The 143,425-nt window shown below is 46.5% G+C and overlaps 4 protein-coding genes and 1 pseudogene across 6 annotated transcripts; 3 read left to right on the top strand and 2 right to left on the bottom strand.

The window, feature by feature from the left end:
- Positions 1 to 12,792: 12,792 nt before the first annotated feature.
- On the bottom strand, positions 12,793 to 34,194 carry DET1 (DET1 partner of COP1 E3 ubiquitin ligase). Its single transcript, XM_059912516.1, has 5 exons — positions 34,072 to 34,194; positions 26,551 to 27,643; positions 23,586 to 23,773; positions 16,456 to 16,647; positions 12,793 to 13,437 (listed from the first exon to the last, which is right to left on the bottom strand). Exons 2-5 carry the CDS (start codon positions 27,637 to 27,639, stop codon positions 13,248 to 13,250), a joined length of 1,659 nt encoding a protein of 552 aa, XP_059768499.1. The 5' UTR covers positions 27,640 to 27,643; positions 34,072 to 34,194; the 3' UTR covers positions 12,793 to 13,247.
- Positions 34,195 to 82,101: 47,907 nt separating this feature from the next.
- Positions 82,102 to 93,471, top strand: AEN (apoptosis enhancing nuclease). Of its 2 annotated transcripts, XM_059912513.1 has the most exons (4): positions 82,102 to 82,183; positions 87,327 to 87,903; positions 90,304 to 90,504; positions 91,094 to 93,471. In XM_059912513.1, exons 2-4 carry the CDS (start codon positions 87,391 to 87,393, stop codon positions 91,328 to 91,330), a joined length of 951 nt encoding a protein of 316 aa, XP_059768496.1. In that variant the 5' UTR covers positions 82,102 to 82,183; positions 87,327 to 87,390; the 3' UTR covers positions 91,331 to 93,471. The 2 variants fall into 2 exon arrangements, with proteins under 2 accessions (XP_059768496.1, XP_059768495.1); XM_059912512.1 differs by lacking the exon at positions 82,102 to 82,183 and having other exon boundaries at positions 87,308 to 87,903.
- On the top strand, positions 87,816 to 110,799 carry ISG20 (interferon stimulated exonuclease gene 20). Of its 2 annotated transcripts, none has more exons than XM_059912515.1 (4): positions 87,816 to 87,903; positions 97,992 to 98,243; positions 108,834 to 109,034; positions 110,586 to 110,799. In XM_059912515.1, exons 2-4 carry the CDS (start codon positions 98,016 to 98,018, stop codon positions 110,670 to 110,672), a joined length of 516 nt encoding a protein of 171 aa, XP_059768498.1. In that variant the 5' UTR covers positions 87,816 to 87,903; positions 97,992 to 98,015; the 3' UTR covers positions 110,673 to 110,799. The 2 variants fall into 2 exon arrangements, with proteins under 2 accessions (XP_059768498.1, XP_059768497.1); XM_059912514.1 differs by lacking the exon at positions 87,816 to 87,903 and adding an exon at positions 97,473 to 97,696.
- Positions 110,800 to 112,344: 1,545 nt separating this feature from the next.
- Positions 112,345 to 129,595, bottom strand: LOC132360067 (myeloid-associated differentiation marker-like). Its single transcript, XM_059915181.1, is given in 3 exon segments — positions 112,345 to 112,416; positions 128,614 to 128,676; positions 128,678 to 129,595. Coding segments are annotated over 3 exon segments (1,053 nt in total).
- A 5,544-nt stretch (positions 129,596 to 135,139) lies between these two features.
- LOC132360333 (myeloid-associated differentiation marker-like) lies at positions 135,140 to 136,709 on the top strand (annotated as a pseudogene).
- Positions 136,710 to 143,425: the final 6,716 nt, after the last annotated feature.

Raw genomic sequence — 143,425 nt, 5'->3', positions numbered from 1 at the left:
AAATGACAATGGCACTCAATGGTCTGAAAAGCAGAACTGCGGGGGAGAGCCCACTAAAGGCAATGTAAGGGTGAATGGAGGCCTCGAACCTGAAACCGTTGGGCGTTTCTGAATTGCACGGCCTCTGACTCGGTGATGGCTCACCGCGGTGATGCTGCAGCACACGACTGCCTCCCGTCCTGGGATCCTTGCAGCACCGGGTGGCCCGAGCCCAGTCTCTCTGTTCTCTTTTCTAGAGAAGGTGTGCAGAGGACATGCTCTTCCCCGGCCTTCCTCCACACCCACCCCTGAGCAGGCGTCCTGTTGTGTTGTGCCTGGCACAAAAGAAAACACATAGCTGGTAGGTGTCTGCAGGCGGAGACGAGCTGGCCTTTGCCTGCGCAGTGGGGGAACTGGGAGGGGGTGGCTTCCTATTTTCACTTCCTCCATAAGCAGCAGCTGGAAGGGAAGCCAGAACCGAGGGCTGCCATCCCCCACGGCCTCTCTAGAAACGGAAAAGCTAGTCCTTTCTCACCATGGGTAGAATGACTTGAAAATGCCAGATTAACCCTTCAAACACTCACTTGTGCGCCCACCCAAACCTGGGGAAAAGGTGTGTGCTCCCTGGGAGAGGGGCTGCCTAGCCTGGCACTTGACGAGTGCTTTCTGCCAAGGGTACTGGGCACCAGCTACACAGCAAAGGGGGCCCAGATGTGCAGTCTCTAATTTCATCCTCACAACAACCCTCGAAAGTCAGTATTATCATGCCTTTTTATATGTGAGAAAACGGGCTCAGAGAGGCGACGCTCTAGCGTCAGAGACTGAGAAGGTGTGGAATGAGAATTCTAGAGACCAAAGTCCCAGCCTCTCACTGGACTCCCTCCCGCAGGGAGTGGTCAATGCCTCTGGCTGGGGTCCGCTTCTCTTCCATTTCCCCTCCTCTCCCCTTTTCTCACCAGGCTAACCCCTCTCATCCTTCAGAATCCAGCTCAGGCCACAGCTCTGCCAGAAGCCTTCCTGGACCCCACCAGCCTAGGTCAGGTGCCCAGGTGTCTGCTCCCCTGGCTCCTAGGCACCCATCTCTCACCTGTTCTCAGTGAATCCTCACCTGCTCTCAGAGCTTCTTTCTCTGCCTCCCCATCTGGTGTGTCGACTCAGGTCTGCAAAGACCATGGCTTACTGTCCTTTCAGCCCAGTGCCTAGCTCAGGCTGCGATGCTCGGAAGCTCAAGAAATATTTGTGAAAAGAATTAATGAGTAAACACAAGAGGACCCCTGCAGAAGCAGCCTCCCTCACACTTCCGAGGATACAGAAGGGTGCAGGGGTCACACAGCAAACAGGCCAATGGATCGGTGAGGTGGGTTATGCAAGCCGGAGGCACACACGCCCAGTCTAAGACGGCCGCAACCGTGGGACTGCGGGCCTCCTGACGGCAACATGAAAATGCAGGATATTTTATACACCTTCAAATCTGTAAAAACACCACATACACCAAAAAGGCATGTCACTGAGCAGCATCTCATCTCAAGGCGTCCAGTTTGCAGCCTCTGCAGAAGCATTTGGGAAGAACTGGGGCCCAGAGTCTGGTTCCTGAGCAGCCGTCTCTCACACCCCTTGAGGAGTGGCAAGTTCAGATTCGGGGCTGGGGCTGCTGCTGACATCTCCGTCCCCATGCCCCTTTCCAAAGCCCCTGGAAACCCAGAGCAGTTGGAGCCACCAGGAACGAGGCTTTCCTTTTCCCCTTGCCTGGGACAGGGTGCCCCCAGGGCCTCCAACACCCCCCAAGTCCTTCCTGAAAGGTAGGCTCCGCCTACTGTGGGGCAAATCTCTCTCTTCCCCCAAAATCTCCCAGCTGCACTTCACAATCCCAGCAGACTTTTTTGGACCATGTTGCTCTGTCTGTATTATAGCTGGTGACATTCTTTCTGCTCTAATCATGAACTTGAAGGAGCGGGGTGGAGTAGGCAGGTTAGGAGTTTTAGCACCATATCTGGCTTGGCAGGAATAACAGGTTCAGATCACTCACTTCCCCTGGAGAGCCAGCCCTAGATGCAGGGACCACCACCCGTCACCCCCACCCCAGGCTGTGACAGTAGGTGGGCCGGCCACCCACCTTGTCTGGAGAGAAGCAAGTGAGTGCTGCATGTTGCTAGGGAGCAACTGGTAACAGCTGGCTGAGAAATAAGTCGTGTCCCTCGGAAAGCATGTTCTTGGCCTCTAATTAAATGCTGCTGCAGCGTCTCTTCCTTCAGGGAGCTATAGAAATGTGCCGAATCAATGCAGGCAGGAGCAGGCAGGGAGCAGCAGGTTCACAAGCCTGTTAAGGCCCCTCCTGTCTGTGCAGAGGAAAGGCTCAGGGGACAGGAGTGAAATTGCTAAACCTCCAGGAGGTTGGTAAAGTAAAGAAAATCCTGGCCTCAGACTACTCAGCTCAACTAAGCCCACAGAGTAGCTACCTAATACCACTTCTGCTGTTACAGGAGAATTCATTGGTTAAACACTTTTTCAAAAGCTCATTAAATCCCACTTCTGGGTATATATCCAAAAGAATTGAAAGCAAGATCTCAAAGAGATATTTGCGCACTTATTCATAGAAGCATGATTCACAATAGCCAAGAGGTGGGAGCAACCCAAGTGTCCAGCAATGATGGATGAATGGATAAACAAAATGTATAATACTATATACATATAATGGAATATTATCCAGCCTTTATAAAGGAAGGAAATTCTGACACATGCTACAGCATGGATGAACCTTGAGGACATTGTGCTAGTGAAATAAGCCAGACACAAAAAGACAAATACTGTATAATTCTACTTATATGAGGTAACTAAAGTAATCAAATTCATAGAGACAGAAGGTAGAATGGTGGTTACCAGGAGCTGGGGTGAGAGGGAAATGGGGAATTATTGTTTAATGGGTATAGAAGTTTCAGTTTTGCAAGCTGAAAAAGTTGTAGAGTTTCAGTTTTGCAAAATGAAAATGTGTAGTGGGCTTCCCTGGTGGCGCAGTGGTTAAGAATCTGCCTGCCAATGCAGGGGACACGGGTTTGAGCCCTGGTCCGTGGAGATCCCACATGCCGCGGAGCAACTAAGCCCGTGCACCACAACTACTGAGCCTGCGCTCTAGAGCCCACGAGCCACGACTACTGAGCCCGCGTGCCACAACTACTGAAGCCTGCACGCCTAGAGCCCATGCTCCACAAGAGAAGCCACCACAGTGAGAAGCCCGCGCACTGCAACAAAGATTAGCCCCCGCTCTCCACAACTAGAGAAATCCCACGCACAGCAACAAAGACCCAGTGCAGCCAAAAATAAATAATAAATAAATTTTTTAAAATGTTGTAGAGATAGGCTGTACAACAATGTGAATGTACTTAACACTACTCGACTGTATACTCAGAAATAGTTAAGATGGTAAATTTCATGTCACATGTTTTTTACCAGCTACAAATTAGGAAAAAACTCATTAAAAAATTTTAAGTAATACATATTTACAGTAAAAGAATCACAAAGATAAAGGGGATAAAGCTAAAAATTAAATATCCACCTTCCCTCACCCCCAGGCCCACTCTTCACAGGGAACCATCATTAACAGCATCTTCTGTGGGCCTTCAAAAATGTTTTATGACTCTAAGAGCATGTATGTATTTATGTCTTTATTGATTTCAATTTCATTTCAGATTTTAGTCATTTTTCTTTTTTTATAAAAAATAGCATCACAGGGCTTCCCTGGTGGCGCAGTGGTTGGGAGTCTGCCTGCCGATGCAGTGGACACGGGTTCGAGCCCTGGTCTGGGAAGATCCCACATGCCGCGGAGCAACTGGGCCCGTGAGCCACAATTACTGAGCCTGTGTGTCTGGGGCCTGTGCTCCGCAACGAGAGAGGCCGCGACAGTGAGAGGCCCGCGCACCGCGATGAAGAGTGGCCCCCGCTTGCCGCAACTGGAGAAAGCCCTCGCACAGAAACGAAGACCCAAGGCAGCCAAAAATAAATAAATAAATAAATAAATAAATAAATAAAAATTAAAAAAAAAAAAAAACATGTGTTTAAAAAAAAAAATAGCATCACACTAAACACACTTGTTCAATTAATATGTCGCAGAGAGCTTTCCAAATCCATATGTATGGATCTGTTTCATTATTTTTGACAGGTGTATCGGATCCCATTTTAGGGACATTTCATAATTTATTTAGTCTATCTCTACTGATACACATTTAGTAGTTTCCACTTTTTCATAATAAAGTTGCAATGAAAAGCCTTATGCATATACCTTGGTCACATATGCACACGTTTTGGCTTAATAACACAGAATTTAACTGGGCTAAAAGATATGCACATTTATTAAGACACTACTCTTTGTCTTTCAAAAAATCTGAATCAACTTTCTCTCCCACTAACAGTGGGTGAGAGCACCCTACCTTCTTGACAATACTGGGTCATCAAACATTTTTAACCTTTGCTAATCTGATGGGTGAAAAATAAATATTATAAGCATTTTTCATACAGTTGTTGACCACGTGTATTTATTTTTTCTATGAACACCCTGATAATAATATTCTGTGCCCATCTTTTCTTTGGGATTGTTCATCTTTTTATTATATATTTTTTAAATGTTTTAAGCTAAGGAAATCAATCCTTCGATAAATGGGTTGTCATTTGCCATTTGATTTTGTTTTGATATTTTTTGCCAAGTTTTCATTTGTATGTATTCAATTTTATGGAGGTTTTTTACCCCCCTTCTTAAAAGGGGCTTACTCACTGCAAAATTATAAACAGAAATCTAGAAGACAATGGCACCTCAGCAATTATAGGTCCATTTTGTGTCCCTTATCTTTCTCCAACCTTGGCACTTGCTGCCTGACCCTCCCTGAGTCTTCTCTTTAGGAGACTCATAGAAATGTTCCTTCTCCAACTTTCTCCATTCAGTCTTTTTTATGAAACTCGCCATCTTTCTAACAAAATGTTTTCCAGTCTTCCAAAAGTCATCTCCCTACTTGATAACCAGGAAAATCCCCTCTCCCTCTAGGATTCTGAGGGGATGTGTTCCGGTTATGAATCCCTGTGTCTTCTGCTTAACCTCATCAGATAAGGTTTTTTTTTTTCAATGTCTCCGCAGTTTGTAATGTGAAAACGTATGCATTTTTTTCATTTTCTCAATAAAAATGATATAGACTTGTTTTCTCAAAAGGAATCTCCATCAAGATTCTAGCATGCCCACTACTTCAATCTTAACCCTAACTTACACTGAGTTGAGAACCACTTTTCAGGTAAACTTAATTTTTAAAAAAAATATAAATAGAATGACATTTAAAGTTTAAAAACATTGACTTGGAAAAACAATCCAGAAGCAATTTATTTTGAGCAACACATTCCTCCATAAGGACATATTTCAAACCTCATAACGCCCAACAAAAGCTGCTGGGGGAGGCCTGGAAATTACCTTTTACTTCTTTGTTCCTCTGTTCAGAATATATCCATCCTTCCGTCCTTTTTTTTTTTTTCTTTTCTTTCAGTAGAAATATAGACCCCTCTCTATTCTTTCAACAATTTACTAAGGATAAGAGACAGCCTCTTCTTCTAATCTTGGAAAGTTAAGTACTAAGCTTGGAAGAGAAAGGGTAGTTGAAGACCAGGCAATCTCCAGTCTCAGGAAGCCGAATGGGACCAGCCAGGAAGCCCGCTTCTGCTATTAGAGTTACCGTGTACTACTTACTGCCAGGCAGCAGTTTCAAACAGCTCTCCTGGGGCACTGGAACCCTGCCTGCAGGGGACAGAACTTCATCATCAGGGAGTTAATGAAACAAGGAGAAACAGTGGACTCCCACGAAAAAGCAGTCCACCACTCAGCTCTTCCTTCCTAACTCCACACACTCAAAGACTGGTTACCTGGTCGCTTTACTGACGGTGGGATGGGTGAGCCAGGGAGAAGGCAAGACACCTCTTTCTTTCAAAGAGCAGGAGATCGGTATCCGGAGACATTACCAGACTAGAAACTCAAAGGTTGGGACTATGACTTACACAACCTTATATTCCTAGTTCCTGGCATTTAGTAGGTCCTCCATAAGTGTTTAATAAATGAATGAAATAAGCCAACCAGGGTTTTTCATGACGCTGCAGTCACCTGTAGGCTTGACTGGGGTTGGAGGATCTGCTTCTAAAAAGTCACATGCACATTTTTGAGTCAGGAAGAGGCCTCATTTCCTTGCCAAGTGGGCCTCTCCAGGAGGTTACCTGTGTGTCCTCACGATATGGCAGCTGGTTCCCCCAGAGCGAGTGATTCAAGAGGGGGGAGGTAGATGCAAAAGCCAAGCCTTGAAATGTCTTTTATAACCGAGTCTTGAAAGTGACTCACCACCACTTCTGCTGTGTTTATACTGCTCACACAGACCAACCCAAATACAATGTTGGGAGGGGACTACACACGAGCATGAATCTAGGAGGTGAGATCACTGTGGGCCACCTTGGAGGCTGGTTACCACAATGTATCACTAACAAAAAGAACCCAGATAATTCAACCACGGCAATGCTTTTTATTACTTGCAATTACTATTTTGTACAGTATTAACCATGCCTTTTATTTTCTGATGTTTTGACATCTTGGGGCCTTGCTGACCCTGTAGGGAATGCCTCTCCCAGGGTTAGCTAATTCCTAGGGTTAGCAAACAACCTGCCTGGGAGTGTGCCTTTCATTACACACCAATCCAGAGTCAGTACCTAACCAGCTCCTTTATGGCACTATCCAGCTGCCCTAATTACCCAGGGCCTGATATGAGACAACTAGTGACAGCCCTTTGTCCCAGAGCCCACCAAAATTATTCAAATTAGCCAATCCCAAGCCTATTCACTCTGACTTGCCTGTTCCTTCTTATAAAAACCACCCTAGAGGCTCTGGCACACATTTTCCCCTCGCTCTCTCTGACTCCTGATTGACCTGGGTGCTTCCCTATGCTATGCTTCCTATTTCTAGTGACCTCTGAGTATAACAAACTTCCCTCATGACAGTCATCTCCATGTCTGTGTGTCTTACCATACTGATTAAAACAAATCTCGATACTCTTAAAATGTACACCTATTCAAAGAGCATTTTAGGCCTTTTTTAGATTGGAGGCATCCGAGCCATGATGAAGAATACCTAGCTTCATCATCGTTTCCTATTTGACTTCAACTCTAGTTTCATTTTCTTCCTATATTGAATCACATATCCCCAGAAGCTAATCAGCTTCTGCTCAAAGTCAGCATGAAGTTTCTGACAAATTGGTTCACACCTTAATGATTAGTCCTGTGATCTGCATGAAATGGTCGCACTAGACCTCTCACTACATTAAGAAATTCTTCCATTTATTCCAAAGGATGGAACAGTTTCCCCTTCATTCATTTACCTTGCTTGGTGTTTGATAGGCAAAACTTTCACACCAATCTCAGCATGTCAGTAAAATTTCAATTACTAGTGTGTATCTTTCTTTCTTTAGTTCTAAGCAGCACTTAGTTGCTGCTTTGCAAAAAATATGACCTCGTGTTCATTCCTCCAATGGCAAACCTTTGCTTCACTAATACCGAAATGAACCCCACTGCTCTGCTTCTGTACCTTTCTGAGTACAAAATAACCTTTCTTTGTAGTATCAGATCACAGTGCAGTCTTTTGGAAGACATCTTACACAGCACATACATTTAACATATGTGGCATCAATAACGCATATCACTTGACAGAAATGATGACAACACGAAGAGCATGCTCAACGTGCTCATGCACAGGTGGTGACAGCAGTGACGTCACAACTGCTGCCTGGCTGACACTCACAAGATGCCTAGATACACTCCGATTTTGAAAAATGCATCCCGGAACTGATGCAGTGAGGTAAATACCCTCCCGTGTAAGGTGCTTAGCAGAGCTTCTGGTCCATGGTAAGCCCTTACTAAACACGAACGATCAAAAACAACAACAAGCTCGCGGCAAATGAAGCTCCCTCTGTCCAATGTGTCTGGCTGCAAAGAGGGTTAGGGGTGTTCTGATCTTCTGAGACCTGGGTAAGTGGGGACAGAGGTGATGCCGCCAGTCTCCTGTGGGTGATCAGGGCTGGACCTGGAGAAGGGCAAGCTCATGTTGCTTGGTCACCAAGGAAAGGAGGAGTGTTTAGTTAATGCTCATTTAGTGCTCGCATCAACCCTGCAAATGAGAAATTATCCCCATTTTAGAGGAGGATAAACTGAGACTTTGGTCAAGTTCTTATTATCAACCCCAGGGCTACAAAGCCAGTAGCACAGACCTCATTTGCAAGCCCGAGCTGTTCTCATAATTCTATCAGAGCATGCTCTGTAAAGAATCTGAGTCCGGGACTTCCTTGGCGGTCTAGTGGTTAAGACTTCGCCTTCCAACACAGGGGGTGCAGGTTCAATCCCTGGTCTGGGAACTAAGATTCCCACATGCCCCGCGGCCAAAAAACCAAAACATAAAACAGAGGCAATATTGTAACAAATTCAATAAAGACTTTAAAAATGGTCCACATCAAAAAAATCTTAAAAAAAAAAAAAAAGAATCTGAGTCCTACTATGCATCTCTCTGCTTCCTACATCTATTAATCAAATGCTGTACGATGGAGAGAGCCTTCAGAATGTTTTCTTTTTAAACAACAGAGGGTTATAGCTATAAAGGGTATACACTGAGCAGATTAATGTTGTAAACAAAATTACCCCCAGAACATCAAAACCACTTAATACGCTCCATTGCTTTGGAAGCACGCACTGCAGAGAACCATTATGCTGATTACCAATAATTATAATCTACTCATTAAGGAAAGTCCCTAAGGGCTTCTACAAAGGAACGCTTCATGGCTGACATGGAGTTACTCTGTGTACTTGAAAATAATGAAGCTACCGTTCTTTTAAAAATTATCTAATTTAGGCTTTTCACAGATTTATGTGCTTCTCTGTAAGGACTCTAAATGAAAGAGGTTCTGCTAAATTTAAATGGAAGCTTTCTCTCAAAGGTCCAGAGCAGCTTCAAACTGATTGCTGACATGCCAGCTCCCTGCCGAGTAGGGCTGAGAGGACAGAGGTATTTAATCTGAAAGGTATCTCCCCTGAAGTCTCTGCTTTTCTTAAACATTTTGGTTTCAAAGAACTTGTTTCTCCAAAGATTCTCGAGATTTATTGGATGGACATTTGTGGAGAGAAGACACTAGGATTTACTTAAAGCAGCTTTAAATCCTTTAGAAACAAAGTTAATGTAAACACATAGGGGTTGAGAACTAATTATGGGTCAAGCACTCAATGGGCTGAGCGCTTTACCTCCCATTTTAACTATAATCCTTTTAGGTACAAGAAACAGCCAGGCCAGCTCAGGGATGCCTGCACAGGAGAGCCAGAAATCTTATAGAAATACAAGACTAGGAATCATAATTGGGCCTCATGGACACTGGAACTGAATCTAAGAAGGTCCCCAGACAGCAGGAATTTCATGACTCTTTCCACAGGCGACCTGCCTTTCTCTTTGCATCTATTAATTTGCTTTCAACTGCAAGAAACAGAAAATCCAATTCAAAGTGACCTAAATAGTAAGGAAATTTACTGCCTCACCGAACTGGAAATCCAGATGTAGGGTGGGTTTCAGGGTTGGGTCTGAATCAGCCAACTGTGTCATCTATGATTCAGGTTCTCTCCTCTTCATTTTCCCATCCAGAAGGCCAGCTTCATCCTAAGGCTGATTCTTACTGAATATGATCATAGGGTGTTGCGTGGTGGGAATATGGGCTACATGTTTCCTCACTAACATATTCTAAGGAGAAATGTTTCCCCAGAAGCCCCAGAAACCTTTATCTCATGGTATCATTGACCTGAACTAAGCCACATGACATTCCTAAACTAACCCCTTATGCTGACTGGTCTTAGTCTAGTTCTAGTCACTAGCAAGGAGTATGGGACTACCATGATTGGTTTAGACTGCTCAGGGCACACCCCTAGAGTGAAGTCAGATATGTGGGGGATGGAAAAAAGAGAAACTTGAGAATAATTCCTAAGTTTTTGCCTCAAGTAAATGGGTAGACACTGAAGTCATTTGGGAAATCTTGGAGGAAAAACAGGTTGGAGGTGGAGGTGAGAATCAAGAGCATTGCTCTGAATATGCTAGTTCTGAAACGCCTGTTACATCTCCAAATGAAGAGGCCATGTAAGCCATGGGATATACGAATTTGGCGCTCAAGGAAGGGGTCAGGGCCAGAATTATCATTTCGAGAATCATCAGCTTATACCTAGAACTTAAAACCATGGAATGGATGAAATCAACTAAAGAAAGAATATATAGAGAAAAAGAGGTGAGGATCCAAAGCCAAGGGCTAGGCACTCCAACATCTAAAGATAGAGCAGAGAAGCAGCCAGCAAGCAGGACCAAGAAGCAACAATTAGTAAGACAGGAAGAAAACCAAAATTACGTACTATCCTAGAAACCAAGTGTTTCTTGATATACAGAGAAATCAATTATGCCTAATGTCGGGAGGCTTCCTAAGAGAGGGACAAGAGGTGAGCACTGTATTAGCAACATGGAATCACTGGTGACTCAGACAAGTGCAGCTTCAGTGGAGTGATGGGGACAGAAATCTATCAGAGTGGGTTGAGGAAAAAAGTGGGGAAGTGAAAACATGTTCAACTCTTTTGAGAAGTTTTTCTGTGAAGGTCCCAGAGAAATGAGCAGTAACTAAAGGGGGAAATGGGGCCAAAGCAGGAGTTTTTAAAGAAGAAAGATCCTCGAACATATCTTTATGTTAATGGGAATGACCTAACAAGAGAAAGATGGAGGAGACAGAAAATAATTGCAAGAGCAAAGACCTTGAGAAGTCAAAAGGAGACAGGATTCAGTGAACAGGTGGAGGGGTTGGCCTTTCATAGTAGCAGGCCTATTTCATTCAGGAGGAAAGGCAGAGAATGGGCATAGAGGCAAGTCACATGGTTGACATGGTAAAGGAAAGATAAGGAATCCCCACCTGATCGTTTCTATTTCTGCCATGAAGTAGGTGGCAAGGTGATCAGTGAGAAATCAAAGGAGGGGCTTTAAAGAGAAATGAAGACGTGAAACGAAGAAATGAGACCAGCAATTTCAGGGAGTGGGAAATTAGACAAGAAAAGTATATGAGGGTTGCTCAGCAGTTAGAGGTGATGAAAAGATCTAAGATATGACCAAGGGAATGCATGACTAAGGTGGAGGGAAGTGTAAATTAAGCCTCAGAAAGGCTAGGAAATTGGCCACTGGTCACACAGCTAATGAGCAGAAGAGCCAGGATTCACAGTGAGGCCCGAGTAACTCCACACCCTGTGCTCTTTCTGCTCTGCCAAGTCTTCAGGTACAATCACGCAACCTGGTACAAAGAAAAAGCTACAGGTAAAGGGCTTCTACCAAGAAAGGTTCATTCAGCTCCACAAACATGTGACAGCTTTGGGACCCTGATTTCCTCATGACCTACACAGAATCTGGGAGAATGCTTCAGTATTTCATCCAACCAGATGGCCAGTGATAGTGTTCAAGCTCTCCCTTTGGATTACCACTGACTTGTCTGGCCTATCTCTACTTCCTCCAAGCAACCTTCCAGACCGCTGAAAATTATCTTTGTGAAATTCATACTACGCCTTCCATTGCATAACACCCTAGCACCGTGCACAAGGCTTCTCTTCGTGACTCAGTCCTGTTCCCCTGGGCCCCCCACACATCTTGTGCTGTAGCCATTAGATTATTCACCATCTCACAACCGTGACAGCCCTACTGATGCTTCCATGCCATTGCACATGCTGGATCTCTCCTTGAAATGTCCTCTGCCCTGGTTCACATGACAGATTCCCATTTACCCAGTTTCAGTGTCCCTTCCCCAGTATAGCCTTCCTTCTCTGCCTCTCCTTCAGCCCCCTCCACTGTTCCCAGATACACTATTGGGGCTTTCACCATTTTGCATTATAATTCTATTTGCCTATTTCTCTCCTCACCCTCAACATCTTGGCACAGCATCTACCTGACACACAGTACGTGCTCAAATCTTATGTTGAATGCTGAATGAGAATTAATTTAGCTGTTCGAAGTTGAAGATGATGAAATAAGCTGAACTGTTTTTGGTGGGGCTCAGCATCTCATATCACGTTTATTATGTTCCCAAGGGAAGTCGGTACCTAGACGGTAGAGGGATATAGGATCCAGCTGTCTGCATCCACGGCTCCTTCCCCAGCCTGCTCTGAAACCCAACATTTCAAAGCTACCTTCAAAGTCAGAGGCTACTAAACAAGCTTACTACATAAGTGGTGGGCACAGTATGAATATGAAACATAAACATCCTGACAAGCCCTGTGGAGGAGGCTAGCTGAGAAAGTGACAGAAGGATGCTGGCTGGTGGCTGGCAGGTGTTTGTAGGAGGGCAGTGATGGCTCAGCCATCCAGGAACAACCCGTCTGATCTCTTTAGGAACACCTGGAGCTTGCCAGCTCCCACTACCCAAATTACAGTAAGTGCTGCACAGTGTTTGTTTCTGCTGTGGCAGTGAGAACCGCTCATTCTTCCACCTGCACACGCAGATGGTGCAGATGGGAGCGTGCTTCCACACGAGGATGTGCAATTATGCCCAGTTCCTCCAGCTGTAACAATTACCAGGAGAACACCCAAGGGAAGGAAACAATCCCGGCAGATAGCTGTCTTCCATGCTGGCACACACCACTTAGTCCTCCCAAGAGCAGCTGCTGGATCTATGGCCTCTAGTCCCTTTCACAGTCCTTCCTGGAACCCATGTATTTGAAAAACATTTGGTGAAATCAGAACATAAGGCAGTCATTAAACAGGATATATTTAAGTAAGAAAATACCAAGGCTTTATTTTTTTTTTCTTATAAAGACAGCCCTGCTGTTGGCTAAGTGGAAAGATGTACACAATTCTCATGAGTAAACAAGATTTACCTGCTTCAGGCTGCATACCATAATGCCAAAGAAGTGACATGAAGGAGGCAGAGGTGTAATGCTCTCATCTTCATAGCAATAAAATGCAAAATAAAACAAAACTTAAATGGACTTAATTAATGCTGGGCATTCCCACAGGGAAAAGGCAAGAGGACTTTAAGTCGATCGGTAGTTGTACTGTGTACGACAAAAAAATTCCGTCAGGCTGAGCCACCTGGCTCTCCCCACCTGAGGTATACAGTCTGGAACCGACAAGGCTGAGAATCAGGAGCTTCTGCTTTACAGTCCACTGAGATATGAAGGGGGCAGAGTCTTGGAAGACCAGATGACCCGCTCTGGTGAGGCACCTACGTGCAGCAGTGTCGCATATGGAAGTTGACAACATACTCAGCGTTAGTCCTCTGCACAGAGATAGCAAAAGGCTCGAAAGGGTGGAAGGTGAAGGCAACAAGGCGTCGCACCGTGTGGTTGATGGGGCGGCCCAGTAAGCCTGCCTGAATCTCAAACTTGAGCAGACCAGAGTCCCGGGCATAGAACCTAAACAGAACAAGAGAGAAGGAGAGGATGGGACAGATACTGACCACCGTCTTGAAACCTGAACAGCAGGAAAATGTGCCAACTTGTTATTTAACCTCACTGATGACATCTCCTCTAACAGCAGCCCCAGGTTATTGGAACTGCAAAATCACCTTTGTCTGATCAGCTCATTTTACGGGCAGGGTGATTATGAACTTCCCTATGCTGTCCTGAGTCACTGGGTCATTTCTCTTTCCCAAGATGACCCTTAGTTACAGCCTTAACTACAGCCTCCCCTTTTCCAGTAGCTACCTGCCCAAGACTGCCTAGGCCAGGACTGGAAATGAAATGTGAGCCACGTACGTAATTTTAAATTTTCAGGTAGCCACATTAAACAAAGTAAAAGGTGAAAGGTGAAATTAATTTTAATAATATTTTATTTAACCCAATATTGGTATCTAAAATATTATCATTTTAACCTATAATCAATATAAAAGATACTAAAAAGATTTTTTTTTTTTGTACTAAGCCTTTGAAATCTGATGTGTGTTGACACTTGAGCACATCTCAACTTGGACTAGTCACATGTTAGTGATGTCAGTGCTCAACAGCTACATGAGGCTAGTAGCTACTATAGAACAGTACAGATCTAGGCCTATATTTGAGTTTTTCACTTTTAAGAATAAATTCCTTTAGAAGGTTCTTCTTTTTCACACACAAATACAAAATACTAAGTAGTTTTTACTTTTTCATCTAACACAGTAAGACTAAAGATGCTTCCATCCATCCCAATACTTAAATGCCTTTTTCCCACATGCAAAATCAGTACCCTGTGAACTTGGGAACTAGAGATGATCAGCAGGGCTGGGGCTGAATTGGGGGAAGTTCTAGAAAATAAAGAGCTCTGAAATAAAGAGCTCTATAATTTCCCTTTTGGGAAGCAAATATATACTAGACGTAAAGATATTCATACCCCTTGACTCAACAATCCCATTTCTAAGAACTTATATCCTCAGAATTTAATTTAAATGCAGTAAATAGTGACCTGAATAAAGCTGCCTACTACGGCATTAGCTCTAATGTAAAAATACAGAGAGAATAATGCTCACTAATAGGGGAATAGTTAAATCAATTATGCTACACCTACTTGATGGAATAATATGCCACCATTAGGACTGTAACCGTGAGGACTATGTAACAACATGGAAAAATGTTTATTAAATAAAAGCCGGCTACAAAGTATTATGCCAACCATGACTACAACTGTGTAAACGTAAACATGCATACTGGCAAAGACCAGAATGGAATATACAGTAAGTGTTAGAGTAATGGCATTACCTCTTCAAATGACTTTTATATCCTTACATTTCTCATTTTTAATTAAAAATAAAGAACTACAAGAAAAATCTTTTAAGTCAGGGTCAATGGCATTTCCAGATTTGTTTAATCTTTTCAAATCAGAAAGGCAGGGAAGTAAAAAAGGAGAGAAATGTATCTCGTGCTTCGTGACAATATCAAATGAGGCCAATTATCTGCTTTTATGTGTGAAAAACATATTCACCTTACCCACATAGTCCCCAGCACACAAAGGGCTTATAATTTAAAGTGAGCTGTTTGAGCTCCTAAATCTAACTACCAGTTTACAGGAAATATGGGGGAATGAGAAAGACAGTAAATACGCCAGGGATGCAATGAGCAAAATCTAGAATGTGGTGAATACTACCAGATGAACAATCTGGTTTCTTCAACAATTTCACTGCAAAGAAAGTAAGAGGGAAGCAGAGCTCATAGAATAAAAAAGACTTAAGAGGATAGCAACCAAATACAACATACACACCTTGTTTAGATACTGATTGGAACAAGTTGTAAAAAGACTATGCACAAGACAATAGGGAAATGTGAAAACTCACCAGATATCGGTGATCTTAATATATTTTTGTTAATTTTCATAAGATGGAATAATGGTATTAAGGTTGTATGTTTTTAAGTCCTTACCTTTTAGAAATTCATACTGAAATATTTACAAGTGAAATGCTATGACACCTGGGAGGTGATGGTCCAGGGTGGCAGTTGGGAGGGGAGGAGTGGTGGTGGAAAGAGATGAAACGACACTGACCATGAGGTGATAACTGTTGAAGCAGGGTGATGGGTACAGGGAGGTTCATTATACTCCTCTACTTTAATATGTTTAAAAATTTCCATAATAAAAAAAAATTTTTAACTGGCTTTTGGAACCTGATTGCAATTTCTCAAAGGAAGTATTACAAATGGTGATTAAGTGTTCAGAGTATGTTACACAAGCCTATTTAATACTCAATGAAGCTGGATTATGAAATACTATCTACAACTATTTCTATGTGAAAAAGACCTTCCACAATCCAGCTCAGGGCTCCAGGAACACACCTCCCTTGAAATAACTCCACTAATGGCAGTGGCGCCAGTTCCTCTCCCTAGTATCTATTACAGCACACAGAACCACCCAAGCTCCCGGCACAGACAAGCGGGTCTGTGAATTGCACATCCGTGAGGAAGGCATTGCTTACAGGAGGTTAGTTTCAAGGTTCTAGCAATAATACAGTAATCTAAATTCCAAAATTCTTCCAAGTGAGGAAGCATGCGTTTCTCCAAAACCTGCCTGTTCCCCAAACCGTCTCTGCTATCGTTTCTATTAGGTAACATGAGAGGATAAAATAATTTGAGCTGGATAAAATTTAAGTCTCAATTATAAACACTATTAAGAAATGGTATTAGATTATTAAATTGCAAAGTATGGTTTCCTTCCCTGGATACCCTGAAAAGGGAACAACACTTATCTGAATTGGATGTTTTGATGAGAAGCAAAGAGCAGAACTAATTAATTTATGAGATTAGTGCCTGAATGATCAAAGTACCCACCACATTATAGAAATAGCCTACCCTCTGAATTCAACCCATGAGTACAAGTGGACAGAGTCACAGTGAAATGATGTTTAAGAAGAAGAGAAAGAGAAAGCAGGCCACCTCCTCAGGCAGTGTGCAGCTGAAGCAGGGATGGTGTACCTGATAGGGTGATCTCCACAAGTCTTGGGCCGCTCCATGACTGACACCCACTTGTCATCGTAGCTGAAGAGAGACAAATCAAGGTAAGGGCTACCACTGTAAGACTGGGCGCTGATGGGGAGCTGACCCAGCAGCCGGCGTACTGCCTCCGTGTGCCCTCCATACTTGGCGTTTACAATAGTGTCTTTAAACCTAAAATAAAGCACCAGTGAGGAAGGCTGTGTTAGCGGCACACAAACTACACTGGGTTTTAAATTGACAAACATATATCTAAGAACAACTCATTCTGAAAACAAAATCTAGATATTGAATTCTGACACATCACAAATCTGCCTAGCTACAAATATCCTCAAAAAGCAAAAAACAGAATGAGAAATTGGGAACATTAATTTACTTTAGAAAAGTTAGCAAATGTTCTACAAAAGTTAAAAACAGTTTGACTAATCTATGACAACTATTTCTACTCAAACTTATTTCCCCCAAATAGCAGCCTTAGAGTGCATTAAAGAGGAGTTACACAGAGCAGAGAGTCCTGAACAGACACAGCCTCTGACTCTTCTTGGGATCAGTTATAAGCCAACTTACATCAAACCTTTTGACAAATTACTCATTCTTTGTTTAAATAAAGTTTGAGAGCTAGCTACCTATACTTCTGCTGAAACACCAGTATCTAGAAGAACAGTAACATGGATACAGAATCACCTATCTGACTTACCATTAATAATAACAATAGAGCAGTTATTTCTCACAATTATAATGAATACTAAATTTAATACCCTTTGACCAAGTATTTCTATTCTTCTGGAAATTTGCCCTAAGGAAGAAAAATCCCTGTGCATGTTCAATATAGCACTGCTTATGACAATGAAAAATTGAGAGAAAAATTTAAAACCTAATAGAAAACCATAATTTTCAAAGATTATATTGTAAAAGAGGAAATGTTTATCATAATGGTAAGTTGAAGAAGTAGGCTACAATCTGTATATATAGTATGATCAAAAACACACACACACAAATTTATGCCTTAAAAAAACAACTGGTGAAAAAAAAAAAAAAAAACAACTGGTGGAAATACATCAAAATGGTAATACTTGTGTTTGCGTAATGACATTTTAGATTATTTTTTAACCTTCTTTTTCACTTTCCTATAGTTCCTTAGAAAATATGTCAACTGTTTATCAGCTTGATTTTTTTTAATTTTTTATATTGAAGCATATCATATAGTTTAACAAACAAGGGAAAAATAATTTTTTTAGTCCAGGGGAGAAAATACGATATAACATCTCATCCCTGAAAACTAATGGAATAAAAAACTTGAATGTTCAGGACTTCCCTGGTGGCGCAGTGGTTAAGAATCCACCTGCCAATTCAGGGGACACGGGTTTGAGCCCTGGTCCGGGAAGATCCCGCATGCCGCAGAGCAACTAAGCCCACGTGCCACAACTACTGAGCCTGCACTCTAGAGCCCACGAGCCACAACTACTGAACCCACATGCCACAACTACTGAAGCCCGCGTGCCTAGAGCCCGTGCTCCGCAACAAGAGAAGCCACTGCAATGAGAAGCCCATGCACTGCAACGAAGAGTAGCCCGTTCGCCGCAACTAGAGAAAGCCCACGTGCAGCAACGAAGACCCAACGCAGCAATAGATAAATAAATAAACAAACAAACAAACTTGAATGTTCGTAACTTTGATGAGACCAGAAAGATTGATTAGATGGGTTTTGATTTTTGTTTTCACTGCTAATCTGCAGTGCTGGATGGACATTAACACTTCTCAGTTCCCCCAGAAGAAAGCCTAGTGTCAACACTGTTCTTCCATTATTTCTCTTGACAGTAATTTTCACAGCCTCAGTGTAAATCATAAAATTAAACCCTGGGCCACAAAGAACTTATTTCTTTCCCTTTCATTTGAGCTGATATCAAAGATCCTGGGCTCTTTGGTTTTCAGCCCTTTGTCAGTGAAGATCTAGTACGCCAACCCTGCCTGACTCACTGGCTTCAAAAGGTGGCTTTGAATGATGGGGCTGGCCCACAGCTTCATGATGACCATAAATCAAAGCCTCTGTGACAATCCACGGGCTGAAGCAGCTCCTATTGCCCAGCAGCGCCCATCACCTCTACTCTCCAGGCTCCCCAACGACTAAAAGATGAAGCAGTCATCCCTCTGATGTCTTCACCTGATTAACTCCTAGCTCACTGTCACTCTGTCCAACTACGCCTCTCTTAATTCACGATTTCAAAATTCTCAGAGATGATCCTTCCAACACCACGGCTTCCTAGTTCCTGGACTTCCTTTCTGCCTCAGCCACTCGTTCCAATGGTCATATCCTCAATCTCACTATAACCAATGACTGCACCCCCCTGTAATAGGGTGCAGCACCACAGACTCCAACTATCTTCTCTCCTACTTTTCCAGCTAACTCTCTCTACTCATCCCAGCTTCAACAGCCTTCAGCCCCAATGGGACCTAAATTCCATTGATTCTACCAACTTTTTGCCATCCTATGCCTTCATCATGACCTCTTTTACTTCCTTAGCCAGCTTAAATTTCACAATCATTAAAATCACAAAATTTATATCCATGAACTCACGTGGGCCCTTAATGCTGCAGGACACTCATGCTGCATTCCCACAGTCCAACGAGTCTCCTACTCTCTTAGACGACTATTTCATCCCCCTCCTCCATGTTCATCCTCATGTAATGGCACTGCCTTCTTTGTAACTGACAAATAGAAGAAACGAGAAGAAAACTTTTTAAAGCTCCCATCAGCACATCTGTACCTATTTAACCGTATGTGCTGCCCTAGAAGGCTAATCTATCCACCTGGGCACTAGGTTCTATCCTCTGACCTCATATACTTAACCAATTCTGCCCCCACCCCAACTTTTCCTAACCCATCAGTTTCCTCCTATGTACAGATCAGTCCCATTTGCAAACAAACATGCCATTTCCCCCTCCCATTTAAAAAATAATATCAATAAAAGAAAGTTAACACCACTTGCCCCTCCAGCTAACGCACCATTTTTCAGCTCTCCTTTACAGTAAAACTCCTCAAAACACTTTTTCCTACGGTCTCTTCTCCTCCCATTCTTTCTTAAACCCACCCCAAAGAGGCTTTCATGCCCACCATCTCACTGAAACGACTTTCATCAAGGTCTCCAGTGATCTCCATGTTGATGACTCTAATCGCTGATTATCAGTCCTTACTGTACTTGACCTGTCAGGAGGATGTGACACTCCTTCCTTGGAGAAACTACCAGACCTCTCCACTTACAGAACTTCTGATCTTCCCCCCTAAACCTGCTCCACCCAAAAGCTTCACCATCAGAGTTTAACGGTAACACTCTCTTAGCAAGTTGACTGAGCCAAAAATGTTAGAATCATCTTTGACTTTGCTCTTTCACAGCCCATATCCCACCCTCTGCTAATCTTTTGGGCTCTATCTTCAAAATACACTGACAATACAATTACTTACCACCCCCAACGTTATCACCCTGATCCAAGCCACCATTATTCAACCAACAAATTATTACTGATAGCCTAGAATGGGCAAGGCACTCTTCTAGGTGCTTAGGATACTATAAATGAACACAAAAGAACTTAAATCCTAGCATCAGGAAACAAAAGGTAGCAATTTTATTTATTGGATCATTGCAATGGTCTACTAACTTCTACCCTATCCCCCTATGGTCTATTCTTAAAACAGCACCCAGAGTGATCCTGTTAAAACACATGTGAGACCACATCACTCCTCTGCTCAAACACTACAAAATCTCATCTACAGTTAAAGTCAAAGCCTTAGAATGGCCTTATGTGTCTGGTCCTGTCTCAGACAACATCTCTAACTACTCTGCCTCTTGCTTACTCCAGCCCGGTCACCCTGACCTCCCTGGTGTTCCTCAAATGCATGAGATCCACCTCTGGACCTTTAGATTTAATATTCCCTTTGCTTGATATATTCTTCCCCCTGATATCCACATGGCTTGCTCCCTGACCTCCTTCAAAAGCTTTACTCAAATATCACCTTCTCGGTGAGGCTATGCTAACAACCCCACTAGAACAGAACTGACAACCTCTTCCTAATACCCTCAAACCCAACAGATATTCTAATAATTTTAACATTTTATTGGATACATCCCTCTTGGAAACCTCCCTGCTCCTGCTTCCACCTAGTCCAACTGGTGGCCTGTCATCCTGGAACTTCCCTTTACCATCATCCTCAGAATTCTCTGTGCTTCTCCCCACTGTTAGACTCTATTCCCTGTACCATTCTTTCGTGGTTTACTGGGAAAAATACATATTCCAGAGGCTTCCAGAAAAGGAACATGCAAGGTAATTTTTTGAGACCTTACGTGTCTGAAAATATCTTTGTTACACCCTATTATTTGGATGTAGAATTGTAGTTTGGAAATCATTTTTTTCACAGAATTCTGAGGATATATAATTGTATTGGCTTCAAGCTTTCAGTATTAAGACTGATACCATTAATGACTTAATTTTTTATATATAAAATGTATGTGTTCTTTCTGAAAGTTTTTACAATTTTCTCTTTATCCCCAGTGTTCTAAAATTTCATGATGATATGCCTCAGTATGGATTTTTTATTTATTGACTGTACTGGGTACTTGATGGAGCCGTGATGTGCTAATAAGTTTAATAATTATTTCTCTGAAGGGAAAAAAGCCATGATTTGCAGCGGCTGCCAATTTCTGTGGTGTAAATCCTCCTGCTGTGGTCAATTTCAAGGTACCAAAGTGACATCACTGAATGCAGAGTTGTCAAGAGATGAGCAGTAGCACATCACTATATAATATTTTTACCAGATAAAATAGATACAAATAACCTCAAGAGTACGACAGTAAAATAATTATGAATTAATAATTAGAAAATAATTAATTTTTAATAATGGCTGCGTTTAACAGCTTGCAGAAACTCCTGAAAGTTTAACAGTTGGCTTTCACAAGCCAGAATGAGCCAGCTCCAGCACACCACTGGATGGTCCTTGCCAATCTCGGGGGAGAGAGAGAGAGAGAGAGAGAGACAGACAGACAGACAGACAGTGTGTGTGTGTATGTATGTGTATTTGCACGTCTTGCGAGATCTCAGTTCTCCAACTAGGGATTGAACCTGGGCCACGGCAGTGAAAGCCCAGAATCCTAACCACTAGGCCTCCAGGGAACGCCCATGGAAATGTATATTTTTCAGTACTAGAAAACTGTTTAGGGTCTTCCCTGGTGGCGCAGTGGTTAAGAATCTGCCTGCCAGTGCAGGGGACATGGGTTCAATCCCTGGTCCGGGAAGATCCCACATGCCGCGAACCAACTAAGCCCGTGCGCCACAGCTACTGAGCCTGCGCTCTAGAGTCTGCAAGCCACAATTACTGAGCCCGCCCGACTGGAGCCTGTGCTCTGCAACGAGAAGCCACCGCAATGAGAAGCCCTCGCACCACAATGAAGAGTAGCCCCCGCTCGCCGCAACTAGAGAAAGCCCACGCACAGCAGAGAAGACCCAACACAGCCAAAAATTAAAATATATAGATTTTTTTAAAAAAAGGAAAAAGAAAACTGTTTACATTATTTCTTCCCCTTCATTTTTCTACTGCTCCTTCTGAAATTAGCCAGATATTGGACTTCCTGGGAAAATCCTCTAAATTTTTTTTAATCACTTCTCTCCAATTTTCCTACTCTTATCTTTTTTTTTTTTTTTAATTTATTTATTTATGGCTGTGTTGGGTCTTCGTTTCTGTGCGAGGGCTTTCTCTAGTTGCAGCAAGCAGGGGCCACTCTTCATCGCGGTGCGCGGGCCTCTCACTATCGCGGCCTCTCTTGTTGCGGAGCACAGGCTCCAGACGCGCAGGCTCAGTAGTTGTGGCTCACGGGCCCAGTTGCTCCGCAGCATGTGGGATCTTCCCAGACCGGGGCTCGAACCCGTGTCCCCTGCATTGGCAGGCAGACTCTCAACCAGTGCGCCACGAGGGAAGCCCCTACTCTTATCTTTTTATTCTACTTTCTTGGAGAGTTCCTAAACTATATCTAACAAAGTTCAAATTTCTAAAGCATCTCACTTAGCATTACTGTTCTAGCAATGTTCCTGTTTTTATAGTTTAAATTATTTCAGTGAATACCATGTTGTTTCTTTATTTTTTATACTGTTTATTTGGTCTCTATCTTTTAAGATAAAGGCTTTGTTTAAGTGACTCATGATCCCTGATGTCCATTTTTTTCTTAAACATTTATTCTAACCTATAATAGAATCCATTTTGTTCTTGTAGCTTTATACCTCTTCTTCTTTTTTTTTTAAAATTTATTTATTATTTATTTATTTATTTGATTTATTTTTGGCTGCGTCGGGTCTTAGCTGCAGCATGTGGGATCTTTGTTGAGGCATGCGGGATCTTTAGTTGCAGCGCGCAGGCTTCTCTCTAGTTGTGGCATGCGGGTTTTCTCTTCTCTAGTTGTGCAGCGCAGGCTCCAGGGCACATAGGCTCTGTACTTGTGACGCATGGGTTCCAGAGCACGTGGGCTCTGTAGTTTTGTGGCACGCGGGCTCTAGTTGAGGCGCGTGAGCTCAGTAGTTGTGGCACATGGGCTTAGCTGCCCTGCGGCATGTGGGATCTTAGTTCTCCGACCAGGGGTCGACCCTGCATCCCCTGCACTGCAAGGCGGATTCTTTACCACTGGACCGCCGGGGAAGTCCCTCTTCTTCCTTTACTGTCATTTTAGCGGGGTTTTGGGATGGAACAGAGATAAATGCACGTGTTCAACACACATGTTTAACCAAAAGTTATAAAAATTATGTCCTTAGTCATTCATTCAAAAAATATTTAAGTGCTTGACAGTGCACCACTGAAGATACAGCAATGAACTAAACAAAGACAGAGTTTCTATCTTTCTGCAGCTAACATACAGTCTAGGAGGAATCATGGACAACACACAAGTAATTCCTCAGGTGCTAAGAAAGAGAAAAGAGAAGTTTAGGATGACACAATGAGTTACGACAGGCAGACTGACCCAAGGTTGGGTGGGCAGAAAGAATATGAGGTTTCCTGAAGTAAATGACTGTTGGCTTCACACCAACAAATTTTCTGAAGAAAAATTAAGCTTGTTAAGCCTAGTGGAACAGCTTACCGGCGCTGGATCTGCCTTGCAAAATTGTTGCTGGAAGCTGAGCAGGGAAACTGGACTTCACTATGCAGGGTAGCGTTACGGAAGAGATCACAGAAGTTCTCAAACAGCTCCAAAAGCTCATCTGATGTATTCTCAAACACAGCGATCACCTCTGTTGTCACCATATTGTACACCACAAAGAAAGATGCCTGTGGAAGAACAGACAGACCTAAGGAATAGCTGAGTATAATGCCTTGCCTAGCAAATATCATTTTGGTTGAAAAATCAAGCTGCCCAAGTAAAACAGGCAAACACCTCCACTCCGGCACTATGGCGGAAACATGGTGCCAAGAGGTCCTGGAAAAGGAGGAAGCCTCAGTGGACTTGATCAATCAAGGGCCTCAGTGTTGCCTGATTTCCCACTGTACCTGTGCTGCTGGAATTACTGTTGTTCAGCATATATGTATAAAAAGGCTTTCAATCTTTCATTTCAAGCTGTGTGCAAATTTAATATTTTGCCTTCCAAGTGTTTGTTCCCTACTTACTCCCCAACCCACTTTTTTTAAATGCTAGATTTAATTTTCCTTCCTGCTGAGAAAGTGATTTGCAGCCAGGAGCTGCCTGTTGGCAAATTATTTTCTCTTGTATACGTACAGTTGAAAGTTCAATTTAGGGGCATTTCTTTTTCTCTCTTAATATTTCTAACATGCAGAAAGACATCTTAAGTACACTGTGTCCACCTAGGCAAGTTGTAACCAAGCAGGGGACTGCTGCTGAACAAATGAAAAATCAGAGAAGCATTTTCCATTTCTTTCTTCATAAATGTTCTTTCAGCCAAGAGCATTTGTAACATACATTTGAGATTTGTAACAATTAATTTCAGAGGGGGAACCTGAAAACCATTCAAATGCCATAGGTGGCAGAGTTACTGCTTTCTCTGAATGAGCCCCTGGGTGACTGGCCCTCTTCTTTAAACCTCCAGTGTTCTGCTCAGCCTAACAAGGAAGCGCCGGGTACCTCTAGTTTTTATCACAGTGAATGTGGCAGTGTGAGTCATCTGCAAGCTTCCAACAGGACTCTATAAGTTTTCAGAACACTAGGATTAGTATTCCGCCTCTTATGATTGAATTTAAATCTCCATTACCAATTTCTGGAGACATCTGGCCCACCTGTTTTAATAGTAATTAGTCCTTCCCAAAGCTTATATTACATGACTTTTGCGGTCACCTGGAAATTAAATTTGGCTGTAAATTAAAGAGGCTGGAGAGTAACCTGAGAATAATACCCATAATATTAGCAAGGCTTTGTGTTTAGGTGCACTTTTTACTCATTAACCTTATTGGAACCTATCAAATTAAACTGGGAAAGGAGGGGGGAGGACAACTAGGGCAGAGAGATTGGGTTTAAAGTTACAAATTCTGTAAGCAAAGCATAGAGCCCTTGTAATGTTTCTGGCTACAACCTACTGTAGCTACCGGATATAAGTAGGTCATGTTTTAGCAAAGGAAAAAAGGATAATCTCAAATGCAGCAGTCACACAACATATTCCCTCCAAAATAAAAAGGTAATTATAGCTCAAACCTAAATACAAGATTGATTCATGTCCTTTCTATAAACCTGGACGCTTTGATCATATTAGGTCTTCACCAGGATCCATCATAATTAGTGAATATAGAATTACACAAACATTTACTAGCCTTCCCACCAGGCCAGACTGGGAAATACAGGACAGGAGGGTACAGAAGTCAAGGGCTTCACGGACAACCTCCCATGACTCATAACATGAACTAGATGCGCTCACCCATGATGGCTCAATGGGTGACTTCATCATTAATAGAGAAGAGAAAGAATTCAGAAAAAAAATGATCTCTAACCATTTTACTCACCCCCCCCCCCTTATTTTTTAGAATACACAAGGTATGATTCAGAAGAAAAATATCAGAAAACATTTTACCATGGATGGCTGGTAAGGTCTTAGGAGACAATTCCTTATACAGTCTCTGTTACGGGCAGAATCAGCTGCAGGTCAATGAGAGAAACCAGACTCAGCTGACTTCGTGGTTTACTGGTTTGTTCTGTTCTAAATTTCCAGACTAGTATCTAAGGAGACACTCTGGAAATAGGAGAATGGGGGGACAAACATACAGAAAGGTAGGTCTCTCCCTTGGTCAACACTAAAGTAGGGAGCTTCTCAAAGGGAAATGCCCAAATTACCCTGAATTTCAGCATGGTATTTCAACCCAAAAGTTTTAGAGGTTTCCATGCTCTTAACACCACGTTATTCCTATTTGTGAAATGCCTCTCTCCCCTACCAACATCTTTCACCCAAACTGAAAAACCCTCAGAACCTGCAGTCTTGATGATTCACTTGGTAGATCAAAAATTTTGGCTTCTTTTTGATCTTTTCACTGCTCCACAACATATGTTCCAGCACATGGGCAAGGTCAGAGTACAGTCATAAAGCTTAATTCCGTCAAATGAACTTACCTATTACATTCTAAAGAAGATTTGGTGAGGAAGTATACTGACATCATTTAAGTAGGAAAGAAAGACTAGATTTTTAGAAGATTTTCTTTTTTGTATGGTGGGTTCATTCTCATTGCCAGAACTAAGCAGACCAATAAGCAAAATCTTATACAAAATCAAGGCAGTATCCACAGGGAGTCAAACCTTGACCTTGTAGCATCTGGGCTTCCATCTCAAGGGTACTGAAAATGCTCTGCAGAAGAATTAGGGTAATAATCGCAGAGTTGACTACCTACATGTCAGTGGCTTACGACATAGCTTCCATTTGTCCAAATGAGAAAAATCATTTTGAGAAATGATTAGAAAAATCGAGCTGTTTTAAGTTTGAGCCCTAAGATAGCAAAAATTCAAGATTACATAAAATGTGTTATTTCTGAGAGGCTGGCTATAGGCAAAGAGAGAAACCTTCCCATTGTGCCAAGGAGACTGGAGGGGTAAAGGGCAGCAGAGCACCTTATACCTGTGATGGATCTGTGACCCGCAGGGTTACGACATCCTCACTAGTATACTTGATAAACAGATGGTTTTCATCCAGAAGCTGCATTTTCCACATGCGCAGCTGCCGTAGTTGGTCAAAATACTGGAAGAAGCGCCTCTTCGCCATTGCACTACCATCCTGCTCTGCCCGGCGCCAAAGGTACACGAGCAGCCGGTGTTTCAGGGAGTTGATGAAGGGATCCCTGAAAGGATTGGCCATGCCTGTCTGACTGTCCCGCTGCACCTCAGGAAAAACAGCTGACACAGTGAGCAGGTCATCCTCATAGCAGAAGCGGCCAATGGTCCTCACATCAATGAAAGTGCCTTCAGGAGTCACCTGGAAGACATGGATGGTCTGCTGCTGCACTGACAAGATGGCCAGGATGTTCTTATACAAGTACAACCCTTGGTTGTGTGACAGGACCACTTTGTCACACTTGAAGGTACGTGTATCACATAAGCGGCCAGTATGAAGGTCAATGATATGGAGGGAGTAGTCCTCCAGGGGGGACCGGGGGTTGGGGGTCACGGACTCACTGTTCCGATATACCTCATAAAAAGGAGGGTGAGGCTCGTCTGGGAGATAGGCAGCTGAGCCCACGATGACACAGCGGCAGTCATCAGTGAAGAGGCTGCACTCCCGGTTCAGGTGCTCGCCATTGGCCGCCACATTGGTAATGTGCAGCAGGACGAAAAAGCGTTCGAAGAGCCGGCCACGGATGTTGACTGACCGCTGGTCATTGCCATTGGACAGGATCTCCCCCTCATAGCCCTGCAGTAGGTCCTCGGCTGCCTGGCAGCCCTGGTACTCATAGATTTCAAGAGATGTCTGGTCTGAAGAGAAAGCAATGAAGTAGCGTCCATCAGGTGAGAATTTACGCAAGAAACAAGGCGGCTTTTCAACATTGACGACCGTGAAGTTGGGGAAGACATTCTGGTGGAACACTCGGACCTGGTGCCAGTGGGTGCCTGCCTTGCCTGAACTGATCCGCCGGCGTTCCAGGCGGTGAATGACATTTTGGTTTTGGATTCTTCGAGGTTTGATGGTGGAAACATGATGATCCATTATCATATCTCTGCATGGAAAAGTAAAGAAGTCAAGAAAATGAAACAAAATTTACCAAAACATAAACACACTTGACCTTTGAACAACGCAAGGATTAGGCACAACAATCCCCTGCAGCTGAAAATCCAAGTATAACCTATAGTCAGCTCAGTATACATGGTTCCTTCCTATCCATGGTTCCTCCACATCCACAGATTCAACCAACCGGGGATGTCTAGTACTGCAGTATTCACTGATGAAAAAAATCCATGTGTAAGTGGACCTGCACAATTCAAATCTATGTTGTTCAAGGGCCAACTGTGTATATACAAGTCAAATAGATTTCCTTCCATATATCCTGGACCTAGGAGCTCCCAAGATGACAGTGATCAGCATTTCTCCTTCCCAAGTTATAGTTAGAAAGTGGTCAGGACATTTTTGAGTCTAGAAACAGGTTTGAGGGAAGGACCTATTCCCTAGGAATACCTTCAAAGCATGCTTAGCTGTTGGGAATGTTCAACAGAACAAACCTTAGAACTACATCAAATTTGTTCAGTGTAAACACCACATTCAATGTATATTCATTTTAAAAATGTATTTATTGGGCTGTTAAGATGTCCATACTACCCAAAGCAATCTATAAACTCAATGCAAAATCCCAAAATCCCTATCAAAATCCCAAAATCATTTCTGGCAAAAATAGAAAAATTCATCCTAAAAATTACATGTAATCTCAAGGGACTATGAAGAGCCAAAACAATTTTGTAAAAGAACAAAGTTAGAAGACTCAGACTCCTTGATTTCAAAAACTGTTACAAAGCCACAATAATCAAAAAAGTGTGGTACCGGCATAAGATACAAAAATATACCCAATGAACAGAATTAAGACCTGAGAAATAAACCCTCACATATATAAACCCGAGATTAGAAGTTCAGAGAACCCCCAACATGATAAACCCAAAGAAATCCATGCCCAGGGACTTCCCTGGTGGCGCAGTGGTTAAGAACCCACCTGCCAATGCGGGGGACATGGGTTCGATCCCTGGTCCAGGAAGCTCCCACATGCCGTGGAGCAACTAAGCCCGTGCGCCACAGCTACTGAGCCTGTGCTCTAGAGCCCGCGAGCTACAACTACTGAAGCTGGTGCACCTAGAGCCCGTACTCCGCAACAAGAGAAGCCACTGCAATGAGAAGCTCACGCACTGCAATGATGAGTAGCCCCCACTCGCCTCAACTAGTGAAAGCCCATGCACAGCAATGAAGACCCAACACAGCCAAAAATAAATAATAAATAATTTATTTTTTTTAAAAAAAAGAAAGAAATCCATGCCCAGGCATATTGTCAAATTGTGAAAAACTAAAGCACAAAGTAAAAATCTTGAAAGCAACCATGTAGATGACACATTACCTATAAGGGAACAACAATTCATTTATCTGTGGATGTCTCATGAGAAACTATGGAGACCAAACAGAAGCAAAGCAACATTTTTAAAGTGCTGAAACAGCTGTCTGTTTCATCATTCAAATCTCAGCCAAAATAGCAACTCTTCAGAGTTTTTGCCTGACTACCTTACCTAAAGTCATGACTTTTTCCATCCACATCAATCTACTGTTTTACTTTATTTTCTTCAGCCCTTATCACCTTCTGAAACCATTTGTTTACCTTTTTAGTATCTTTTCCCCCCATACAGGATAGCAGGGGCCTTGATTAATTCCTTGCTGAATCTCCAGCACCTAGGACAGTGCCTGAGGCACAGTAAATGCTAACAAACATGTTAAATGAATGAATAGAACAACATTTGACAAAGGTCTTAAAGGATAAAGAACTCACTAGGCAAAATAAAGGAGGAACATTTCAGAAAGAAGGTAGCTTAAAAAATATACTTAAAAAGAGTGTAGCATGGCATATTTGGGAAACACAATACCAAGTGGTTAGAACACAGAGTGATAAGAGAAGCCTAGAAAAGTAGATTGGAGCCAGCTTGGAAAATTCTTTGTATGCCACGTCATGCAAGTTATTACAGGTTTTAAGCAGAGGAGTGACTCTATCCAATCTATATTTTAGAAATAAAAACATACAGACAATGGGGAATTTGTTTATATTCTGTCTCCTAAAAGACATCTGAAATGCCTTACGTAAGTATATATACTACCCAGTCAAGTTAAAAATGTGCATACCTTATGATTGAGCAAATCAAGTTTCTCAAACTGCTAGTCACAACTCACTAATGGAGGCCTGAAATCAATTTAGTGGATATACTAATTGACATTTCAAAAAATGGAATAAAACAGAAAATACCAAACTGTATCACATATTTTCAATACATACGTGAGTTACATGCACTGGGTGAGGATATAAAATATATTTCCTACTGATCTAGAGCAAAAGACTGCAAACAACTAGCCTCAGACCAATCTAGCCTGCCTATTTTTATAAATAAAGTTTTATTGGAACACAGTCATACGTACTCATTTACATCTTGCCTATGGCTGCTTTTGCCCTACAAAGGCCCAGTTCATTTATTAAAACCAAAGACCACACAGCCCACAAGCCTGAAATATTTACTACCTGGTCTTTTGCAGAAAAAGTCTGTCAACCCCTGATCTTGAGCACTGGTTCCCAACTGGGGCAATTTTGTAATATATGAAGATATTTTTGGTTGTCATAACTTGGGAGGGAGGAAGGGGTGCTTTGGATGTCCATCAAACAGAAGACAGGGATGATGCCAAACATCCTACAGTAAACAGGACAGTCGCTCACAACCAGCCCAAAATGTCAATAATGCTAAGGTGGAGAAATCCTGATGTAGAGAAATGTCTGCACATACGTAACAGGAGACATATACAAGGATGTCTGTAGCAGGACTGTTAGCAACAGCAAAAACTGACAACACTTCAAATGTCCATCAACAGTAGACTAGATAAATTCATCCAAGCATATTCATGCAGCGGAATCTTTTTTTTTTTTTAATGTTTTTGTTTGTTTGTTTTTTGGCCACGCCACGTGGCTTGCAGGATCTTAGTCCCCGGACCAGCGATAGAACCAAGGAATCAAACCCGGGCCCCAGCAGTGAAAGCGCTGAGTCCTAACCACTGGACTGCCAGGCAATTCCCCAAGCAGTGTAACCTTATGAAGTAATGAATTAATGTACTACAGTTATATGTAACAACACAGATGAATCTCACAGTGTTGAATGAAGAAAGCAAGCTACAGAATACATACAATGTGATTTCCTTTACATAAGCTTCAAACAACTTCTACTATAAGAATACAAATATATATGGTATACAATTACAAAAAGCAAAGGAATCATAAACATAAAATTCAAAATAGTGGTTACCTCTGAGGAAGTAAGAAATGGGATGGGAGTTAGGGACACATTGGCACTTTTTTTTTTTTTTTTAAACATCTTTATTGAAGTATATTTGCTTTACAATGGTGTGTTAGTTTCTGCTTTATAACAAAGTGAATCAGTTATACATATACATATGTTCCCATATCTCTTCCCTCTTGCATCTCCCTCCCTCCCACCCTCCCCATCCCACCCCTCTAGGTGGTCACAAAGCACCGAGTTGATCTCCCTGTGCTATGCGGCTGCTTCCCACTAGCTATCTATTTTACATTTGGTAGTGTATATATGTCCATGACACTCTCTCACCCTGTCACATCTCACCCCTCCCCCTCCCCATATCCTCAAGTCCATTCTCTAGTAGGAGGGACACATTGGCACTTTTAAGTATATATTTTTTTCCTTCAATCAGCATTCATTGTACTGTTATTCTTTTAAAATTACATATGTTTTTTAAGTAATATTTGTGCTTACTCAGAATTTTTTTAATTAGAAAATAATCATTGTGAAGGGAAAACAAAGGTAGGTCAATAAAATGAAGCCTGAAGTACACAAAAACGCATACCGTCAGGACCTGCAGAACTGCCAAGCTTCTAATTTGGCTCTGACTTTCTCAGTAGACAAGGCAGAGGAAAATACAGTCAGTTACAGAACTTGCACTGCCAAGAAGATAAAAATTTAATAGCTGCTTGGAAGAAGCACAGCAATACCCATCACTGGATTTTAAAAGAAATCTCTCTCATGAGTTTTCTCAAAGGACCTTGGCATGATACAGTGAGCAATATCCTCCACTTCTGAACAATAAACACAGTGCTGAGTTTCACATGGCTACTCCTTTTAACAGTGACATAGTTGATGTGCCCATTTTGATACAGTCCAAAAAACATACCAGTAAGGTTTAAGCATTTTAAAATACCAAGTACTGTACAAAACTGCCTCCCTCAATCCCTGCCCAGGACACCTCTGCCACTAGCACCCTGCAAACCTAAGATGCGGGCTGGAATCAGAGGGAGACCAGAAGGGGATGAGAGAGGCAGGTAAGGCCCATGAATGGAAGAAGGAGTAGGCATCACACACCATCTAGCAGACTAACCACATATAACTGAGTCAGATAAAGTAAACTAGCTGTTTGACTTAGAGCCATTGATCATTTTAAGCAAAGCAGATGCTTAATTCTAAAAAAAATTTGTATATATTTTGAACAGTCCTATCTTAAATTCTCCAATTTGTCTTTTTAAGGGAAAAGCCACCAGTACTGTGGTGGAGGGAGCAGAGGGGTGGGGTGGGTGGAGGTGAAGGCCTGCTGGCTTCAGCTCCAAATTGGACAGAAAATCCACACTTAATTTCCTAACCCTTCTCTCAGTGTGCTCTCTCTCTCTCTCTCCATATTTTACATCACACAATTATGGTTTTTAGAGAGATGATGGAATTCTTAGTCTCTTTCAACTTGTTATTCCAATTATAAAATACATGCTCATAAACTCAAACCATATAGAAAAAGTACATCATGAAACTCCCTTCTAGTCAGAGTGGGAGTTATGAAAAACGTTAGAGTAACTTATATTTTTCCCAGAAGCCCTCGACCCGTTTCCCTAGTCCAGTAAATGGCATGGCCATTCACCTGCCAAAAGGAACCAGAAACCTGAGAGTCTCCCTTGATACCTCTTTCCCTCAGCCCCCATACCTGATCAGTCACCAAACTCTGGAGATTTTACCCCCTAAACAGTCCTCTAATGCTCCACCTTCTTTCTATCATGACCTGCCAGCACCCTTACCCAAAACTTTATAACTTCATGTCTATGTTATTGCAACCGCTTCCTAAGTGGTCTCCCTAAATCCACTCCTATCCACTTCCAATCCACTTACCAGAGCAATCTTTTCAAAATGCTTTTTTGATCACATCCTTTCCCCTACAGATTAAAACAAATATCTTTCCATTGCTCTTAATGATACGGGATCAAAATCCTTACCGTGCCAACCAGATGCCTCAAAGGCTCAGTGCTGCCTCTCCAGCCTCATCTTTTCCCATTTTACTCTAATCATTTCTTCAACAAGTGGCCTACCTCCTGCCTCTGAACCTTGGCACATGCTCTTCATCTCAATCTAAAAAAAGCTCTTCTCCTCACTCTGCCGAGTTAACTCCTATTTCAGGTTATCAGCCTAATCATCACTTCCTGAGAGAAGCCTTCCTTAACCTTTCCCACCAGATAAAACACCAATACGCCAGCCATACGTCTCCTTCTTAGCACTTACCACGCTTGCAACTTCATCTCTGCATTTTACTTATGTCTGTGGCACTAGGTGGTGAACTCCTGACCGGTACACAAACATTATATCCTGTATGCCCATCACAGCATTTGACCCATCGAAAGCCTCCTTTGCTGAACGTTCTTTAGCAACTCAAATATCCACAGGGGCTGTTCGCTCTGCCTAGCATGTATTTCCTCTGGCCCTTGCTATACTTCTCAAGCCGCAGCTCGAGTGTCCTCTCCTTCAGGAAGTCTGCTCTGCCACCCTTGCCGAAAGAAATCTTTGTTGCTTTACCATTACTTTTTCTGTTCATCTTTTCCATAGTCATTGCCACAATATGAATCTGTACTTTCAGCGGCATGGTTAGGTATTTCATGTTCGACTCCCCCGTAAACTATCCTCTCCAGGCAGGACGTAACCACGGCTACTTCAGTCACCTTAGTTTTCAGAGAGCCTAGCACTAGGGCTGCCCCATTGCATGCATTCGTACGTTATCTATGGAACGAAAGAAAAAAGCCTGACTGAACTGGGCCACTAACTCGTGCGGTACTAAGCAAGACCTTCCTCCCTGCTAGCTCTGTTTCCCCGGGCAGGCAGGTGCACGTAACCCTCAATTCCTTCTGACGGTTTCCTAAACGGGAAGGGGATACCTAGGGGCGGGCACACACGCCCAAGGGGGCGCCCCCGGAAAGAAAAGCCCGGGGCGGGGCCTCAATGGGAAGAGAATTCTGAGGGAAGGCGGGGGCCGCAGGGCCTCAGCGTCATGCGGGAAAGGGGCAGCCCCATGGCGGTAACTCGAAGAGGCCTCGGCGAGGGCCTGACAGGTTTGGAGGCTGGAACAAGGAAGGGAAGTCCTCACCTGTCCGGTCCGGGATCAAAGGGCCGGGGCGAGGGACTCCCCAGCCTGCTCGGCGCGCGCCTCCCCCAGCCCCGCCCCCGCCATGCTGTGGGACCTGGTGCCCGCAGCTGCCGGCTCCCGCTTCCGCTAGCCACCGGAAGTGCGGTGCAGCGAGAAGGAAAGTGGAGAGAGCGCGGCACCCGCCGGCCGGCCCTGAGAGACGGTACAGCGCACCCTGCTGCCCGGAGGGGGATCGAAGCCCTAGAGGCCCAGGGGCTGCTAAGGAAAAATGGAACCAGGCGCCGTAACCTCGGCACCTGAGTGATCTCCTATGGCAGTGTCTCTGCACCCGCTGGACACACTTGCAAAAACATGAATAAAAATTAATTTTTCACCTCTTGATTAAATGCACCATTTCATCAGCTGAGAAACTATCCGTTTTCTGTTATCTCCTCCTAGACAGTGAGCTCTTTAAAGACCGAGGCTGTACTGATCTCTGAACGCTGTGCCTAATACATTTACTAGCACACAGTGGACTACAGTAAAAGCTTTTTGCATTAAATTAATCCTATAACCTTTACTTGACTTTTACTTACATTATCTCATTGTCTCTTACAACCTGGTTCCTCCCCCAAAGCCTCTGCTTTGTCCTATTTCTGGACATCCTGCCCCCAAATTTCCCTGCGTCAGCCTCCTTCAGATAATTCAGGTCTCAGAGCAAATGTCACTTCCTCAGAACCCTTGTCTGACCGCTCTCATTTCACCACCATCGTGCTATTTCTTCCTAGCACTCATCACTATCTGATATTACCCCATTTGTTTTGTTTTGTTTTGTTTTCTTTCTTTTTTCTGTTTCCCTTGCCCCCACTAGAATGTAAATTCCGTGAGAGCATGGGTTTCGTCCTCTTTTCTTTTCTACCCTCACCTAGACCAGGATTTGGCATCTTGCTGGTGCTCAAGGAAGGTTCAGTCCGTGAATGAATGGCTCTGCCCGTAGGGCTCACAGCATCTCTATGAGGAAAGAATGTTTATTGGCTTTTTTTTTTTAAGTGAAATTTTATTAACTTAACTGTCTTGGTTGACGTTGTTATAACAAAATATCATAGACTGTTTATTGGCTTTTACAGATGAGGATACTGAGGCTCAAGGAGGATCCATGACTTGGAGATGAGGGTGGTTAAAAGGAAACACCGTGGGTTCTTGGTCCAGTCTTGACATTTCCAAGCTGAATGTACTGACTTCAGAGTCTCTATTTCTTCTTCTAGGAAACGAAGATATGGTATGCAGAGTATATCTCAAGTAGAGAAAAAAGAAGTAGAAGAAGAAGGAGAAGGAGAAGAAGAGGGAGAAGAAGAAAGGGAAGGAGAAGGAGAGGAGAAGAAGGAGGAGGAGGAGAAGAAGGAGAAGGAGAAGAAGAAGAAACTCTAAATTTCAGGTTGTCCCCAGCTTCGGGACTGGGGTGGCCCATGGAGCCAGCTCTGAGTGGGCTGCCAGCCTTCCCCTTCCCCATTCAGCTTGTCAGATGATGCCCCTAGTAAGGGGTCAGCCCAGCACCCTCTCACCGCCCCCCCACAGCCCTCCCTGGCCACTCCTGCCCACCATGGGGGAGGCAGGACTTTCTCGAGCTCCTCTGATTTCTTCAAGGAAAACCTTTCCTGTCGAGTGGAATGGTTTAGAACAAAAGCATTCTGGGACATTGAATTCATCATACTTTCCTCAACTTTTGTATGGGTTTGAAATTTTTCATAACATCAACAACAGCAAAGGTGAAGCTACCCTGCAGCCTGCCTGGCACTCAAGTAACACTTACCGATTAGCTTACTCTCATGCTTGACCTACAAGAAGAGAGAGGAGTGGAAGGAACTCCCTCTCCTGGAATGTAGACCTGTACTGCCCTGTCCCTGGCATGCCACTGCATGGGGATGACAGGTGAATGGGGGCCATGCCTTCCTTTCTCTGCTGACCATTGGCCTGTAAGTTTTCCCCAAGAGCTTATTACTTTAAAAAAAAAAAAAAAAGGAGGGAGTTTTGCAGTAAAACTGGTTTAGTTTTGCAGTGAGACTGGTTCAGTTCAGCCTCCAATACTTCTTACCTACAAGTTACTTATCTGTACCCCAGTTTCCCCACCTGTAAAATGGGGATAACAATCATAGTACCTGTATCATAGGGTCAGTGGAGAATAAAATTAGTTATTGCATGTAAAGCTCTTAGTACTGCCTGACACATAATTAGCACCCATAAATGTTAACTCATTAATTTGGCTCTTACCATGCTGGACTACCTTGTCTTGGAATGTTATGGGTTTGTCTCATCAGTGAGGCTGTAAGCAAGCCCCTTGAGAATTAAGATTATGTTTCATACCCTCATGCTCCCACCTCAGACTGACAGATATAACTTTCCTGTGAATATCAGCTCCATCCTGGGATCCTGCCACTGGCTTATGTGGCCTCGGCAAGTCACTTTTCTCTGCCTGCTTTCCCATCTGTGAAATGGGTGTACGAGGGAGTTAAGGAGTGGGGAAACCACTGTGTTTGTGAAAGACCTGATTTTTACATGAATTTTTAAATCAAGTAAATAATATATGAGTACATTTACACAAACTTTTAATTACACAAATCATACAGGAACACTCTACTCTTGTAAAGCTACAAATAATATAGAAATAGAGTAAAAAGTGAAACTCCTCCACATCTTCAATCCCACCTCTCCCACTGTAGTAAGTGTATATCTATCCTTCCAGGCCTTTCTATGCATTATTGTTGTAAATGGATGAACATACAGAGATCTATATATAGGATTTTGCTTCACTTTTTTCTTTCCACATGAATGGACATTGCCTTAATATTGTTTTGTAACTTGCTCTTTTAGTAAACACATTTGTCATTATGTTTTGGAGTTTGTTCTATGTCAGCACATAGATGTCTAATTCATGCACACTATCCCACAGTATGAATGTCCCATGATTTAACTATACTCCTATTTATGGGCATTTAGGTTTCTGGCAGTTTTTACCTTTATAAACTGCCTCAGTGAATAATCTATATATAACTTTGGACACAAGTATGACATATGGCATATATTTAACAGTAAAATTACTAGGTCAGAATTTAGGCATTTAAAAAGTTTTGATAGAGAATGCTAATTACAAAAAGGTTGTACCAATTTGCACTCTTATTTCTCCACATCCTTGCCCACACTGTATATCATCAATCTTTCTTGTTTTTGCCAGTTGCATTAGCAAAATATGATATTTTGTTGTTTTAACTTGAATTTTCCTGATTACTAATGAGGTTGACTAATTTTTTCAGATATTTATTAGCCATTTACAGTTTTACTATGAGTTGCCTTTGCATATCCTTTGCCCATTTTTCTACAGGGATATTTTTTCTTATTGACATGTAGGAGCTATTTATATATTCCGGATATTGATCTTTTGTTAAGACTGCAAACATTTTCTTCCTGTCTGAAACTTGTCTTTAATTTTTAACTTTATTTATAGTGATGTCTTGAAAATGCTCCGACCTTCCATTACTGTTCTTGCTATTTGTCGATTTAATGCAGAGTCTAACTTGGGGAGGGCATCACACTGTGCTTCCTGGAAAATCTGCTAGTGGCAATGGAGGCCTAAGGTTGTCTTTTCTCCCTGCCTTTTCTAGGAAGTGAATGTTGTTTCATTTTTCCAACTGTTATTGCTGTCAGAGTATGATGGGGTTAAAGAGGCATCCAGAGGCAAGACCATGACTGTTTGTGGGTCTTTGCAAGGACTTTGCCTTCAATTTGGAGTGAAATCAAGAGCTGCAGGAAGGCTTTGAGCAGAGGAGTAACATAAGCAGTGTCATGTTTCAGAAGGTTCACTCTGGCTTCCACGGGGAAAGGGGGCTATTAAGAGACAGTCAGGAGGCTACTGCAATAGTCTGGGCAAGAGGTGTTGGTAGCCTGGACTGGTGTTATAGAGGTGGAGGTGGTGAGAAGTGGTCAGATTTGGAATATATTCAATATATGAAGATGGAGTAAAGAGGACTTGCCAATGGATTGGATAAGTGGTGTGAGAGAAAGAAAGAGAAGAGGCAAAAATATCCCAAGGTATTTGGCCTAAGTAACTGAACGCTTTTGTTCAGATAGTAATAGAATATTTGGATTGGGCTACATTTGAAGTCAGCTCCATGAGGACAGGGATCATTTCTATTTTGCAGCTACTATTTTGCAGGTCTGTGCCTCAGGGGGGCCATCTTCAAGGATACCGGATGCCACTTTCTATTTCCACAGCTGTTCAGCCTGCCTCTCCCAGATGTTCCAGCTTCTAATTCCCCACTGCTCCCTCCCATTGTCCTCTCACACTGGGAAGAACACTAAGTCCTGAGACCCCACTGCATCCCCAGGCCCCTGCCTTTTTCTTCCCTCCTGGGAGTCTCCATACACACAGGGTCCCCAAGGGAGTGGGATGATGGAGTGATAGGGAGGGGGCCTGAAGGGCTTGAGAGCATCTCTCCCCTCACTCCAGTCCTTCTGTCGCCCTTCTGCCAAGGCTTTTAGCAACTCTGCTCGCTTTCTGCATTAGCCATGAGAGGAGGAGATGGGAACAAAAGCAGGACAAGAGGCTCTTGTTCTTTCTCCCCTTCTTGAAGAGGCTGGTGAGCTCCTTCTACCTCTATATTCAGTGGCAGACATTTCTTACCCTGAGTATCACATCACCACCACCACCCCATCATCATCATCATCATCATCATCATCGATCTTTAATAAACTAATTGAAATTGGGGACTTCCCTGATGGCTCAGTGGTTAAGAATCCACCTGCCAATGCAGGGGACATGGGTTCGATCCCTGGTCCTGGAAGATCCCACATGCTGTGGAGCAACTAAGCCCGTGCGCCACAACTACTGAGCCTGCGCTCTAGAGCCCGCAAGCCACAACAACTGAGCCCACGTGCCACAACTACTGAAGCCCGCACACCTAGAGCCCGTGCTCCGCAACAAGAGAAGCCACTGCAATGAGAAGCCCGCGCACCGCAGCGAAGAGTAGCCCCACCCGCCGCAACTAGAGAAAGCCTGCGCTCAGCAACAAAGACCCAATGCAGCCAAATAAATAAATAAAAAATAATTGAAGTTGTCGATGGAACTTCCCTGGTGGTCAAGTGGTTAAGACTGTGCTTCCACTGCAGGGGGCGCGGTTCAATCCCTGGTCGGGGAACTGTGATCCCACAGGCCGTGTGGCGTGGCCAAAATAAAAATAAAAATTGAAATTGTCATTTAGTACATATTTACTGTATGCCAGACCCTATACCAGTCATTTCACTTAGGTGATCTCATTTACTCCCCTGGATAACCCTGTATGTTAGGTATTATCCCCACTTTACGGGTGCAGAAACCGAGACTAAGTTTCACTCGACCCTCCTGTGGAAACGCCACCCAATTCTTGCTTTACAAGGCTCGCTTCTTCATGTGTCCTTTATTGATATTTGCAGGAAGTGCTCAGTTTCTGCTTACGGTTCCTCAGCCTTCAGATTTCAAATCCAAGTTCTTACCAACTGTTTGAAGACATACCTTCCCCCCGTGCTCTCGGCTGAATGCTCCCTGACCCAGGAATAGGTTTGGGCTTTTTTTTTTTTTTTAATCTTCAGTGAGGCTGCAGCCTTCAGTCTTTCTCAGGCATCTTCCCACTGCCTCTTGCACTTATGACTTAGTGCTCAGGAAACTGGATGAGTTTTGTTCTGCTCGGTTGGGGGTTGGGGGGGAGAATAACTTCCAGATTTGGGTCAAGAGGAACATAGCAGCTGCTGTTTGGAGCTTTCACTATTTTACCTATTTCTTACCAAAAATCAATCTCTCTCTCTCTCGTTCACATGGCAGAGAAGAAAAGTATGGGCTTCAGAATAGATTGATCTGGGTTTAAACAGGCTGTCCCTTGCTGTGTCTGGGCTGGGACTCTGGGGAGCAAGAATGGGGCTAAAATCTAGTTCTTACTGGCTCAGCCAAGCTCTGAGACCCTCAGGGCTGCATCAGCAGCTGGGAAAGGAGTGTCTTTTTCCCTCTGGTCCGCCCAGAGGACTTGCCTTTTTTGCAGTCAATCTGCTCAGAGAGGAAGCCTTGTCCTAATTCACACAAAGGTGCCTTATGGTAGCAGCAACCATGGTTCAAATCTCATTTTTACCCTATGCCCGCAGTGTGACTTTAGACAAGTGACTTCACCAATCTGTTCTTGTTCAGCTGATCTTTCTAGAACACCGGCTCTGTGCCAGGTGCTATTCTGGTTGTGGCAGGACCAAGGTGAATAAGTCATGCTACTTGCTTCAGAGACGCCTGCAGTTTAGTCGGAAAGACACTCACAAACAGCTAATTTCAATATGATATAGTGAGCACTTAGTTGGAGGTCTGTGCAGGGTAGGTGGATGGACACCTAACCCAGGACTCCAAGGGTAGATGCTACAGAAGATGCTGAAGGAGAGGTGGGGATGGCATTCCAGGCGGTAGGAACCACAGGGGCAAAGGTATGAGATGCAAAATACCATAGTGTCTGCAGGCACCAAAGCGCAGTTGGGCGTTACTGAAGCAGAAAGGGTAAGGTAGGCAGGGATCGGGATCGGAGAGAGGGCTAAAGGCCCTGAGGCTCGCTTTTCTAATCTCTAAAACCGGGGTAACAGTATTACCTCCAACAGGTAATACTAGATCCAGTTAGGTATTCAACGAACAATCGCTTCCGTGGCCAAGCAGATTTGAAACTTCCCGAAGGCGGTTACTTTGTCTTAAAATCATGGCTAGGGCTACACCTCACCTGGGCACTGTGCTGAGAATAAAGTCTGATTTAAATAAGAAGTTTTTGATTGTCTAGCGCCTAGAACATATTAGAGACCTAATGAATATATGTTGAATGAGTGAATGAATGAATGAGTTAAGCCAAAGCTAAAGTCTAGTTCTCTCCTCCTTCTAGATGTACATGAGATAGGGGGTTGGAGGAAGGTCTCTGGAGAGGCAGGAGAAATGGGAAACACATCAGCCCCTTCCCTTTCCTGTGGAAGCAGCTGCTTCGACCACAGAGCAGAGCCCTCAAACCCGGGGCCCTTGGGGTGCCTCAGGGCCACCCGGTTCCACCTTCTCAGGGGCAGGACAGGGGAGGATGGCTGAGGTGTGAGGTTGGGGGTGGGGATGTGCAGGCAGAGCTACTGGAAAACAATTGCTCAAGTTACTTGCTGGAAATGAAAGAAAGAGGCTGGGGGGCCAAGGAGGCAAAGACCAGGGAACATAAAAAATCTTAGCTGCAGGGAAAAGCACTCTTCTTCCCATGAAGGCAATGAAATTAGAGGTAATTGTGAGACACAGAGATTCGATAAAACCTAGGGAGGCTAGCAGGTAAGGGGGGCCAGGACTGGATTCGGAGATGGAACAGCTGGTCCTCCCCTCCAGAGCCTGGTAATCGCCCCTCTGTTGTGACGATTGAACAAACAGTCCTTCCTGGCCCCGCACCGGCGCTGTCCTGTAATGGGGGCAGCTGGGACAGGTGGAGGACATAGGTGGCCTGGCCATCCACAAGGCACGAGCCTCCCCCCAAGCCACCACCCCATGCCTGGGGTCTGGGAGCCCATGAATCGTGAGCTGGGACCTGCCTGGGGGCAGAAGACTAACAGGGGTGGCTAAGCCAGGACTGACCTTCCCAGCAACTTGTAGACCACAGGCCACCGGAGGGGCTGGGAGGAGCCAGGGAGCAACCTGTGGGGGAGGAGCAGGCATCCCGTCCCTCGCTTTCCCTCTCTTGTCCTCCCTTTCACCCACTGAGCATCTGGGTGAGTAACTCACACAGTAAAACTGAAAATGGGGTGTGGAAAGCGCTGGTTAGGGAAGCACCGGGCCATGAGGATACACACAGCAGGCAACAGTTAGTCGTTAGTCCCGCTGTCCCTTAGTTAGGAAAGAAGTGATCTCTAACTAGGTCTGGTGCACGGCTGTCGGGGAGAAGGCAGAAGGGTACAGTAGGTGAGAAAGCACAAGGCAAGAGATACCCTCTATTATTTTTATGATTTACATTTTTCACTGTATTTTCACAAACTGAAAACATTATAGGTAAGGTTGAGAACAACGTAACCAGCTACCAAGAGGAGGCTGGTTAAACAAAGAATGGTGGAATATCAAGCAGTGATTAAAAGGTCTGGGATGAGTGTTGGCCAGAAAGAATACTCGTGACTGTCGTTAAGCGAGGAAAGCAGTATGTAGATGCTTTCCCCCATTTAAGGGGGAAAAGTTTACATGGATAATAAAAAGTTAGCAAGTTTATACACTTATCTGCTGACAATGGTTACTCCTGGGAGGCATAATGGGGAGAGATTCACTTTCTACTTTAAACACATCTTTGATTTTGATTTATACTGAGCATGTTTTGTTTTAATAATCAGCAAAATCAGTACAGATGTTTATACTTAAGGTATTTAAAGTAAAACACAAATAACAGCAAAAAAAAAAGGTAGGTTGAGAAAAATGCTGGGATTTCAAGCTGCTTATAATCCCCCCTTTTACCCTCAGAACAATGCCATCTGTGGCCAGAGCATCTCAGAGAAGACAAATTATGTTTCCTTCATTCTACAGCCCAGAGACACTGCCTTCTGCTAAGCTCAATTCAGCTTGGAGGAGGGGATAAATCAGGAGTTTGGGATTAAAACATACACATTACTATATATAAAATAGATAATCAACAAGGACCTACTGTATATACTACAGGGAACTATACTCAATATCTTTTAATAACCTATAATGGAAAAGAATCTGGGGACTTCCCTGGTGGCACAGTGGTTAAGAATCCGCCTGCCATTGCAGGGGAAGATCCCACATGCCGTGGAGCAACTAAGCCCGTGCGCCACAACTACTGAGCCTGCGCTTTAGAGCCCGCAAGCCACACTACTGAAGCCTGTGCGCCTAGAGCCCGTGCTCCGCAACAAGAGAAGCCACTGCAATGAGAAGCCCGCGCACTGCAACGAAGAGTAGCCCTTGCTCGCCACAACTAGAGAAAGCCTGCGCACAGCAACGAAGACCCAACGCAGCCAAAAATAAATAAATAAATAAATAAATTTATTAAAAAAAAGAATCTGAATATATATATATATATATATGAATTACTTTGCTGTACACCTGAAAATAACACAACATTGTAAATCAACTATATTTCAATAAAATTTTTTTAAAAAATTCAGCTTGATGAGCTCTTTACATGAGCATCTTTCTGTACGGTGCCTGGCTAGGCACCGAGGGTGGGGGGCATGGGAAGGCAACAAGAAGAACAAGATGAGCCCCTGTCCTCACTGTGACTAGAGTATAGGGCTGGGGGAGGAAATTCGGTTAGAAAGAAAAGCATGGAGGTCTTTGGAGGGTCTCCACTGCCTGGACTTGGTCTGCAGAGAGAAGGGCAAAGGGGTGACGGGATTAACGTTGATCCTTAAGAAGATCATTATGGGAGCTGTGAGAGGACAGACAGGGAGGGTGGGGACAGGGACCTGAGTGATGGAAGAGGCTGGGCCATCCTTCCAGGTGATGAGAGCCCAGGCCAAGGGGTGTATCCAGGGAGCCCCCCTTATTGGCCGGCGGGCTTCTCTTTAGGATTGCAGGCAGGGAACAAGCTGAATCACCCCCTCCCCAGTGCCCAAAAGAAGAGTGTCCTCTAGACCAGCAGTTCTCAACCATGGCTGCCCGATGAACACAACTGGGGAGCTTTAGAAATGCTGAGCCCTGGGTCCCATCCGCAAGTATTCCGATTTAACTGATCCGGGGATATTTCAGAGCTTTCAGAGTATATTAAAGTGCAGTGGAGTTTGAGAGCCACTGTTCCAGAGCATTATCGAACACAGCAGGCGCCTCACGGGTCTGTCCCCAGACAAGTTCTCCCGCCTCCTTCTGGAATAGATGCCAAGCAGCAGACCACTCTCTTTATCAGACTCTGGATTTGGAGGTTTTCTGGGGAAGTGACAACTGTGTCTTCAGCAGCGTTGAGAATATTCAGCTACTTTTGCTCAGTATTACCCATGACTTTCTGCCTTCCCGAAATTTGTTCATCACTTAATCCACTGTTGATCCCTCTTCCTGTTTTCCTCATCGTTATGCATCTATTTCCTTCTGTCCATCACTGCCTTCACCACGGGATTTAGAGGAGGCAGGAGGAAAGCACACGTGTGCAGGGAGCCACTCTGGCCTGGAGGCTCCTTTTGTCTTTTATGGGAGCAGACGTGCTGGGAAGGATTGTGGCCCTGGAGACATCCAGCCTCCCTGGTCCACAGTGGTTGAATACAGGAAAAGGACACCACTTTAAGTATATTCATAAAGAAGCTGGGTTCTGTTCCAAGATGCTGGGGTGTGCATTTGGAACTGGAAATGGACATTTGCAATCTATAACCAATAACCGCAGTAGCTGGATGTGAAGTTGGTCACCCCATCCATGGGTGAGGCCACCCAGAGTTGCTCTCTTCTTCCCTCCAACCCATTGACAAAACTAAAGGCTGGAAGCCCAGTCCCAGCTCAGGAGGGCAGAGCAGTTAGGGTATGACATCTGGTGATGCCCAAGCTTACCGGCACGACCAGAGTAAGATCAGTCACCCTCTACTCCAACAGGAATCTCCTCACATAGCCAGCCAGGGAGGGATTTTTGCAGCCCATCCCCCTGCCAGTCCATAAATAGTGAGTTTGAGAGACAGCCAAAGTCATTCTAAGGACCTGGCCAGCAGCCTTTGCAGGGATCTGGTACAATGCGGACAGAGTGACAGCCAGCAGCTAAGGACCACTGGATGGCCTTCTGACCAAATGGGGCAGGTTGAAGAGATGGGAGGAGGGGAGGGAGGAGTGGGGACACTTTTCCCTGCCACCTTCACAAAACATTACTGTCTGCTGGGGCTGGGCCCCTCGGAGCATCTGATAAGGTTGTTAAGTCAGCTGGAACACCTGGCCCGCCATCTGGCACTTTCATCCTCCAGACAGGGCCACTCGGGCGTCCTTGCTCGCCTTCTCGAGGCCAGTGGGCTGCAGGGGTCCCAAACACCTGCCAGGGAGAATGAGACCCCCAAAGCCCCGAGGGCTGTAAGGCAGCGTTCTGGGTTCTCAGGTAACACTTCAGGAATACTTCTTTAACTTCGTTAAGAGATGGGGTTTTTTAGCAATGATGCGCCCTCTCTGAGGCTCCTGGTAGTTTAAACACAGGTTAATTCTGACCTTGCTGAGATAACAGAGCAGCGTGGTTACAGCGTCTGGAACAGGGAGAATTTAAACAAGGCTGCCTTCTCTCCATGTCAGACTAAACGGGAGCTGCAGCTCAGGGACCATTAATCATCTCAAATGTTGGGCTTCAGGATCTTATCTGCTGTACAATCGCCTCATTCCCACCTCTCCTGGGCTCTGGAAACCATAGCATTTGGGGAGAAAACACAGTACCTATGTTAGCAAATCTTGTTAGGCTCTAGCTAGTGGCACATGACCCATTAATGTATATACTTAGCTGTTCCAATAGAGTTCTGATGTGTGTTAAGAAAAACACAATTGGAGCTGCTGGAAATATTCTGTATGCTGCTTGGGTGATGATTATACAGATGTATACATATGTAAAGTGTCATCCAGCTGTATGCCTAAATGCCCTTTATTCATGTACTCTCTCTATATTATCCCTCTACTTAAAAATTTAAAAGAAAAAAATCTCTTTAAAAAAAAGGAACGCACAACTGAATGATGCTAAACTCTTAGGTTTAACACCCCCACCCCACAGCCAAGGAGCCCAGGCTGTGCGTGCACAACTGGAGCCTCCGTGCTTGGATCTCTGCCTGCTGGTGAGGGGTGGGCGGTGGGGGGCAGGGTGGTCAGCAGCAGGGTGGAAAGAGGTGAAATTTGGGGGGGCATATCCGTATTTGCACCTTGACTCCGCTGTTTCATAAGTCACTCTGGACAAGTCACTTGGCCCCTCTGTGCCTCAGTTTCCTCACCTGTAAAGTGGGGATAACATTGCCTGCATTACCAGTTGTTGTGATGTTCAAAGACCATTAAATGGAAAGCACCTGGCACACGGCAGATGCGCGCTCAATGGTAGCGCTAGTCACAGTGTAACAGCTGGTCCCTCAGGAGCCTGCTTCTCCCGCTTACCTGTTCTTAGGTTGACACACCCAACATCTGAAAGGAATTTTTTTTTTTTTTTTTTTTGGCTGTGTTGGGTCTTCATTGCTGTGCGCGGGCTCTCTCTAGTTGCAGTGAGTGGGGCTACTCTTGTTGCGGAGCGTGGGCTTCTCATTGTGGTGGCTTCTCTTGTTGCAGAGCACAGGCTCTAGGCACGCGGGCTCAGTAGTTGTGGCACGTGGGCTCAGTAGTTGTGACTTGAGGGCTTAGTTGCTCCACGGCATGTGGGATCTTCCCGGACCAGGGCTCAAACCCGTGTCCCCCGCACTGACAGGCGGATTCTTAACCACTACGCCACCAGGGAAGTCCTGAAAGGAACTTTGATGTCAGTTGGCACCAACTTCTCTGTCTCCACCTCCTCTCATGCACTCCATGACTTTCCGGTCCCTATTCCAACTGTAGAAGTCCTGCTTATAACCCTTGACCCATCCCCTGCTCATACTGCCACCTGCTCCATCAAGAGTGGGTTAATCTTTTCTACTGTCCATCCGAGAGACCACCCAAACTCCACTGCTGTGCTCAGTGTCCCCAGCAGCAGCCCTGGCCACATGAGCTGTGGCTCCAACCCTACCTGTGGCTTCAAGAGACCTTGGGCTGGGATTCCCGTGGTGGATGAGGAGGAGGTCAACAGCATACCCAGCACTTGCCAATGGAGACCAGAGGGTGCCCGGTTCTTAGGACCCAGGGTGTGGGTGGGACAGAATCAGTGCCCACACACTGAGCTACTTATAGCCACTCAGGAGTGCAGACGTCTCCAAAGTGAGGTGTCGTGGATGTGCATGGACACATCGAGGGCATCACGGTCCATCTGTGCACATCCGTCCCCAGCAAGCACGCCTATGCTGCAGGGGGGTCATTGCCTCCCCAAGACTAACCTCTTCCTCTACAAACCACGTGATTTTCAAAACCACTCCCCCATAATGGACTCACATTTGTTTCCCTTTCATGCCCCCTAGAACCAGACTAATCCCTTTTTTGCACTCTCAGATTCCAGATATTTAAAGACAACCATGTCTCCAATTCTCGAAAGGAATCTCCAGATCAAACATGCCCTATTCCTTCAACAGTAGCTCAGACATGAGCCTTGCTAGGAACCCCCTTGCTATGCCCTGCCCAGGTTCCATCATGGAGGCAGTAAGGGGTAAAATTAAGAAATGATGCCTATTTTCACTCCAGCTCCCAAGTGCCCATCACAGACCCTCCTGTGTGCTCTTTACACCCTTTTTACCATCCTGCACCGCCCCCCCCCCCCCCCAGCCTCCTCTATGATTGATTCCCGGTTCACACTAATTAGGCCTTGCTCGGACTGTGACAGGAATGAATGCTTTACCATTTTCTTTAAGGGAACCATGTGATAGGCCGACCGGCTGTGGTTGCCAGGCAACCTTGATGCTCCTACCGAAAGACAAACTCGAGAGCGACAGGGCCAGAGAGCCTAGTTAGCAGCTATTGAACATGAGCCTCTGCTCCACTGAGAGGTGCAAGAAGGGCCTGGCTGGCATTGGCTCCCATTGCTCCAGCTGTCTTTTTATATGGAGTGTGTGTGTGTGTGTGTGTGTGTGTGTGTGTGTGTGTGTGTTGGGGGTGCATATGCAAAGGGAGCTGGGAAAGAATAAAGGAGTGTTAGTCTTTAAGATGGAATCACAATAAAGGATACCATGGCAGGATAATTTATGAAATATCACACCTTATCTGTGTACGCTTCAATTTTCCTTCCTGCCTCCTCAATTCTAGTAACTGAGCAGGACTTGCAATTACTTAATCAGAACAGGACAGAAAGCAGAAACAGCCGATAGGCAAAGGCCTTTCCCCCCTGGTAAAATATTAACCCACAGAACAAGGGATAATGTGATGAGTCTCAGAAGGGGCGGGGGGGTGGGGGGGGCGGGTGGTAGTGTCTGTCCCTGGGAAGGCCCAGCAGGGTCCTGTTTGGTTTCAATTTCAGGTGAGTCTGGGCACCTGAGATCCCAACCGCACCGAAGGGTTCCTTAACCCACGTGTAGCTCAGCACCTCCTGATGAGAAGTAACCACATGGGCGGCCGGCAATGCATGGCTTCAGGGAAACCCGTGTGAGCTGGAGAGCCGCAGAGCTGCCACTTCAATGCCTTAGCATCCGCAATGACCCAGAACCTTTGCACAACCCTGATGGTGGGAGAGGAAACAATGACTTAGATTGCATTTCCCTCACACTGAGGCCAGATGGGGACTCAGCAGAGTGGGTTTGATGTAGAGCAATTAAAGCTTTTTAGGTGGGCAACTTGGTGGTATCACACCCAGTAATTTCACTTGTAATAAGAGGTCACATTCATTGTACCTTTAACACATGCCAGGCAATGCTCTAAGGACTCTCCTAGTTACACTCTCACCAGCAATACATGAGACTATGTATGTGTCCCACACACTTGCCATCAGAGAATGTTACTAATCTTTAATAGTTTTGCCAATCTATTTGCCAACCTATTACTGGGAAAATGGCATCTCGTTGTTGGGGTTTTTTTTTGTTTGTTTTTATTTTTTTATTATTTTTTTTGAATTTTTGAATTTTATTTTATTTATTTTTTTATATAGCAGGTTCTTATTAGTTATCCATTTTATACATATTAGTGTATACATGTCAATCCCAATCTTTAATATATGTTAACACTGAGTAGTGATCTTTCACTTCTATTTCTGTATTGTTTTCATTTTAACAACGAGGATGCATTCGTGTACTAACTTGTGTGTAAAATTAAAGTAAATAAAAATCATGATTCCTTATGCACTTACAAGCATGACTTTGAAATACATAGTGCAAAAATGGATAGAAAAATAAAGTGAAATCAATAAATCCACATGGTGGAAGGTTTTGACTGTATTTATCAGATACTAGGTAAAAATAAGAGATTTGATAACATAATTAAATTTGATCATATATAAATGTATTATACATGTATGTATGTACATAGGTACACACAAAATTCAATAAAAAGACACACAATACACAGCATATAGGGAACAGTCTCAAAAAATTGACTCTGCCTTAGGCTACAAAGGAAAACTGGAAAAATTCTAAAAATCAAAAATCATAAAGAGTACACAATCTCTGAACACAATGAAATAATATTCAAGATTAAGAATTCTAAAGGGATAACCAAAATATTAATCTGCCTAGAAAAATTATTTAACTATTCTCCTAAATAATTCTTAGGTTAAGAAAAAAGAAAAAAAATCAAATTATAATTTATTTAGAAATGAAATACAACCAATTGGTTTGAAGATTTAAATGTAAACAAAAACTAGACAAACTATGGGCAATTAAAAAAATAATCTTGGCATAGGAAAGGTCTTTCTAAATATGACACAAACTTCAGATACCCCAAAAGACTAATATATTCAGCCACTGTAGAATTAAAAAAAAAATTCTATGTGGCAAAAGCCACCATAGGCAAAAGCAAATGATAAACTGGGAAAAAAATATTTGCAACCTATATCGCAGACAAAGGAATAGTTTCCTTATATGTAAAGGTCTCCTATAAACTGTTAAGAATAAAAACTAACATAAATCAAGTATACCTCAATTAAAAAAAAAAAAGAATAAAGACTAATAGCCTAAGAGAAATATAGCCAAAAGATATGTACCAAGAGTTCACAGAAAAGGGAATTTAAGAAATGACTCTTAGGGATGTCCCTGGTGGCACAGTGGTTAAGAATCTGCCTGGCAATGCAGGGGACACGTGTTTGAGCCCTGGCCCAGGAAGATCCCACGTGCCACGGAGCCACTAAGCCCGTGTGCCACAACTACTGGAGCCCGCGCACCTAGAGCCCGTGCTCTGCAACAAGAGAAGCCACTGCCATGAGAAGCCCGTGCACCACATTGAAGAGTAGCCCCCCTCGCCACAAGTAGAGAAAGCCCACACGCAGCAACGAAGATCCAACGCAGCCAAAAATAAATAAATAAATTTTTTTTAAAAAAGAAATGACTCTTAAACCATGTGATGTGGTATTTCATTCCACTTACAATAAAATTAATTGCAGAATCAGACTACATCAAGGTATTGAGTTAAAGAAGAAGACATACTGGATAATTACATTTATATAAAATTCAAAAACAGGCAAAACTAATCAAAGATGTTAAAAATTAGGGTAGTGGTTATCTTGAGGGGTATGGAGTCAGGGATTTGAAAGGGCTCGTGAAATTCTACTTGTTGATCTGGGTGCTATTTTGCAGATGAATTCACTTTGTGAAAATTGGTGGAGCTGATTTGTACACATTTCTGCATGTAAGTTAAATGTCAATAAAATTCATTTTAAAATACCACATTGATATAATTTTTCACCTGTGAGGTTGGCAAAGATCAAATCATTTGATCTCTGTGTTAATAAGAGTGTGGAAAAGGGAACTCCCTCATATATTGCTAACGGGAGTGCAAATTGATAGCATCTTGATAGGGAGATGACATTATTAGTGTCTATGGAAATTATTAATGCACATGCCCTCTACCTAGCATTTCCACCTCCAGAAATTTACCTTACAAATAATACTTGCACCTACATGAAGATATAATGCATTGCCATGTCATTGAGAGATCAAAAGATCGAAAGCTACCTAAACATCCATCATTAGGGGATTAATTAAATAGTCCTTATAATGGAAAACTTACAATGAAATGCTCTGCCACCATTAGCTCTAATGAGGAGACACCTTATGTACTAAGATGGAATGATCTCTGAGGTGTATATTAAGTAAAAATATAAATTAAGGTGCAGAACTGTATGGAAGGTATACTACCATTTGGGTAAAAAATGGGGGAAGGATATAAACAGTGCTCATATATACATAAATATCCCTGGACGGATAGTCAAGGAACTGATAACATTTGTTGCCTTCAGAGAGCATTTGATGGCTGAGGAACAGGAACAGGATGGAGATTTTTCTTGATACACATAGAAAAAGGCCTGGACAAACACCATTGAACAGACATTCCCTCTGGGTTGGAAGTGGTACTGAGTGGCAACGATAAAGGGGAACTTTTAAAGTTATACTCTGTAAACTGAATATATTCATGCATTAAAAGTATAATTTTTAAAAGGTTGTTTTAAGAAATAATGTGCCTGCAGTAATATTTGTTGCAGACAAGATAGAGGCTAAAATCAGGGGACAAAAGTTTGAGGAGAAACAGATATTAGCATCATCTCAAAGGATCGCTCTAAAGATATTTATCAATTACAAAGGGAAAAATAACTTGATAGTGGAGAAACCTGGCAGACACCACTTTAATGAAGTGATCAAGGTTAACATCGCCAGTAATAAGATAACACCACCTTGTACCCCCTGATATGACACACTGAGAGGAACACAGTATCTCTCCTGTCTTGATAGTCACAGAAGGAGTCCTCACTTCTTTTTGTAGGCCAACTAGGAGGGTGTGTGTGTGTGTTTGACATAAATTGCAAACCTTCAGTTCACCCCTGCGTCTCCTGGAGTCAGAAACTCACAAAGGTCATTGAGCCACCAAGCCTGGAGTAACAAGACATTTTTTACCAAGAGGAAATGTTATTTTAGAATGAAATCCTAGCCAAGGCTGCCAGGGGCTATGGAACACAAACCGATAAAACCAAGGTGCTTGGAGCACTTAACAAGATTTCTACCTGATGATAGGAAAACAATGATCTTATTGAGATTTCCCCCGGAAACTGGTTTCTCCACATCCAGCTGAAAGGCTGAGATCATTTTAGTAATAATCGTGAGGATCAGCTGCAGTCAGTCAGCCAGCTCTGGCATCCCCTGTGCATGTTAGTTAACTCATCAATTTCCTTCCCAAGGGCAGGAGAAGATGAGCAGCTCGGAGGCAAGTCTTACAGACCTTCCTATCGCAAGAATGCTAAGAACTCACTGGCATCCTCTCTCAAATGATTTGCCTCCTAGAGGAGCTAACTGATCACTTCTACACGCTGCTTTCGGTTGCCGCCTCTGGCATTTTCCACTAACAGGCTCCCCTGATGGATAGCCCAGGAGACTGCCAAAGGAGTGATTTATGCTCACCCTTAAACCCAGGACCTTCTCACCCACCTCCCTGGGCAAAACGCCTTTATCGGCACTACTTAGAACACCCTGGGGAAACATGAAGGGGAAATTGAGCACCATCTCTTCATCTATAACCTAATTCAAAATTAGTGTGTGCTCTAGTTGTAAATCTCAGATTAAGCTGCTCTTAGCTCATTATGTTTTTGCCATTTCATTTCATGTGATAACACTAGTATCAGCATTAAGCAGAATTTATAGTTTTCAAAGTGCTCTCTTGTGTGTAAGTGTATTTGATGCTCATTAAAATGCTATTAGAGAGAGAAAGAAGGGTCACCAGTCCTATCTGAGTAAAGAGAACCTGTGACACAGAGGTTAAAGGGCTCCCCAAGGTCAAATATCAATTTCTACCATCAAACAACCTTGTGCAAGGATTGTGTCTACTTGTAAAAATAAATTATTAAATATTTCAAAGATATGTAAAATATAGAAAATATAAAAGCCACGTTATCTATCTCCCAGTTTTAACAGCTGTTAACGTATTTCCTTCAGATCCTTTTAAAGAAGAAATAAAATGATACAGATACAGTTATCACCACCCCACTTCCCCACTTCCTCTCTTTCTTGCTAGAGGTCATTGCTGTCCTAAAGTGTTGATGAAGATATGGGGAAACAGAAATTCTTAGACAGACTATTATAACCAGACTATTATTAACCAGACTATTATTAGTATGGTTAATTTTCCAAATTGATGGGTGTGATTGATTGTTATAATTGTTTTAACTTAATTGCCTTCATGACTAATCAATTTGGGCATCTATCCTAAGTTCATTGGCCATCTGAGTGTCCTTTTCTGTGAATTGCCTGGTTATACCCTTTACTCAATTTTCCATATTTTTGTCTTTTTGAATTGATGTATACAAGTTCTTCAGAGATTCTAGATATTAATTCTTTGTTGATGATATGCTTTCCAAATATCTTTTCCCAGTTTCTAGCTTGATTTTAGCTTAGTTTATGTCATTTGCCTCCACTGAAGTTTTAAAGTTTAATGTTATTGAATTTATCTTTTTATTTGTGCTTTTTGTATCTTGTTTAAGAAATCATTCACTGTTCTAAGGGCATTCTCCTGTACGTTTTCCTTTTTTTTTCTATAAGTTTTTCACATTTTTGTTTTTAATCCTAAATGTAAATTATTTTTGGACATGATATGAGGTTAGAAACTAATTTTATTTTATTTTCCTTATAAATGTTTTCATATAAATGTTTCAATTGTCAAACACCCATAGAACAGTTTCTTGTATTATCCATGGGTCTGTTTCTGGGCTCTCTAGTCAAGTCTGTCAGCATATTTTAACTTCTCTATGGCTATTCCATCCAGTACTAATTACTGGTTGGAATAGCTTTATGATAAACTTTGATATTTCATAGGGAAGTCTCCCTCCTTAATCCTCATAATTCTCTTCAGTATTCTTGGCTTTTTGTCTTCATATAAATTTTAAAATCAGTTTGTTAAGTTCACACAAGAAATCCCCTTTTTATTAGAACTGTCATAAATTTATAAACTAACTTAGGAAAATTAACGTTGTAATGTTATTGTCATAATCCACAAATATGCCATGTCTCTCCATTTATTTAGGTCTTCTTTTATGACTTTATGATTCAATAAAATTTTAGAATAGGGACTTCCCTGGCGGTCCAGTGGTTGGGACTCCACGCTTCCACTGCAGGGGGCACGGGTTTGATCCCTGGTCAGGGAACTAAGATCCCACATGCCGTGCAGCACGGCCGAACAATTAAAAAATAAAATAAAATAAAATTTTAGAATATCCTCAATAAGTAACACATAATTATTAGATTTATTCCTAGGTACCTAAGAATTTTTCTTGTTATTCTGAATAACTTCATTTATTAAATTATCTTTTTGAGTAAGGTGTTGCTCAGGAATGCTATTGATTTTTTTTAAATTGAGAAATAGTTCACACACCATAAAATTCACCCCTTTAGGATGTACAATTCAGTGGTTTTTAGTATATTCACAAGGTTTTGCAATTCCAGAATATTTTCGTCACCACAAAAAGAAACACTGTACCATTAGCTGTCACTCCCCATTTCCCACTCCCCCTTAGTCCCTGGCAGCCACTAATCTGTTTTTTGTCTCTATGGACTTACCTCCTCTGGAAATAAGTTCATATTAATGTAATCATACAGTATGTGGCCTTTTGCATCTGGCTTCTTTCACTTAGCATAGTGTTTTCCGGATCTGTCCATGCTGTAGCATGTATCAGGACTTTAAATAATATTCCACTATTTGGTTAGACCACATGTGTTTATTCATTTAGCAGTTGATGGACATTTGGGTTGCTTCCACTTTTTCGCTGTTTGAATAATGCTGCTATGAACATTTTGTTTACAAGTTTTTATGTGAACATGTTTTCAATTATCTTGTGTAAGTACCTAAACGTGGAAATGTTGGGTCATATGGTAACTCTAGTTAACATTTTGAAGAACTGCCAAAATGTTTTCTAAAGCAGCTACACCATTTTACACTCCCACTAACAATGTATGAGGGTTCCAAAATCTCCACATCCTTGCTCGCTCTTGTTCTCAAACGCTTTTAAAATTATAGCCATCCTAGTGGGTATATCTCATTGTGGCTTTGATTTGCATTTCCCTAATGGCTAATGATGTTGAATATCTTTTTGTGTGCTTGTTGGACATTTATATATCTTCTTTGGAGAGCTGTATATTCAAATCTTCCACCCATTTTTTAATTGAGTTGTGTTTTTATTATTGAGTTATAAAAGTTCTTTAAGGATCCTAGACCCTTACCACATATATGATCTGCAAATATTTTCCTCCATTCTGTGGGTTATCTTTCCATTTCTTGGTAGTGTCCTTTGCAACACAAACGTTTTTAATTTTGATTAAGTTCAATTTATCTATTTTTCCTTTGGTTGTTTGAGCTTTAAGTGTCATATTTTAGAAACCTTTGCCTAAGCCACATGGGTATAAGTTCACAGACTTATACCAATGTTTTGTAGTTATAGCTCTTACATTTTTGTCTTTGATCCATTTTGAGCAAATTTTTGTATACTGTGTGAGGTTACAAGTTCAAAATCACACTTTTGCATATGGATATCCAGTTGTCCCACTACCATTTATTAAAGAGACTCTTCTTTTCACCATTGAATTATCTTGGCACTGTTGTTGAAAATCAATCGACCATAGACGTATGGATTTATTTCTGGACCTCAACTTTATTCCATTGATCTATGTTTATCCTTATGCCAGTACCATGTAGTCTTAATTAGGGTAGTTTTGCAGTAAGTTTTGAAATTGTGAAGTGTGAGTCCTCCAACTTTGTTCTTCTTTTTCAAGAGTGTTTTGGTTATTCTGGGTCCCTTGAATTCCAATGTGAATTTTAGGAACAGCATGTCAATTTCTGCAAATACAGCAACAAAAAAGAGCAGCTGGAATTTTGATACGGATTGTGTTGCATCTGTAGATCAATTTATGTATATTGTCATTTTAACAATATTAAGTCTTCCAATACATGAATATGGGATATTTTCCCACTGATTTAAATGTTTATATTTCTTGCAGCAATGATTTCTAGTTTTTGAGGTACAAGTCTCACACATCTTTCATTAAATTTATTCCTCGCATTCTATTACTTTTGATGCTATTGCAAGTGGAATTGCTTCCTTAATTTTACTTTTGGATTGTTCATTGCTAGAAATAGAACTGGTTTTGTATATTACTAGCCTGCAAACTTGCTGAGTTTGTTTATTAGTTTTAATTGATTTTTGAGGATTCCTTAATAATTTTTCATATAAAAGACCATGTTATCTGCAAATAGAGAAGTTTACTTCTCCCTTTCTAATCCTTTTATTTCTTTGTCTTGCTGAATAGCCCTGGATGGAACTTCCAGTACAATATAGAATATAAGTGGTGAGACCTTACATCTTCATCTTGTTCCTGATCTAAGGAGGAAAACTCTGTCTTTCACCATTAAGTGTGATGTTAGCTATGAGGTTTTTTGTTTTTTTGTTTTGTTTTAAGACACCTTTTATCAGTTTGAGGAAGTTCCTTTCCGCTCCTAGCATGTTGGGAGTTTCTATGATGAAAGGGTGTAGAATTTTGTCAAAAGCTTTTTCTTGTCTATTGAATTGATCTTGTGGGGTTTTTCCCCATTATTTTATTGATATGGGGTGTTACAGTGATTGATTTCTAGATTTTAAATCAATCTTGCATTCCTGGAATAAATCCCTCTTGGTCATGGTGTATAATTCTTTTAATATGCTTCTGGATTTGGTTTTCTAGTATTTTCTTGAGGATTTTTACATCTGTATTCATAAGGACTGTTTATCTGTAGTTTTCTTTTCTTATGATGTCTCTATCTGGTTTGATATGGGGATAATACTGGCCTCAGAGAATGAGTCTGGAAATGTTCCCTCCTCTTCTATTTTTTGGAAGAGTTTGTGAAGGACTGGTGTTAATTCTTCTTGAAACATTTGGTAGAATTCAACAGTGAAGCCACCTGGTCCTGGGCTTTTCTTTGCGAGAAGTTTTTTGATTTCTGATTTGACCTCTTCACTTGTTAGGGTCTGTTCAGATTTTCTATTTCTTCTTGAGACAATTTTAATAATTTGTGTATCCCAAGGAATTTGCCCATATCATTTATGTTACCTAATTTGTTGGCATATGTTGTTCATAGTATTCTCTTACAATGTTTTTTCTTTCTGTAAGGTTAGCAGTAATGTTTCCTCTTTCACTCCTGATTTTAGTAATTTGAATCTTCTCTCTCATCTTCTTGGTCAAGCTACCTAGAGAATTGTTAATTTCTATGATCTTTTAAAATAACCACTTTCAGTTTCATTGATTTTTCTGAATTATGCTACTGATTTTTGATACTGGTATTTTATCAAATGATCTTAGTTCATAGCATTTGTCTGTAGACTCTCTTACATTTTCTACATAGATGATCCTATATTCTGAAATGAGGACAATTTGGTACCTTCATGGTCCAATCCAGTACCATGTTGATTACAAGCAGTCACATTCCTGACTTCAAAGAGAATGGTTCTTATATTTCAATATTAAATGTGATGTTAGCTGTGAGTAGATACCCTTTATTAAGGAGTAGCAATTTCCTTTCATTCCAGGTTGGCTAAAAGGTTTCATCTTAAATCAATATTGAATTTTATCAAATGCTTCTAGATTTATTCAGTTGCTTATAATATTTTTTCTTTTAATCTATTAAAAATTAATTAATTTACATAGATTTTTCCAAATGTTAAAAATTCTCAGATTTCCCTGGTGGTGCAGTGGTTAAGAATCCGCCTGCCATGGGGCTTCCCTGGTGGCGCAGTGGTTGAGAATCTGCCTGCTAATGCAGGGGAGACGGGTTCAAGCCCTGGTCTGGGAAGATCCCACATGCCGCGGAGCAAGTAGGCCCGTGAGCCACAATTACTGAGCCTGCGCGTCTGGAGCCTGTGCTCCGCAACAAGAGAGGCCGCGATAGTGAGAGGCCTGCGCACCGCGATGAAGAGTGGCCCCCCACTTGCCGCAACTAGAGAAAGCCCTCGCACAGAAACGAAGACCCAACACAGCCATAAATAAATAAATAAATAAATAAATAAATAAATAAAGCCCTCGCACAGAAACGAAGACCCAACATAGCCATAAATAAATAAATAAATAAATAAATAAATAAACAAACCCAAAGTTTAAAAAAAAAAAAGAATCCGCCTACCAATGCAGGGGACACAGGTTCCATCCCTGGTCCAGGAGGATCCCACATGCTGTGGAGAACTGAGCCCATGTGCCACAACTACTGAGCCTGTGCTCTAGAGCCCGTAAGCCACAACTACTGGAGCCTGCATGCCACAACTACTGAAGCCCGTGCACCTGGAGCCCGTGCTCCACGACAAGAGAAGCCACCGCAATGAGAAGCCCGCGCACTGCAACAAAGAGTAGCCCCCGCTCGACGCAACTAGAGAAAGCCTGCGCACAGCAACGAAGACCCAACGTAGCCAAAAAAAATAAATTAATTAATTTTTAAAAAATTCTTACACTCCTTGAATAAACTTTACTTGCTTATTATATGAATTTGGCTTACTAAGAATTTATTTTGGGTTTTCTACACCTATGTATATAAATAAGATGGGCCTATACATTTATTTCCCATATTTCTTGTGGTTTGTTGCTGTTGTTGTTTTTCTTCCCTTCCTTCCTCCCTCCCTCCCTCCCTTCCTTCCTTCTTTTTCTAGTAAGCGTGGTTATGTAATACAGAGTTATTCTGTTCCTCAACGCTATGGTAGAATTTGCATATAAAACCATCTGAACCTGATAGTTCGTGTGTTTTAGGGCAGAGCCTGGTGGATTTTTGTTAAAGATTCATCAGTTCAATGATATCTTCCTGGCCAATTACTTAATCATTAAAATCATTGTCATTACCCATTTAATGCTTTCTTCTTTAAATTCTACGTTAAGTATGGACACAAAGGGGGTAAGTGGCGGGGTGGGGTGAGGGGGTGGGGGGGTGGGATGAATTGGGAGATTGCGATTGACATGTATACACTAATATGTATAAAATAGATAACTAATAAGAACCTGCTGTATAAAAAATAAATAAAATAAAATCCCAAAAATAAATAAATAAATTCTACGTCAATTGTTACAGCAGGTTTGTTTTGGTTAGTATTGTGCAAATATACTTTTTCTTAACTCTTGACATTCAAAGTTTCTATATCCATGTGATTATGTATGTCTCTTAAAATTTGGTTATAGCTGGATTTTTTTAAAGCTATCTGAAAATTTCTGTCTCTTAACTGGAAGATATAGTACACGGACATATTGTGATTAGAAATATTAAAATTATTTCTACCATCTTATTTATTGTTTTCTATTCACCTTGGTTTTTTTCTTCTTCTTTTCTTTTTCTTTCTAACTTTCCACTTGATCAATCTAGTTTTCTTCATTCCTTCTTTTCCCTCTACTAGTTTGGAAGTTACTTATAATTTCTATAATTTAAAGTATTTTCTTAATACATTAACATCTATACCTGATGTAGTACGATATGAAGTTAATAAATATAAAATGTACTGAAATAAAACAAGAAATTTGAACTCTTAAACTCTATAACCACCCTCCCATTTTTCATGTGGTCTGTATGATACTCATTCTTCAGAATTTCTTGAGAGTTATTCTCATATTTTTGTTCCATCCCTTCCAAATTACAAATTATTATTGCTGTATTTTTATAGGCAGCTATAATGTTGGATTTACCAACATACTTTCTAATTTATATTGTAATTATTACTACTTTCATCTCGTTCCTTCTTTTGACACTCATTATTTTCATTATCAAAGCCCATCCTTTTGTGGCTCTCGCAGTGAAAAAGACTTAAACTCTATAGTTTTAGGTTCTTTAAAATAGTCTTTATTTCAACTTTACTCTTGAATAATTGTTTAGTTGGGTACTGAATTCTGGATGACATTTATTTTTCTGCAGCACTTTGAAAATGTCATTTTTGACCTTAATTATAGCTAGTTAAAAATAATAATAATTCATATATTGTTGAGACTTCCCTGGTGGCACAGTGGTTAAGAATCTGCCTGCCAATGCAGGGGACACAGCTTCAAGCCCTGGTCCAGGAATATCCCACATGCCACGGAGCAACCAAGCCCGTGAGCCACAACTACTGAGCCTGCACTCTAGAGCCCGCGAGCCACTACTGAGCCCCCGTGCCACAGCTACTGAAGCCTGAACGCCTAGAGCCCGCGCTCCACAACGAGAGAAACCACCACTGTGAGAAGCCCGCGCACTGCAGCCCACTTGCCGCAACTAGAGAAAGCTCACGCACAGTAATGAAGACCCAATGCAACCAAAAATAAATATATAAATAAATTTATTTTAAAAATTCATATATTGTTGTTTATTAATAACGTCTTTCATCTTTAATTACCCTTATGATTTTATTTTTGTGTTTGATGTTCTGTAGTTTCACAATTAGGTGTCTGGGTATGAATTTATTTTTATTTATTCTTCTCAGAACTTGTGGATTTCTTTAACTTGAAGAGTCATTTTTTTTGGTTTTTTAATCAGTTCTGGAGCATTCTTAGCTATTGTCCCTTCTAATATTGCCTCTCCCTCCCTCTCTATTTTCTCCTCCTGGAATAGCTAATAGAAATACCTTAGGCCTTCTCATTTATTCATTCTTTTTTTTTTAAATTTATTTATTTTTATTTATTTATGGCTGTGCTGGGTCTTCGTTTCTGTGTGAGGGCTTTCTCTAGTTGCGGCGAGCGGGGGCCACTCTTCATCTTCATTGCGGTGCGCGGGCCTCTCACTATCATGGCCTCTCCTGTTGCGGAGCACAGGCTCCAGACGCGCAGGCTCAGTAATTGTGGCTCACGGGCCTAGTTGCTCCGCGGCATGTGGGATCTTCCCAGACTGGGGCTCGAACCCGTGTGCCCTGCATTGGCAGGCGGATTCTCAACCACTGTGCCACCAGGGAAGCCCCTCATTTATTCATTCTTGCCCCTTAATATTTCTTTCCTATTTTTTATCAATTTATTTCTCTGCTAAATTCAAGATAATTTCTTAGCACTATCATTCAGTTCACTAATTTTCTCTCCAGCTCAAAGTAATCTGCTGTTTTACCTACCCACTAAGTTCCATTTCTTCAAATTCTCTGTTTCTCTCTAATCTACTTGTTCATTTTAAAAATGATCCCCCCTCCCCCCCAAAAAAAGATTGCCCACTCTTTCATCATGGTTTCTATTCCTCCTTTTTAAAAACTTTTTTATTTTTTAATAGATATTTATTAAGGCTGTGCCAGGTCTTAGTTGCATCATGTGGGATCTTTAGTTGTGGTATGTGGGCTTCTTAGTTGTGGCATATGCGTGCGGGATCTAGTTCCCTGACCAGAGAGTGAATCTGGGCCGCCTGCATTGGGAGCATGGAGTCTTACCCACTGGACTACCAGGGAAGTCCCAAGACCTTAAAAATTTTTTTTTTAATTAATTAATTAGTTAATTAATTTTTGGCTGTGTTGGGTCTTCGTTTCTGTGTGAGGGCTTTCTCTAGTTGTGGCAAGCGGGGGCCGCTCTTCATCGTGGTGCGCGGGCCTCTCACTATCGCGGTCTCTCTTGTTGCAGAGCACAGGCTCCAGACGTGCAGGCTCAGTAGTTGTGGCTCACGGGCCTAGTTGCTCCGTGGCATGTGGGATCTTCCCAGACCAGGGCTCGAACCCGTGTCCCCTGCATTAGCAGGCAGATTCTCAACCACTGTGTCACCAGGGAAGCCCTAAAAATGTTAAGTATATTAATTTTTAGGTTTTACTGATTGTCCCACTATCTTTGAATTTGATGACTGGCTTATTACACTTAGGATAATGTTCTCAAGGTTTATCCATGTTGTAGCGTATGTCAGAATTTTCTTCCTTTTTAAGGCTGAATAATATTCCATTGATGTATATGCCACATTTTGTTTATCCATTCATCTATTGATGGATACTTGGGTTGCTTCCACCTCTTGGCTTTTATGAATAATGCTGCTATAAACATGGGTGTATAAATATATAATCACCTCCTTTTCAACTTAAAAAAAAATCTCCTGGTCTTGCACAGTTTTCCACATGTGGGGAAAATGATGAATTTTCCATTCCTTACAATGTATTTGTATTGTATTATCCAATAATAACCCTGTGTCACTTTTAGAATTGCCCAGATTAGCTGAACCATCAAATTTATAACATATATTTATTTATATAATTTATACCTTTTATATATTTATAATTCTCCATTACTGGATTTTAATTTCCCAGAGGTAAGTATAGTCTAAATTTTAGAACTGCCTTTCAAAGAACTAGTGTTCATTGTCCATATTATACTTTATCTTTAAAGAACAGTCATCTCTCATCTTTAGATATGATGCCATCCCACCAGGTATTGGGCTAATCCTTGAAATTAAAATTTAAAACTCTTTTGGTAATCTAGAAAGGGTTGAGAAATGCAACTCATTTGGGATGAAAGCTGAGAGATCCTTAGTTCGCTGTGATACCCACCGTGTGTATAGCAGGTGAGATAACTGTGTTTGCTGTACTTGTTCTCTGATTCCACATTTGAGATGTGCGCTTGCTGTCATGGGACAGGTGCCTTCTTAGCCACCCATAGCAAGTGAGTCTCTCAGCAGCTGTAATTTAATTTCATTAGATTACGAGATTGAAAAGCTTCATTCTGAAATGTTAACCCACCTGGAAACTCAGTAACACCTGCAGAATGCCTGACCTTCCCATAATCTTTTTTTTTTTTTTTTTTTTTTGCCTCACTGTGCAGCAATGCAGAACTTCCCAGACCAGGGATGGAACCCGCGCCCCCTGCAGTGTAAGTGCAGAGTCTTAACCCCTGGGCCGCCACGGAAGTCCTCCCATAATCTTTTGACATCTGGTCTAAGTTTTCCAAATTCCAAGAAATAAATGGATGAGGATATTGAGGAATCTAGCAGTACCCAGGGTTATCTTTATTTGGTTAGTGGTGATGGAAGTTGAAGTCAGCTATGCTGCCAATCTGCCCTCCAGTTAAATTTTAATCTAAAGAAGAATTTTTATCCATAGAGAAGACGTCTATTTCCTGTGAAGAGGGAGTGTCTAAAAGTCAAATTCCGGATGGAGCCATCACTTATCAGCTGTGTGGTTTCTAGCAAGTTACTTAAACAGATGTTAAACAAAGCTAGAGAAAAGAATACCCAATCTAACGGGGTTGTTGTGATAATTAAATATGGTAATATTTAAGTGTTTATTTTTTTATTAGTAGCTGTTATAAATTTATGTAAAATATTGGATGTGAGAGCACTAAAACATGTGAAGTACTATTAAAAATGTACGGAAAATGTAATTATCATCATCATCATCATTGTTACTTCAGGTTTGGAAGGACGCATGGTCAGGAAGTATATATTAGGAACAGAACCAAGCTTATTGGGAAGGAGGATGAGGCCAACCAGCTTGGCTGATGATACATCTGAGTCTACTAGCAACCAAATGTCTAGTATCAGCTCTTTACTGATAAGGTCAAACCATCTCGTGGTCACTGAATACCCCAGGCAAGGTCTGAAGTAACCTACATAGAGTCTAAGACACAGTCTCCACATTTGTCCCAGTTAAGCCCATCTGGAAGAGTGCTAGAGAAGTAATAGATCCCTAATAAATTTCACCTACTCTTATATTTGTATCATATTACATGTTAATTATAGAAACTGCATAGTCACATTTCAGATAATTTGGAAAACATGATAAAAAGAAAAAAATTTAAAAATAATAATTTAATAAATAAATAAAATTAGATAAAAAAGAAAAAAAGCCACCTACAATCTCTTCACTTTAGCAGAAACTTTATCACACTTTGATGTACTCTGTCATGTATTTTCTGAATGCATGAAGCCATGAGTTTAATCATAACGGTAAAGGCAATTCTGCATTCTACTCATTTCCTTCCTTAAAATTATATCATGAGTGTTTTCTTTGCTTATGTTTCAACATTAACATAGGTTTTTAGAGTTGGTAGAACATTCCACCCATTCAATAGACAACGCACCAGTCTCCCATTGTTGGATTATCTATGTCACTGCCATTTTTAAAAAAGTATGTAATGCTATAATGGACAATGTTATGCATTTAGATTTTCCTGTAATTAAGATTATTTTATTAGAATAGATCCACAGAAAAATTCCTGGCCCAAAGGGAGTGAATATGTTTATGGATCTTGATACAAGTTGCAAAATTACATTCCCATGAATTTAACCAACTTAAAATCTCCACAAGTTATTAGTGCTTATTTCACCATACCCTCTCCAGCATTGGGAAGTAGACATTTTAATTTTTTGTTAACATCATATGTGAAAAATGGTATCCCACATTGTCAAAATTTACATTTCTAGAAGCCCCAGCCCTGATCCGGCAGCAGGTCTAAATGAGGACTGTCAGTTGTCAGTTTGCAGCTGCAGCCTCAGAATGATTTTCGGGGTGTTGGCGGCCTCCACCATGGAGGCTCTGCTGGTGTTTGGAACCTGAACCTAGCTCCACAGGCCTGGACGGCTCCGCTGCCCAAGGACCACTAACCAGCCGTGTGGCTGACAAGGTCTTGGTGCTCTGGTCGGGTGTCAGGCCTGTGCCTCTGAGGTGGGAGAGCCGAGTTCAGGACACTCGTCCACCAGAGACCCTACGGCTCCACGTAATATCAAACGGCAAAAGCTCTCCCAGAGATCTCCATCTCAATGCTAAGACCCAGCTCCACTCAACGACCAGCAAGCTACAGTGCTGGACACCCTATGCCAAACAACTAGCAAGATAGGAACACAACCCTACCCATTAGCAGAGAGGCTGCCTAAGATCATAATAAGGTCACAGACACCCCAAAACACACCACTGGACGCGGTCCTGCCCAGCAGAAAGACAAGATCCAGCCTCATCCACCAGAACACAGGCACCAATCCCCTCCACCAGGAAACCTACACCACACACTGAACCAACCTTAGCCACAGGGGGCAGACACCAAAAACAACGGTAACTACGAACCTGCAGCCTGCGAAAATGAGACCCTAAACACAGTAAGCTAAGAAAAATGAGAAGACAGAGAAACACACAGCAGATGAGGGAGCAAGGTAAAAACCCACCAGACCAAACAAATGAAGAGGAAATAGGCAGTTTACCTGAAAAAGAAATCAGAGTAATGATAGTAGAGATGATCCAAAATCTTGGAAATAGAATGGAGAAAACGCAAGAAACGTTTAACAAGGACCTAGAAGAACTAAAGAGCAAACAAACAATGATGAACAACACAATAAGTGAAATTAAAAATTCTCTAGAAGGGATCAATAGCAGAGTAACTGGGGCAGAAGAAATGACCTGGAAGATAAAATAGTGGAAATAACTACCACAGAGCAAAATAAAGGAAAAAGAATGAAAAGAATTGACGACAGTCTCAGAGACCTCTGGGACAACATTAAATGCACCAACATTCAAATTATAGGGGTCCCAGAAGAAGAAGAGATAAAGAAAGGGACTGAGAAAATATTTGAAGAGATTATAATTGAAAACTTCCCTAATATGGGAAAGGAAATAGTCAATCAAGTCCAGGAAGCACAGAGAGTCCCATACAGAATAAACAAGGAGAAACATGCCAAGACACATATTAATCAAACTATCAAAAATTAAATACAAAGAAAAAAATATTAAAAGCAGCAAGGGAAAAACAACAAATAACAACAAGGGAATCCCCATAAGGCTAACAGCTGATCTTTCAGCAGAAACTCTGCAAGCCAGAAGGGAGTAGCAGGACATAGTTACACATGTGTACTTGCCACTTGAGAGCATGTGTGTGTGCACACATACACACACAACACTGAAAGGTAACCATTTTAGGTGCAAATAAATTGAATAAATTTGGGGTCAAAGAAAAAAAATTTACATTTCTGTATTAAATAAAGCAGAAATTTTTTCCAAATGTTGGTATATTCATTGTTTTTCTACTTTTGTAAATTGTCTGTTTAATCCTCTTAACCACTGAATAAATAATTTTGATGATTCATATAAGGGAGACAATTGGGTCTTTCCAGCAGAAAGAGCACTGATAACTCAAGGTGAATTAAGCAGTTTGACCTCTGCTTCTTCATCTATAAAACGGGCAGTTTCTAGAATCAAGAGAGATACACCATGTGAAATGCTTGGTGAACTCTCAAGCATTTTAGAAAGGTAATGAATAGAGAATTAATATTATTACTCTCAATTCATTGACAGCCTAGAGTTCTAAGATTCACAAAGAGAATGGCACTAAGAAAAATATGCTGGGTGAAGGGGTAAAATCAGGCCAAATGACGAGATGTTGGAGGGCACCATGTACTATCTAGAAACCTAACAGGTTCCCACCAAGAGACAGATGCAGAATCTCTTCCCAGACCTAATTTTCCTGAATAAGCTAAAAGTAATCTCTATTGGGCAAGATTTGGAGTTGATCTAGTACAAAGTTACCTTGGCCTTCAACTAAGATTTCCAGACACTTGGATAGGAGAGCAAGTACATATAAATAGAAACTTCTTTCTCCTTAGGGGGAATTCTACTGCTAAGGGGGAGAAAAGATAATCGCCCTTCCCAACTGTTGCATATATTCAAAATGCACATTTAATGACTGTCCCAGTAAGTGTGGCTGTATAAGTGTGAATACCTGAGACACAACTATTGATATATGGCTCCGTTGTCGATGGTGGTGGGCTTTGCCGGTTTGTTTGTATGTTGATTGTGTTTACGAGAATTTTTTTTTTTTTTTTTACAGCTACATTTAAACTGCCAGTCAGAAAATGTAAAACATTGTTATGTTTAGGTGGTGAGTGATTAATGTTTTTTCTTCTCCCTATTTTTCTGTATTTTTATTAATGAGATATTCTAGTCCTTAGATTTAGAAATGTAAAGAATGTTCTGTATGAGCAAATATCTGGGTGATCAATGAAAAACATGATTTTTAAAATGTTTCCAAATACCTGCATATTTTGAAATGTGAAAATGGAAGGGGGGGGAAACAGCCTTATTAGCAGGAAATATGCTGCTCTGTGTGGTCTGGTTGTGGGTAGCACAGATGTCTGTGTGTCAGTCAAAGGTCTGGACCTGCAGGGCACCAGCCAGCCAGTAGTGAAGCAAAAATTTCAGCTTGAGTGAAGCCATTATCAGTTCCTGTCAAACACAGGGGGGCAGAAAACCCACATGACTGCAGGGCCTGACAGATGACAGTAATGAGGTGAGCAGGTGAGGTGGGGACAAAAATATTTCACTTTCCTCTCTACTACTAAAAGAAAAAAGATAAGGTTGGTTATAGATGGCCTTGGTGACACTGACAAAAAGGAGAGGTGGGCCTAGGTTGGATGGGACCCCAGCCTTTCCTATAGGGTCAGTATTTTGGGGCATGCACAATGCCAGCTCCTGTGTTCAAGAGACACAGAAATCCCAGATGTCTGTGCAAACATTTTCGATCTTGAAGACAAGTACTTCAAATTTTTTAAATTCTATAAGAGCCCAGTAAAGACTTTTGTGCCCCATCTGGCACCCTCGACCACCGGTTCGCGAACCCTAGATCCATGTTTTTTCTCCGTTGGTTTGGCTGTTTTCTGAAGCAAAAGGGTAAGGTTGGAGTCTCGGTTTACCCGCGTATACAGGCGAGGATTGGGGCAGGTGGTTCTGTGCCGGCGCTGCCTGGGTGCGCTCGAGCAGGGATGCGCGTGCCTGAAGAGTTGGTGAGAAGGGTGAGCGTTTGCATACTTGAATTCAGGGAGAACTAGTCTGCGTGTGGTCAGGCGACCTGGGTCTGATCTGCCAAGGCGCGGCGATTTGGGGGAAGTGGGGCTATAGGAATTGTCCCTGTGGAAATGAAGCTTTCTGCGGGATCGCCCTTTGGGAGTATCCTTGGAGTTCGACGGCCCCTCTCCTGCCCTGCTCAGCTGGGGCAGTGGGACAAGGACCAGGACAGACAGGTGGACCCGGGTCTAGCTCTAGTGCCTGTCCCGTGAGGGTAAAGCTGGCTTGGGCACTTATGCGGGACCCTACTCCAGCATTCAACCCCGGAGGGGCTCGGGATCCCGGTGCCCAACCGCTCCGGAGGAGACAGGAAAGGCGGTGAGCTCCTGGCCCGCCGCCCTCCACGAGCTGTTGCTATGGCCACAGGGGACTTTTGATGTGAAGTGCGGTGACCCCCCTCCACTTCCCTTCTCTGCCTGCCTTCTGGATGACGTCATGGACGTCCGCGGCCCTGACAGGCCACCTGTGGGTTGGTCTCGCTTTAAAGCAGCTCTTCTTCACCGGCCCCCGCAGCCGCAGCGACTTGTGTCATCACCGAGAGGACCATGCCGGGACTCTGGACCTGCCTCTCGCCCTGGCGGAGCGGCCACTGCTCCGGACAGCACTGATTACCCGAGAGAGGCAAGTATTCAAGGGATGCTTCACAAATTATCTTCCTCAAAGCCCAACCGCCTCTCCGCCCCTCCCCCTTGTCCCTGATCTGCAGCTCTTGGGGGGAGAAGGGACGAGCCAGCGGCGGGGTGGTGGCTGAGGGGCTTTCTTACAGAAAGAAGTGGAGAGCAGCGGTCTTTCTCCCTGGCCGTGGAGACCCATGCCAGGTAAAGTCCCGACCAGGGTCCCCCGTCCGATTCTCTGTCCCAGGTCGAGGGCTCGGGATTGGAAGAACAGCCGACTGGAACTGAGTCAGGTTCGCGAGGCTGAGTCTGGGGCTGCTTCGGAAGGCCGGAGGAGGGGGCAGTCGGGCTTGGCATCTGCTAAAGGTGTCGAGCCCGCCGCCAAATTCACGAAGAGGAGGGAAGACGGTGAGGGCGCCTGGAAAGCGGGAAGCGGCTCCTAAGCCCGGCACCCGAGCGCTCCTGACGGGGTGCTCGACCAGCTTGAGTTGTGGGGACATCTAGTTCTCGGACCCACTCTCAGGGCGACGCCGAAACCCGGTTTGCCGTTTGCCTGGCTCGGTCCGGCACCCCGTCGGACATGGGCAGCACCACAGCCTCTGGAGTGGGCGCTCGCCGGCCCCAGCCTCCCCAAGCCCAGCGCCGCCGCCTGGTCTCCAGCGCTGCTCGCCCTTCAGATTCCGGATGCAGCGGACCTGTTGCGTGCAGAAAAGCGGCGGGGTGAGGTGTTCCAGGCCTCTCCTCCCTGCCTTGCCCGCCACGGCCCGCCACAAGACCTGAGCGCCGGGAGTCCCGGCACTTTGCCTGCAGACTCCCAGAGAGCCCAGTGCTGAAAGAGAAAATGGGAGAACTGCCGGGAGGCAACTGGGTAGCCATCCCACTGCAAAGGGCTCTTCGTACCCGCTGCGATTGCGGCAAATAATCCCACTAACCCGGGGAGGGAAACGGAGAGGCGCGGGGGATTGAGCCCGGGAGGGAGTCGGGTCCGCTGAAAAAGCGCATCTGGTGCAGACACGTCCGAGTCTCGCCTTTGACCCCGGCGGACGGAGCGCCTGCACTTCAGCTCCCTGCCTCGGGGTTAGAACCGAGCTGCTCAAGGTCCCCAGAGCCCCTCCACGGCGAGTCCGAAGCTCCAGCTTCAGCACCAGACGCTGGACAGCGCTCCGCCGAATTGCGCCCAAGGGTGGGTTCCCGCGGGCTACTCCGCTTCCTAGCTCGTCGCCGCTCGCAGGCTCTCAGATCCCACTCGGAGGAGGCAAGGAGGTGAGACAGGGTTCACCGAAGAAGGGGTGGGGGGGATACTCATCTTCCCCATTTCTCCAGGAGCTTAGGTATCGGATTCTAGGAGGGCATTCTATCTCCCCTCCGCTAAGAGCAGTTGGAATAACTTGGTGCTAAGTGCAGGCAGGATGCCGAAGAGAAAAGAGGCGCGCCTGTAAGTGGTGAGCTCAGTTACGCACAAGCGGGAGAGTGGTTCTACCGGGAACCCCAGGCACTGGTGTACTGTGAAAGGTCGCCACATCCAAGTCATGTTCTCTCTACCTCTTCCCCCCACCCCGACCCCCGCCCTGCCTCTCTCCCCACAATCTCCATACGCCTTAACGCCGGTGAATGAAGGGAAAAGCGTGGGATGGTGGGAGAAGATATTGAGGTCGAGGTAAAAAGCACATTTTATCAGGGTTGCCATAGCTCGGTGTAGACGAAATCTGTCCTAATTGAACATCAAGCTCTGCATTTTTAGCCAAAGGCGCCCAATGTGCCCTTTGTATGAGGAGCTGAATGACTGTTCTGCCAGGAAGCAAAAAAGCCGCAGAGGGGAAGACGTTATCACAAAAGGGCTAACAGAGGTGGGGGAGGAGGAGAAGGGGACAGGACCCCGGCACTAGAGTGTGGTTACCAGGCAACCAGCCCCAGCCTCCTGTTGCCTTGGTTACAGTGAGTGGAGGGGCTTTGGCCATTGATTATCCGTGAGCACCTTTATCCTTAAAAATATCTGCTGGGGAGCCCCAGCTTTCCCCCGTGTGGATGTGAGTCAACAACCGCCCCCTCAAAATCCCTGGGGGTTAAGAGGAAATCCTGGAAGGCAAATTTTTCCTTTGAAGTCAAGGTGCCTGGCGAAGCAGCTACCTTTCCACCACCGCAGTCCTTCCCACCCTCTCTCTTGCTCCCTTCAGAGAGGTGAGCATGTCCTACTCTGTCCTTTCTCCGGGATTTACAATTAGGGCTTTTATTTTTTCCATGTGGTCCTTCAGACGCAAGGGCTTCCCCTACCCCCACCCCGCACGCTTTGCTTTTCCCCCTTTAAATGAGAAAGACACATTTGCTCCTCATGGATGAACTGGAGAGAGAGAGGCTTTCTCCTGGGTTTGGCAGTGGTTCCTCCCTCCCTCAGCACCTCTCTCATGCTGGAAGGGGTGAATTCTAGATCATCACCTCTTTTCACCTCTTCCCGCAGACCACACAGAAAGCACAGATAGGTAGAAACGGGACTCCCTTAGCAAAAGCCACTAGCATCACCAGCCTCAGATTCCTCAAAATTCTCTTTTCTTCCTCTTCAGCTCTGCCTTCATAATTAGGGAATGCAGCACTTGAAGCTTCTAATACTCTGATCTTTTTCGTTTCCCTGGATTGACATTGATTCCACTTTTCACCTGTCAGACTTGTCTGCCTGCATTCATCTGTAGTATCTAGATAGAAAATCATTTTACCCATAATTTTCCAAAGGCAGCTGTAACATTCTCAGAATGATTTAAGGGGAAATCACTAGTAAGTTAATAGAACAACCTGTGTTCTGTGCACTACTTCAACTAGAACACTTCTTAAGAGCCGTGAACTTTCTCTTTTCACAACAAAACCTTGTTTTAAACTGAGCTATCACTTGACAACCCAGGAATGGAGGAAATCTCTATTCCAGGCAGTAACTATCATATCTTTATCTTTGTTGCCCTGCATCACAAACACACATATCTTTCCTTTTCACCTTTTTCTTCACTCATTGCTAATGTAAAATTTTTAAAAATCATTATAATTTCAGACTAAGTTGAAGGCCAAAATTATCCTCCATGGGCTGGCTAGATATAGTTTTGGGGACATTTGCATTAAAATGCTTCTCCTTCACATGTTACTATAGAAACTTCTTTTTAGTCCAGACTAGACAGCTGGTCTGCTTTTTGTACTTTTCTTCCCAAAGAAGTGCCTTCCTTTATGAATTCTCTGGAGCAGCTATCATTGATCACATCAATAATGTCCCATAGCAACAGTGGTTTCTTTTTTCTTTTTTTAAAATTATTATTCCCTTTCTGCTCATTTTCTTTATGGACAAAGGTTTTACTTTCCTTTCAAGAAGAGAACTGAGATCTTATTGGCCAGAAAGGAAGAAGCATTCTTTCATTGGTTGGTGTGTATTGCCTTGTCAACCAATCAGAGGATGCCATTTATCCTTTTCTGACTAGCTAAGTGAGCAGAGTACCCAGAATGATTGAATCTGCCTTAGTACCATCCAGTAGCAAAGGATGGAACTCAGAGTTCTGAGACCCAGGATCTGCTATTTGCTTTGACTAATCCAGATTGCATTTGACTTGCAATGATGAATTTACTACCCAGTTATTTGTAGCTTACTTGAACACAGCTGGATTACACGTTATTCTATGACTCTTTTTTTTCATTTAAAAATATATTATTATCATCTTTCCAAGTCAGTGCAGATTATTGGTATCAGCACACCAGTGGTCCAGGGATCTTTCTGATTTCCCTTAGAAGTGTAGAATTGGTCCCCACCCTTAGGGATTTGGTGAAAATCTGGAAGGATGACGATGGGAAGTCAGAAGAGAGAAGAGCTTTGTTACTTATGATGAACAGATATCTCAGCTTTTGGATTCATTCTGTCCAACTTTGGTGTCCCTGGTAGTTTTATTTTTTGTTTTTCTATTTTAATTCTTCACAGCTACCCTTCTGGCCTGCATTTTCAATGACAAATAGAAAAGCTGGATGGATGGAGACAATGACCTTCTAATTAGGTGTAAGAGAAGACATAACTTCCCAGGAAGGCTGTGGCAGGTAGGTGGTGGAGATCCCTGGAACTGGAGATTGCCCCCGTCTGTCATGGCACTGGAGATGGGCAGGTCTATTTTTTTCTTTCTCCCTCCACCAAACAGCCCTATTTAGGGATGCTGGCATTAGTCTCCACGTCTCTAAAAGGAAGGGGGCATCAAAGTTCCTTGCCTTGCAAGACAGAAACCGTCTGACAACAGCCTGAGAAATCTTAACGTAAGTACAGGCCCCCTAGGTCGATCTTTTCTTGTTCTTGGCAGGAGGGCATGCTGGGAATGGACAGATGCTTGACCATGATGGTGCGATCAAGAGCCACCTCCTTTAGTGACCCAATCTGTGCCAGGGTTTGAGTGGGACCATGACCAGAGTATAAGCCCTTCAATATTAGGGGCTATGTCATGTACACCTTTGATTCCCTGGAGCTTAGTCATGCTTAAAGTAGGGGCCCAGCAAATATTTGAACTGAATTCTACAGGCTAGTGTTAGGACAAGTCCCTCAACTTCCTTTTTATGACAGTGGCAACTCTAGCCCTTCACCCTCCCCCACCCATCTCTTCCAAAAGCTTCGTATTCCCTAGCTGTCTTCACAAAAGATAAATGAAGGCTCAGTTAATTGTTTCCATGGTTACATGGAAGTGGCCACACTGAGGATCCCTATCACCCCTTACTGTCTGAAGGAAAAAGAGAGGAGGGGTTTGGGGATCTTTGTCACGGAGGAAACCACGGAAACAAGCGTTGCTAAGGGGATGGCTCTAAATTCAGAGGGAAGAAACTAGAAGTGGGGAGAGGGAGTTGGTGGGCTCAAGGGCAGGTCATTTTTCAAGGTACATTTCACTGAGGCTACAGCAGCCTCTTTCACTTCTTGCATCTTCCCCCAACCCAGACAGAGCCCAGAGTTAAAAAATTTTAGAAAACTGGGGCCACTGTCAGGCTCAAGTCCATCTTTATTAGTCCTGCAAGGGAAAAGCCAATGAAAATGGAGTTATTGTGTTCACACCTCATGATTATACTCATTTCTGAACTTTGCCTCTTTGCCAATCAGTTTTGTATACTATGAGTCAGGCGCTGTGCCGGGCGCTGGAAAATAATCATCAGCAAAACAGTCCCTGCTCTCATGGTGAGCTGATAGCAGGACAGCCACTTGGTGGCTCTAGGGCCAGAGCTGCTCACATGGGCTGGATTGGACAGTCCTGCATGGCAGTGTCCAGAGGGCTGTCAGGAGCCTCTCCAAACTCTTTTTGTAATACCTATTAGCTTATCTATTACCACCTGAAGTTTACCTGAGAGCTCACTGAGAAAGGCCTGTTTTTCCTGGGAACACCTAGGGCTCTAGCCCCTCCAGTGAACACCTTGCACCTTGGTTAGGCTTGCCCTCTGATATTAGCACTCAGGCCCTTGTCTCTGAAACTATACACCAAGGATGATGAACTAGTCCTCTCTCAACAGTGCCAAAGAGACACGGGGTTGTTTTTTTTTTTTAATTTTTTGGCTTCACCACGCAGTGTGCAAGATCTTAGTTCCCTGACCAGGGATTGAACCCACACCCCCTGCAATGGAAGTGCGGAGTCTTAACCACTGAACCGCCAGGGAAGTCCCTATTATTATTATCGTTATCATTTTACAAAAAATTAAAGGCAACAAGCCCCTCTTTCTTCCTTGATGGGTTAGCTGGGGGGTGGGAGTCCTCAGCTCCCTGCAGCTTGGAGTTGGAGAGTTAGCACCTCGCTGGGGAGTGGAGAGATGGGAGGGGTCTTAACTTCCTGGGGAGGTATACCCCTCTCTTACATCTAGCTGAGAGCTGGAAGGGGCTGGGCCTCCGAGCTCGGTTCTGCCAGTCTTCTCCATGTCCCCCCTCTAAACTTCAGTTTCTCTGGGCCAGCCCTTCCCCACTCCGGGTGCACAGAACAAGCCCAAGGATGGCAGGCTGGGCTACAGAGGAAGAGTTGTAATTAAAAAGAGAAAGAATTAAAAGCAGCACCAAAAGGGAAGGGTAATTACCCTTCAGCTGCTGCAGAAATACAATTAGGGCCGTGCTCTCTTAGCCGCCAGGATATTGTGGCTTTTGCTAATTATGAAGCGGATATGCCCTGGCAGCGCAATTAGAGGCCGGCCAGGCGCCGGGAGCCTGGCCTCTCCTCCATCAGTGCCCAGGCCTGGGGAAATTCAGCCCGGAGCCCAGTGCCGGGACTGGCTGGGTGGAGGCGGGGGCGCAGGACCAGGACTCCACCCTCCCCCGGCCCACACCCGGTGTCCCTTTTCCTCTCCTGCCTATTCTGCTAGGCCCAGCCCCCATCCCCACTTCACTCGGAGCCGTGGCTCAGTAAGCACTGGGTGCATTGTCACCCTGGGCCTTGACCGTGGACTAGGGCGGAGATGGGAAGGGGGAGGCTGGTAGAGAGGGGTCACCGTGACCTGGAGCTCTTCGCTTTTCCCTTCTCCCTGATACTACAGCGCTTTGTGATTCCCGGAAAAAGGTAGAGAAATGAGCCGCCCGCTGTCTCCCTTTAAAAATAAGATCCCCCTATTATGAAAGGAAATACGTTCATTAGAGAAAATGGAACACTCCAAAAAAAAGAAAATAAGAAAACAATCCCCCACCCCCCCATCCCCATCCGAGGCTTCGGAGAATTCTGGGGTGGGGGAGGGGTGGCGGGCTGGTGGGAGGAGGTGACCTTGGGGGTGGGGGCGGGGACACAAGCTGGCCCGGTCGGAGTGTCGGGCTGGCTGACCGCGTGGTGGGTCCGAAGTCACCCAACGCCTGGCCGGAGCGGCGGGTGCGGCCGTGGACCAGCCAGCCCCATCTGGAAGACTAGTGATTTTGTTGTTGTCTCCCTGCGCTCAACAACAAGTCCCAGTCTGCCGCATGGTGCCGGCCGCCGCAGCGGCGGGGGGGGGGCGGGGCCGGGGGCGGGGCGCTGGGGCTGGGGGCGGGCCGCGCCCTTTTGTGGCTCTCCCTCCGTGTGTTCTTTCTGTGCCTTCCCTGTCTCCTAGAAAGCACCTCTGGAAACTACCCTGAGCACCCCCTTGGGCAGCACACCTCAGGCGGACTCTTCCAGAAACAAGGACAGACTATAGTGTGAGTGTGTGTGTGTGTGTGTGTGTGTGTGTGTGTGGCGGGGAAGCATGAGGGTGGGAGGGACGGACAGGGTCTCAGTCCTCCGGGAGCGGCGAGCTGCTTCCACAACACTTACAAGGGCAGGGAGAGAGAATCCCCCCGCAGGGGCCCAGGCGTCTGGTTGTCTCTGGCAGGAGAGAGCCAGAGCATGTGCAGGCCCAAAGGGGCATGTGCTCATGACCAGGGTGCCTGCGATGTTGGTGCCCTGGCAGCCACCTGGAGGACACGCCTGACCCTGGCTGGCCCGGACCTCACCTTGCCTACCCCAGGGAGGAGAGAGTGGACTTGTGCATATAGAACTTCTTCTTGGCCCCAGAATCTGCCTCCGTGCTGCTGGGCCCAGAGGTGTCACCAAGGGAAAACTGAGGTGAGAAAGCCCAGTCCCCCAACTGAGCCTGGAAACCAGTCCCACACTATGGCAGAAGCAGTGATCATACAAACCATTTCCCATCCTTTGTCCATGCCTCCGTGTGGGGGACACCTTGCCCTCAGATGGTCACCAAGTTCCAATGGTGAGACTCTCAGTGGGACAAATTTTTCAAGCAGCAAACTCAAATGCCCTCCCCACTCCTTTCTAAGTATATTCCCACCCTCCTCCTCCACCCTGGAGAAGGAGGCACTCCTGGGGCCCTTGGGCCACAGAAGGGAAGTGTTGGTCAGCAGCAAAAAAAAGACTGGGAAAGTGTTTGTTTGTTTGTTTGTTTTAGAACACTAACATATCTTACCAATTTAAATTGGGTTGGGAGTTGTACTCCTTTAGGGGAACCCTAAAAATGCAACCATGGTTGAGCTCACCCTGCCTCTGCCACTTGCCAGCTGTGTGACCTTCGGCAAGACACAACCTCTCTGAACCAATCAGCCCTTCACTTCCACGCAGAGGCTGCTGCTGTCAGTGTCTCAGCTCCTCCAAACTGGCTCTCTCCTTCTCCATTTCCTGCCTCTTAAATTCTCTTTACTCCAATCCTGCCTGAAACCAGTGGGCAGCCAGTCCTGTTAGAAATCTCATTCACACTTGAGAAGGCTGCAAATTGGTGTCACTCAGCAGGTGCCTGCCCTTCACTGGAGGAAAGGGGCCTGGATTGGGTGGAAGGGGGCAGAGGTGGAGAACACAGGAGGAGGGGAGTCAAATCTCTCCCAGGCAGTCCTCAGTATCCAGGGCTGCTATAGAGACAGAAAGGAGAGAGATCCTGCCTCAGTGAAACAAGCATCTGGGGAGGGTAGTGGGGTGCACTCCTGATTGGAGAGATGGACAAGAGTGCCCCTATTGATATGTAGCAAGGTGCAAAATAGAGGGAGCAAGGCACTCCCTGGGGGGTGGGGAGGGAGTCCTGGCTTCAAAGTCAGACACACCCCAGTTCCAATCCTGGCTGCACCACTTACTAGCTGTGTGACTTTGAGGCAGTCACTTAACATCTCTGAGCCTCAGATTCTTTAATTGTAAAATGGAATTGATCACGACTACCTTGCTAGATTATATGTTAATTAAGAGAAGTGCCAATAATATATAATGGCATATGTAAATACTCAACGGTAGTCTCTTTTGCCTCCTCTTTCATAGTTTTTCTTTTCCAGCATCTGGGGTACCCACAAGTCCCCTTCCCTGAAGTAGCAACAAATGAGAACCACCATCTCTCTATTAGTCTCCCACATCGCATAGAAGTTTTATCCCATTTAAACGTTTATCCTTTCCCTCCCCAGATCAGTATCTTGTCCACTTCAGGAGGCTCAATATATATTTAAAGAATGATTATAGACCAAGTGTCCCCGCCCTCACCCCCCTCCTTTTCTTCCCTCCCCGCACTTCTCCGTTTTAAAAATGCAGAAACCAAGACTTAGGTTGTATGATTTACCTCTAAGTCACTCGGCAAAATAGACAGCTTACTACTTCTTAAGGTAACTTTCTAGGAGTCTCAGAACACAAAATGGTTGGTGATCCAAGGGTCAGGCATCTGGAGTCCCCTTACCTCAACTGCATCGCCCGTGTTTAGGCAGCCAGCAGCCAGCAGCCAGATCTGCGCGCGCGTTTCCAGGGATGAGCAAGGAGGCAGCGCCCTCTGATGGATCCTGTAGGTAGCTGCGCCTTAGCGCCCAGTCTCAATCTTGGCTGCAAGCTAGAATCACCTGATAAGCTTTAAAAATCTCCACATTCAGGTCACATTGCAGACCTGTTACATCAGAATCTTGGGGTGTCACCCAAGTGTCAATATTTTTTAAAGCTCCGCAGGCAATTCTAATGTTCAGCCAAGATTGAGCAATAATTACAGATTAATTTTATATGTGAAGAAATTGTAGTGTAGAATGGAAAAAGTTAACGGTGGAGAATAAAATTCCCCTGGATCAAATCTTGCCAGTTTTCCACAAAAAGTCAGTCATGTGAGACTTGACATGGTTCTAAAAATCCTGGAAAATCTCAGGAGTTGGGAGAAGGTATAAAATACCGTAATTGTCTTGGTGACAGGCTGTGTCCAGGTAGGTTCAAGGTCACTGTTGGATCAAGAGTGCTAGTAGAGCAGGAATGTGCTTGAATAAAATAAGTTATTTACATTGGCTCCCAGGTTGTGTCCGCTTCATACCCTCTAACACATCGTATTTTAAACTTGCGCATGCATGACGAAGCTGTTAATCTGCTTGTTAAAACACAGATCGCTGGGCCCCACCCACCCCTGAATTTCTGAGTCAGTAGGTCCAACAAATTTCCAAGTGATGCCTAGGCTGCTGGTTTAGGACCACACTTAGAGAATCGCTGCTACAAAAAATGGCCAGATCGACACCCGCCTTCAGGTCTGCACCTGGTCCAGCAACATGGGGATCCCCGTAGCATCCCAAATAGTCCTCAAAACAGGCATGCAAGGAAGGCAGAATGGTGCTTCGAGTGTGGCATAATGATTTGTAAGCACAAAGCACAGGTCAAGTCCGATGTCTCAAGTGCTTCTGGATTGACAAGGTTGGGGGGGATAGGGTGGGGTCCCTGGGGGCAGGGCTTGGATCATGGGCTTCCCCGCCCCCCCAAGCCCCAACTCAAAAGGGTCTGTTATAGAGGAGCCCCAGTCTTCGTGGAAGGAGGAAATAGTTTCATTTCAGGAATGGGAAGGTGAAGTCCCTAAAGGTTGGGGTTGGAGGTACTGCCATTCACAGTCAAGATGCCAGTACTGGGCCATCCATATTGTATACTTGTGGACCTTCAACTTTTTTGCTTGATAATATTTTCTATCGTAAATTGTGATAGTTACAAATGATGTATCGTAAATATTGACATCTTTTAAAAAAATGTGTCTGTAAATGAATGTAGTGGACACATATATAGCAGAGCAATTTGATACTAACATTAACCATTTTTAAAATACATGAAAAAACTCTTACCATCAATGTTAAATTTTATCTGAGTCCTATGCTCCTGGAAAGCAGCAATGGTGAAGAAATTTCTCCCATCCTTTTGTGTTCCAGAAACTAGTTACTGCAAAGAAACACCCTGCCCCATATGACTGATAAGACTCCAGGATTCCCCCATTGTTTACCTATGACAAGTCCTGGCACGGACACTCCAAATTCCCATTCTTTGCCTCATTGATGATTAGCTGAACTGCTGGACCCATGGATCAATTGGAATAAAACGCTCATTAACCAAACTTTGGTTAAGCTTCTTTTCTTCCCCTAGGTCCCTGAACTCACCCTCAGCCAGAGCCAGTTTACAATCCCTCCTTAATGACCCCTCCAGGGAATAGGCTGGCCTCAGGATAAAACAATCTCCATATCTAATATTAATCTACTAACCTAATAGGATCTGGGATCTGGTCACTGCCACCCCCATATCCTGTTCTTTCTAGCCCCCTTTACTCCTCCCTATAAAGGAAAACCCTTTTTGCCTACCCTTGAGAACTAGCAGAGCATTTTCTCTATTGCAATAAATATCCCCTCCCAAACACCCACCCCACTAATCCTTTCAAATAAAGTCTCCCCTTACTAAATCTGGATTTGTTTTTTATTACATGCAACATTCTTTTTTCTTCTTCAACTTACATTTCCATTCAACATCCACTATGGAGATTTATCCTAGCATAATCTATTTTCATGCTTGGCAATATTTTCTGGAGAACCTGATCATACTTTTATGTCACAAAATTATGTATATCAATTTGAACTTGTTAACTCTAGAAAAATGTCCTGTGACCCATGAGGTTCTACGTGTTATTTTTTTTTCCTTCTGGATTGAGACATTGTTGCTATTATTTCTATTACAAGTGAGCAAATGATAAATATACAGCATTTCATTATATGAGCAATCCTCTTTACACATAAAAAGTGAGTTTTAATTAGAAATGCCATTGGAAACATGTCTCTTTAGGAGATAGATGGAGCCAGTTATTTTTCATTAAGTTTATAAATCTGGGGATGAATATCACTTTTTGCAAGAATGGGAAAGAGTTGGGCCTTCTGTTTTGTTTTTATGGATGTAAACACTGATAGAAACATTGTTCACATAAAAAGCAGATAGAAATGGAAGCAGTTTTCTCTGGCAATGTCAGTTCTTTTCATTCCTGATAATTATCTAGCCTCAAAAAAATTTTTTAATGACCCATTAGCTGGCAACATAATTAAACCCTCCTCTGATCATAGCGAAAGCAAAGAATCAGAAACCCACCAGACTTGTAGAAGGGTTTCTTGCCCAGTCCTCAATAATAACCCATATTTAGAACAGTCTTACTGAAACTGATAGGTGTCATTTCGGGGGGGGCTCCGAAAAGCCTGGTCCTTTATGTCTCAGTGCAGAAAGAATTCAGCAAGAGGCAAAGTGATAGATAAGAAGTGATTTATTAGAATGGGACGCTTGTGAGGCTTACAAGCGGGTGGGCAAGAGGGTTCCATGCCCGAGAACTTAGTGGGAACTTAGATTTATAATCAAAGGAAAAGTGGGGAGGGGGAAAAGACCACTTTCTTTTTCATTCTTGAGTAGACGTCATGCTTCCATCATCAACTCCTCGTCCAGGTTGGGCAGGGGAGTTTTTTGTCCCTACATAGTCAAGCCAGGACTTTAAAAATTATTTCAGGTCTCTGTACAATGAGCACCTTTCTATACTGAGCTCACTGGGCAGGATGTGGGTCTAATGCCACCATTGTTTTATTGTTTTGGGGCATGTCTCGTGCTTCTGTCACATGGTTTTGTTGCTAGGCAAGCCTGCTTGGTTTTGTGGTTAAGTAAACCTGCTTTCTTGAGTGATCATTAATCTTACTGTGGTCTCCCAAAACCTCCTGAAGTTCCCTATCTACAATCCCTTAATGGGGTTTCTAAGCTGACTATTTGATTATCCTACTCAATCCCTATCATTATTTTTCTTCTTCCCCAAGACTACTTTTATTTCCCAGGGTAATACCACAGAGCAAGATTTAGAATGTGTGTGTGTGACTTTCCTTTGTAAAGTGGGAGACAGCTGGTTATAAAAAGGGAGAGGGAAGCTGGACTCCAAGGACTCCAGGTCCATTCCCAGGTCTAGTCCCATGGGAGTCGAGGATCCGGTTACTGACTCTCTTAAAATCCTCCTTGCCCCGGGAGTTGCCTCTGACAAAGTCTCCATGTCTGAAAACAGCTGCTCGGCATCCCCTTCCCTTCTGCTCTCTGTCCTCTCAATGTTGCCTCTGAAGGAGTTCTGGAATCTGTCCCAAGCTCTTTATCCTCTCTACCACTCTGGCCACCAGGATCTTATTCCACCTGAATGTCCACAATCACCCCAACACCTATGCCTCTTTCTCCAGGCCGGGTCCATTCCTTTCCTACTGCAGCCAGAGTGAGCTTCCCCAAACGCAAATCCGCTGGTGAACCAGCTCTGGCTTGAATTCCTTCCAGCTCCCCCAAGCCTTCAGGAATCTGAGTGGTAAGCCTTATCCCTCTAGTGGCCTTCTCCTTTGTCCTGCTTCCCTCAAATCTGTACCCTGGTCAGAAAGAGCCAAGTTTTGGAACATGTACCCCTGGCCTTCTGGGTACATTTGCGATGCCACTGCTGCTTGCACAATGGAGCTAGAAGGAATCTGACTGCGTTGGTCTTTGTTTGCACCCTCGCTGTTTTCCCTTAATTTCTTGAAATGTCTATTTCCTTCATCGTAAAACAGAAATAATAGCACAAATCTCAAAGGGTTCGTCAGATTAAAGGGGTGTATTGCCTGGCACACTGTTAATGCTCACATAATAAATGCAAACTCATTGTTATTGTTTTTATTATTCACGTTGCACTGTTATCTGTTAACCTCTGTTACTGCACCAAACCATGAGCAACTAGAGTCCCCAGTGATTGTTCTTATTCTGTGTATCCCAATGCCGAGCCCATAGTAGGAACTTATTACTTATGAGTAAAGTATCGCAAAAGGATAAATGAAAAAGTAGCGTCGAAGGAGCAAACCTGACTTAAAAATCTTTTTTTTAGTGGCCATCGTGTATATTATTTCACCGAAACCCCTCGACACCAGAGGAGGTAGGGGTTATTCCTATTCTGCAAATGTGGGTGTGTACTCTGTAAGTCAGCCTGCCTTTAGTGGCACGGAGCTCATAGGAGCCCACATCCCGACCCAGGGAGCGGGATGGATTGGACAAAAGTGGGAGCAGAAGTGGGCGATAGGAGGCCACGATCCCCTCCAACCGCTTTAAAATTTCCCGCGGGCTGGGCCAGCCTTGGGCACAAACCACACCCCTCTAGGAGTCCCCGCCCCTTACGCTCCCAAGCGCCAACCCGCAGCGAGCCAGGCTCCCGGCCAATCAGAAGAGGTCTTAGGCGGGCGCTGCGGTTCAGCAAGCCAACAGGCTGGCGGCCGGAGCAGGGCTTGCCCGGGCGTGTTGGAGCTGCAGGTTCCCTGGACGCCACGTGCTGGCGTGAGAAGACTCTCGGGGCTTTCAGGTGATCTCGGGGACCATGCTGGGGATCGCGGGGTCGGGTAGGCTGGCGCGACGTGTCCCCGGCCGCAGGGCCCCGCGCGGTGTGTCCACCCCCGGCTTGTGGCGGGGGACGCCCGGCCGGGTCGGGCCGGCTCCCGGGCTCTCCGAAGTGCAGGCCTGGCCCCGGGCGCCGCCTGGCCCCCATCCCGCCCTGCTCGCGGATCTCGGGCCTGAGTGGGCGGCGCTGGACGATGGGACTCGGCCTGGTGGGCGTCTGCCCGGCCGCCGCGACCAGTGAGTGACCAATGCCTCAGTCCTTCCCTGGGTGAGGCCAGGCCTCCCACACGTCACTCCTCGGAACGCCGGCGCCGGGGGAGATAGTGCAGGGCTCTCCTCTGACTGTTCTCGTCTCGTGAACTTTTTAGTAGCACAGGGGATCTTATCGAGCCAGCTTTTCTCAAATTCGGGCGATTATTAGTATCTTGGCAAGGGGGTGGGGCCGCGCACTCTTTGAAATACAGATTCCAGGCCACGTTTCCCCAAATGGCAGTTACGAAGGTGTGGGGAGTAGGCCTGGAAATCAGCCTTTTAAACAGACGTTTAAACAGACTAGGTTGGGGAAGCCCCTAACCTAGTTCAGTGCTGGACTTCATAAACCCTCGTTTTAAGTTAGGAGACCAAGTGCCTTGGTCCAGTTGATCTAGCTCTTTAGGGCCAGAGCGGGGTCTAGAACTGCCCACCTTCCTGATCAGCCAGCAGGTTGGTGGCCCTGAGGCCACTGGGGATTCTGACTTTGAGGTTCCTTTGGGCCTTTGCCCAAAGGCCTGGTGGCTGCTGATTCAAAGTGCTGGTTCTGGGCTGGAGAGAGATTTGTTTGCCTCACTGAAATACTTTTATTTGAGCAAAACTTCTCCTGAGCTTCCCTGAGCTCCATGTGGGAGCCCAGGATGAGGAAGGTGTGCCCTTGATGATTAATTGTTGGTTCTGACGTGTCAGCTAGGTCAGGGCATGCAGAGAACTGCATTTATCTCTTGCAACACAGGGCCAGGGCCACAGAGACCTTTTTTCTCGGGGATCCTAATCTCTGGCTTCTTTGAAACCTTGCCAACAGTGTTAGGGAGGCCACTGACCCTTGTCCTGGCCTCAGCTCCTGACCTGTAGGGTCCTTAGCCGTCTCAGAGAAGGGAAAGGGCCCTCCTCCCCTACAAAAGTCAGTTATTAGTGGGTCTCTGTCTTCTTAGGCCTCCCCATTACTGGGCTGAGACAAATTGAGGTTCTGTATTTGTCAGCCTTAATATGTGACTTGTCAATATGAAGAAGGTGATTACAGTTAAGAGCCCTTTTAAAAAGGAGAAGACTTCTTGGGGAAGGGATAAGCAAGCAGAGGGAGGGTGAGGCAGGATGGGTCACCGTGCCTCCCCCTGGCCCAGGCATCACCAAATGGCAGTTCATCTCCCCTCCCATTTCTCTTAGTCTCTGCTGCTATTGCGCAGATTCGTATGTTCTCCAGGTCTCTTCCTATATGGCAGTTGTGATCCCCCTCGCGCTAGAACTCTAGGGAGATTGGTTCCCATCCACCTCTGGATTAAGCCCAAACTTTTACCACTCTCCAGGAACAGTTCTTTCTCACTGTCCACACCGCACCCATCTCCTCGCCCCTTACCTCCTTGCTTTCCAATTGCTGCACCAAACTCCTTGCTTTCCCACAATGTATGTGCTTTGCCTCCTGGACTTTGTTTCTGTGTTTTTTTCAGTCTGGATGCCCTTCCCTTCCCGGGCTCCCTGGTGGATCTTTCTGAAACCCTTCAAAGTGTCCCCTCCACTGCCAGGGTTTTTCTAACCTAGCGCTTCTGCTTTTTAAATACCTGGCCTGGTGACTCAGGCATGGGTCCTTTGTCCATTGCTCCCATCCTGAGCACACTCTTGTAAGTTTCTGACTATCTCTCTCCCGACCAAACCAGAGTTCCCTGAGGATGTGGTCACTTCCAGCTCTGTAATCCCCACAGTCTGGCAGATAGCAGGCCTGGTGTCAGCTTCTGGAGAGGATCCGCTCCATGCCAGGTCCCGGGCTGGCTGTAGGGGAAGGGACAGAGACAAACAAAGCTCTCTCCCTGCCTTCAGAGTGCTTGCTCTGAGGTAGGCTGTATGTAACTATTGACTTTGAAGAGTGCAGTAAATTCTCTGATTGTGCTGCCAGAGCAGAGAGGGGTGAACTTCTTTGCTCCCCAGTTAGACTGTAATTGTCCGGGGTCAGGGCTACTGTGCCTGAGAAGGTCACTTTCAGTGACCTCCCTAGGTGCCTTTGGGGCTCCCTCGCTTGACCCGCCGAGACCAGTATAGGGACACCACCTTGGGGTAGGAAAAGCCACCAGGGTGTGATGGGCTTCCCAGAGTGCGGACAGAAGGTGGAGTGGTAAAAAGCGGACAGGGGCAGTTCCTCCAGCCAGCCCTACCTTGTGCCTTACGCCCAAATGGCATCAGGCTGAAGGTGGGGTACTTTTTTCAGGCCTTTGCCCCTAACATGTCCACTGATTCCTCTCCCTTCTACCTGGAGGACTACTGTTCCACGTTCACGCAGACTTAACCTCTTCAGCCTGTCCTGCTTCCCTGGCACTTCTCACGCAGCCCTTCACACGCCTTCTGCTCCGTTTCTGTCTCTGCAGTGAGACTCAACTCTTGGAGTCCAGGATCTTTCTTTGTAACTCTCTGCCCAGCTCTTGCCACAGTTGGGACCCCAGAGGCCTCAGTGTGACATTGGCCTGTGCAACCCGGAGGATTGTTCCAGAAGGGCTTCCTGGAGGATGTAGAAAGGGTAGGGGGGATGTGAGTGGGAAGGGAGGCAGGAGGAAGGCCTGTGGGTTGGGAGTCCAGGCTGAGGCAGCTCTGGCCTGGGAAGAACTGGTTACCAACCATGAGCAGGAGTCTTTACCTCTGGGGGAAAGGGAGCATATAATACACGCCAGGAGGGAATTCCCCGGTGGTCCAGTGGTTAGGACTCGGCGCTTCCACTGCCGTGGCCTGGGTTCAATCCCTGGTTGGGGAACTAAGATCCCGCAAGCCGGGTGGCCATAAATGAATGGATGGATGGATGGATGGGTGGATGGATGGCCCGGATTCAGTCCCTGGTTGGGGAACTAAGGTCGCGCAAGCCGCGTGACCAAAAATGAGTGAATGAATGAATAAATAAGTAAAATAAAATAAAAAAGCAAATTATTAAAGAGGCAAAAGGGACTTCTCTGGCAGTCCAGTGGTTAAGACTTCATGCTTCCAATGCAGGGTGTAGGGGTTTGATCCCTGGTTGGGGAACTGAGATCCCGCATGCTGCTCAGCCAAAATAAATAAATAAATAAAAGGCAAACAATAAAAAGATAAAGTCCTTTAAATATATATATATATATGCAGGGAGCATATAATATATGCAGATATGCAGTTTAATGGGGATTTGGCCACAGTCCAAATATACACTAACCAAGGGAAACTTGGGACATGACACTGCTGACTCCACAGAAAATCCCTTTGTTCCTATTAAAAATAGTTGATTCAGGAGTTAAGGATGAGCAGCTAAATTTTACCCAGATGTACTAGGAAATAGCATTTTCATGAATACAGATGCAACTAAAATTGGTCATCTGTAAGGATTTTAAAGGCTACATCAAGGTATATAGTCTTGACTAAAGACAGATTAATGAACCAAATGACTGTAATAATTAGTATTCTTTTTTTTTTTAATAGTTAGTATTCTTAATAATAATAGGGTGGGGAAGGGAAGGATTAGGAGTTTGGGATTAGTAGATGCAAACTATTATGTATAGAATGGATGAACAACAAGGTCCTACTGTATAGCACAGGGAACTATATTCAGTATCCTGTGATAAACCATAATGGAAAAGACTGTGAAAAAGAATGTATATATACGTGTAACTGAGTCCCTTTGCTGTACAGCAGAAATTAACAGCATTGTAAATAAACTATACTTCAATAGAATTTAAAAAAATAAAGAATAATAATTTTAAAAAATATATGCAGATCCTAGCACACATGGATTGTGCCTTTTCCTCTTCACACGGGAAGGGTAGTAGGGCCATTTTACATGCAAAGAACCTGAAGCTCTGGTTAGGTAACTTATACAGAGCTGAGTTAGCCCCTGCTCTGTCTACTTCAAAGCGCTGGTTTTCTGGTGTGTTCAAAACATACTGGCTGACTTAGTACAGCAAACAAGATGAGGTTTTCCAAGCTACATCCTTCACTGTTGGGAAGATGCCATCCTTATTGCATGGGATTTGCAAACCCATGTGAGCAACAAATATTTCCTATGACAGTGGTGTGTGACAGCATCTCTTTACAACCCACCGTTCAGGGATGGAGAGCTTGTGGGAGGTACCACAGGAATCTGCAGCACTATATGTCAGGGCTTTTTCTCTTTCTCTTTTAGAGTTGAGCTGGTTTACCAGCACACCAGTGCCTGTAGGCTTCAGTGATTAAACTACATGTCCAACTGTATTTAAATGTTTGTAGACAGTGTTGTGATGAGTGAATTAGAAGAAAGTCATTTACTAGATTACATCATTTTAGTTAACACATACCAAAAATACAACTATTGTGGGTTTCCTGTGAAATATTTTCTCCAGGTTTTGCTGTGCGTCTTGCGTTCACATTTCATAAAGTTTTTGTTTTTGTTTTTTTAAAATAAGATATCATATATATGCCGTTTCTGTAACCTTTATTTTCTCATAGCCGTACCTCTAAAATGTTTTGATGCTAATGGTATTGGAGGTAAGCTATGGCTTGGAGGTTGAGAGCATGGATTCTGGGTTCACATCAGCCTTTGTCTATGTATTAATTGGGCAAGTTACTTAACCTCTATGCCTCAGTTTTTGTACCTGTAATATGAGGATAATAATGCTTTGTTCAAGTTGTTGGGAAGATTGAGTAATTCCATGTAAAGTACTTAAAACAGTGGCTTTGCAGGTGGTATCAATTGTATGAGTGCAATTATTATTGAAATAGGTCCTTGACTCCATCTGGGATGCTGAGACAAAGTGTAGGGCTCTGGGGCAGCCTGGCAGTAGAGCACTGCAGGGAGGGAGGAAGAGAGGGATGGAGGGGCAGGGCTGGCCTGGGACACTCCTCACTCAGCCCCTCTGCCCTATGTGTTCTCTCCCCAGGCTGCTGCCCCGTAGGCAGATTACCTCCCAGACCTCCCTTGCCCTGAGCGGTGAGCTGATTGGGATGGTGGCCCGGGAAGCTCCAGAGTCTGCCCAGTGCCTGTGCCCTTCCCTGGCCAGCCTGAATGCCAAGGATGTGCTTCGGAGGAAACACAAGAGGAAGAGCCGACAGCACCAGCGGTTCCTGGCCCGGAAGGCCTTGCTGCAGGAGCATGGGTTGTGGAGCACACCCCCGGAGCCAGGATCCTCCCCAGGCACCGAAGCCGCCAGTAGTGTGAGGCAGCGTCCAAGGGCTGAATCTGGAGGTGCCCCATGCAGCAGAAAGCCCACCCCCAGAGAATCTGCTGGGCCCTTGCCCAGCAAGTGCGTGGCTATCGACTGTGAGATGGTGGGCACGGGACCCCGAGGGCGGGTGAGTGAGCTGGCCCGCTGCTCCGTGGTGAGTTACTACGGCGAGGTCCTCTACGACAAGTACATCCAGCCTGAGATGCCCATCGTGGACTACCGCACTCGCTGGAGCGGCATCACCAGGCAGCACATGCGCAAGGCCATCCCCTTCCAGGTGGCCCAGAAAGAGGTGAGGGCAGGGCTGGGGGCTTGGGGTCAGTGTGATGGGCTGGGAAGAGCAGCCCCGGGTCTGAGTCAACACTTAGCCACTAGAAGCGAGAGACCTTGGGGAAGTTACTTAACTTCTCCAAACATTTGGGTTTCCTCTCCATAGAAAAGGGTGAATAGAAATCCTGCCCTACCTGCGTGGAAGGGGTGCTGGGGTGTCCCACGTGATAGTGTTTGTGGAGAGGCCGCGCCAACTGTAAGATGCGAAACGGCTTCTTTTGTGTTATAAAAGCACTATGTGTCTGAGTAAAATTTGTAAGGCCCACAGTGCTGTCACCTTCAGGTGTTAAATGTTTTGGTATTTTTTTTTTAATGTTAGTTTTTCATTGCTTTGAAAAAAATTAGTGTTGGGACCACACTGACATGACAGGAATTCCCAAACGTCCTCGAGCATAGGAAACACCTAAATCCTTGTTAACGATCTTGGATCCTTGTCCTCAGATCCCTCCGTAGAGATTCTGATCCTGCAGGTCTCTAGGCCTTGGGAGGGCTCTGGTGTGTGCGTTCCTAAAAACCGTCATGCTGTGTAAACTTGCACGATAAAAACCCCAGAGCTGATGGGGAAAAAGGGGTTAGGGACACAATGCCCAAAAAACTTCATTAATGACACCCCAAAAGTAAAAAGATAGAAACCTTATAACAGTGGGAGCACAGTTTTGCACAGGTTCAGTGGTTGAGAAATGCGTAAGTACGGCACTTTGCCTTGAAAAGACCTGGAGCGCTCGGGGAAGTGGGTGTTGCGGGGGGGGGGGGGGGTGGGGGTGGCGGCTCGCGCTGTGGGAGGGGTTGAGGGAGTTACCCGAAGTCAGGAGGTGGGAAGCCAGGTGGAGGCAGCACGCTGGTGAACTGCGCTGGCTGGTAGGCTTGCAAGGCCTGAGCGCTTTCTGGATTCCCCAGTGGCTCTGCTCAGCTAGGTGAGGTTTCTGCATTCACTTTCACCCTTCTGTTTCTCAAGGGCGAAATTTGCATTATTCTCAAGTCACATCCTAATATATCAACCGTGTTGGAACATTTTGCATTTTCAAACCAAGCGTTGTAGCAGAACTACTTAACATTTCTGGTTTATTCTTGGGATAAGGTGCATTTAGGAAATACTGATATTAGTCATCTTGTGTCTTCCTTTTTCACATAAGATACACCCTAAGGATTTCTTTCTAAAAGGTTATTTATCAAGCAGGTTGATCAGGAATAGAAGCAGCAGGAAGGGAGGTAGGTGGTGAGCCCTCCAGCTCCCCCGTGCTTCCCTCAGCCTGCCAAGAGCTGGACCACATTGGATCTGCCTGGACTCTGAGCCAGTGTGGAGTGTGCTGGGTGCCTTCCCACCGCGTGGCGTGTGTGTGTGTGTGTGTGTGTGTGTTATGGGGGGGTGGTGACTAGAGTGGTGTGGCCCGTCCCTACCACTAAAGTCTAAATGCACCTTATCCATACGCCGTGAAGGCTGAGTTTAGCGATAAACCACGTGTCGCCAGCAGAGGCAGCTGTGGGAGGCTGGTGGCGGGTGATAAGGAGATGCCCGTGGCCCTGGACGTGGCCTCCCTAGGGCCTGAGGAGGGCGGGAGGCAGGAAAGAGAGGCGCGCATTGTGTAGGTGGTCAGAGCTGAGCCAGAGAGCATGTTTCGAGGGTGAGAAGCGGGAGTCCTGTACAGCAGAGGGGCAAAGGGACAGAATCCTGAAGATAAGGACCGTTCATTAATGCTGTACAAGCTGCCGTTGGTGATACGTCTCCAGTGCCTGGCACAGTTCTGGGACTTCACCCTGACCCCCTCCCGTGTGCTGAGCTGTCACAGAGCATCACTAGTCCAGGCAGACATGGTCCCTGCGTGTTACCATGAGCTCACAGTGGGGGCAGCCGGACAGGCCACGCGGAGCTGAATGTGTGCTTAGAAAATGTGGTGAATCCCCCGAAGGAGAGAACAGTAGGGTCCTGATGGCGTTGGGGGAGGCCTCCTGATGTGTAAGGTGAGACCTGCCTGAGAGGAGTTGGTGGGGGGCGGGTGCCGGGGGGCTGGCGAGGTCTTCCGGGCTGAGAGAGAAGAGCCTGTGCTGGCAGGAAAGAGTGCTTGTATCGGGTCACTTACCCGTCCAAGAGCCCCTTAATGCTCACTACCACCCCACCAATGCCGTCGCCAGCTTTCCTGTTTTGCAGGTGTGGGGGAAGCTTAAGTGGCCCCCTGATTATAGCAAGTAGTGAGTAGAGGGTCTGGATTCAAACTCGGGGCAACTTGGTTGACAGTGGAGCCCGTGGTCGCCCCTCTGCGCTGCCTCACTCCAGAGGGGTCCCCGCACCCACTGGTCAGGGTGTCAGGATGTGTCTTGTGCCCGCCTGACAGTGGGGCCTTCCCGACTCCTCCTCTGCTCACAGATCCTCAGGCTCCTGAAGGGCAAGGTGTTGGTGGGGCACGCCCTGCACAATGACTTCCAGGCCCTCAAGTACATCCACCCTCGGGGCCAGACCCGGGACACCACTTATGTCCCCAGCCTCCTCAGCCAGCCCAGCCTCCACGCCCGGACCCGCGTCTCTCTCAAGGACCTGGCCCTGCAGCTGCTGCACAAGAAGATCCAGGTGCATGGTGCAGGGGGGCTGGGGGAGCGAGAGGGCCTGGCCTCCATGCTGGCCTGGCCACGGACAGGCCGGGGGCTGTGCCTCCAGCATGCCAGTCCCAGTCCTGGGGCTCCCGTGTGTCCACACAGCCCTGGGTGTTTTCTCTCCACCGCCCTCCTTCCCCAGCACTTTGTGACAGCCAGCCACACCCTCCCGGGCTGCTGTTGTTCAGATCTGTCTCCCACCCAGTTCCTGGCTCTGTCCCCACGCTTGCATGTAGAACCCCATCTCCTGCAGCCTTCGGTCAGGGGCAGCTGATCGCTCTTGCTCCTGCTGTGCTTCACATTCATAATTCCATCTGCTCCTCAAGCCTTTGAAGCAGGGATTTTTAACCAGGTTTTCTATTTGAGGAAACGGGCTTCAAGAAACTAGGCTTGTGGTACAGCTGGGATTCTAGCGTTTGTCTGTGTGACTAGGACCCATGCCCTTCCCACTGTACCAGGCTGTACACCCGCATTCTGAGAGTATGCATCTCTGGGCCAGGACCCAGCCCGGGCCGCTGGGCCCCCACCAGGACTGCGGGCAGTGATGCGTGGGCTCTCGTCCGCAGGTGGGCCAGCACGGGCACTCGTCGGTGGAAGACGCCGTGACGGCCATGGAGCTCTACCGGCTGGTGGAGGTGCAGTGGGAACAGCAGGAGGCCAGCAGCCTCCAACCTCACCCTGAGGACAGAGAGCCCGACAGCAGCACAGACATGGAGCAGTACATGGAGGACCAGTACTGGCCGGAGGACCCGGCCCAGGGCGCCAGCAGAGGAACAGGGGAGGCGCCGGGCAGAACGGAGTGAGGCAGGAGAAGCTCCACTGGGGAGCGGGGACCAGGAGTGGCTGGGGCCGGATGCCACCAGTGTCCCCCAGGGCCTAAAGTGTTGGGACCATCTGCCCACAGCACAGTCCCCGATTCTGTGGTTTTGCTGATGGCACTTTATAGGCACCATGAAAATGGCAGGTGGGCTAGCTGCTAGAGCCCAGCAGGAGTAGGGGATGCACCGGCAGACTTCCCACCCCCAGGCTGTGCTCTCTAAAGGGATGATCTCTCCCTGCTTGGGGGCGGGGGGTGTGGGTGTCCCTATTCAAGAATTCCCTTGTCTCGCCCCAGTGCCCTGGGGTAAAGCTCTCTTCCTGTTGTCACCATCTACCTCTTCCTCCACAGTCATTTTCAGGAGAATAACTACGCCCTGAAGCTACAGAGTTTAGGCCACTCAAGGGTCATTTTGTCCCTTTCTCTCAGAACTGGAACTCTGGCTGTAGCCATCGTAGGAGCTGCCAGGCTACAATGGAATAGCAGAGACCACAGCTCGTGGGGAGCTGGGTCCTCACTTGCTCACCACCAGAAGTCACCAGGCACTATTCTGGGAGGAGGGAAGGCAGATAGGCTTTGGGTGGAGACTGGCATATGTATTTTGACCCAAGCCAGGCATTCCTCCTGCCCACCCAGCGCTAGGCTCTCTTAAGCAAAAGTCTGAGAAACAAGACAGCGGTTTGAATTCTGGGACCCCTGTGCAGAATTGCCCACAGGGATCTTTATTTATTGAGAGCAAGGCTACGGGTCTGTAGGGGAGCAGAGGGCGGGTCCACTGGGGCCGGGCCGGGCATTGACAGCTGTGCAGCTGTTGCACTCGGGTGGGTGCCCCCAATCACTGTGGTGGTTGGGTTTTCTCCAGATTTCTAAAAATGTTCTGTGTCGGGATTCATCCCCTATCCCTCTTTCCTTGTTTCCTAAGGGGCAGTTTGGGGGTATTGGGGTAACCCAGAGCTCAGGTCACACAGAACCTTTGAGCCCCATCTTTGCTCATCACTCAATAGCTTTGAGACTTAGGCAAGTGTGTGACTTCACTCTTGAGTCTGTTCCCTTGTCTGTAAAATGGGGATAATGACACCACTACCTCACAGGGTTGTTAGGAGGATGAAGTGCTGAGTGCTTGGCCCAGTGCCTGGCGCCTAGTAAGCCGAGGTCAGTGCGAGCGGCTGTGTTTTAAGGATCAGTGTTGGGCTTTCCGGGTAACACCTGAACACGCCCTTGCGTTGAGTGGCTTTGACCCAGACAGGACTGTCCTCGTGGCTGTTCCAGCAGGTGGGGCACAGGCCTCTGAGGACAACTCAGAGGTTCCGGGCTCTCACGGTTCCCCGTGATGTGTGGATTTCACGTCAGCCTGAGCAAAGCAGCAGGGCCAGGAAGGGAGAGACACTGAAACCACGCAACTGCAAAAGCAGGGCCGCAGATTGTTCTGGGAGCTGGCTGAGTCACTGACCACACCTGGCCTGGCTCCAGGACTTTGTTCTGGGTTCCTTAAATGCCTGTAGCTGAAGCCACACTCTCAGTTGAGAAGTAGCTTTGGTTCTTTGGTCTGTGGGTTGAGGAAGGATGGAGCTGCTAGCAGTGGGGAGATGTACTGGGTTTAAAATCAGCTTTGTTGTAAAACCTGGAAAAAAACTCAATTGAAAAGTGGGTAAAGCGGCCTTTTCTTTGAATTCTTCAGCTAGGGTGGGAGGGTGGCTTGGGGGAGGGATTGTGGAGATGCTGGGGCGCTGAGTCTTGCTGGGTGCTTTGACCTTTGAGGTGGGCGGCTTTCAAGATGATGCTTTGGGATGTAGCAAGAAAATACTACAGAATTTATATAGTTTATTATTTTTTTTCCTTTATTTTTTATTTTTTTTAACATCTTTATTGGAGTATAATTGCTTTACAGTGGTGTGTTAGTTTCTGCTTTATAACAAAGTGAATCAGCTATACATATACATATAGCCCCATATCTCCTCCCTCTCGCGTCTCCCTCCCATCCTCCCTATCCCACCCCTCTAGGTGGTCACAAAGCACCGAGCTGATCTCCCTGTGCTATGCAGCTGCTTCCCACTATAGTTTATTTTTGAAAATTTTATAACTGCCCTAGTATAGAGCACAAGTTTATTAAACTTGTTTCTCTTTGAAGGTATGTACTCACTTTTTTTATTTTTAAAAACTTTTTTTGGTTTTAAATATAAAATACACAATATAAAATTTACCATCTTAGCCATTTTTAAGGGTAGAGTTAAGTAGTGTTAAATATATTCACATTGTTGTGCAACCCGTCTCCAGAACTGTATTATCTTGCAAAACTGAAACTCTATACTCATTAAACAATAGCTCCTCATTCCCTCCTCCTTCCAACGCCTGGCAACTACTGTTCTTTCTGTTTTTATGAATTTGATTAGGTACCTCATGTAAGTGGAATCCTACAGTACTTGCCTTTTTCTGTCTGGCTTATTTCACTTAACATAATGTCCTCAGAGTTTGTCCCTGAAGTTGTAGTATGTGTCAGAATTTCCTTCCATTTTAAGGCTAAATAATAATTCATTTGGATGTATATGACACCTTTTGTTCATCCATCCATCCATACATCAACAGACGTTTGGGTTACTTCTCCCTCTTGGTTATTGTGAGTAATGCTACTATGTCTCTCCAGGACCCTGCTTTCGATTCTTTTGGGTATACACCCAGAAGTGGCATTGCTGGACCATGGTAATTGTGTTTGTTTATTTATTTTTGGCCACGCCGTGGCTTGCAGGATCTTAGTTTCCCCCGATCAGGAATTGAACCCTGGCCCACAGCAGTGAAAGCTCAAGTCCTAACCACTGGACCGCCAGGGAATTCCCTGTGTTTCTTTTTTTTTGAGGAATCTCTATACTGTTTTACACAGTGGCTGCACCATTTTACATTCCCACCAACAGTGCACAAGGGTTCTAATTTCTCCATATCCTCACCAACACTTGTTACTTGTGGTGTTTTTGATAATAGTCATCCTGACAGGTATGAGGTGATACCTTGTTGTGGTTTTGATTTGCATTTCCCTGATGATTAGTAATGTTGAGTATCTTTTTCACGTATTTATTGGTATATAGTTTATTTTTAACTCATTCTTTTTTATGTCTGTGTTTTTAAAAATGTATCCCAGGGACTTCTCTGGTGGTCCAGTGGTTAAGAATCCTCCTTCCAATGCAGGGGACACGGGTTCAATCCCTGGTTGGGGAACTAAGATCCCACATGCCGCAGGGCAACTAAGCCCGTGCGCCGCAACTACTGAGCCCGCACACCTCATCTAAGATCCCGTGTGCTGCAACTAAGACCCGACACAGCCAAAAAAGAAAAAAACAGTATTCCATAGCACAGTTTGACATGTTTTAAGTTGAACCACATTAAATTGCTGATATTTGACTGAGGTGTTTCCATCTGTGGTATATAATTTAGAAATTCACATACACATTTTAGGGGTACGTGACCAGCTGAGGTTGGAGACAGTTGAGCTGGATTCCAAAGGGCAGGTTGCCTGTAGGGAGAGGTATCTGACCCACTGTTATGATTCATCCACTCAGCCTGTGTCCTGTGCTGGGAGTTCAGAGAAGGCCATACAGTGGCAGCCTTCGAACCTGCCAAAGGCATTGCAGGTGCCAACTGGCAGGACGTGTGTCTTGTAAGGCTGAGGTTTGCCCTGAATGACTCACTTTCCTCCTGACCCAAGGAAATTTGTGGATTGGTCTGGCCAATGAGTGACACCAGTTAAACCTGGGAAGCATCCCCACTAGGAAATCCCCAGCCCATCCCCCTGGCTGGGGTCAGGGATTCCTCCCCTAGGCTGTTACTCACCAATGCTTGTGTCCAACCTCAGAGCGCACAATACATTTGAAAAAATTCAGTGTGATCCAGGCAGGGTTCCAGGTGCTGGGGGATCCCCACAGCGAACCAGGTAAGTGGGAGGGGGAACAGTAAGTGAACAAGTACAATTTGTGGTATCTCAGATGGCATCAATTCTTATAGAAGAAACCTGGGAAGGGGATGAGGGTGTAGTTTTAAATAGAGGCCAAGGAAGGCCTTGGTGGGAGACCTGAGGGAAAGGAAGAAAACTGGATAGATAACCTGGAGGAAGAGCTTTCCAGACTGGCACAGCAAATGCCCAGGCTCTGGGGACAGAGAAAAAGCCAGTGTGTGGGAAGGAGGTGAGAAGGGGGTGCTGATTGAAGGTGTGGGAGAGGGGCTGACCTTGTAGCACGACTGTACATCTCCTTGACCTGAAGGCGCAGACCTGATTATACCCCTGCTAACCCTAAGGCCTAGCACGTGATGAATGAATTAAGGAATGACTGATCTCTTCTGAAGGAGTCAACATGTGAATACACAGAAGGCCATGGATTTAGGTCAAAACCTAAAAAAGAGTCTTAGATTGGATAGTGGTGCAAGATGAGATTGGAAAGGCAGGTGGGACAGATGTAAGAGGGTCTTGGGGACTGCGTGGGATTGAGGTTTGATTTTTTTTTTGGACAGCAGGAAATCACTGTAGGTTCTTGAGCAAAGTGCCATGACAGTGTAAGAGATTCAGTTTTGGAGAACTTAATCTGGTAAGATTTGAAGGATAATTTAGAGCAGGGCATGAAGATGGAGGTAGGGCAGGTGAGGACTGGGGTAGGGTGTGGGTAGAAAAGGAGAAATGCAGAGAAGACTGGAAGATGCAGGTTTGGAGTTGACCACGGAGCAGGTTTAGGACCCGTGGGGAAAAGAATCGCAGGGGCGAGTATGTGTTCTGTCTGAGTCCTGAGGTGGCCAGTGGAAGAGAGGGGGTGAGGCCTGTAGTGGGGATGTTGATGTGGGCCGATCACCAGAGGGTGCATGGGGTCCTACGGGGACTGTAGAAACAGAAACCTCCAATTGGATCTTTAGGGGGTTACTTTTTCAATGCATGTTCATTTAAAGTAATGGGAATTTTGCTTCATCTCCCCCTAAATGAGGGTGACAATCCTTTATGCATTTGAGAAACAAAAAATTCCCAGACAGCCTGAATTCAAGAAAAAGTAGCTCATTCAGAATGGGAACCCCAAATAACCTTTTCTAACTCAACTTCCCACCAGTTGAATGACAAACAGGAACAGTGACTTATCCTTTAAACATACTTCAGTATCTGGTTTTCTTTTTGAGGTCTGTTAAATGAAGCTGGATGTCACTTGGTGAAAACACTGAGAACCTGGGGAGAAATTCCTTTCGAAGCCACAAATCTTTGTGACAACGGGGGGGGGGGGGCTGTCAGATTCGACAGCTCAAAGCTTGTTCCATATGGATCTGGGGTAGGAGGCAAGATGGGAGTGCTCAACTCACCACAGTATATAATGGACAATTTCCTCATTAAAGCTGATTCTATTTTTGCCCCGGATGTAACTCATTCATTTATTCAATAAATGTTGAGTGCTCCCTATGTGTTAGGCATTGTTCTAAGGGGTCAAAGTTCTAGCTTGGGAGAGCGTAGCCCCTGGGAAACACGGCCGGGCTGGTGGGGCTCCCTCCAGGCCTGCTTCTCCTTGTCCTCAAACAGTGTCAGTCCAGCTGGAGGCAGAGCACGTCGAGGGCAGACAAATGACTCTTTCTGAGGCATCCCTGAGCCAATAGAGGCCGTAGGGCTTTACTGGGTCGGCAGTGGGGGATAGCCCCCCCTTGCACCCCAACCTTCTCCTGCCCTTCCCAATCAATAACCTCAGTGTCCCAAGAGCCAGCTCTCCCTGCCCCCATAAAAGACCTCACAGAGGGACTTCCCTGGTGGTCCATTGGTTAAGACTCCACACGCCCAATGCAGGGGGCCCGGGTTCGATCCCTGGTCAGGGAACTAGATCCTGCATGCCACAACTAAGAGCCTGCATACCGCAACGAAGATCCCGCATGCCACAACAAAGACCTGGTGCAGCCAAATAAATAAATATTTAAAAAAAAAGACCTCACAGAGTTTTCAGATTGGTGGCGGCACCCCGGAAGTTGTGGGACATTCCCTGGGCTCCAGTCCTGGGGATGTTTATTCCCTGGCCAGAGGATGAGAAATGAAAGACAGATGTTGCAATCCACTCCATCCACATCAGCTGCGTCATCCGAGGAGGGGGAGGGCTTGAGCGATTGGGTGGAGGGCAGGGGCAAAGTGGGACACCCAGACACGGAGCCGGCCAGCTTCATCAATTCTGGCTCAGGACACCGAGCTCCCCACCTTCCGGCAGCCCAGCCCATGTGCCCGGCCTCCCGCCCCTGATTTCACTTGATAGCAAACCAGAAACTGAAACAGGGTGAGGATTCCCGGCTTGAAGTCAGAGATGAGTCACTGCTAAGAGCAACTGCAGTAGCTGAGAAGGGGCACCAGAGAGGCAGGCAGGTGAGAGTGGGAGACAGGATGGTGGGTTCAAGGCATTTCTCTGGGGTAGCAGCCAGGGGAGGGGCTGGGAGGGGGCATCCTGGTCCTGAGGCTGCCGGGCAGGACCAGAGAGAGGCCCTGGGACCGCCGGCTGAAGAAGCCAGTTGGGGTGGCAAGAGGCCAACTTCCTTCTGTGCCAGGTGGTGTTTGTGACAAAGGGCAGGGCAGAGGGTGTAGGCTGGCTGGGAGGTGGCTGAGGACGCCTGGGGTCTCAGCTGGCCCTCATGTGATGCCCCTCCTGCCGCCCCCTCTCCAGCGCATCTGAGGGTCCCGGTGGAACATGGCAAGAGGCATGCATGTGGTGGCCATGGACTGCGAGATGGTGGGGCTGGGGCCCTTCAAGGAGAGCGGCTTGGCTCGCTGCAGCCTCGTGGACTACCACGGCAACGTGCTCTACGACAAGTTCATCCGGCCCGAGGGCGAGATCACCGACTACAGAACCCCCGTCAGCGGGATCACGGCTCAGAACATGGAGGAGGCCACCCCGTTTGCCGTGGCCAGGCTGGAGGTAAGAGAAGGGCCATATGCCAGCCAGGCCAACACACATATACTCCCCCCCACACACACATACACACTTCCCCGGCACCTCCCCTGGTTGCTGGAGCTGTGACCTGTGACCCCAGCCATGTCAGATTCCCTGGCACCCGTGCGTGGGGAGCACCAGGGCATGAGAAACCCGTTGGTGTGTCCATCACATCCCTGAGGAGGCTTCCTGCCATCAGACAACCTTAGACTCGTATCTGGGAGCAGCCTTCGGGTCATCTGGTCCACCTTGCTGGTCTTACAATGGGGAAGCTGAGTCCTGCCTGCTGTTCCCTGCACACTGATTTGGGAGCTAGATTCCTCCTTCTTTCCTCTATACCGGCTGCCTCTGGGGAGCCCTGTGGGGGAAATGGGGGATGGGTCCTGGGTGGAGGCCCTCACTGGCTGGGCGCTTGGCAGGGCGCCCTCCTGGTCCTGAAGGACAGGCCAGCCAGAGCCCACTGAGCTCAGGGAGAGCTTGCTCCCAGACCCACCGCAGGCCATCCACTCATAGTGATGGGTGTGACACACCAAAGTCTCCCATTCTCTTGCCCTTCAACTTGTTGTGACATCTCCAGTCTACTTTCTGTTTCTCTGAATCACTAGAAGAAAAGGAAACTCAACCACTCTAGAAGTGGCACCAGGGTTAGTCATTTCTGGGAAGGTGAACTCACATTGGGGAAGTTCATGAAGAACACAAAGAACTGAGGTTCACCTCAATCCCACATACTGCGCATGTGCCAGGCTCCAGGTGCCGGAGATAAGCCCACAACAATAGCCCCTGTTTTCTGAGCACTGGTTACTCACTGGATGCTCTCCTGAGCTCCATCCAGGAGCTCATTCATGCCTCACAAAACAGTCTGCCAAAAGTGTCTTCAGGAGCTGTTAGCTCAGAGCTAAGAGGGCCAGGTTTGATTCCTGGCTTTGTTCCTTACCTGCTAAGTTACCTTGAGCAAGTTCCTCACCCTCTCTGTACCCCATTTCCCCATCTGGAAAAGAAAATGGGGGTGATGACAGCAGCAATCTCACAGGATTATTGTGAGGAACAGACATTGTGTGTCCCCATATTACAGATGAGGAAACTGAGGCTCTCTTGAACTAAATAGTGATTTGGTAGGGCTGCTGAAACAAAGTACCACAAAGTGGGTGGCTTAAACAACAGAAATGTCTTCTCTCACAGTTCTAGAGACTAGTTCTAGAAGTCCCAGATCAAGGTGTCAGCAGGGCTGGTTCCTTCTGAAGGCTGCAAGGGAAAACCTGTTCTGTGTCTCTCTCTTAGCTTCTGACAATTTGCTGGCCATCTTTGATGTTCCTTGGCTTGGAGAAATGTCACCCCAATCTTCGCCTTCATATTCACATGGCATTCTCCCTGTGTGCGTGTCTCACAAATTGCCCCTTTTTATAAGGACATCGGTTGTATTCGTTAGGGACTCAACCTATTCCATTATGACATCCTAACAATAACGTCTGCAATGACCCTATTTCCAAATAAGTCACATTTTGAGGTGGCTGGGGTTAGGATTTAAACAAATGAATTTGAGGGAGAACGCAATTCAACCCATAACACTAAGCAACTCGCACAAGTTCAGATAACTAGAATGTGGAAGGCTCGAAACCTCTAGAGCTGTGTGTCCAGTAGGGTCCCACCAGTTAGGGGTGACAGGTGAGCACCTGAAAAGTGGCTGGTCTGTCTGAATTGAGATGTGCTGTAAGTGTAAAATATGCACTGGATTTCAAAGACTTGATTGAAAAAAGAACCATAAAGTACTTCGATAATTTTAAAATATAGATTATATGTAGAATGGTAGTATTTTTATATATTAGGTTAAATAAAACATTAAAACTAATTTCACCTATTTCTCTTTACCTTTTAAAATATGGCCGGTGATGATTTAAAATTACCTATGTGGCTCACGTTATGTTTCTTTCTATTGGACAGCACTGTTCTAGAGGTACTAAGAGGGTACTAAGGAGCCCTGAGGAGGGGGCAGAGTACATCAGGGTGGTCCTGGAAAGGCTCCATGAGGCTGGTGCTATTTGCCAAAGGGGAGGGAGGATTCTGTGTATGCAACTTAGCGGGCCATAGAGAGCCACTGAGATTCTTGAGTAAGAGCATGGCAGGATCAAAACCGCTGTCAAGAAGACCTGAACGGGGCTGCTGGGGAGATGGATGGGAGTGAGGAAAGAGATGGCAGCAGAGAGAAGAGTCAGAGACCCCAGGGAGCAGTGACTTAGTCATCAGTAGCATCCAGAGGATCGGAAAGAAGGAAACGTTAGGACAGAGGAGGACAAAGGTGAGTCACCAAGAAGGGGAGGGCAACACGAAGAAAGGTGGGGTGGTTAGGTGCCGATGGGAGACCTAGGGATACTACATGGAGCTGCCCACACTCAGATCCCCACCGAGCAGTCAGGTGGGCGGCTTGGCCCCATCCCTCTCCTCCTCCCCAGCCTCCCTCCCCATCCCAGCAGCAGAAAGGGCAGAAGAGAAATGCAATTCCCTGGACACCCTCCAGCACTGGCCTGGGAGTCAGGACACCTCGGTCCTCATCCAGACGTGGTGCCAAAATGTTTTTGTTTCTCAGTTGGAGATTATGCCGGGCCCTTCCAGTGTGTAACATGGAGTGCCGTCTGGAGTAGGCACTTAACAGCCGTTCGAGGAGGGAGGCGGGGATCTAAAGACCAGGCAGCTCTTTGGAACCACACCTGCCGTTCACATTTCCTGCTCGATCACTTACTGGTTTGTGCGACCTTTGGCAAGTTACTGAAACTTTCTGAGCCTGAGTTTTCTCATCAGTGAAGGGGGAGTACTAATGCCTCCTTCCTGGCCTTGTGTAGGTTGGGTGTAGTGATGTGGTCTGTATCCCTAAGCACAGTGCCCGCTTCATGGCTGATGGTCATCAATGTGCCTGTGGAGAGAACAAGGCAGAAAGTCAAATTTTACATCCCGTCCCCTCTCCAACTTCCCTTGAGAACCTCGGTCTTAGATTCTGGCCCTCGTTTTCTGCCTGCTGCACAATGTATGCTCCCTGCCCATGTCTTCTACCCTGCTGCCAGAGACACTTCCCCAGGCCTGGCTCAGATCATAGCCCCCGCTCCCATCCCCACCCCCTGGTTCAAATACCTCCAAGGCTCCCATTGCCTAAGGTCCGGCAACCCAACGTCCATGGTCCTCTAAATACCACCTACCTACCTTTTCTGCCTTCTCTCTCAGCTCAGCTGTGCTTCAGACCCAACCCTACTCTCTCCCATCCCCCATCCCTTTCCCTAGAAATACTGCCATTCTGGCAGGCCCAGGCCAGAGGAGTCCTGTGTGATGCCCTGCCCGACCCCCTCACCCTCCCCACCCCCAACTCTACCCCCCTGGGGGTCTCACCCTCCTTGCTATAGCCCACACACTTCCTTTCTTTCTTTGGCCGCACCGCATGGCTTTCGGGATCTTAGTTCCCCAGCCAGGGATAGAACCCGTGCCCCCTGCAGTGGAAGCACTGAGTCCTAACCACTGGACCGCCAGGGAATTCCCATAGCCCACACACTTGAGAGCTTGCCTAGCCAGACACACGAATCTGTCTAGCTCCACAGCTCCTGCCATGTACTTTATCTGCCCCAGGTTGGATACTGTGCTTTGAACATAGAAGGTGCCCTGAGAATGTTGGTGGGACTGGAGTTGAATTGATTTTCACAATATAGGAGTTCTGGCAGCTGCGTGGAAGAGAATTGCCTCTGCCTTCGTGTTGGCCTTTGCTGTCAAGATACAGTAATACACATACAGCCCAGGGGGCAGGGAGCAAGCACTGTCTTGATTTATTTTTTAAAAATATTTATTTATTTTATTATTTATTATTTATTTTGGCTGAGCTGGATCTTCGTTGCGGCGTGCGGGATCTTTAGTTGGAGCATGTGGACTTTTAGCACACTGTCTTTAGACTTGGCTGGATGTGGGATCAATCCCAGCTCTGCCACCTGATTGCCCTGTGTCCTCCGGCTTGTTGCTAAACCTCTCGGTGGCCCTCAGTAGGATCCTCTGTAACACAGGGGTGATGAAGCAGCACAGGTGTATCCAGCCTCACGTCCAGGCCCTGCTCTAAGCACTTTTCATACCCCACTACCTTTACACCCCACCACAACCCTGGGAGGTAGTTAACTAGTATCATCACCCCATTTCGCAGATGAGCAAACTTAGGCACAAGGCTGAGCAAATTGTCCAAGAAAGGGGTGGAGCAGAGACTCAACTTCTGGCCCGAGGGCTTGCTTTGTGATGTTCTGATCCTGTGATCACAGTGCGTAAATGCGTGCTGTGAATGCTAAGTGCTTGATGTACGAACAGGTAGTGTCGGCGCAGCGTGGGAGTGAAGCTGTGGTTATGAGGCAACCGCCATCATCTGTTTTCACAAACAAGGACACTGAGGCACCTTGACCTCACTCATCACCCACAGTATTTTAATCCCAAAGACCAGGCTCACAGATCCCAAGCTGTGCTGGGGAGCCCCCAAAGGGCAGAAGCCTGTTAGCCATTTATCAGACCCCACAAGTCAGGTGACACCTCTCAGCCAAGCTACCAGCTCACCGGGCATTGGTTTCTTGCAGGCCTTTTTCAAAGGTGGCTCGCCAGCCTGTCTCTTCCTGCAAGTGGGCCCGGCTAGCAGTGAGCCATAGACCAGGCCATAGATGCCAGGCCGGCTCCAGGGAGCCACGGAGCGCCCCAGTCCACCCAGGGCCCATGCAGCCACGAGGCACTAGGATTTTGAGGGGGCTCTCCTCACCCCCTTTTCTGTTTTTTATTTTTTGTAATGGGATGACATTGCTTTTATAATGCAAGGTAACTTGCCTTGTTATCTTCTGACGCCTATAGGTCTCACTGTCATCCAGCACGGTGGTTCTCAGTGCACTGTGATTTTGCCCCCAAGGGCAAATCTGGAGGCGATATCTGGAGGCATTTAGCAATATCTGGAGGCATTTCTTTTTTTTTTTTTTTTTTTTTTTTTTACAGTAAGATCAGATATTTTTATTTTATTTTATTTTATATTTATTTTTTAAACATCTTTATTGGAGTATAATTGCTTTGCAATGGTGTGTTAGTTTCTGCTTTATAACAAAGTGAATCAGTTATACATATACATATGTCCCCATATCTCCTCCCTCTTGCATCTCCCTCCCTCCCACCCTCCCTATCCCACCCCTCTAGGTGGTCACAAAGCACTGAGCTGATCTCCCTGTGTTATGCGGCTGCTTCTCACTAGCTATCTATTTTATGTTTGGTGGTGTATATATGTCCATGCCACTGTCTCACTTTGTCCCAGCTTACCCTTCCCCCTCCCTGTATCCTCAAGTCCATTCTCTAGTAGGTCTGCATCTTTATTCCCGTCTTGCCCCTAGGTTCTTCTGACCATTTTTTTTCTTTCTTTTTTTTTTTTTAGATTCCATGTATATGTGTTAGCATACGGTATTTGTTTTTCTCTTTCTGACTTACTCCACTCTGTATGACAGTCTCTAGGTCCATCCACCTCACTACAAATAACTCAGTTTCGTTCCTTTTTATGGCTGAGTAATATTCCATTGTATATAGGTGCCACATCTTCTTTATCCATTCATCTATTGATGGACACTTAGTTTGCTTCCATGTCCTGGCTATTGTAAATAGAGCTGCAATGAACATTGTGGTACATGACTCTTTTTGAATTACGGTTTTCTCAGGGTATATGCCCAGTAGTGGGATTGCTGGGTCGTATGGTAGTTCTATTTTTATTTTTTTAAGGAACCTCCATACTGTTCTCCATAGTGGCTGTATCAATTTACATTCCCACCAACAGTGCAAGAGGATTTGGAGGCATTTCTTTTTTAAAAAATTTATTTATTTATTTATTTATTTATTTATGGCTGTGTTGGGTCTTCGTTTCTGTGCGAGGGCTTTCTCTAGTTGCGGCGAGCGGGGGCCACTCTTCATCGCGGTGCGCGGGCCTCTCACTATCGCGGCCTCTCTTGTTGCGGAGCACAGGCTCTGGACGCGCAGGCTCAGTAGTGGAGGCATTTCTGATTGTCACAAGTGAGGTGCGGAAGGCTGCTACTGACATCCAGTGGCTTGAGGCCAGGGATGGTGCGGAACATCCTACAATGCACAGGACACACACTCACACCAAAGGAGTATCTGGCCCCAAATGTTAGTAGTTCCAAGGCTGAGAACCCTGTTCTACAGAGAGCCCCACAAATCAGACTGTCAGCACAGGAAGGAACCGGCGAGGAGACCAAGGTCCAGAGAGGGGCAGTGACTTGCTAAGGACACACAGCAAGCTGGGCTACAACTCAGTGCTCAGATGCAGGGCTCTCAGCTGAGAAGTCAATGCTCTTTTAATTCATTTTTTAATCTAACGGTAATTGTCCATAGACTGTAACTCATTTTTGTAAGTAAATGCTCTTCTAATGTTAACCTGGTATACTGAGAAGCATCCACCCCATGACGGGGATTGGGGAATGATAATGACACTCTTAGTTTGCAAATAAAGAAACTAAATCTTGTGTGGCATTGTGGTTTAGGTGGGAAACAGAAAGGAAGCCACAGTAGCTTGTGAACAGGGACTGGTTTCAGCTGTACCAAGCGCTGTAGCCCTTGCCTGGGTTGAAGTGCCCTGTCGGGGCCCCGCCACCTGGCAGGTCTCTCTGGGGCTCAGCCAGATGGAGGAGGACGACTTTGTCATCCAGGTTTACCCCGGGTAAGCAGACAGAAGCTGGGGGCAGGGGCACCCAGAGAGCCTGGCAGGGGACAGAAGGAAAGAGGGGGACCAGGGCCACTCCTGAAGGTGACAGTAGGGGACCTGGGCCTCCACAAGGGCAACATTCTTCAGAGTCCCTTATAATCATGTCTCCTGGCAGCCAGGAATGAATGAACGGACAGATGGAAGAATGGATGCATGATGGGAGCAGCGGGCTCTAAGGGGCTGTACAGGCATCGGTGCCGGGATTTCCAAACTTGGCAGATGGGAAGAATACCCTGGAACATTTGCTAATGCCCCTCCCCTGGCGATGTTGATTCCGCAGGTCTGGAGTAGCGCCCTGCCCTCTGGATTTCTAACAAGGGTCTCGGGTGATTTTTTTGATCAGGCCTGGGAAATACTTGGACTAGATGGAAAACACAGTGGAAAGAGAATTCGGGCAGACACCAGGGCCTGTCACTCCTCTGCGTGTGACATGGGTACACACCACTGGCACCCCCCTTTCCCTGTTGGTAAGATGGCATGACAATCCCCGCCTCACAGGGGCCATATTCCTGATTCAAGAAATCTTCAGTGAGTGCCGTCATGGGCCCAGCAGTAGAAATTATTAATTTCCACCCTGAAATTAATAATGCTAATATAATCCCTAGGTTCTCAGTAGGTAGTAATAACAACAACTGTGATAATAGGAACAGGGTCAGGCAGATCCGGACACCGCATCTCAGCAATCAACTCACCAGCTGTGTGACCTGTGCAAGCCTCTTACCCTCTCTGATCCACAACCCCCTTCACTATAAAATGACACTAAGAATATTCTTGTTGAGAGGCCCCATGATGAGGTGAGGAAAGTACCTGGCCCAGTGCCAGGCAATGAGAACAGATCGATGAATGTCCCTTTCCCCCAACCACTCCAGTTCTTTCCAGGAATTTGAGCCTCCCTCCCCTGTGTTTGGCACACCTGCCTCATGACACTGATTCAGGGCAGGTCCGAAGCCAGCAGGTCACACAGCCCTGAGGCCCATCCAGCTGGCACCTCCACACCACCCTGGGTTTCCCTCCCAGCCCTGCCACAGAAAGTCCATGGAGACTCACCTCTCCAGGCCCTCACCTTACAAATGGGGAAACTGAAGCCCAGAGACCGTCTTCGACCTCCCTGAGGCCACATAGCGAGTCCCAGCAGCCTTTCCCTGCCCGGTGCCCAGCATCTTTGTCCTGAAGAGTTGGCATCTCTCTGCTAAACAGACTGTTCTCCTCCTTTCCCTACTTCTTCCTTCCTTCTGCTTGTCTACCTCTTATTTTATTTGTCTCATGATAAGTCTCATGGTCCTGAATGTACCCCTCTCCCCCCGCCACCACCGGGACCCTGGGGCTCGGGAAGTGATGAATTTCCCAGGAATCTACCTCACAATGACTCGGCCCTCTTCCGCCTGGGACCGGCTGCTGTGGCTGACTCTGGGGTGGCACAGTCCCCTCAGAGCTTTGTGTGAACTGGGCCTGAGTCAGCTCATAGACAGGAAAACAGGCCCCATTGTTCAGAAACATAAAGGATGTCAGCAAGGAAAGGCGTGTGACCCACAGCTGCCCAGCACAGCCACAGCCACTGGCCCTGGGCCTCTACCCCTCCCCTGCGTGCTGCCCAAGCCCTTTCCTCCACACGTAGGATCCCCCTCGAGCCGCTGCTCTGAGGTCGTGCGCCCTTACTACTCAGGGTGACCCACAGACCAGCGGCATCAGAACCACCTGTTAGAAATGCAGAATCCCACATCCGAATCCAGATTTTGGTGAGATTCACCAGGCGATTCCTCAGCCCAAGTGTGACAAGAACTGGTGTCCCTCAGGAGTGGCCCAGCTTTATTCTTTGAGTGCTTTCCCCAGTCCCTAGGTTGGGCGAGGGTCTGTCCAGAGGAGGACCCCAACAAAACCACGGTACCGGTGGGGCAGGCTGGTGACATTATGTGTTGATAGTGGATGGACCGACTCTGCCTCCAGTGCTGTGACCGTGGACAGGTCACCTCACTTCTTGGAGCCTTAGCTTCTTTCTGCAGAGTGGCCACAAGGGGGAGCAAGTCAAACGCCCCATGGGATGTCTGGGGAAGCCACTGGAAGCAGAAGCAGGACACGGGACGGTGTTAGCCATCCAGAGGGCTCCTTCCTGGGGCACAGAGGAAGAGATGAAGGCTGCCGGAGAGCTGTCCTAGTTGGGCCTGAGATGGCCATGAGCTGCCCTTCAGCTGGCACCTGGTACAGCTCGCCCCAAGGTCCCCCTTCCGTCCTCCCCAGTGGCAGCCAAGGGAAGGAAAGGTGACCCGCCTGTGTGGCCAGTGATTGCGGCTCTCCATAGGGCCACCGTGGGAGAGGAGGTGAGAATGGAGGCCTGGGCATACGTGCAGGGCACAGGACTGGGGCACCCTGAGGGTTGCCCTCTGCAGTTTGGCCGCTGGGCTGGCAGAGGCCTGGAGCAGGCAGGTCTTTCAGCATAACGTGGTGGTGATAAGCAGGCTTTGAGGGCTGGCCCTGCCACGAACTAGCCGTGTGACTTGTCCCAGTTATCTAGTGACGCTTAGCACGTCACCCCAAAACGTAGTGCTCCAAACAGTGTCAATATTTATGTCGCTCAGGCATCTGCAATCTGGGCAGGGCTCGGCAGAAGGGGACAGCTGGTTGGCTGAGGCACCCGGCAGGCCCGGGATTAGAATCACAGGATGGTTCGCTCACCCACCTGTGCTGTGGCTGGTGCTGGGGCTCTTTGGGCACAGCTCCCTACCTCAGGGTGGTCTCCCCAGCATGGTGGCTTCAAGGTAACTCAGGGCTCCCGGGACACTGGCCCCATAGAGAGATCAGAAGTCACACAGCCCGGCCCATATTCAAGGTGAAGGGAATTAGACTCCATCTTTTCTGTGAGGAGTGTCAAGTAATCTGCAAATATTTTAAATTCATCAGAGTCACCTTGAATAAATTACTCCACTTCTTAGCACTTTAGTTTTTTCAACTGCAAAATTCAGTTAAACACAACCCTCCCTCATAGCTGTATGGCTTTTCTGTGGCTGCTATAACAAAACCGTAGACTTGGTGGTTTAAAAGAACGAAAATTTATTGTCTTACACTTCTGTGGTTCAGAAGTCTGATGTGGGTCTCACTGGGCTGAGATCAAGGTGTCAGTAGGGCCGTGTTCATTTCTGGAGCCTTTGGACGGGGATCTGTTTCCTTGCCCTTTCCTGCTTCTATGGCTGCCCCTGTTCCTAACTCTCAGCCTCTTCCTCCACCTCCACAGCCAGAGGCAGCCTGGCAAGTTCACATGGCAGATCTCTCTGACCTCCACATATAAGGACCTTGGGATTATGCTGGGCCCACTCGGATCATCCAGAAACTCTCCCTATTTTAAGGCCATTTGATTAGCAACCTCAAGTCCATCTGCAACTTTAATTTTCCCTTGCCGTGTAACATGTTCACAGGGCCTGGGGATTAGGGAGTGGGCATCTCTGGGAGGTCAACCCGCCTGCCACAGGAGGGTTGTTAAAAGGATTAAACGACATAATGTATGTGATGCACAACGAGTGCCTGGCTCATGGGACCATGGCCATTGCTATCACACAGAAACCACGGAAGGAGTTGGGATGGGCCTTCCGGCAGCGCTGAACTGTTGAGGGTGAAGGGGTCTGGTCCAGTCTCCTCATTTTATCGATGATATATACGTTCCAAGCCCAGAGAGGGATGGTGATTTGTTCATAGTCACACAGCAAGTCCAGGAGGACTTTGCTCATAGTCACACAGCTCAGGCCAGCACCCCCCCCCCCCACATGATGTCACCAAGTTGCCCCAGACCCATCCGAAGTACCCTGGGTGACATTTAGGGTGCGTGTCTTCCTGGCCAGATCCTGCAGCTCCTGAAAGGCAAGCTGGTGGTGGGTCATGACCTGAAGCACGACTTCAAGGCGCTGAAGGAGAACATGGGCAACTACGCCATCTACGACACGGTCGCGGACAAGCTTCTTTGGCGCGAGGCCGGCGTGCTGTACTGCCGGCGCGTCTCCCTCCGCCTGCTGAGCCAGCGCCTCCTTGGGCGGCGCATCCAGGTGAGAACCACCCCCTTCCCAGGCTGGGGCCGGACTGCCGGCTCTGGGGGCCTGGCCCTTCCCGCTAGGACTGTAAAGTCTCCCAGTAGCTCCGGAGCAAATATCTGGCCCCAAAGATGCTCAGCCTCCCCTTAGTCCTGAGAGGCTGTGTGCTGTGAGAGGGGCGGGGTTTCTCCAGGAGGGCAGGGCGTTTATCTGGGAGCTGACCCAGGAAGCCCTGCTAGAGTGAGGATGAGCGGCAGGGAAGGGAAGGCACCCAATCGAGGCGTTTTTGTGTGTTTTCAAAATCATGCCAGTTTCCCTGTGGGTAACTGAAGCTTAATCCCCCTGCCCAACTCTGCGAAATGGTGTAGAGCACAGAGCGCAGATGTATCCAGGGAGCCGCACTATTTACACACACCTCCCTTTCGGCAGGAACTGATGCTGCTCCCAGAGCCCTAATTCCTCAGCACTTGCAGCCACAGACAGAGCAGGCCCCCCCAGAGCCCCAGGCAGAAGCCTCTGGAATTGCCCCCCAGATAGGAAAGCGGCAGATATCCGATGAGGGGGATTCCAAAAAGTGAGAGAGGGACCCTGAGCTCAAACCCCCAGGCAAAGCAGTCTCCAGGAGCCGGCAAGCAGGTGTGTGCTGGGGGCTGGGAGCTCACCGGGGTGGAAGGGCCCAGGGAGGTGGGGTGGACACTAGGAGCTGCGGCCACACGTGGGCCCTTCCAGCTCCGCCGATGTTTATGAAGCACCTGCTCTGGGCCAGGCTGGACCAGAGGCTGAGCACCCGGGTGAGCAAGGCCCGGCCCATCCTTGAGAAACTCGTGGTTGAACGGAGGGTGGCCCGAGACCTGAGCATCAGCACATCTGTGGGGCATGTCCACAGAGGGGAGGGCAGGTGTCCTGGAGCAGGGACAGAGGACGGGGGGCAGGCAGGACACCAGGTCTGAGTGGAGTGTGACGGGGCCGTCTTAGTGGAGGAGGCAAGAGAGGGGGCGCCGGGGAGGGGAGAGCCCGAGCCCCAGCCTGAGGAGTTGGGGGTGGCTTGGCTGGGGAGCAGGAATGTGTAGGAGACAGGGGATGGGCCTGACGTTGGGCCCCTCTGTTGGGCTTGTGGCACCAGGGACCAAGGACAGAGTGTCAGCACGTGGATTCACTGAAGAGCCCTGTTCTCCACGTGCTGAGCAAGGAGCCCCTTAGAGACATCTGTGTCCACATTCCTCGGTGCCCTGGGGCTCCCTGTGAGAAATGCTTCAGCCCCTCTGGGTCTGAGGCCAAGTCTGCAGTGCCCGGCCCACACCCAGCGGATCGTAAGCACCTGGAGGGCACGGCCTGGCCCTCAGGATGCTGGATTCTGTGCCTGGCCATGCCTGGGTCTAGTGCTAATGGGTGAAGCCAGGCCTGCTCCAGCCCCCTGCTGAGTCCAGGGTGTCAGAGGCCCGGGAAGACTCACCCGCTGACCCACTTGAGCCCTGTAAGTCAGGGTGCAAGCAGGGAAGGCCCAGGTCACATGGGCGCCTGGATTCAGCCGCACCCCAAGTCCCCACTCTGTACCTGTGTCTGCAGGACAGTGTGTTGGGACACAACTCGGTGGAAGACGCCAGGGCAACAATGGAGCTCTACCGAATCTCCAGGAGAATTCGAGGACTATGAGGGCTGCGCGTCTGGTGGTATTCAGCACCCTCCGCAAGGACTACAGACCTTCGTCTCTTCAAAACAAAAATGCCCTTGCTTTTGGAAAATACATTTTTAGCAATAAAATGGCTCTATATTTTCTCTACTCCCTCGGATTCTCCTCTTGTCTTTTTCTTTCTTCTCTCTGAGCCAGGTGTCTGTGGACACCACCCAGCACTGAGAAGACAACGAACACTTGAGCCAGGACAGGGACAAGTGTCAATTTGCTTAACATCTTGAATCCTGTGGGTCCAGGAAGAAGTTCCTGTGACTTAATTAATACCCCTGCTTCGGGGCTTCCCTGGTGGCGCAGTGGTTGAGAATCTGCCTGCTAATGCAGGGGACACGGGTTCGAGCCCTGGTCTGGGAAAATCCCACATGCCGCAGACCCGTGCACTACAACTACTGAGCCTGCGTTCTAGAGCCCACGAGCCACAACTACTGAGCCCACGTGCCACAACTACTGAAGCCCCCACGCCTAGAGCCCATGCTCCGCAACAAGAGGAGCCACTGCAATGAGAAGCCCGCACACCTCAACAAAGAGAAGCCCCCCTCGCCACAACTAGAGAAAGCCTGTGCACAGCAATGAAGACCCAATGCAGCCAAAAATAAATAAATAAAATAGATAAAAAATTAAAAAAAAAACCCAACAACAACCCTGCCCCCACCTCCCTTTTCCAGTTGCATTTATTCCTGGGAGCGTGGCATTATTTTCTGGAGGTGACACCCACTCAGAGGTCCATTCATCCCATCTTGAAATTGGTTCCAGGGCACTGGTGAGCTTCCAGGCAAAGGTACAGGAGGAGTGATGGGTGCCACCCCTGGTGACCTTCAGCAAGTCATCCGTCTTCTCATTTGTAAAATAAGGAAGCAAAGGTGGTGGACTCTGGAGTCTGTGGGAACTAGGTTGAAATTTGGGTTCTGCCATTTAGTAGCTGTGTGACCTAGGGCCAATTACTTAACCTCTCTGTGCCTCAGTTTCTCCATCTGTAAAGCAGGAACTTCTAACAATTCATAGGGTTCTTGTGAGAGGCTGTAACAAAGTGTCCAGGACCATGCCTGTCATAGCTCAAGCAGCCACCAAATTCGATAACTGGTGACTATCCTGCACACAACCCGGCGTTCTAGAAGAACTGCTGCCCTCTGCTGCAGGGCCTGGCCCTCTAAAGGAAGGGCATGAGTAGGGTATGGAGGGAAGGATCCAAACCAGAGCAGTGACTGTGCAGTAGAATCGGCTGCAGAGTTGTTATTTTAATCCCTGACTGGGTCCTGCTTCGGCTCCACTGAACCAGAATCCCTAGGGGTGGAGGTTAGGGTGGGGGAGTGGGGGTGAGGCAGGCACCTGTTAGTATTTTGACCTTCACAGGTGATTTTGAATCCTAAGACATCTGAATCACCAGAGGAGCTTTTTCAGCGCCCCCCAGTACCTAAGCACCATGTTTTCTCACTGGACTGGGCACCAGCATCACCTGGAGGCTGCTGGGCCCCATCCCAGAATTTCTGATTCAGAAGGTCTGGGGTGGAACCCAGGAATCTGCATTCCCAACAAGTTCCCTGTTGATGTTCTGCTGCTGGTCCGGGGACCATGCTTTGAGAAGCACTGCCCAAGCGGCAGGTGACTGTGATGTGCAGCCATGGATGAGCCACTGGCCTAAGGGCTGAGCACCGCCAGGTGGACACCTGTCACGGATCCAGCCTCGACCCTGCCATCTCCCGTGGCTGCCTGCTCATGCAGACAGAGGGCCACAGTCCTGCAGGATGTGCCCTAAATAGCCCACTGCATGGGTGAGGGACTCCAGGTGAGGTTAAGAACCCCAGGGATTAAAGTCCAGGCCCGTCCGACCCCAAACTCCAGTGCTTTACACTCAGACAGATTTACAATGGCGGTACCTTCCATTTGCACCACTGACTCTGAAAGCCTGGTCTGGGAAGGGCGGGGGAGGTGCACCTTGATCTCTCTGGGTTTTCTCCTGCCCTGTCTCCCATGTTTTAGGGTAATGACCTCTGCTCTTAAGATCAATTAATGAACACTGGAAGCTGCTGGGTGAAGCTGTGTGTTTGGCTGTGCGTGGCCACCAGGTGGAGCCCTTGGGCCGTCTCGCCCCCAGGCTGCCTTGCAGTCAGAACCAGCGGGAGGGACACTCTGGCAGGAGGTGTGAGGAGCTGGGTCTTTAACATGGTTAGGCGGCTGCTCCAAGGACCCTCTAGATGCCCTCGCTCAGCCACTGAGCTGAGGCTCAGAGGGGGCCGGGGGCAGTGGTACAGCCTGGCCTGGAAGGTGACCCCAGGCTCCCTGACTCCCAGCCCAAGGTTCCTTCCAGGGCTTCAGGCTTCCTTGAAAGGAGAGGCACCAGGATTCCCAGAGGAAAAGTTTTCCCAAAGGAAATCCCTAACCCGACTTCTTGCTTCTGGCTCTGGGGTTTGGATGCCCCCAGGGGAGAGAAAAGCTGGGGAGGCCCCCCTACCTCCCAGGTGGGCCCCGAGGTGAGGCTCAGGCCCCAGAGGGCAGCGTGTGCTGTGGTCCCGGCCCCTCTCCCGGGCTCCCTGCCTCCTGCCCAGCCAGCTTCCCAGTGGAGGGAAGCACAGTCACGTGGGAAGCACATGGGTTGATGCTCTAGAGAGACCCCAGCTTCAGTCAGCCGACCTGGCTTGAGTGTCTCCCTCTGTGAGCTCAGGGTCCCCGGCCATCAAAGGGGCTGAGAAGGGGACTGAGATCCCATAGGCAGGGTGTCCAGCCCGGGGCTGGGGGTGGTGGGGGCCCACAAACAGCAGCATCACCACTGATCCTAATAAAACAGCTGCTCCTGCTGTCCCTCTAGACTCCTGACCTACCTGGGTCCCCACACACCTGGCGTCGTGCTGTCTGGGTTTCCCTCTCTCCTCCTCACTCTCCCGTGAGATCCTTGGGGTCAGGGCTGCTCCACCGCTCATCTCATTATTCCCAGAACTTGCCACAGGCCCTGGTGCTCTGCCAGGGAGTGAGGAGGTGGATGGAGTGATGGAAGGGAGGAAGGACGGAGGGAAGAATCCATTCTCACCCAGCACTGGAATAAGAGGTCTCGTGTCTGACCTAAACATCCTTTCCTCCTTAAGCTGCCCCACCTGACAGAGCTCCTCTCCTTCCCTCAGTGAGCACACATCACACAGCCCAGCGCAGCATGAGGACCAAGTAACACAGTGGCTGACATTTTTCAAGGGCTCACTTGACACCAGGCACAGTTCCAGGTGCTTCACACGTATGATCTCATGTATAGAAGATGCTATTATTCTGCTCATTTATGACGAGGAAGCTGAGGTACAGGGAGGTTGAGTAACTTGACCAAAGTCATACAGAGATTAAGTGTTAAGTCTGGGACTGGAATCACATTAGGGGAGAAGATGCTTGGGAATTCCTCACCGTGGAGGGGAACTGACAAATCCAATCTCCTTCTGTAGCAGCACAAGTCCCATCCCTGGCTTGGAGAGGAAAGTATCCCAGGACAGTGGGTGAGTGAGGGTCAGCACTCAGGGAGCCTGGCTTTCAGCCCCAGACACTGGAAAAGGGAATTTAACCAATATTTATTGGCATCTGCTATGTGCAGTGCATGTTGTAGCTTCTCCTAGTTTAAAACAAAACAAAAGCAAACCCTCGATTCTACATCCTCCCAGCTATTGTCCTTTGCATGCTTTCTCCACAAGCATCCTGAACACAATCTACACACCCCTCTCTCCATTTCCCCTCCTCCCATTTGCTCTAAGCCCGGCTCTGACTTCTGTTCCCACCTCTCCATGGAAACCGCTCTCACCAGGTCACCAGTGAGCACCATGCTGGCAACTCAAGATGTACTTCCCTTCTCATCACTAGACCTCTCAGCATCATTCGCCTGAGTCAGGAAACCCTTCTCTGGAGTGATTTTCCTCCTGCTGCTCAGCCTCTCCTCTGTCTTTCTCCCCCTCCTCCTCTTCCTCTCCCATCGTCTGAGTGTCTCAGGTCCTCAGGACTTGGGCCCAGGCCACCTCTTCTTTGTGTGCCTTCTTGTCCTCGTCCAGTCCAGTGGCTTTAAGATTCCACTCAGTCGACAAATATTATTGTGCCCCGAGTGTGTGCCAGGCACTGTTCTAAGCACTGGACAGAGAGCAGAACAGAACCAATAGTTCTGCCCTCATGGAGCTTACACTCTAGTACAGGTGATGGAGAATATGCATATCCATATATAATATCAGGTCAGTGGATGACAAATGCTATGAAAAAGTATGACAGATGAGAAGAGCATTATTGAAATCTAGTGGAGGGCAAGGCTGCTATTTTAGGTGGGTGAGCAGGGCAGGCTGCTCTATGGATGTGACATTTAAGAAGGTTCTGAATGAAGTGATTAGGCTGTATAGTGACAACTCCCCAATTCCTGCCTCCAGAGCTGATCTCTATTGAGATCCAGAGTCATATCCAACTGCCTCCTGATCTCTCCCCCTGGATGTCTCAGGACACCTCACACTCACCATGTCCAATCCCATCTCTTGAATCGCCCTGCCCCTGACAACACACACTGATCCTTCCTCACCTTCCATCTCAGTCAATGGCACCACTTTCACAGATGCTCTTCACAAAATACTTGTGAATCCACCCACTCTTCTTCATCTCTAGAGTCACCACCTGGTCCAGATCCATCCATCCCTCTCACCTGGACGCCTGCCATAAGCCTCCAGCTGATGCCTCTATCTCCATTCTTTCCCTCAATTTCTGCTTGGAGTAAACTCAAACTAAGAGACCTTCGAAGGCTTCTCTCTGCTCCCTTAGGATGAAACACAAACGCCGAAACGTCACCTCCAAAGCGCTGCAAGCTCAGACCCCTTTCTACCTCTCCAGACTCATCACCTCCCTCCCTCCCTCCAGCCGCTGAGAACTTCTTCCAATTCCTCTTTGTCATCTCAGAGCCTTTGCAAATGCAGCTCTCACTACTTGGAATGTTCTACTCTGAATAATAACATTATTTTAAATGGAATATTTAAAGAACAAAACGAGCTCCTCACCATTAAAAATACCATCGCATAAATTTTAAATTCGATAAAAATATTGGGAGACGAAGTTTAGTCCATCTTTCAGAAAATAGACTGAGATGTTTAGAGATAGAAAATAAGACAGAACAGATAAGAAAATTAGACGCTCTATCTAGGAATTTCGTATCTAACAATTAGGATTTCTAGAGAGAAGAAAGAAAACAGAGGAGGAAAATTTCTCAGAGTTGAAGGGTATGAATTTCCTAAGACTCACTGCATGCTTGGCAAGAGGTCTAAAGTAAGACCTACTGGAAGGCACATCACTGTGGAAATTAAATCCCTGGGTGTAAAGAGAATACCCTAGACAGCCAAAGCAGTGTAATAAGGTACACATTGAAGACCAGGAGTCAGAAAGACATCAGACTTCTTAAGGCTGGAAGCTTGAAGACAATGATGTCATGTCTCAAAATTCTGAAGGAAAATTATTTACCTGCTAAAATGCCATAACTAACCAAACTACAGGTCCAATATGAAGACAAAATAAAGATTGTGTAAAAATTCTACACTTTCAAAAACTTATCTGTCATATTTCTTGTTAAAAAAGCTATTGGAGGATGTGGTCCACCCAAATGCAGGAGGAAACCAAAAAAAGAGAAGAACCAGTATGACAGGCAAAGGATGCTCCGGGGAGGATGGGGAAGGGATGTCTCCAGGTGACAGTGTATATTGAGCCCAGAGAAAAGACAACTCAGACTGCAGCAGGATTCCAGGGAGACCTGGATATCTCTAAATGAAAAAGGGAACCACACCGAAAGATCTGTAGTTCTATTGGTTAGTCAATATCAGGCACATAGAAAACTAAGCAAAATAAAATATGAGACGATTATTAATGCTAAGAAACAAAGAATGTACAAGAATAGTAGAAATACACCCTTTTGTCAATATTTCTGTAGTCATACAAATATAAACATTGAGCATTGATTTAACCCTCCAAAATCATGATATAACTATTTTGAGAAGATAGAGAAAGCGGGGACTCCCCTGGTGGTCCAGTGATTAAGACTTTGCCTTCCAATGCAGGGGGTGTGGGTTCGATCCCTGGTCTGGGAGCTAAGATTCCACATGCCTCCTGGCCAAAAAAAACCAAAATATAAAACAGAAGCAATATTGTAACAAATTCAATGAAGAGTTTATAAATGTCCACATCAAAAAAAATCTTAAAAAAAAAAAAGACAGAGAAAGGGTGTGCATACCTCTTACCTTTACATTTCATAGGAAGGAGTCAGGAAATAATATTCCAAATAGGAAAAGAAATAAACAACAATATAAGCATGCTATATTGAAATATAGAGGTAACTATCATAAAAGAGAATTAAGTGAGTTGAAAATGCTTACCTTTGGGTAGCAGTTGTTGAGGATGGGGGGATTTGGCCAGGGGAGCATTGGTTTTCTATTGTAAGCCTTGGTATGTTACTTACTTTAAGAAAATGGTTTGGGTATTATTTTTAGAAGCAGAACTTAAATAAAATGCAATGGGAGAGATAGGTAAATTGGACTGGAAAGAGAAACACAGGGAGCTTCAACTGTATTATTAATTGTTTTAGGTGATAGGTGCACAAGTGTTTGTTATATTATTTATATGCCTCTCAATATCTAAAATATTTTATAATTATTTTTAAACAGCAACAGCAAAGTGATGCTATTCAGAGAGGGTAACTGAAGGTCCAGGGTTGTGGAGTTTAGGAGATGGGATAGAGCATAAATACAGAAGTTAACCGTGGACAGAAGGAAGGACAGTTATGACTACACCAAAAGAAGAAGGGTTAGAAAAGGTGGAGAAACAGAGATATTTTGAACTATAGTTGGGAGAAGTTGAGAAATTACAAATCCCATTGCAGGAAATAGAGCTGTAGTTCTGGTTTTCAGCTGAAGATATAGGAGCTATGGGAATATATTAGTCTCCTAAGGCTGCTGAAACAAGTTACCATAACCTTGATGGCTTAAAATGACAGAAAGTTATTCTCTCACAGTTCAGGAGGCCAGATATCTGAACTCCTGCTGTCAGCTGGGCCACACTCCTCTGGAGGCCCTGGGGAAGAATCTATTCCTTGCTCTTCTAGCTGAGGGTCACTACTGGCATCCCACGGTGTTCCAGGACTTCTGGCAGCATCACTCCTGTCTCTGCCTCTGCACAGCTTTCTTTGTGTGTGTTGGTCTATAACCTCCATCTGCCTCTCTTTGTTTTATTTATTTATTTATTGGCTGCACTGCTCCGCATGTGGGATCTTTGTTCCAGACCAGGGATTGAACCTGTGCCCCCTGCAGTGGAAGCATGGATTCTTAACCATTGGACCACCAGGGAAGTCCTGCCTCTCTTTGATAAGAATACTTATGATCGAATTTAGGGCCCACCCAGAAATCCAGGATTAGCTTCTTATCTCAAGACCTTTAACTTAATTAGATCCGCAAAGGTCTTTTTCCCAAATAAAGTAACATTCACAGGGTACAAGAATTTGACATGGAAATCTCTCCGGGGAATATTTTTCAGCCTACAAGAGGGACTGATGGAATTTAAGGAAACAGTAATTTTCTCACTATTCCCCCGGGGAAATTCAGTAAGAAATCAACAAAAGCAGAAAAGAAGTTGCTGAATAAAAACGAAAATGAAACTGACTTGAATCAACGAGCATGAATTTTGTAGTGGACTCTTTCAACAAAGTTGGTAGGCTCAATTTTGTGTCAAAAATCTCCTTTTCTGTGATTCCCTTATCACTTTGAATAGCCAAAAGCCTGAAACGTTTGTGTTGATTGTGTAATTTTCAGGTGTGGCAGGGAATGAAATAATGTGGAGAAAGATACTTTGGGTAAATGTAAATCAACTAAAGCCTGGGTTACAAATTTAAATTCTGACAAATAGAATTTGAGGTAACAAACATCATAAGGAACTAGGAGGTATTTTATGAATTGATAAAATGAACATCGATCAAGACGATGTAACAAACACAAACATATATGCATCTAACAATATAGCCTTAGAATATATGCAGCAGGGCAGTCCAGTAGAAATTTCTGCAATGATAGAAATGTTCTATACCTGCCCTGTCCAATACAGTAGCTGCTAACAACATGTGGGTATAGAGTGCTTGAAATGTTGCTGGTGAAACTGAGGGGTTGAATTTTTAATTCCATTTGATTTTAATTAGTTAAAAATTTAAATAGCCACACATATCTACTGGCTGCTATATTGCACAGTGTGGATAAAATAAGAACTGAAAGAATAATGAGGAGATATACATAAAGCAGTGATAACAGTTGGAAACATTAATGTAGTTCTCTCAGAACTGGGTTGATGAAGAAAACAAGAAGAATAACTCTGAGGTGGTAGCAGCAGCTTCCTCCACAATAACAACCTTTACCATCTTCTTCTTTATTTCCTGTTTTGACCCCAAGAGAGTTGAATGTTCACACTATTTGATAACAAATAAAGATATTCACTATTTACTAACCGATTTCATCCACTATCCTCATGATTCATGTTTTATCATGTTGGGGGCATTAAAAAATATTTTTCCCCTTTGGACCTTGAGTCAGTATTTGGATATTCCATTGGGTTGAAGTCAAGCAATAGTAGATGGCCTTCTGCAAATTCATCATCTAGGTTCCCTTGACCCTTGGTTCCTCTCGAGCTATGACCATAGCTCTCCTTCCCCTTACAGTCAGTAGCTACCCCAGGAGAAGCATATATTTACTGTCTTCCCTTCTCCTTCTCCCTCTCCAATACACTGGCTTCTGTCCTGAGAACTTCATGAAAAAGCTCTAAGCAAGGCTCTCAATGATCTTCAAATGGTCAAATCCAAAGAACCCTTTTCAGTGCCTATCTCATGAGATCTCTGCTTATCTCTGCAGCATTTAACCATGTTGACCACACCCTCCTGGCACTCTCTTCTCTATTATTTTTTTTATGACATGAACCTCTCCTGATTCTTTACAGCTCACTGCCTACTTCTCTGCAGATTCCTCTTCTGCCTGCCACTTAAATATCACTGTTTCCTCCGTACTTTCTTCTCCGCCATCTCTGCTTCTCACTCTGCCTAGTCTCCCTGGGAATTTATACTTATGTCCATAAATTCAATTACCCCTTTAGGGAATGACTCACTAGCCTCTTTCTTAAACTCCTAACCTGTCCAGTTGGACTATCCACAGGCACTTCAAACTCAGCAAGTCACACAATTCTACCTAGAATCATAATCCCCATTTTACCTTCCTCATGTACTTCTCTCTTGGTTTCATGACTTGATACACCCATCCAGTCACTTAAGCCAGAATCCAGGGCTTTCCTTAGTTCCTCTGTCTCTCTTTCACTCCCCATATCCAATCATTCTCCAAATACCTCCTGCAGTTACTCTCAGTAACTGCAGGAGGTCTTTGGAGTTACTCTCATCTTCACTGCTCATGACCTCATCATCACTCTCCTGGATTTTATTTAAATTTTCTTCCACTGGCACCTTATTTACAGTCTTGCTTTCCTTCATTCCTTATTCCACTTTGTCTTCCTAAAAGTCAAAAACTTGTTATTCTTCTGCTCAAAATATCTTTCAAAGTCAAGTCTAGTGGGTAGTTGTTACACAACTATCCACTAGACTTGGATAATTTTTTTTTCTTTTAGAAATAACACTTCATCATTTCTTTGCGATCTACTCCTCTATAGTACGCAGACCTGATGGGTATTATCAAGAATCAAGAGTTTCTGGCCTTCTCAAGCTGCACCAATTGGTCCCTGTATCCAAGAGGTTTGAACACTGTGGATTCATTCAAGCCTGCCAAATATTGCTCATTTATCCCATCAGCAGCACTCTGACAAAGCAGGTGTTCTCACTGCCTAGACCCTTAGTACTTCCTCAAGTTACCATATATTCTCCAAATAAATCAATTTTCTGATGAAATCAGCAAACATCAATTTCTGTTTCTTACAACCTGGCAGCCTGCTCCAAAATCCAAACTCATTAATAAGGCAGGCCAGGCCCCTCAGTAAGTGGCCTCCACCTTCTTCTCCTGCATCACCTCCTGTCATGGTCTCCCTCACCATTCACTCCAGCCTCCAGAATAACACTCGCACCCATAACACTATACACCTAGAAAATTCCTCCCCCTCCTCTCCAAGTCTCAACTTGTGCCACTTCCTCTGTAAAGCCTCTCCTGCCACCCCCAGACACTCCACCTTCCCTGGCCCCTTGAGTAACTTTCGATCATGTCTAACTGAAACTGCCCCCTTACAGGTCTAATCTGCACCCCCTCCCACCCCTTGAACTGAGACCAGAGCACAGCCTGACATGTGGTAGTACTCTGCTCAGTCAATGCTACTCTAAGCCTCAGTTTCTTCATCCAGAAAATGGGGATAATAGCATTTGTGTTTAGACATGAAGGCTCTTGATTACACCCTGCAGAGAATATCTCTGGCAACTTAAGCAAAGAACAACTGTACTAGAAGGATGTTGAGTAGCTTCAAGAATTATTAGGGAGGGACCAGGCTTAGATCAGGCTCCGACCAGGAAGAAGGGCTGCTGGACAGCCAAGGGCAGCTGGTCCAGGCACCGTGGCCGCTGGAAGAAGCACACACTGGATGCTACTGTAGTCTCAAGTCGAATGAATTCCGATCTGACCTGGTGTCTGTGTGACCCCTGCTCCTTAGGTGTGTGTCCAGGCCCCATTTGTGGGGCAGGACAAATGTTTATCTGGCCTTTTAAGTTTCTTATTGACAGTGAGGCCCGGTCACTCACCAAAACTCACGCATCCTCAAATATGGGGGGAGTTCAGGTTCTCAGTGGTTCCCCTCCTTGGAGGTGTACATCACACAAGGTCATGGGGTTGTTAGGAGGATTAAATGAGATAAAACATGACCCAATGATTCTCAAACATTTCCCCTAAAGGCAGAAGGGATGGAATGTATCCAGGTCAGGAGGTCCAGCCTGGATCCTGAGGCTGTAAGCTTGTGTAATATTCATTCAACAAACACCTCAATGTGCCAGGCCCTCTTCTCAGCACTGGGAATACATCAGTGAACAAAGGAGAAGATATCCCTACTAGGTGGATCTATATTCTAGTGTTTATATTTGAAGCCTCATGTTTCACTTGAGAGTGAATGTGAAGTTTTGCCTTCTATTTGATAATAGGACCCTTATAATATACCGATAACATATCAGGCTTGTTTCAATACAAAAGTAATGACTTCCTGCTAATGGGCTGGTGGCTGAGCTGTCCTATTTGCTTGAAGATACAGACAACTGTGTCTTTATGTGCCTATATTTGAGCAAGTTCTGGTTGACACCAAGAACAAAGTTTTACCGAATGTGTGGGAGGGGAGAAGAAAAAGCTGGGGTGCCAAGGACCTTGGGAAGGGGGCAGATAGTGAGACATGATGGAGGGATCTGGGGCCCTGCCAGACTCTGCCAGGGTTCAAGAAGAGAATATTCTGGAAGTGCCTCCTTCTGCCTGAAGCACCAGAAGAACCACAAGCTCTTTCTTTTAAGGGATTTGCATAAGGAGTGGTCCCAGACTAGCAACAAGAGTGTTACTGGGGCACAGTGGTCAGGGCTGATGGGCAGCTGGCCCCAGCTCAGCACGGACTTGGACCACTGCGGTCACCAGGTGGCCTGAGGGATGCCGTGCTGCTGGTAGCAGTGGGCAGCTGGGAGCCCAAGGGACAGGCAGGCTGCAGCCGGGACAAGGGGAGTGACTTCCCTTGGCAGTAGTGCTAAGAGGGTGTCATTGGCCCTAAGGCTTGTCAGGGCCAATGTAAGGAGGGAAGGAGGCCCAGAGAGACCCACAGTCCCACCCCATGAGCAGCCTGGTTGCCCAGATGGGTGGTTTTGGAGAACTTTGTTTCCTGAGGAAGCTCACTCTCCTTCCAGGCAAAGCGCTGGACCGTTTATGGGAAACAGATGCTGGTTGGAGTGGGGTTGAGGGGATGGGCTTGATCTGAGCACCCGCCCCCCATCTCCCCACCCCTGGTCAGAAGCAGACCCAGAAAAGGCCAACTAGGATGAACCCTCACCAGCCCAGCTGTCTCTGGAAGAGACCTCAGATTACAGCTCGCACGTTTTGTCAGCTAAGAAAGGGTCCATGAGGACTTGGGCTGCAGCTGGGCTGTTGTTGACACAATTATGAGGTCACACGTGTCGTGCTCACTGCAGGTCAAGCACTGCTCTGGATTCATTTATTCCTCCCAGCAGCCCTATGAACTATGTACTCACTGTCCCCATTTTCACAGGCACAGAGAGGTTAGCTGGCCTAAGATCACACAGGTAGTAAGTGGCAGAGCTGGGATTTGAACCCAGCCATGTGGGTTCAGGATCTGAAACTCTGCTTGGCGTTGGCCTTGCAAGTTATACTCAAGAGGGAGAGAATAGCCAATATTTCCTCAGCACCCACAGTCTGACTAGGTGACTATAACCTCTATTTCATTTCATCTTCAGGGATATTATCGTTGTCATCCCTGTTTTAGAGGTGATGAAAGTGAGGCTCAGAGAGTACATTACATCATTTGCTCAAGGTCACACAGTTACTCCCTGACAGAGCCTGGATTTGAATACAAGTCTGTCTCACTGCAGAGCTCAGCTCATAATGGTACCTCAGTAAATGCTGAGCCCCTTCCCTCTTCTCTTGGGTCCAGGAATCATCTCCTGGACACCATCTGTCCTGCTCTGGCTGCAGTGCCCCATCCCAGCCAGACCACTGCCTCCTGGTGAGCCAGACAGAAAATGCCATAGAGAGCGTGGAGACCTCACACGGGGACTGACTGGAGCCTTGCCACCCTCTTTCGGGCCACCCACCTCCCTAGAGAGACCCGAGAACAGGAACCAGCCGCAGACCAGGGCCACATGGGTTGGCAGCCAGTGGCGTGTCCCTGGGGTGGGCAGCCAGGTGCCCGAGGCAGCATGAGAGAAGAAGCCGGCTCCGTGATTTTTCCAAGAAGCTGGTCCAGAGCCAGAGAATGGGAATGTTCATGCCCTGGACTCTGTGCAGGCCACAGTCTGGGGCTGGTGTGACCGGGAGTCACCCCTGTGTGGAAGGGGCTCTGGCTGGCCGGCTGATGAGGGCAGCCTCAGGCCGCTGCCCCGGGAGACAGCAAGCCTAGGCCAGGCAGGGAGCAAAGGAAGGGCCTGAGGACTGGGTACCGGGGGCTTCTCCATCAACTGTGTGTGCTAAGGACCAGTGGGAGGTGCTAGCCACCCAGCAGGTGGGCTTGGGGGCCATGGCTCTCCCTCCCCAGACCCCTGCGCCCAAGGTGCCTCTCATCCCTCTGCCTTTTGAGACAGGGATGTGCGGACATCTCTTAGCTCCTCCCCCAGCCTCCCCATCAAAGCTGCATGGAATATGGAGACCATCTGGCCAACTATCCCTCCCCTGACCCTTCTTCTCCACTTGGCATATCCTCATACTTAAATTTTGTTTTCTTAAAAAGGTAATATATTTACATGGTTGAAAATCAAAATGCTCTAAAAAGACATATATTGAGGAACGTCATTTCTCCCTGAGACTCCATCCACTCTCCCCTCAGCTCCCTTCCCCCACCAGGACCAGGTAACTGCCCCACTGCACTCACAGGAGTCCTTCCCGCGCTTCTTGATGCAAACCAATTGTATACAGATGTATTTATTTGTATTTCTCCCCATTTCATTACATCAAATAGCATACTAGACATCATTCTGTATCTTACTGTTTTTACTTAATATACCTTGGATATATTTCCTCATCATTATTTTGAGAGTATCCTCTTTTTTCCAGCTGTATAGTACTCCCTCTTCTGTCTGTACCATGGTTTATGAACCAGCATCGTAAAGATGAGCACATAGTTGTGTCCAACCTGTTCAATCTTATTTTCAAATGAGATCTTGGGCGGAGCTTGATTCACGCCAGGCTGCTCGGGGTAGAGAAGGTGCTGGGTGAGGCCAACACCCTACTTGCTACCCAACTGCCTCACCAGAACCCTAGCGCTCCAGACCACGATTTTAGCCCAATCTGCTCACCTCATGAGTGGGAAACTGAGGCTCAGAGCAGGGAGTAGACTCATCTGTGGTCATGAGTTACCCTGGGGCAGAATTGGAACTAGAAACCAGATCTCTTGGGCTCTGCTCTCCAGACTACTCACGGTTCATCCCCAGGGGGACCAGACCAGGGCAGTGGCACCACTTGACTGGAGTCAGAGTAGATGTAACTGTGGACCCAGCTGTGAACCCCAGATCTGCCTCTCTCTCACTGTGGCCTTCCAATTCCTCTTTCATTATTTGGAATCAGCCCCTTTGTACTCCCAGCAGGAAAGAGCTCAGGGAAGAGGCAGGGTTGGGAGGGGACCAGGGGTCTCTGGCACCCCCTCCCCCATCTTGGAGATGAGGAAACTGACTCACCCAGCAGTGAATGACCTCCTCAGGGTGACGTGGCAGGTTTGTGGCAGAACTAGGGTGGATGGGGCATAAGCCCAGCCTGGAGGACGCTGCTGCCACACTTGTAACAGGCAGCGTGGGGCAGTGGAAAGGCAGCCGGCCTGGGAACCAGGAAACCTGGGTTCTGTCTTTGACTCTGCCATACACGGGGTGACTCTGGACAAATCCTGCCCCCTCCCTGGGGTCCAGCTGCACTTCCTCTATGACAACAGGGTTGGACTAAGCAGAGGACATTTACACTTTCTTTTGAGCTCCATAGTGAGGGGACTGGACCTTGCCTTGGAACTGTGACAAATTAAATTGTAACCTTTAATCCCTACCAAAGAGGAAGGATGGGGCAGCTGCTTTCATGAACCATGAGACTTGGACAATGAGTGCTTCAGCTGAGCCCATTCTGGGCAATTCTTGTACTAAACCACAGAGGCATTTCCATCCTCCTGGGAAGTGAAGTCCCAGGGTTGTGTTCAATTTGATTTGGGAAATATAAGAATATGAAATTACTTGCACCAAGACTTGTGGATCAATGTACACTTGCTTTCCCAATGAAAAAAAATTAATCAATAGTCAGTCTAAGAAAGAAATGGAAATTTTATTCCCACCAACCTGAGGATTATAACTTGGGACACAGTCTTTCAGAAAGCTCTAAGAACTGTTCCGAAGAGGTACGGGGTAGGTAGCCAGTATGCATGTGATTTTGGTGAGGGGTGCATGCAATCAAGCACACATTTCGTTAGAAGGTCACCGTTACTTGCTAGGAACAGATACATTAGTTACTGGCGTTCCTGTTTTTCTAAGTATAGGAAGATGCAGGAAACTGGGTTCATAAAAAATTTCTCCTGCGAATATCTAACTGAGGGCCAGTTCTGCTAGTTTTCCCAGAGCATAGAGTGCCTCATCCCGATCTTAGCCCTGAATTCCTTTCAGGGTGGATTGCAGGTCAGCGACTGCAGTGGCTAATGACTTGATTCTTGCAGAACTGGGTGGTGGGCAACATTTTTATTTCACAATCCTCTCCCTTTCGGCCTTAATTTTGACCAGGATTTGGGAGGCATTTCATCGCAAATTTGTCCCAAGGTGCTAGGAATGCCCATTTCAGGGCACTCAAGGTGCTGTTACTCACCTAGTCCTGCTAACAGTAGCCAAAATCCTCTGGACCAGCTGTCTTACTAGTCTGTCAGCTCCAGGAAATGGTTCCCTCCTGTTGCTTCTTCCCATATCTAGAGTCACACTATTACAATCATGGATCTTATAGACTATACATCAGGTCAATCGTTTCAACTCACTTGGTCATCATTATTTTTCTCATAGGCTCAGTTACACATTTGGTAATGCAAGAAATAATAACCTTGTAAAATAGGCAGAATACAGGTAATACAGCCAGTGATATTAATAAAGTCATAAGTAAGCATTGTTATCTTCTAAGGAGTTCATGGTTGGCACCAGAAGAAGAAAAATTCATCTTTATGGTGGAGCAGGTATTTCTTCCCTTGGGGAGGTTGGGTTAACACAGAATGCAGATGCACAATGCACACTAGAGGGGAGGGAGGAGGCCAAATGGGCAGAGAAAATTTTTATGTTAAATTTTTCTGGTCTTGCCTAAAAATAGCAATATTACTTCATTACTTCTTAAGATTTTCTTGCCATGGGGACCACCTCCTGGGAGCCCTCCCCATCCACCCAACCTGCCACTGGGTGAAGAACTCATGCTTCACCCCAGGACTGGAGTGAGTGGCAGCCTTGGTGGGGGGGGTCATCCTTCCCCTGCCTCTCCCCCAGAGCTTTGCTTGCCTGGCCCCTCTGGCCCTGGTGACACAAGGATGCTGGGCTCTGAACATCCTGGCTGGGAGTAAGAGAGGAAGAAGGCTTATGATGCGTTTCTGACCACCAGTTACTGTAAGGGGCTGCTGGTCTGAATGCACAGGAGCACAGAGGCGCACACACACACACACACACACACACACTCAGCATGCACACAAACACATACCTTTAAAGAGAGGCACCAGGAGCTGGCAGGGCTCCTTTAAGAGCTAGGGGACAAGATACGGGGCACTGGGGTGGGGCGCACCTCTCCTTTCCTAAGGCTGGGCCATTCCCTAGGATTTGGCTGCGGCGGTGGTGGGCAGGCTGGAGGGGTGGGGCGTGGTGGGGGAGAGACTGAGGGAGGGGTGCCTTGAGAGGGTGCTTTGGGTGAGGAGGGAAACCTGCTTGGCAGCGTCTGAGTTCTAGGCAAATTTGGGGCGATTAGGATCTGTGGATTTTGTGGGTTTTCTTACTTTTATCTTTAAAAGGTTTAAAAACTAACATTATAGATGTGGTAGAAGGGACAAAGCTTCTCTCTGTGATTGACAGCAGGGGCTGATGGGGACCAGAAACTCCAGGAACTTTTAAAAAATTATGCACATTTATATAGATGCCATTATCCATGAGTCCCAGAGAAGCAGGATGCAGCAGCAAGAAGCAACTGGCACACAGAAGCACACGTGTGTGCACCACACGCAGTCACTGCAGTGTCTGACTATGGCAGCAGCAGTCTCCACCCCATTCAAACCACTCCACCAAAAATAAAATGAAAAGAAACTTTCCTTCAGAATAAGGCCACCCAGTAATTTGTGACCTCCTAACCAGGAAAAAAAAAAAACAAACCCAGTCTAACATCAGCTTTAAGGCCGGCAGTGGCCATATTCTTCTCCCCGCACAGGCAGGACGTGCTGTTTTGAACACTGAGGCAGGAGGGCCACATCGCTGCCCCTCACAAACACTGCAGACGGTTGTCTTCAAGACCGTGCAGTTCTCTGCCAGCTCGTTTTTTGATTCCGCAGAGCGTAGTTGGGATGGAAGGCATCCACCCCTGGCTTCCTCTAAGAAGGTCTCTAGGCAGTGGGTTTAAGTAAGCCTGCAAAAATTCTGGAGCCGATTTCAGCTGGGGCTGAGTACCAGCTAGGGCCTAGGGATCCAGGGTCTCTGCTTTAATCCTCCTGTCACTGGAAATCACTGGCCTCCAGAGATTTTTTTTTTTTCTCCACTGGGAGAAAGGGGTTCAAATCCCTAGCTACCCACGCCACCCCCCCTAAACCTATACACATACACCAACGAAGGCACTGCCGGGGGCACAGACATGCTTTGGCTGTGGGGCCCCTCCGGAGGCCCGGGGTGTGAACAGCTGCACAGAGGGCTGTGTGATGTGGAGTCAGCACCTTAGGAGGTGGGAGGGGGGCGGTGGGCAGAGGAGGAAGAAGCTCAGGGTCCCGATGGGTCAGAAGAAGGAAAAGGGGAAGAGGCGGTCAGGACACAGGAGACGAGAAAACAAAGATGACCAGAAAAGGGCCAAAAAGCAGAAAATGTAGAAAAGATGAGGGCAGCAAGAGAAAGAGGCAAAACAGGATCTGGGCAACCACACAAAACAGGAAGGAGACAGAGCGGAAGGAGGGAAGGAAACAGGAAAGAGAGTGAGATGAATGGGAATGGGAAGGATGTGAGCAGGGAGAGAGGGGACAGGATGAGGACACCAGGGGACAGAAGAACTCAGAGAAAAGTGGGAATTGGGAGCCCCTGGGATGATCCTCAGTGCCTGACAAAAACGAGGCGGGCCCAGTACACTGTGTCGGCCACGTAAGTCAGGAGGTTGATGGCTGTCAGGATGGCCACAGCCAGTTGTTGGTCGTAGATGCACATCGTGGAGGGGAGCTCATCACTGCAGCTCACATCGCTGGACCGCTGGGGCTGGCCACCGAACTTCTTGCTGAACTGGTACAGCGGCCAGAGGACCAGGGCACTGGCGTAGAGGAGGACGGAGAGCAGACTCAGCCCCAACAGGAAAATGCAGAAGATGGGCTGCCTATTGTCGCAGTCAACCAAGCCCAGCAGGAGGGCCATGGTCCCCAGGAGGAAGCAGATGGGGTACACGGCCACGCACCACACCAGGGCCGGCTGGGGCTGGCACAGGTGGGGGCTGCAGATGAAGGCGAAGGTGACACTGGCCACGAAATTCTGCAGAAGCTTGAGCAGGCTATGCATGGTACCCATTAAACTGGTGAGCTCACCTGGCAGGTAACAGGCCCAGGTCCAGACCACTTCGGTGGCATAAGCCACAGCAGCGATGCAGGAGAATGCGGTGGCAGCGATGGCGTGGTCCCGGGTGGGGCCCTGAGGCAAGAACTGGATGTAGGTGATGGCAAAGACGATGGAGGCCGAGAGGCAGAAGAGGGTGGCGTGGCAGGCATGGTTGATGGAAAAGTTGTACCAGTAGAGGGGGAAGCAGGACTGGAGCCCACATAACTCAACTATGAGGATGATGAGGGTCACGACGAAGCAGAAGCACCAGATGAACAGGTACCAATTACTTATGGCCCCGCTCCAGGTGCCCACGCGGGCCCCCAGGGAGAAGGCCACACAGGTGGAGAGCAGCTGCAGGAAGCGGAAGAGTCTCAGGATCCAAAACCGGGAGCCCAGACTGGAAGACGGTGATTCGGAGGGCGTGGTAGTGGACATGGTCAAGAGGGTCTCCTCAAAGGCATGGCAGTGGTCTTCGCTGAGGACCCATCAGAGAAAGATCCGGCTCTGGAGGGGATTAAGTCACACGCCTGGAGAAGGCTCGGGGGCCTGTGGTGGCTGAGGCTCAGGATGTGTGGAGTCTGAACCAATGGCTCAGACACTTGGGTAACAGCACAGCCGCTCCAGAGTGATTCTCCCCACACATCATCCTTGGCCTTGTCAGGAGACTGTCTTATCACAAAGCTCACAGCTGGGCTGGGTCTGGCCTCAAACCCATGAACATTTTTTTTATCTCTTTGAGCTGTGGGCCATTATCTCCAGAGACAAAGGGTACAATGGTCCTTATCTGCAATCCCACCCCTCCAAGTCAATGAAAATAGAAAAGAATACTTAAAAAATTGTTTGATAACAAGGTTTAGCCAGAAAGGACCTGAGACAATTTATGGTCTTTAATTCATTAGTGTGAATGTTCAAAAGTTCAGTTGCAGAAACACTAACGTGTTTGATTACAAGGCACTTTCAGACCCCAGTGGGATGTTATGTCATATAGAGTATATGTACCAAGTCACCTGTCTGAAGCTGCAAAATTGTGAATTCTGTAGCATATCTGATCAGAAGGGTTTCAGAAATGGATTGTGGATTGTACCACTTAACCCCATTTTACAGGAGACAAAACTAAGGCTTAGGGAATTAAGTCCCTTCTCTAAGGTGGCATGGTTAGGAAGTGGGAACCCCAGATAAAAATACCAAAGCCATGGGTTTGAACCCTTTGCTCTACAGCCCAGCATTTCAGCAGGGCCCGTTGGTGGGAGCCCAGGACCAAAGCTTGGGCTCTGGGAACCCAGGACACACCTTCAGGGCCATGGCCTCCTTCCACAGCAACCCGAAGAGACACGTGTCCTGGCCTTTCCTCCCTGCAGCCATCACTAGAAGGAGCTGCCATCTGAGGAGACACAGCCCCACCCGGAGGAGGGCAGCTTCAGGGGTGAACAGGGATTAGCCATGGGGTGAGAGCAAGGCAGTGGGGACAAGATGATATGGGAAGAAAGAACTGTTTTGAATCCTCCCACAGTTTTGCCTTAACATGTGACTCTTCCCCATTTGAGAAGGGAGAGAGGCACCAACCCAGCATTACTCCAAGGTGGAGCATCATGGAGGAACCACAGAATAGATAACATAATGTTTGGCTTTTAAGCTCCAAAGCTGCCATCCAGGTGCTAGTCTGGAAAGTTCTACAAGTAGTACTACTCGAGCGAGGATTTTTCTGGCCTGGGAGATTGGTGATTAGTGTCCAAGCCGGGAAGAAGGGAGTGGAAATGAACAAGGATGTTGTGTCTGGATGCTGATGCGGAGCCTTTCAGGGCATCCCAGGGAGGGGGTGGAGGATGGACGGATGATAAGCCCCCTCTTAAGGGCAGGAGCTGAAAGAGGAGGCACCTGCTGGACCTCTGGGAGGTGACAGCCCTGAGGATGCACTTGGGACTGGGGCGGGGGCGGCAGAGTGGAGATGAGCTGGGGAGGATTCCGGGGTCCGAGTGGCCCCGAGGCAGCCCGGTAGGTGTCTTCTGACCCAGAAGGGATGCAGGCATGGAGCCCACCTTCTCCATGGAGGAGGGGCTGGAATGGAACTGAGGGAGGGAGGACGGGGGCCTAAAGGGGTTTCAGGGTTGGGACAGGGGACACGTGGCAAGCATGGCAGGGACCATGGAGACCAGGGAATTGCCCAGGACACCTGCCCAAGACGGTCCCGCCAGCAGGGCTGCAGTCCTGCCTCACACAGGGCCTCCTGCAAGGGTCCCAGGGTGTGGGGGACTGAGAGCTCCTCCCCAGCCTGCTCCCTCCCCAGGGACAGCTGCCCTGTTTCAAAGGGACTATTGGCTGAGAGGTGCCCCCAGGGCTTAAGGGTCAGCACCCTGAGCCCGCAGCCAGCTTCCTGCCATCAGGGGCCTTGTCACCTTTGCTGATAATAAACCCTGGAAAAAGCTGAGGCTGGAAAGAGAAACACAGAGCAAACCCCGAGAACTTACCTGGACTCACACAGCTCCTTCAGCCCAGTTGCCAGTGGAGCCCTGGAGCCTGCTGGCCTTCCAGTGGGCACTGCCAGGGGTGGGGTGTGGGCAAGAGGCACTGGATTTAAGGGAGGCTGGGGGTGTCACTCTGTCCCTGAGTTTCTTCCCAACTACTTCCCAAACTGACCCTGCGATTTACACCTAAGGCTAAATGACAGCTTTGGATGCATTTAACGCCACAGAGGGAGGGCTTGGAGAAGGAGAGGCATGGGGGTTCCAGCTGTGTGGCCCTGGGTAAGGCATGTGCCCTCTCTGGGCCTCAGTTCCCCCACCTGTAAAGCAAGAGGTTTGCCTGAGTTTCCCCCAAAGCCCCTCCTCCACTCTAATCTGCGAGCGTGGAAATGGTGCCCCCGTCGGAGCACATCCTACATGTGGCTGAGCCCTGCCTGCCCAGTAGCCGGGCGTGCTGGACTCGCAAGACAGTGAGCCGGGAAAGTCATGGCTGGGAGAAAGGAAGGAAGGAGGAGGGGAGATGGACACTCGGGGTTACAGGGAGCCTGTGCGGCCTGGAGGAGACACTTCGTAGCTGGATGATCCTGGGCAAGTTACTTCACAGAGTCTCAGCTTCCCCATCTGTGCACTGGGCTTAATACCTCCTTTGTGTCAATTAAATGTCTGAAAGAATGAGAAGGGCTTATCAGAGGGCCTGGCACATGGCCCGCTCAGTTCATGCCAGCTGCCTGTTCCCCTCAAACAGGACCCAGAAGGCCCTGACCCCACTCTGGACATTAGCACATGCAAGCTTGATTTGCTTCAGATCAGGGGTTGCAAGCCAGTTTGTACTGGAGGTGGCCCGGGGATGTGTTTGGTTTTCCTTCCCAGTGTTTTCAGGAAGAGATGGTGTAAAATCGGTATTATTTCTTCTCTAAGTGTTTGGTAGCTGCAGGTTTTAATGTCACATGAAAATCCAGATTTTCAGCTCCTTCTGAAGCATCAGGAGATCTGGTGTCACTGCGCTGCGTTCCTTAGGAGGGGGGGTAGCTGGAGCTGAGCAGCTTCTACGCCCTTTACGTTATAATGTTTTTCATTCTTCATCTCTGTTTAGTATTTTCTATATTTTCTTATTCTCATGTATAAGTGACATAAAGCAGGACTCTGATCATATCTCATGTGCCTGGTTTCCCCCCTTCAGCGTGGCCAGGCTTCCTGCCTGCTCACAGGCGCGTCCACCCCCGCCCCCCACCCAGGGAGCATCCACATCCTCAACCTCAGATAAAACCTTCAACACATTTCACGTGCTCTGAAACCATATTTAGACATGTGTGTACATATATGCATACGTTTGTAGGGCGTATCTGTAGATTTTTTTCCCCCCGATTATAATCATGAGACCATGTCATGCACACTGCATTGTGCTTTTCTACCATCCCCCGACAGATGCAGCTGGTCCTCTCCACTGGGCCTTGGTCCTCTCCATCTCCTTTACTTACCTCCTTCCCTCCCAGCTCCTGTGGGCATTTGGACTGACCACCCTCCTCTAATCAGGGAATCATACTCTGTGAGTCTCAGACACTGGGGGACCACAGGATTATGACAAGGGGTCCCTTGGATCAATGTGCCCATATGCTCTAGAGCAGGAGGTCGGCAAGCTTTTCTGGAAACTTTTAAAAAAATATGACAAAGATTATATTTTTCATTTCTGGAAATTAATCTTGTTCTCCTAGGGCTACTGCAACAAATTATCACAAGCCTGGTGGCTTAAAACAACAGAAATTTATTCTCTCACAGCTTTGGAGGCCAGAATTTTGAAATCAAGTTGTCAGCAGGGCTTTGCTGTCTCTGACGCCCCAGGGGAAGGTCCTTCCTTTCCTCTTTTAGCTTCTGGAGGCCCCTTAGCTTGTGGCACTGTTACCGAACTCAGGCTCGGCGGCTCGTCAATCAAGAAGTCAAATACTGAGAGACAAGTGTTGGGCTTTGCCTAGAACAAGGTGCCGTTCATCGCTGTCAACATAATCGTCACCAACGCCTGTGCATCAGCCCATGTTGGGCAGTGAGTTGAAAAAAATACTAATGATCGTCTCCACCATTTTTTGTGGATCATCTCAGTATGGAGGATTGGCGTTTTTACAGCTTAGTAGGTCTGAGGTGGAAAACGGAGTATAAGACCAATAACAGCCAACTGGCTGTCCTTGTGCATTCAGACCTCCTGCAGGGAACTGTCTTAGTGGAAATCCACCCCCCCCACCCCTCCGCCTCCCCCTGTAGGGGACACACTGGCCAAACTGAGCGCCCTGTGGGGTCTTAAAGGGAGAGACTACTCCAGACCTCGTTTCTTCCTCATGCTGTGAGGGCGCTGAGGCTCTGCCCGGTGCACTAGAACTCTTCCTCCTTCCAGAGACCGGGGGGAGGGACCCCGGGCAGCCCCTGCTTCAGGCATCAGGATAGGAACCACAGCAGCTGGGGTGGATTCAATTCCCTAAGAAGCTGACCCCCTCTTCTTCCTCCCTTGCCTGCAAAGACCCATCTGTAAAGCGGATGGGCTTTTCACAGTGTAGTTTCCCTTTTTTAAGGGCAGTTTTCCCTTTTTTTTAAGGGCATTAATTTAGTGCCCTTGTTGGAAGAACCCTTATTATGGAGCAACAGGAAGGCCTGTACATGGAATTTCCTCCCACTTACCAGATCTTTGACAAAACAGTTCTAACTGCAAAATAGTGGAGTCATTTAGAGACCCATTCAGGGGTCACCGTTCTTCAGAATCGAAAACATACATGGGCCAGGCTGCATTAAAACAAAAAAATCAGGCTTCCCTGGTGGCGCAGTGGTTGAGAATCTGCCTGCCAATGCAGGGGACAAGGGTTCGAGCCCTGGTCCGGGAGAATGCCACATGCCGCGGAGCAACTAGGCCCGTGAGCCACAACTACTGAGCCTGCGCGTGTGGAGCCTGTGCTCCGCCACGAGAGAGGCCGCGATAGTGAGAGGCCCGCGCACCGCGATGAAGAGTGGCCCCCGCTTGCCACAACTAGAGAAAGCCCTCGCACAGAAACGAAGACCCAACACGGCCAAAAATAAATAAATAAATAAATTAAAACAAACAAACAAACAAAAAAATTAAAAAAAATTTTTTTTTCTTGGTTATAAGGTCACAGCTACAGTTTTGCCAGGCTGCCAAGATACGTCCTAGTGGACTTCTAGAAGGGACGGATGTAGACCCCACTTCACTCGCTCCCCAGAACAGATTTCAAAACAAACAAACAAATTCTCCCTCGGGGAGATACTGGTGCAGTCATAAACAAGCCACTACTCACTCTTGCAGTGTCCAAACTGATCCCAAAGTCCCAAAGGGCAAAGAATATGCCCAAACGGGTGGGAAGGGGGCTCCGGGGTGCACAGCCCTGCACTCACTCAAGAGCTCGGCTGCTCCTTCAGAGGCCAGCTTCCTTCTCTCAACAGAAAGCAGAAGCAGGCTGTCGGCAAGGAGTGGGGAACGACAGAGAAAGTTCCGGAAACGAACAAGTTCGGCAGCTTCTGGCACATGGCTGTAAATCCTGGCCAGAAGCAGCTGGCGCCCCGACCTTCCCAGCTGCACTCCCCTCCTCACCCCAGGACGAGGTGGAGGGGCCAGAGCCTCAGGGACCTGACGCCTGCCCGGCTGCACGACATTGTCACCCAGCTCAGGCTCGGCTGTCGCTGAAGAAGCCAACACTGAGAGATAAGTGTTGGGTAGAAGAAAAGTAGGTTTATCTTAAGGAAGCCGGCAGCCAGGTGAGAAGGGGGTTTACTGCGCAAAAGAACCAACTCCTTACGTGCAAGTTTCAGCCGGATTTATACAAGAAGGGAAGCAGGAAACGCTGCAGGCTGCGCGCTGGGGGTGCCCTGCTCTTCTCTTTTGGAGACCTTTACATTAACCACGAGGCGCCTTGCTGGCTTTTAAACTTGAGTCTGGTCCTTACACTGTCCAGATCAGAGGGTCAGTGTTCTAGGGGTCAGTGGTCATATATTTCTGGAGAAGGAAGAACAAAGACAGAGCAAAGCAGGCAAAGCAAAACAGGAAGCAGTCCATCAAACCCCAGAGCTGTGTTTAACTCTTCACAAGGCTTTGGTTGTAAAACAAGCAAGGTTACAACACCAGTGACGGTGACCTGCCTGATCATCACTATTACCACGTGCTCATCATCCTCAGACCTGGGCTCCGTGCCCATCGTGGGCTTCCCCCTCCACCTGCTGCGGCTGCTCTCCACTTGCGTGCCCTTCTTGCTGGTGGCCAGTGAGGACACTCTGAAGGGTGACGTAATTAACTGGTGCATGTTCATCGGTGCTTCTGCTTCACTGTGTCCCACATCATCTTCATGGTGGAGTTTTGTGGGCTCCAGTCCCGCCTCCCTTGCTCCTGGGACGGCTTTTCTATTCCCACGCCGTTTACTTCGCTGTCGTCTGCCTCTCAGCCTCCATCATCTTCCGCATCACCTACATCCAGTTCTTGTCTCCAGGCCCACCCGGGACCACGCCATCGCCGCCACTACATTCGCCTTCATGGCTGCTGTGCTTTACACCACTGAAGTGGCCTGGGTCTGTGTCTGGCCTGGCGATATATCTAACTGTGTGCCCACGTTGCCAGGCATGCTCAGGAGGCTGGAGAACTATGTGGCCTGTGTCATTTTCGTCTTCATCAGCAGCCCCTACCTGTACCAGTCCCAGCCGGCCCTGGTGTGGTGTGTGGCCGTGTACCCCATCTGCTTCCTCCTGGGGGCCATGAACTTCATGTTGAAGGGGTCTGACTGCGACGAAGATAAAAAGCTGCCTGTCCGCTTTCCCCGTTTCCTGTCGGGGAAGACTGTGCTCTCCATCTTCTTCTACACCACTGCCTGGTCCTCTGGCCTCTCTACAAGTTCAATGAGAAGTTTGGTGTCCAGCCCCAGTGGTCCAGCAATGGGAGCTGCAGAGACGGACTCACCTCCTTGGTGTGCATGTGGGACCAATGACTGGCTGTGACCATCTTGACAGCCATCAACCTGCTGATTTATGCAGCCGACATGGCATACTTGGCCCAAGAGGCTTTTGTAGGGACTAAGGATCAACCCAGGGGCTCCAGATTCCTCTTCTAACTGGAAGTTTCTGCACGGAGCTCTGATGTCATCTTCCTGGCTCCCCTCTCTCCCTGCTCGCATCCTTCCCCATTCATCTTGCTCTCTTTTTGTCTCCTTCCCTCCTTTTGCTCTGTCTCCTTCCTGTTTTGTGTGGTTGCCCAGATCCTGCTTTGCCTCTTTCTCTTGCTGCCCTCATCTTTTCTACATTTTCTACTTTGGGGCCCCTTTTGGTCATCTTTGTTTTCTCGTCTCCTGTGTCCTGACCGCCTCTTCCCCTTTCCTTCTTCTGATCCATCGGGACCCTGAGCTTCTTCCTCCTCTGCCCACCGCCCCCCTCCCACCTCCTAAGGTGCTGACTCCACATCACACAGCCCTCTGTGCAGCTGTTCACACCCCGGGCCTCCGGAGGGGGCCTCACAGCCAAAGCATGCCTGTGCCCCTGGCGGTGCCTTCATTGGGGTGTGTGTGCGGGTTTGGGGTGTGGGGTGGGTAGCTAGGCACTGGGCCTCCTTTCTTCCAGTGGAGGGGGGTGTACAGTGCACCTCCCCTTTAAGTTAAAAAAAAACCCTCTGGATGTCAGTAATTTCCAGTGGGCGGGAGGATTAAAGCAGTGACCTTAGATTCTAAGGTCCCACCTGGTGCTCAGCCCCACCTGAGACTGGCTCTAGAATTTTTCCAGGCTTACAAAAACCCACTGCCTAGACGTCACCTTAAAGGTAGTTGGTATGCCTTCCAACCCAGCTACTCTCTGGGGAATCAAAAAAAGGACCTGGCAAAAAATCACAGGGTCTTGGAGACAAACGTCTGCAGTGTTTGTGAGGGGCAGCGATGTGACCCTCCTGCCTCGGTGTTCAAAACAACATGGCCTGCCTGTGCGGGGAGAAGAAAACGGCCACTGCCAGCCTTAACGGTGATATTAGCCTGGGTGTTTTATTTTTCTTTTCTTTTTTCAGAAAAATGGTGAAAATAACACTATTTACTTATGACCTGATTAACGTCACAGGCTCTATTATTTGTACTCGGCCTTTTTTACAAGATTATTGTTTCTTGCATTAACAAATGTGTGACTGAGCCTCTGATAAAAATAATGATGACCAGGAGGGCAAATGAGGGTCAGGAGGGCAAAAATTACTGGGTGATCCTTTTTGTAACAGGGAAGCTTCTTTTCAAATGTTCTTGGGCAGGGGGGTTGGGGGGTGCGCGTTGCTGCGGCCACAGTCAAACTGCACTGCTTGAATGTGTTTCTCTGTGCCTCTTGCTTTCTGCTTCTCTGGGACTCATGAATAATGTGACCTATAAAATGTATATAATTTTTAAAAAATTCCCCAGGACTTCCGTTTCCCATCAGCTCCTTCTTCCAGTAGTAGAAAAAAATCTTGTCCCTTATCCCAAATCCATAATGTTCTTTTTTTTTTTTTTTTTTTTTTTTTTTAATAAAGACAGTGAAATAGAGAGAAAGTCTTATTTATTTATTTATGGCTGTGTTTGGTCTCCGTTTCTGTGCAAGGGCTTTCTCTAGTTGCGGCAAGTGGGGGCCACTCTTCATCGCGGTGCGCGGGCCTCTCACCATCGCGGCCTCTCTTGTTGCGGAGCACAGGCTCCAGACGCGCAGGCTCAGCAATTGTGGCTCACGGGCCCAGCTGCTCCGCGGCATGTGGGATCCTCCCAGACCAGGGCTCGAACCCGTGTCCCCTGCATTGGCAGGCAGACTCTCAACCACTGCGCCACCAGGGAAGCCCTCTTTTTTTTTTTTAACTTTTAAATAAAAAGAAAGAAAAAACACAAACCCCACAAAATCACCAAATCCTAATTGCCTCAAATTTGCCTAGAGGTAAGAGGCAGCCCAGCTGATTTCCCTCCTCGCCCAAACCGCCCTTTCTGTGCCACCATCATTCCACCATCTCCTGCCCTCACCTCAGCCAGAGCCTATGGAGTGGCCCAGCCTTAGGAAAGGAGAGGTCAGGCCCCACCCCAATGTCCAATATCCTGTCCCCTAGCTCTTAAAGGGGCCCTGCCAGCTCCTGGATGCCTCTGTTTAAAGGTGTGTGTCTGTGTGCATGCTGTGTGTGTGTGGGCACACGTGCGTGTGTCTGTGTGCATGCGTGCATTGAGACCAGCAGCCCTTTGCAGTAACTGGTGACCTGGAAGTCATACCAAGACTTCTTCCTCGATTAAGCTCAGCCACAAAGGCTCAGAGCCCAGCATCCTTGTGTCACCAGGGCCAGAGGGGCCAGGCAAGCAGAGCTCTGGGGGAGAGACAGGGGAAGGACCCTCACTGCTGCCACTCACTCCAGTCCTGGGGTGAAGCATGTGATCTTCACCCAGTGGCAGGTTAGGTGGAGGGGGAGGGCTCCCAGGAGGCGATACCTATGGCAGAAAAATCTTAAGAAGCAATGAAATAAAATTCATATTTTAAGGCAAGACAAGAAAAATTTCAACATAAAAATTTTCTCTGCCCATTTGGGCCTCCTCCCTCCCTTCTGGTGTGCATTGTGCATCTGCACTGTGCCTTAACCAGACCTCCCCAAGGGCAGAAATACCTGCTCCACCGTAAAGATGAATTTTTCTTTTTCTGGCCCCAGCCACATAACTCCTTAGAAGATAACACTACTTACTTATGACCTGATTAATGTCACAGGCTATATTATTTGCACTCTGCCTTTTTTACAAGATTATTTTTTCTCGCATTAACAAATGTGTGACTGAGCCTCCGATAAAAATTATGATGACCAGGTGAGTTGAAACGATTGACCTGATGTATAGTCTATAAGAGCCATGACTGTAATAGTGTGACTCTAGATATGGGAAGAAGCAACAGGAGGGAACCATTTCCTGGAGCTGACAGACTAGTAAGACACGTGGTCCAGAGGCACTTGGCTACTGTTACCAGGACTAGATGAGTAATAGCACATTGACTGGTCTATCAATGAAATCCTCAGCTGACCTGGGAATCAGCATTCCTGGGACAAAATGGTCAGGAAATGCCTCGCAAACCTTGGTCGAAATTAAGACCAAAATGGAGGGGATTGTGTAATAAAGAATGTTGCCCACCGAATGTAAATTGATACAGCCACTATGGAGAACACTATGGCGGTCCCTTAAAAAACTAAAAATAGAATTACCATATGATCCAGCAATCCCACTACTGCGCATATACACAGAGAAAACCATAATTCAAAAAGACACATGCACCCCAATGTTCATTGCAGCACTATTTACAATAGTCAGGTCATGGAAGCAACCTAAATGCCCACCGACAGACGAATGGATAAAGAAGATATGGTACATATATACAATGGAACATTATTCAGCCATAAAAAGGAACGAAATTGGGTCATTTGTAGTGACGTGGATGGACCTAGAGACTGTCATACAGAGTGAAATAAGTCAGAAAGAGAAAAACAAATATCATATATTACTGCATATATGTGGAATCTAGAAAAATGGTACAGATGAACTGGTTTGCAAGGCAGAAATAGAGACACAGATGTAGAGAACAAACGTATGGACACCAAGGGGGGAAAGCAGTGGAGGGGTGGTGGTGGTGGAATGAATTGGGAGGTTGGGATTGACATATACACACTAATATGTATAAAATAGATAACTAATAAGAACCTGTTGTATAAAAAATAAATTAATTAAATTAAATTAAAAAAAAAAAAGGAATGTTGCCCACCACCCAGCTCTACAAGAAACAAGTCATTCGCCACTGCAGTCACTGACCTACAATCCACCCTAAAGGGAATTCAGGACAAGTATCAGAATCAAACACTTTGTGATCTGGGAAAACTGGCAGAACTGGCCCTCAGATAGTTAGATATTTTCATCAGATATTTTTATGAACCTAGTTTCTTGCATCTTCCCATACTTAGAAAAACACTAAAACCGTTAACTAAGATATCTGCTTCTTGCAAACAACAGGAACCTTCTACCAAGTTGTGTGCTTGGTTGCATGTAACCCTCCCCCCAAGTCACATACATACTGGCCTCCCCCCTTACCTCTTCAGAACAGTTCTCAGAGCTTCCTGAGAGACTGTCTCCCCACTTACAATCCTCAGGTTAGCTAGAATAAAATTTTCCATTTCTTTCTTAGGTTGACTATTGACTCATTTTTAATCCACAAAAGTAAGTATGCATTGACCTCCCTGAGTCTGGGTGCAAGAATCTCATATTCTTATATTTTCCTGAATGAAACTGAACTCAACCCTGGGAGCACATTTCCCAGGAGGTTGGCAATGCCTCTGTGGTTTAGTAAAAGAATTGCCAAGGAAAGGGCTCACCTGAGGTGCCCATTACTCAAGCCTCACGGTTCATGAGGGTGGCTACTCCATCCTTCCTTTTTGGTGGAGGTTAAGGGTCATTTGTCACAATTCCAAGGCAAGGTCTAGTCCACTCACTATGGCGTTCAAAAGAAAGCTTAAAGGTCCTCTGCTTAGTCCAACCCTCTTGCCATAGAGGAGGTGCGGCTGGACCCCAGGGAGAGGGCAGGACTTGTCCAGAGTCACCCTGTGTCTGGCAGAATCAAAGACAGGACCCAGGTTTCCTGGTTCCCAGGCCGGCTGCCTTTCCGCTGCCCCACGCTGCCTGTTACAAGTGTGGCAGCAACATCCTCCAGGCTGGGCTTGTGCCCCATCCACCCTAGTTCTGCCACAAACCTGCCACGTCACCCTGAGCAGGTCACTCACTGCTGGGTGAGTCAGTTTCCTCATCTCCAAGATGGAGGAGGGGGTTCCAGAGACCCCTGGTTCCCTCCCAACCCTGCCTCTTCCCTGAGCTCTTTCCTGCTGGGAGTACAAAGGGGCTGATTCCAAATAATGAAAGAGGAATTGGAAGGCCACAGTGAGAGAGAGGCAGATCTGGGGTTCACAGCTGGGTCCACAGTCACATCTGCTCTGACTCCAGTCAAGTGGCGCCACTGCCCTGGTCTGGTCCCCCTGGGGATGAACCGTGAGTAGTCTGGAGGGAAGAGCCCAAGAGATCTGGTTTCTAGTTCCAATTCTGCCCCAGGGTAACTCATGACCACAGATGAGTCTACTCCCTGCTCTGAGCCTCAGTTTCCCACCCATAAGGTGAGCAGATTGGGCTAAAATCGTGGTCTGGAGCGCTAGGGTTCTGGTGAGGCAGTGGGGTAGCAAGTAGGGTGTTGGCCTCACTCAGCACCTTCTGTACCTTGAGCAGCCTGGCGCGAATCAAGCTCCGCCCAAGATCTCATTTGAAAATAAGATTGGACACAGCCATTGCTCATCTTTAGGATGCTGGTTCATAAACCAAGGTACAGACAGAAGAGGCAGTACTATACAGCTGGAAAAAAGAGGATGCTCTCCAAATACTGATAAGGAAATATCTCCAGGATATATTTACTCAAAACAGTAAGATACAATACAATGTCTAGTATGCTATTTTTATGTAATAAAAGGGGGAGAAATAAAAATAAATATACCTGTATATGCTTGATTTGCATCAGGAAGCATGGGAAGGACTCCCATGAGTGCAGTGGGGAGTTACCTGGTCCTGGGCGGGGAGGAGAGCTGAGGGGAGAGTGGATGGAGCCCCAGGCAGAGGCCAGGTTTCTCAATGTGTGGCTTTTTAGGACATTTTAATTTTGAGCCACGTAAATATATTACCATTATAAGAAAATAAAATTTGTTTGAAAAATATACCACTAGGATAAGAAGGGTCAGGGGAAGGAGAGTTGGCCAGTTGGTCTCCATATTCCCTGCAACCTTGATGGACAGGCTGGGGGAGGAGCTAAGAGATGCCCGCATATGCCTATCTCCAAAGGCAGAGGGATGGGAGGTGACTTGGGCCCAGGGGTCTGGGGAGGGGGTTCTGTGGCACCCAAGCCCACATGCTGAGTGGCCAGGGCCTCCCGCTGCCTTTTAGCATACACAGTTGTTGGAGAAGCCCCCCAGTGCCCAAGCCTCAAGCCCTTTCCTTGCACCCTGCCTGGCCTGGGCTTGCTGTCTCCCGGGGCAGCGGCCAGAGGCAGCCCTCATCAGCTGGCCAGCCAGAACCTGCTCTATGCAGGGACGACTCCAGCTGACACCAGCCCTAGACTGTGGCCTGAGCTGCTGAACAGAACCGGGTGAAGAGTTTCCCATTCTCTGGCTCTGGAACAGCTTCTTGGAAAAATCACGGAGCTGGCTTTCCTCAATCCACCTCTGAGTGGAGAGAAGAGGGTCTGTTCTGTCCTGTGGCCTTGGGCTCCTGGTTGTCCTCCTCAGGACCAGCTGCTGGCTGCCAATCCATGTCGCCCTGTCTGTGCAGCTGGCTTCTGTCCGAAGGTGCCTGTAGAGATGCATGTGGTCAGAGGAGAGTCGGCCATGCTTCATCAGCCCGTCTGAGGTCTCCACACTCTGGAGTTTTCTGGCTGGCTTGCCAACAGGAAGTGGTCTGACTGAGATGGGATCGCTGCTGCAGGACCTCTGGGTGGGGCACTGCAGCCAGATCAGGACACACAGGAGCCAGGAGGTGACTCCTGGACCCAAGAGAAGAGGGAAAGGGCTCAGCATTTACTGAGGTTTTATTATGTGCTGAGATTTGTAGTGAGACAGACTTGTATTCATCTCCAGGCTCTGTCAGGTGTTGCTCTGTGACCGTGAGCAGAATACACAATGTAGTCTCTGAGTCTCAGTTTCGTCATCTATAAAATGTGAATGACAATAATAATATCCCTGAAGATGAAATGAAATTAGGTATTAAATCACATGGTAAGATAGCTGGTGCTGAAACAA

Source organism: Balaenoptera ricei, chromosome 2 (genome assembly GCF_028023285.1).
Source record: "Balaenoptera ricei isolate mBalRic1 chromosome 2, mBalRic1.hap2, whole genome shotgun sequence".
In the NCBI taxonomy this organism is placed as follows: domain Eukaryota; kingdom Metazoa; phylum Chordata; class Mammalia; order Artiodactyla; family Balaenopteridae; genus Balaenoptera; species Balaenoptera ricei.
This window is presented reverse-complemented; position numbering and strand designations above follow the sequence as displayed.

Coding starts and splice junctions, on each gene's coding strand:
- DET1 (XM_059912516.1), bottom strand. CDS start 27,639: ATGATAATGGATCATCATGTTTCCACCATCAAACCTCGAAGAATCCAA. Junction 23,774..26,550: donor GGGTCACAGATCCATCACAG/GTATAAGGTGCT, acceptor GTTCTTCCACAG/GCATCTTTCTTTGTGGTGTA. Junction 13,438..16,455: donor TGTGGAGATCACCCTATCAG/GTACACCATCCC, acceptor TGTTCTGTTTAG/GTTCTATGCCCGGGACTCTG.
- AEN (XM_059912512.1), top strand. CDS start 87,310: ATGTGTTCTCTCCCCAGGCTGCTGCCCCGTAGGCAGATTACCTCCCAG. Junction 87,904..90,303: donor TCCAGGTGGCCCAGAAAGAG/GTGAGGGCAGGG, acceptor CTCTGCTCACAG/ATCCTCAGGCTCCTGAAGGG. Junction 90,505..91,093: donor TGCTGCACAAGAAGATCCAG/GTGCATGGTGCA, acceptor TCTCGTCCGCAG/GTGGGCCAGCACGGGCACTC.
- ISG20 (XM_059912515.1), top strand. CDS start 98,016: ATGGCAAGAGGCATGCATGTGGTGGCCATGGACTGCGAGATGGTGGGG. Junction 98,244..108,833: donor TTGCCGTGGCCAGGCTGGAG/GTAAGAGAAGGG, acceptor CTTCCTGGCCAG/ATCCTGCAGCTCCTGAAAGG. Junction 109,035..110,585: donor TCCTTGGGCGGCGCATCCAG/GTGAGAACCACC, acceptor CTGTGTCTGCAG/GACAGTGTGTTGGGACACAA.